We start from the raw sequence: 120,563 nt of genomic DNA on the forward strand, positions 1-120,563 counted from the left end.
CCTGGTCGCTAAACCTTCTCTTCAGCTGGGGAAGAGCTCTTTTGTGCTGGGAAGGGCCCCGCCGGCCTTGGGGTTTTCAAGATGCATTGTTTTATTTCCTAGTGCTGGGCTTTGACAAACTTCCCGTCTGGGGCATCGTCCTCATATCGGCGGGGAGCGCTGTTGTGTGTGCTCTCATCGTCTGGTTCTTTGTCTGTCCAAGAATGAAGAAGAAAATTGAACGTAAGTACATTTAGAATTGTACATAATGTAATCTTGCAAATGTATATCTGAATGCAGTGAGAGGCTGGCTGTTTGCTTTCAAGCGTAATCTAAACATGAAGCGCCCTTCATGCGTCTTCCCACAAGGCACTTAACTGGCACAAATGGATGTCTTCTGGATTTTGTGCAGTTGAGAACTTAAGAGCCTTTTCTGTGTGCACTTGTATCTGTTCCCAGTGTGAGGCCAAGTGACAAAAGGCAGACATAAACTCTATGCACATAGGTGGTAGGAAAGGGATACCCAAGAGAGGCATGTCTGTCACATCTAAAGCCCTGGATGCAGAACCCTATGCAGATCCTCAGCCTTTATCCCCCAGTGTTTTCACAGATGCTATAAACAGGATTCAAAACCTACTAGCTCAGGGCTGCTGCTTTAACAGAGAGGCAAGGCAAGGTTTCAGGCATCTCTTTATGCACATTATGAAGGCTTTCTCGCTTGTCCTCCTGCAACTTCCTTCTGCAGAAGAGATCAAATCAAGTCCCTCTGAGAGTCCCTTAATGAAGAAGAAGAGCAGCCTGAAAGAGCAGGAAGAGGCCAAGGTGGATAATAAGATTGCTGATGATGACCAGAGGAGTTCCCCTACCGAAGGGGAGCCATCTTCTGTGCCCCACAGAGCAGCTGTGGAGGAAAGAATGGTCTCCTTCAACCTGGGAGAGCTGGAGGAGATTCCAGAGCGGGAGCGGCTGCCCAGGGTGGAGATGAAGGAGACCAGCATTGACAGTGGTGAGTTGGCTCTGAAGCGGGGCATGAGGGGTGGGGCAGCTTAAGCAAGTGTGAGCTGTGATGCCAGGGCAGTTTCCCTTCTTGTGCCAACCCGGACTTTCTGTCCGCAGGAGCTATGTCCTTTCCAAACGGTAGCCTTGCCCAATTCAACCAGGCAGTCAGCAGCCAGATGAGTTCCAGCGGGCATTACCACACGGTGCACAAGGACTCTGGCCTCTACAAGGAGCTGCTGCACAAGCTCCACCTGGCCAAGGTGGGGGACTGCATGGGCGACTCCTCGGCGGACAGCAAGCCCCTACGGCGCAACAACAGCTACACCTCATACACCATGGCCATCTGCGGAATGCCCCTGGACTCGTTCCGGGTGAAGGAGGTGGAGCCAAAGGGAGCAGATGAGGCGGAGAGGCTGGCATGGTCTGGATCAGATTCCAAGAAGAGGATCCGCATGGACAGCTACACCAGCTACTGCAACGCTGTGGCCGACCCCCACCCAGCCGACGTGGACTTGAGCCAGGCAGAGAAGGGTGGCAGCAGCGGCTCCCTGGATGAGTGGCACGACCAGGACAAGCCGGAGGTGTCCCTCCTCTTTCAATTCCTGCAGATCCTGACGGCCTGCTTTGGGTCCTTCGCCCATGGGGGAAATGATGTGAGGTCAGTGGCTGGGCAGCTTGAGTGGTTTAGAAAGTTCTATTTTCCCATAAGGCCCTGCCTGTAATGGAGCCTTTGGCAAAATGGCTCCCTGCTGGGGTTTTCCCTTCTTTGTCTTTCCACTTAATTGATCCCTGTGTGTTCCCTTTTGGCAGCAACGCGATTGGTCCTCTGGTTGCCCTGTACTTGGTCTACAGAACAGGCGACGTGTCTTCAAAGGTGGCGACACCGATTTGGCTCCTGCTGTACGGTGGTGTCGGGATCTGCACTGGCCTGTGGATCTGGGGGAGGAGGGTCATTCAGACCATGGGGAAGGATCTCACTCCCATCACACCATCTAGGTAAAGTGGAGAGCTTTTTTGCTTTATACTGAGCATGCTGAGGAGGGAAGTTAAGTGTGTGGTTTGGAGGGCTGGGCTGGAATGGAGCTGTAAGGACCCTATTACCTGAAAAGGTCTTGGGTTTGTCCGCTTGCTTTGAAGAACTCGGTTATGTAAGCATCAGCGTGAAGGTTTGTCATCACACCTAAAGTATTCCTGATGCAAGCTTACTGTCTCTGACAAGAAAAATAACCCCCAGCAAAGCTTCAGCCATGCCTTCTTCTGAAGCAGTTTTTGTTTTCTTTAGTGGATGCTCTTGACCCACTGAAGGTGGTGGACTCTCCTTCATTGGAGGCTTTTAAGCAGAAGTTGGCTGCCCATCTGTCAGGAATTATTGAGCTGTGGTTCCTTCAAGCCACAGGGTTGGACTAGATGAGCTTTGGGGGTTCAACTCTGTTTCCACAACCCTTCAACTATCTGCCTTGTTCCTTTCACCCTTCGAGCTAGTTCTTTCTGACAGTGCCGCATGTTTTCCTCTTCATACCTGCTCAGTTTCTTCAGCTTTGCTTCATGCCCTTCTTGAGTTTGCTTAGCGCTTTGTAGCCTTCAACCTTTGAACTGGGTAGTTGTGCCTTGTGCGCAGCGGACAAGCCTTTCATCTGCACCAGCCTCCCCTGGGGGCTTTTTCCTCTAGTCTCCTTGATGTGTTTTCATCTTGGCAGCAGAGCAAAAAAAATGTGACTGCTAGGACTCTTTATCTCTTCAGGGCTCTCACCTATCATAAAGGTGTGTGTTTGGCTCTGCAGATGCCAAGGTGTTCTGCATCACTCACCAATGCAGCAGCCAAAGGCGCTCACCTTAGAGCAGAGGGAGGGGTAACAGGATAATTGCAGCCCCCTTTGGAAGCTCCAGGAGGAAGAGGAAGGCTGGGTTCTCCTTTGCCAGAGGGTGCTGAGCATAAATTGTGATACTGCCAGACATACATAACTTAATATTGTGTCCTTGACTCTGTTGCCAGCCCTGAGTGAGGCCTTGAAGAGTGTGGGTGTGTCATCCTGGGATGCCTATTCAGGCTTACAGCTAGACTTCAAAACGGAATAATGTAGAGTGGGGCAGCCAAATGTTACATGGTTACCAGTAACTGCAGGGTCCCTTATCTTTTCTTTTAGCTGCAGCTGGAAGGCAGAGCGTCAGCTTCCGCCTGCCTTTCCTATGAGCAAGAGCTATGAGCCCATGTAGGGTAAAGGAAGGAGAAATGTCAGGGCAGTTGGAGGCTGCAGTTCGCTTCCCAGCCCCAGCAAAAGGGAAAACCAACTTTAAATGGAAGGGGTGGGGATTGTGACAACCTTGGGCTCCACTTTGGGAACCCTAATATATTGAAGCTGCCCAGTGGCTCAGCCTAACACCAGCTCTTTGTCCACAGTGGCTTCAGCATTGAGCTGGCGTCTGCTTTGACCGTAGTAATTGCTTCAAATGTTGGCTTGCCTATCAGCACGACTCACTGCAAGGTAAGTGGAAGAGCTTCTTTGCGTAATACCTGGATCTGTGTCACTGTCAAGGGCAGTCCAGTTGAGGATCAGGGGCTCTACAAGAGCATTTTGGGAAGAAAGTGGCTCTATAGAGTGGCAGATTTTGGCTGGCTCAAGAACCGGGGTGGGGTATTGCATTTTTATTCTCATACCTGGGCTGGGAGAGAGTTGTTTGCTCAAGGCCACCTCGGCTTCATGGCTGAGCAGGGATCTGATTCCTGATCTTGCAGATCCAAGTCCTAGCACACTTTCCCTTTTGCCTCTGTCTCAGTTTGAGAACTGGATTAAGCTTGCTTTTAAAATTCATTTGAGCTCTAAGGTAATGGAGAGTTCTGCACATGCTTCATCGTTTTGTGAACTGAATGAATTCTGGACTGTTCTGACTAGCCTTTGTGGGCCCGCCTGCCTTGGTGCCTGGGACTTTCAGATCTTATCCCTTGTCAGGAGTGCTTGTGCAAGACCTGTGCTTTGTCCCTTGCTGCAGGTGGGTTCTGTGGTCTCTGTGGGATGGCTGCGCTCCAAGAAAGCCGTGGACTGGCGCCTGTTCCGCAACATCTTCATGGCCTGGTTCGTCACAGTCCCAATTTCTGGTCTCATCAGTGCTGCCATCATGGCACTGTTCAAGTACCCCATCCTAGGGCGATGAAACAGACATGCCAGCAACCCCCGTAGCTTTGCTGCCCACAAGCGCCTGTCTGCATATCCTTGCCAAGTGGCTGAAACAGTGTTAGGGTGACTCCACCATGTGCAAGAGGGGCCGGTTGTCTTCTTGATGCTGTACCTGCTTTTACGCGTAAATCTCTTGTCTTGGAACTAGAGAAGTCCCACTTCTGCTGGGCTGTGAATAATTGTGTCTACATTTCTATACTGTTTTGTATTGAGCTTTAACTTCATAATTAATGTTGTTAGACCTATCATTCTTGTTCTCTGAGCTGAGCCTTGAACCTGGCGAGCACAACGAGGAGGAGGGAGTAGCTTAGCAGAAATGTATGTGATGAGGGGCCACTTTTATAAATAAAAAAACTTTTTAAAATAAAGTAGGCTGGGGTGTGTTTTGGTGGGGGGCAGCGCTGAATCTTTGCTTAGAAGTACATGGTACTGGGGCCCAAGACAGCCATCAGCCCAAACTCTCTTGTTAAATAAGCACCAATCCAGTTTGGTTCAGTGAGCCAAGGGCGTCTGCCTGTGCAAGCGGCTTCACTGCATGATTTGGAAACGGCAGCACCTGTAGAGTTAGTTGAAAGGTGACCCCAAGGGTCATCTAGTCCAACCCCCTGTAATGCAGGAATCACAGCTAAAGAATCTGGCAGATGGCCAGCCTCCCAATGAAGGGGAATCCATTACCTTCTGAAGGATTCCTGGAGATAGTCCTCTCCTTTATGAATGAAGGGGCTATTGATGTCTGCTCTGCCCGCACAGCTGGAGGCAGCAATGCTTCTGAACGCCAGTTTCTGGTAACCACAGGAGGGGAGAAGGCTCTTGGGAGTGAATCCTGCTTGAGGGTCTCCAGCTAGGGCACCTGGTCGGCCACTGTGAGAACAGGTTACTGAACTAGATGGGCCATTGGCCCGATCCTGCAGGTTCTTTTCCCCCCTGAATGATCCAAATTTGTTCCTTAATGTCAAATGCACTTGCAAAGATAAGCATTAAAACGTTAACTAACAGGCCACAAAATCAAAGAACCAGCATGAAAATATCAAACATTTGAACCATTGCCAAAAAGCTCAGGAAGATCAAAAGGACTTTGCAGAAAGGCAGGCGCCTGGGGCGATCCTGTGAGGCGCCACCTTCAAAGCAGTCCCGTATATTTGTTTATAGGTGGGTACCCAGGGAGGGCAGGAGCAGCCCTTAAGTGCTCTGGCCCTCAGCCGTGAAAAGCTTTTCTAGGTCCCAGCAAACAGACTGGGTGCCTTAGGGGATTGATATACCACAGGTGTCACATGATACCAGCCAGTCCTAACTAGTCATCTAGCAGACACATTCTGTCCTGAGGGCAGTTTACGGAGACAGCACCATGTAATGAGCCTGACCTGCAGGTTACTGGAGCATGGAGTGCAGAGGCCCTGCCCTGCCCACCTGGTTTATCATGGAAGCTAGGAGTTAAGGCATTCCATTCCAAAGAATGGGTCTGAGCTTTGCTGAGGTCAAAGTCGAGCTGCGCAGGGGAGCCCTCCACTTCCATGCTATCCTCTCTACCTTGCCTCAGTCCCCTCATCCCTTGAGGCACATATGGGTGGTGGTGGGGGAGACCTAGAACATCTTTCATCCCCCTTGAAGATGGTTAAGCATATTTTCTGGCATGCCGTCAGTCCTGGAAGATCATAGCCAAATGCTCTGAGGAGCATCTGGCACACTGGTAAGTGGGCGCTTCAGCAGCCATGTGGATGAGCAGTTAAACTGCAATGTTGAGAAGCCGGTCTTATTGCATGCAACCTCCTGTTGCCTGTATAGCATGCTCTAATCACCCTGTAATTATATAATTACTCTTTCCCCCACTGCTGGCTCCGTGGAGTTGTGAGCTGGGGTGGGGGCAGAAGGGAGTCCTGCAAGGATCTGTGCTGGCCCTGAGGACTTCCTGCCCTGTAGTCACAACTGCAGATCGTTCTTTCCCAGGCAACTCTCCCCTTCCTGGCATTTTATCTCATCTCGTAATCTGCTCTGAAGAATATTCCATGGCTGTTAAGTCCTGCTCTTGGGAAAGTGGTAATAGGCAGTTGGGGAACTGTAGAGATGGTCCTAATGTAAGCAGAGCCTGGCCTGCATCTAGTTATATGGCCAGCCAGCTGCAATGCCTTCCTGAGTTTTCCTCCGCCCTACAATTGGTATTCAGCTCCAGTTGGAGTGTCTCGGGGGGCTGGGGTGATCTAGTCCACCGTTTATGGTAGCAGCCAGCCAGATGTTCTGGTAGCTCCCATGCATGGCCTGGGCAGATGGCCTCCCAGGTTTGATCCTCAGGAAGCCCCACAGATAGCACACTGCAGTAATCCAGTCTTGAAGTAACCAGTGCATGAACTTTAGTTGAGAGTTCTGCATTGGAGGATGTTAGACTAGATGAGCCTTGGGGTCTCTTCCAACTCTACCATCCTATGATTCTACTGTGGCAAGGCTTTTCCAATCCATAAAGCCACTTCCGACCTGCCCAGGAGGTGGGGTTGCGGGCTTCACGCCCACCCCCACGTGAGCGGGGGCTGGTTTCAGCCCCTGCGAGAACGGGGGAATCCCGGCCGGGTCTCGCCCCCAGACAGCCAATCGGGGGGGGGGGGGCGTGGCCTGCCCTATTTAGGGCCGGCGCAGAGGGGGCTCGCCCTCTTTTCGCCGGCTAGCCCTCACGTTTTCCCACCCTCCCTCCCTTTAGGTATGCTTTGGGTAGGTCTTTGACTTTGCTATGGACTTCGGTCTGTCGCCGCAAGGGGCATGGTAGGAATTTTTCCCAATTGGCAATTTGTAGCCTTTTGGTTTTTCGCCTACCTTGTAGCAACTCGTCACAACTTTTCGGCATTGGTGGTAGGCATTGGTAAGAAGGGGTTAAGAGGATGTGTGTGTGGGGGGGAGGAACGCCATCACCTCCCCCCAGTGAGCGAAGGGTGGTCCGTTAAAGGACTCCGGGGGGGCTTGGCCCTGTCCGAAGCCTATGGAGGTGTGGGCCAAAGGCACGCCCCAGAGCGGTGACCCGGGGGAGCTCCTAGTCGACGTGCCTCGGCAGGAGACTCCCCCGATATAGTGTTAACCCTTCCCCGTGTCTCCAGCAAATGGGCTGGAGCCGGATAGTCGATAGGGCCAATGCCTCTCATTCCTGAATTCAATAAAGTGTGGCCTAATTCGCCCAATTAACCTTAAATTATGGTGTCTCGTGTCTTTATTTATCCTGGTGGGGGGCGTGAACTCGCCACGCAAATCAATGCTTCATTGGAAAGTGGGGAGGTACAATTTGCCTTGAAGGAGTCAGTGCTGCGCCACCTCCTTAAGAAGACTCCTGCCCTGGCCCCATAAGTGTTAACAACTATTGCCCAGTGACAGATATCCACTTTCTGGACAAGGTTCTTGAGAAGGTTGACGGTCCAACTTCAGGCATGTATGGAGGAAGCGGATTACTTAGATCTGTTCCAGTCTGGCTTCAGGCCTGGTCATGGCATCCAAACTGACTTGGTTGACATTGACTGATGACATTTATTGGGAGAGAGATGAGAGTGTTGTGCAATCTTGGCTCATTCTCCTCAATCTGCCCCTTAGGATAGTGTTGGCCTAGCATCCTTCCGGACAGGTGTGCCATCTCCTAGGGGCTGAGTCCAATATGCAGATGATGCCCAGCTCCATCTCTCTGTTCTACCTGAATCAGGAGAGGTGGTTGAGGTGTTAGACCAGTGCTTGGAGGCAGTGATGGGTTGGGTGTGGGTCAATAAACAACCTGAGTGCTGAAAAGACGGAGGTGTGATGGGCCCCAGATTCTCAGGCCCAACAAATGAGGAGCCGACATGCCCTTGATGGGTTGTGCTCCCTTGGAAGGCGCAGCTTTGGAGTTTGCTCCTGGGTTCAGCACTGTCACTGGACAGCTGACCTTAGCTGCCTTATTTCAGCTCTGGCTGATTTGCCAGCTTTAACCCCTTTTGGAATGAGATGACTTGGCTGCTGTACTCCGCACGCGGTAACTTCCAGATTGGATAATTGCAGCACACTCTATGTGGGGCCGGCTCTTTGCCAGCTGCTCCCCCCAGCCATTTTCAGCCTAACTTGCCTCACAGCGTGGTTGGGAGGATGAAAGGGGTGAAGGGAACATGGAACTGTTCAGAGGAACGGCAAAAGAAAATCCAGTTCTGATGGTCTGCAGAACATTGAGGCTTGAGACTCCCTCAGAATCTCTCCTTCACTGGAGGTTTTTAAACAGGCTGGGCGGTCACCTGCCAGGAATTAATTAGCTGTGATTCCTGAATGGCAGAGAGGTTGGATATACCTCAAGGATTCCTTCTGACGCTACAGCTCTATGGCTATCCATCTTGTGTTGCTCTGGAATGGGATGCCGAACCGTCCTCCTCCGAGGTCCAGAACATTTTAAACTCTAATGCGATATCGGTTAGCAAAACTATTCTGCCATCTCTTAATTGGTTTTCTTTGCAGCTCTGAGCTGAGAGAGAGTGTTACACTTTGGTCCAATGCGCATAAAGACAAGGTGACGTCCTTCTGCAAATTAAGAAGTGTCTAAATTCGAGGTCCCCTTTGTGCTTGAGAAACACTCTCCCCCCCCCCCAAATGATCCTCCCCATCCCCCACTCACCCTGACTGTCCCTGAGCTGCATTGTTGATGCTGCCTGTTGGAAGGATGTTGGGGGCCAGGCAGGCAGGTGCTCTGATTGGCTGGCCCCTTCTCCAGGGGAGCCCGCCTGCCAGAGGAGGAGGAGGAGGAGCCCTCTCTCTCTTTGGCAATGGCTGCTGCTGCTGCTGCTGCTGCGGTTGTGAGCCTGCAAGGTCACAGCAGCTGCTTCTGTTCTTGTAAGGACGTCAGAGGCTGACTATGCCAGTGCAATCCACTTAATAGCTAACTGCCTCTCCCAAATGCCAGCTCAATGCAGTACCTGAAGGGGGAAGTTTTGAAGAGGACATTCAGCCCTGCATGGAGGTGGGGGGGGGGGTGTAGCCAAGGTGATTTTGGGTGCAATGGCAGTGCTTTGGCTGGTGATAAGGGTGGGTGGGCTGTGTCAGGTTTCGTTAGCAAGGGTCAATACGTGCTCTTGCATATTTCGCCATGGCTAAAGGTCCCCCCTCGCCTGTTGCAAAACTTGCCGTATTTAGCTTGCGAAAGGTGCCGAAATAATTTCACTAGCAATTGGCTTGACTGGAGCTGGGCAGAGAAGAGCTGTTCTGGGCTTGGAGCATTGGGGAACAGGGACCTGCCCTTGATTCTAGGGGGGTGGGGGGCAGTGATGGGCCCAGGCAGGGCAGGTGGGAGGCCTTGTTCTTGCTTGCATGCAGCTGAGGGGACAAAGGTGAGGGGATAACCCTGAAATTCAGCAAGCAGCAAATGGCATTAGAAACAATTTCTAGTGGGATAATGGCCCATTCCCTGTGCTGTGTTGAGTGTGAGGGAGGGGACGAGGTTGGCCTGGAATTTGGTCATTTGCCAGGGTTTCTTCAGCTACAATTCCTGCAGTGGGGCTACCTTTGAAGGTGACCCAGAAACTACAACTAATCCAGAATGCGGCAGCTAGACTGGTGATTGGGGGCGGCCGCTGAGACCACATAACACCGGTCTTGAAAGACCTACATTGGTTCCCACTGTGTTTCTGAGCACAATTCAAAGTGTTGGTGCTGACCTTGAAAGCCCTAAACGGCCTCGGCCCAATATATCTGAAGGAGCGTCTCCACCCCCATCGTTCTACCAGGACACTGAGGTCCAGCGCTGAGGGCCTTCTGGCGGTTCCCTCCCTGTGAGAAGCCAAGTTACAGGGAACCAGGCAGAGGGCCTTCTCGGTGGTGGCGCCTGCCCTGTGGAACGCCCTCCCACCAGGTGTCAAAGAGAAAAACAACTACCAGACTTTTAGAAGACATCTGAAGGCAGCCCTGTTTAGGGAAGCTTTTAATGTTTGATGTATTACGGTGTTTTAATATTTTTTGGAAGCCGCCCAGAGTGGCTGGGGAAGCCCAGCCAGACGGGTGGGATATAAATAATAAATTTATTATTATTATTATTATTATTATTGCAAGGGGTTGGGCTGGCAAGATGTCCCTTGGGGTCCCTTTCAACTCTGCAATTCTATGATTCCATGTTGACTGCGGTTTTGCTGCTGCTGCTATTACCTTAGGAGAATCGAAGAGCTGGAGGGGGTGGGGACAGATCTGCTCTGCTTACCTGCTCCCCAACCACTCCCAGACAGTTTGTGCCTTTGACAGTTTTACCCTTGGCAATATAGGAACCACACCTGGCTTGGAATGGGGGAAGAGGGCCTTTGTAACCTTGGCCAAGGTCCTTTGGGTACAGGAGCCAGGGCTGTGGGTGGTAGAAGTTAGGTGCCTGGGTGCTGGTTTTGGGAAGGCAGCAGTGTTCAAAGCCAGAGAGAGAGAGGAGGAGGGTTCCTGGAACTTTTGAATCTCAACTCCGTGGCAGCAGCTGAAGGAAGCTCTGCGTCTTCCTTGTGGGTGTTCTGGCTCCCTTAATCTACATTTAAAGATGCTTATGAATCATGATCTTGGGCTTCACACTTTCACCCTCAACTTCCTGTGAATGTTTTCCAAAATTAGAGGGGGCTTGCTTTGTTGTTGTTTTTAATTTAATTTCTGTTTAGGTGGAAGATTTAAATGTGGCAGATGAAAAAAGGAGCCGGGTGGTGGGGGCGAGAAAACGCAAGGGGGGGGGGGAGGTGCGAAAGCAGAAGCTGCCTCTCCAGAGTGCTGGAGCATCACACAACTGCCACCTTGGAGACCTGGGATTTGTTTTTGTTTTTCACAATGCAAATGACACTCCCAGGAGTCCCCGTGATTCGGCCATCTGATTTTGTGTCAAATTGCGCCTTTGTACCTGTGAAATCCCAGAGGGGTGTGTGTGATGCCTCATCGGCAGAGTCACTGAGTGGGTGGAGGAGGAGGAGGAGGAGGAGGAGAAGAAGAAGAAGAAGAAGAAGAAGAAGAAGAAGAAGAAGAAGAAGAAGAAGGCAGTGTTGCTTAACGGGTAGAGTGTTGGACTAGGATAGGGGTCAGCAAACTTTCTCAGCAGGGGGCCAGCCCACTGTCCCTCATACCTTGTGGGGGGCCGGACTTTATTTTTTTAGGGGGGAAATGAACGAATCCTATGCCCCACAAACAACCCAGAGATGCATTTTAAATAAAACGACACATTCTACTCATGTAAAAACACCAGGCAGGCCCCACAAATAAACCAGAGATGCATTTTAAATACAGTGGTACCTCAGGTTACATACGCTTCAGGTTACATACACTTCAGGTTACAGACTCCGCTAACCCAGAAATAGTACCTCGGGTTAAGAACTTTGCTTCAGGATGAGAACAGAAATCGCGTGGCAGCGGTAGCACAGTGGCAGCAGGAGGCCCCATTAGCTAAAGTGGTGCTTCAGGTTAAGAACAGTTTCAGGTTAAGAACGGACCTCTGGAACGAATTAAGTACGTAACCAGAGGTACCACTGTAAAAGGACACATTCTACTCATGTAAAAACACCAGGCAGGCCCCACAAATAACCAAGAGATGCATTTAAATCAAAGGACACATTCTACTCATGTAAAAACATGCTGATTCCTGGACCGATTGGGCTGGATCCGGCCTCCGGGCCTTAGTTTGCCTACCCGTGGACTCGGACCTGGGAAGAAACCAGAGTTCAAATCCCCAATTGGCTGTGACGCTCCCTGGGTGGCCTTGGGGCAGTCACTGCCTCTCAGCCTGACCTACCTCACAGGGTGGTTGTGGGGAATTAAATGAGGACGGGGAAAGAACTGTGTTAGCCACCTTGAGCACCTTGGAGGAAAAGATGGGGTATAAATGCACATAATAATAATGAGCGTCACCACTGGGAGAAGCCATTGGCTGGCCAGGAATTTGTTTTTTTGTGTGTTTTTTTAGATGATATTTTATTAAGTTTTAACAAGAAAAAAGTTATAACAGTAAATAAAAAACACAAGAAAAATACAAAAACACAAAAATACAAACATTTAACATAAAAATAAAAAAAATAAAAAATAAAAATAAAAATCCCTCTTTTTAATTTCTCACCGTTCAATGACTTATTTTCCTGACTTCCTCACCCCTCCCTTTTTTGTATTCCATTTAAAAATTGGTTCAGCAAATTCATATCCTGTTAGTTTATCCTTAATTATTTTTCCTCACATATTATAGCTTCAAGTTTTCATCTAATATCAATCCATTCTTGCATATTCTTATTTTACCTTATTACTAGAACCCCTTCATTTCATTTCAACGTCATCAACATTCAAAAATTTTACAATGTTTCTGTAAATAGATTTTAAATTTCCTCCAATCTTTTTCCACCAACTCTTCTCCCTGGTCTCGGATTCTGCCAGTCATTTCCGCCATTTCCATGTAGTCCAGGCTGGCCAGGAATTTGAGTCTGTTAGGAGATTCCAAAAATCCCAAGGCGGAGTTCCAAAACTGGTGAAGGCCTTCTGGATCTGGCTGCCCACATGCCCTTGGGCAAATGTGGAGGAGAGGCTGCTGGATGGGCAGTGGCCAGCCAGGTGAGGTTGACCCTGCGGTGGGGAGGAAGTCCAGGCTGAAGTGCCACTGGGACGTTTGCTCAGCCTGTCCAGCCCAGCTGGTCCTTCTCTGCTTCTAGCTCCAGCTCCTTTGACATTGCAGAAGTCAGGGGTAAGTGGAAAAAAAATAATATCCACAGCTGTGTTCATCTCAGGAGGCCCTGGGGTGAGCGAAAATAACCCTCTCTGCAGAGGCGGCCAAGAGGTTGCATAGTTCAAATAGCTGAAGAGCTGTCCCATGGAAGATGGAGAAGCTTGCTTTCTCTCTCTCCCCCCCCCCCCCAATAATGTTTATTAGGTTTCTTACAAATATAACACATACCAAAAAACCAATAAAGAAAAAATAGAAAGAAAAATAAAACAAAGCAAATAACAACAAAAGATATAACAACAATTACACAAATACAATACAAATTAATAATCGATTAAACTTCCAACCTCATAAACATATTACTTGACTTCCTCCAGGCCCTCCCATCTGAATTTCCTTGTAACTAAATGTAGCAATTTTCCAATATCATTATTCAAAAACAATATTCCAATTATTGTCAAGTTTCTTAATTTTTCTTAACCTTCTAAATCTCATTTAATAATTAAATCCTGATTTAATCCTAGGCCTAATTGATACTTTCAGGTAACTTCTAATTTTTAGTCTTACAATATCTATTCAAATAGTCTTTAAATTTCTTCCAATCTTCTGGGGAAGCTTGCTTTCTGCTGCTCCGGAGTAGAGGACCCAAACCAATGGATTCAAATGACCCCAAAGGAGATTCTGACTAAACCTTAGGAAGATCTTTCTGATGGCAAGAGCCAATTGACAGTGGACCTGGAGTCCCTCAAAAATCTCCTTCATTGGTTGTTTTTAAAGCAGAGGCCGACTGGCCATCTGTCAGGGATTCTCCAGCTGTGATTCCTGCATTGTAGCGGGTTGGACTAGATGACCGCTGGGGTCCCCTTCTGACTCTACCATTCTATGTTTCTGTGAGTTCTGATGCCAAAACAGCCGAGCAAAATATCAACCAAAGCCCATGTTTACCAAGCAGAAGGGGTGGAGGCAGTGGTGTAGCGTGGGGGGTGCAGGGGGAGCCGGCCACACCGGGCGCAACATCGGGGGGGGGGCGCTCGCCGCCTCTGGAGTCGCCGAAGAGCCTCAGGCGCAGGCTGTAGCAGAGCCCCATGTCTCGCGGAACCGACGAGCTGTGCGCGCGTCCGGGCTGAAGGCGTCCGGCAGGCAGTGGCTCTCGGCGCTCGCCGCGGTCCCCACGCGTCAGGGCCGCGGAGGGCGCGCCAGGCAGCCCCTCCTCACAGCCCCGCCGCTGCTGCTGCAGCTGCTGGGCCATGTTGCATTTTCCTCACCTCTCTGCCCTCCTCCTCCTCCGGGCAAGCGGGGTCGTTTGGGCGGCAGCGCCAGCGGCAACTCGCCTCAGATCACCTGACACGGACCCGCCGCCACCGCCGTGGCTACCTTACCGTAAATACCCCAGCCCAGGCAGCAGCAAGAAGAAGCTGGCAGCGGCGGCAGGTTAGGGATTAGGGGCGCAAATTACTTGCCTTGCCCCGGGTTAGGGGGCGCAAATTACTTGCCTTGCCCTGGGTTAGGGGGCGCAAATTACTTGCCTTGCCCCGGGTGCTGACAACCCATGCTACGCCGCTGGGTGGAGGGGGGGGGGGGAAGGAACACAACAAGCCCTAGTGGGCCAGTGAGTGGCCCAGGCAACAGGATGGGAACAAGGCCAGAGTCCCCTTGTTTGCTTCCCTTCCTTGCTGGCAAGAAGCAATGCTCCCTTTGCTTTCCTCCAGCCCGTTTCAATGCAGAACTAGTAGCGTTCAGTTTCCTCCCCTACCTGCCCCCCAGCCACATATGATCAGGAGCTGATTTTGAGGGTGTGCATTGGGGGGTGGGGTGGGCTTCAGGGCAAGGAAGGGAACATTACATGCTGCAAGTGGGTGTTACTTGCGCTCGTGGAGCAGAAGTGTGGGGTAAAGGTAAAGGGACCCCTGACCATTAGGTCCAGTCATGGCCAACTCTGGGGTTGCGGCGCTCATCTCGCTTTATTGGCTGAGGGAGCCGGCATACAGCTTCCGGGTCATGTGGCCAGCATGACTAAGCCACTTCTGGCGAACCAGAGCAGCGCACGGAAATGCCATTTACCTTCCCACCGGAGCGGTACCTATTTATCTACTTGCACTTTGACGTGCTTTCGAACTGCTAGGTTGGCAGGAGCAGGGACCGAGCAATGGGAGCTTACCCCGTCGCGGGGATTCGAACCGCCGACCTCCTGATCGGCAAGTCCTAGGCTCTGTGGTTTAACCCACAGCGCCACCCGCGTCCCAGAAGTGTGGGATACCACCCCATTATTTCCTTCATAAGATTAGAGTGGGTTAATCTAGCGAATGCTTGGATAAACACACCCAGTCCCGCTATATGGCTGAGCACCAACCAAGGCACCTGTGCTCATTTCGAATCGATGTGCATTCCTGAAATTGTTTTCTCTGAAACAATGGGATCCACGGAATTCACTCATGTGCAGTTTTAGGGCTGGGGTGAACTTACTTAAAAATGTAGTTCATTGAATAAATTGTTTATCGTTTAAAATTTAACCAATTATGAAGAGTTCTGTTGGCTCAGGCCAGTGGTCCATCTAACCCATGTTGCATTTGTCATCTTACTGCCTGTTTCCCCAATCTGGATAAATCCTCTTTGTGCTCTTCACAGCCTCTTTTTCTTTTGACTACCCCAATAGAATTAGTATCTTCAGTGACTCTGGCAACCTCATGGTTCGCCTGCAGCTCCAGGTGATTTATGAGCCAGTTAAGAAACATAGGTCCCAGTTCTGGTTCTTGGTGGATTCCACTTCCTTCATCCCTCCATCAGGATAGGTAAAGGTTAAGGTAAAGTGACCCCTGACCTTTAGGTCCAGTCGTGGCCGACTCTGGGGTTACGGTGCTCATCTCGCTTTATTGGCTGAGGGAGCCGGTGTACAGCTTCCGGGTCATGTGGCTAGCAGGGCTAAGCCGCTTCTGGCGAACCAGAGCAGCGCACGGAAACACCGTTTACCTTCCCGCCGGAGCGGTACCTATTTATCTACTTGCACTTTGACGTGCTTTCGAACTGCAAGGTTGGCAGGAGCTGGGACCGAGCAATGGGAGCTCACCCTGTAGCGGGGATTCGAACTACTGACCTTCTGATCGGCAAGTCCTAGGCTCTGTAGTTTAACCCACAGCGCCACCCGCATCCCTCCATCAGGATAACTGCCCCTTTATTCCTTCTCTTTACCGCTTCCTGTTATCTAACCAGTTCATGATGATCCACAAGAGGGTCTTGCCTCTTATTTAATGACTTACTTAGGAACTTCACTCAGGAAACAGAGGAGGAGGAGACATCACAGTTAACAGTTTGTGATGTTGGAGACGTATTTGCAACAGAACTAAAGAAACAGGACAGCAAGGAGAGGGAAAGATACCCAGAGGAGAGATGATAGACTGAAAGAAAGTGAAGAAAGATGAAATTCATACAAGGGAGAGACCAAAAAGTTCCAGAATAAATGGGACCTCTCTCAGGTGGTATTAAAGGTTGCGGACAATAAATGTGAAAGCTGAGATGGAAACGCAAAAAGACATATAACTAGTGGCTAAAATGGCTAAATAGTGGCTAAATATGTGCAACTGTTACAGAAGAAATTACAGCTGAACTGCATCTGCACAGAGACGGCGGTGGAACGACAAGGACAGATTTAGCTGTTAGATTCTGAAATAATATTAAGCGGAGATGAATCTCAGAGGAAAGTGAAGGAGACGACCAGTCAGAGTACCTTTAAGCTACGGAGTCTAGGACAAGAGTGGGAGTCACAGAAAGAGCTTATAGGATTAACCTGAGATCTGTAGTTAAAAATAAACTTGACAGGGTTATTCACATTAAATATATAAGAGTGAAATGTCATAATCTCAAGAGACATAGAAATATTAGGTGATGTACAACCAGCCTGTTGTTTTGAGGCAAAGGGAACCTGCGGGTTTTTGGTGTGTTTTTTTTACAAAGTGTTTAGACGAAAGAAAGATTCAATCTAGATGTGCATGGATAAGGAGGAAGAAATTGTGGTTCTAAATGCTGAAGAAAAGACAATTGCTAGGAATAATAACTTGCCCAACAAGGGGGGAGAAATTCAGAGGGGAGAAGCAACATGGAAGCAGCCCTTTTTGGGGAAAAGATCTGTGAGATGGAAATGAAGTGTTTTTCAGTAAACATACACAGAATTAACGATGCGACAAAAACAGAAAATAATAGTTACAAAATGCTGCTGTGGGGATGCTGACCTTCTGATTGCAGTAAACATACATGCAAAGAAGGGAAATGAACAAATAAATAAAATAGTTTATTACAAGCTGTATATTCACTACTCTCTGGTAGACTGGGTATTAGAACATGGCTCTGTAATCTCACACTTATTTATTTATTTATTTTATTTTATCTCATAAAATTTATACACCGCTAGATTGTAAAACAGAAACAAAATCCCTCAAAGCGGCTTACAAAAAAGATAATAACACTGAGTAAACTGGCAAAAATGTACAGATCTAAATCAAACAAGTGTTGGAAATGTAAAGAGAAAGAAGGTTCCCTTTATCATATGTGGTGGTCTTGCAGGAAGGTTAAAGCTTCCTGGGAAATGATTTACACTGAAATGAAAAAGATGCTCAAAACAACATTTGTAAAAAAAAAACCCCAGAAGCCTTTCTCTTGGGAATTATAGGAACAGGACTACCAGAATTATATAGAAACTTATTCATGCAAGAATGTTACTTGCCCAAAAATGGAAAGAAGAAATTGTCTCAGCAAAGGAAGAATGGATACAAAAACTTACGGACTATGCAGAAATGGCGAAACTTACAGGAAGAGTAAGAAATCAAGATAACAAACTTTTTATGGAAATGGTTTATTGAATATTTACAGATAAATTGCAAACAGATAAAAACATTAGCAGGATTATAATATTTAAAGTAGATAATTAAATGAGCAAATTAAATGAATTTGGATATGCAGAAGATACTGAAAAATTAATTTAATGAACTGCAGAAAGAGGGGGAAGGAAGTCAGACTTTGAAATGTTAAATTGATTGCAAAACTAATGAAATGTATCAACTTGAAAAGTATAAATAAAAACTTTTTTTAAAATAAATAAATAATACAATCGATAAAAATTGAAATTAGCTTAACTTTCTAAGCATCCAGGTAAGCTTGTCTAAACAGGAATATTTTTAGCAGGCGCCAAAAGGACTACAATTTCAGCTTATCTGGAATTATTGCTGAGTCCCAGAAGCTTTAGGTACATTTTATCTTCTTTTTACTGGGAAACTGAGGCTTAGGTGGGGTCACGAGGTTCGCCTCCGCTGTGAGGCCACCAGCTCTGCCTACGAGATGATAAAACTATCAGGGACTCTGGTGCTTCCTCATGTGATGGCTGCAGCTTGTTTTGGAAGTTGGGAGAAGGACCTCAAGAACCCTCTAAGAGGCAGGTCTTCGTAGAGGGAGCCCAGGGCCAGTCCTAGCTGGAAGTAATGCCGGATTTACGTAGTGGCTAAATGTGTGCAACTGTTACAGAAGAAATTACAGCTGAACTGCATCTGCACAGAGACGGCGGTGGAACGACAAGGACAGATTTAGCTGTTAGATTCCAAAATAATATTAAGCGGAGATGAAACCCAGAGGAAAGTGAAGGAGACGACAAGCTATAGCTTAGGGCCCCTCTCTCTTGGGGCCCCCCAAAACAATTAAAGGAAAAGAAACCCCTGGATGTGCATTTCCAAAATATAAGATCAAAAACAAATCAAATAAAACCTACGTACAGCAACAGTGTTTTGTGTTGTGTAGGCTCCTATGATGTAAGTAATGGCCTGCTGGCCTTCTCCCTCAAAAATCACTGGTTTGCTCATTTCTATATATAAGGTGCCTACATTCTGCTACAGTGGTACCTCGGGTTACATACGCTTCAGGTTACATACGCTTCAGGTTACAGACTCTGCTAACCCAGAAATAGTGCTTCAGGTTAAGAACTTTGCTTCAGGATAAGAACAGAAATCGTGCTCTGGCAGCGTGGCAGCAGTGGGAGGCCCCATTAGCTAAAGTGGTGCTTCAGGTTAAGAACAGTTTCAGGTTAAGTACAGACCTCTGGAACGAATTAAGTACTTAACCCAAGGTACCACTGTATATATAATTAATAGTAGTTTGCATCATATATTATTTTTCTTTTTAAAACTTTAGTTTTAATTTTATTTATATACTTTACAACAATAGTTTTTTTAATGTATTTTTTATTAAAGATTTTCTTGATTTACAAAGGTATGTGCAATGTCTCTCTCTCTCATATTTTTCCCCACGTAACACTTTAAAAAAACAAACAAAAACAAATCAGTTTCATTTGTTGACATATTAGTTTGCATCATATATTTACACCTATTATTATTTCATGTTATAGCAAGTTTCTAGAGACTAAATCATAGGTCAGCAACCTTTTTCAGCCGTGGGCCAGTCCACCGTCCCTCAGACCATGTGTAGGCCGGACTATATTTTTTTAAGGGGGAAAGAACGAATTCCTATGCCCCACAAATAACCCAGAGATGCATTTTAAATAAAAGGACACATTCTACTCATGTAAAAACATGCCATCCGCAGGCCGGATTGAGAAGGCGATTGGCTGGATCCGGCCCAGAGGCCTTAGGTTGCCTACCCCTGGACTTTATCAGTCTTTGTAAATTGTGTTTCTAAAGGAAATTTTGTTATCGCCAAATGCCAATGTGTTTGCATTATTAAGTTTGTTATGAATAAAAATAATTTTAAGTTAGAGCTTAATAATTATTTCACTATTAATATACTGTCTGTTCTTAACCTGAAACTGTTCTTAACCTGAAGCACCACTTTAGCTAATGGGGCCTCCTGCTGCTGCCACTCCGCCGCTGCACAATTTCTGTTCTCATCCTGAAGCCTGAGGCACTATTTCTGGGTTAGCAGAGGGTGTAACCTGAAGTGTCTGTAACCTGAAGCATCTGTAACCCGAGGTACCACTGTATTGTTGCACATCACCTCAATACCTGGGCAGTGAGGATTCCAGGCGCTTACCCAGAGTTTCTGTTTCCTTTTGGAAATGAGGCACAACGGAGACTGTGGTGTCTTTGTGATATATGGTTTATTTACACATATATACAACCTGAGCCCATGATGGAGGGGCTCACAGCATTAACACCCCAAGAGGGTCCCGTTTCTTCCATACCTGTAGCCTTGGATTCAAGCAGAAATCAAACACCGTGCTCTGCCTTTTGCCACCTTTTCCCCTCTAGGTCAACTTTTTCAACCCAAAACTCTGGCTTTTATCCTTCTCGCTGTCTAAGAGCTGGAGGGGTCCCATCCATTTGCCCATCACTGTTCCTTTGTTCTCTCAATGGCCCATCACCCCAGGCGATTACTTCATGAGGAAGCTCACCTGGCTTATATAGTAATCCTTGCTGGGTGCATGAATTTAGATGGGTCTGACACCCATAGTTATTGCAGTTCTATCCCACCTTTTCCTCCAAGGACCTCTGGACTCACAGCTGTCCATGGAGGCGCAGGTTAATTCTGTGTCCAGGGGGGCTGTCTACCAGCTCCACCTGGTATGCAGGCTGAGACCCTACCTGCCTGCAGACTGTCTCGCCAGAGTGGTGCATACTCTAGTTATTGTCCACTTGGACTACTGCAATGTGCTCTACATGGGGCTACCTTTGAAGGTGACCCGGAAACTGCAATTAATCCAGAATGCGGCAGCTAGACTGGTGACTGGGAATGGCCGCCAGGACCACATAACACTGGTCCTGAGAGATCTTCATTGGCTCCCAGTACGTTTCCGGGCAGATTACAAAGTATTGGTGCTGACCTAAACGGCCTCGGGCCAGTATACCTGAAGGAGCGTCTCCACCCCCATCGTTCAGCCCAGACACTGAGGTCCAGCACCGAGGGCCTTCTGGCGGTTCCCTCACTGCGGGAAGTAAGGTTACAGGGAACCAGACAGAGGGCCTTCTCGGTAGTGGCGCCCGTCCTGTGGAATGCCCTCCCTTCAGACGTGAAGGAAATAAGCAGCTATCTTCTCTTTAAAAGACATCTGAAGGCAGCCCTGTTTAGGGAAGTTTTTAATATTTGATGCTGTATTGTTTTTAACACTCGATTGGGAGCCGCCCAGAGTGGCTGGGGAAACTCAGCCAGATGGGCGGGGTATAAATAAATTATTATTATTATTATTATTATTATTATTATTATTATTATTATTATTATTATTTGGTCCTCCCCCTCCCCCTCCTTTAATCCTCATAACAACCCTACAAGGTAGGTTGGACTACAAGTGGGAGCCTGGCCTGAGGTCACCCAGGGAGTAGGGGATTCAAACGTAGATCACCCAGGTCCTACTCCAACACTTAACCACAACACCACGCTAGCTAAAAGGCCTGTGAAAGGGAGGGGGGTCTATGTCCCTTGAGACCCCTGCCCACCCATGTGCAATGCTCTCCCACACAGTGGGGGAGCAGGGAGGGCTTTCTGTGGTGCCCCAACAGACGGGCCATCTGGGTGACAGAACAGAGCAGAGGTGGAGAGGAAGAGGCCCTTCAGTTGGAGCTAGCAGAGGCTGAGCTAGGAGCCAAAAAGCTCTCCCTACCTTCTCCCGCCTGTCTCTGCTTCCTTCCTTCCTGCCCGCCTCCCCCCCCCCCCAGTTCTGGGTTCCCACCAGCTCCAGAGCCACTGCAGGAGCTGATAATGGCAGGGAAAGACATGGAGTGACTTGCGCTCAGCTGTCTCCTGCAGCCACTCCCAAACCTGCGCCAGCCTTTGATCTCCAGAGCCAGGCTGAGCTGGGCCACCCACTGTGGCTGAGAGATTGCCAGGGTGGGGAGAGAGGAGCCCTTTCGGCTCCCTTTCTGCTGGAGAAGGGAGTTTGTGGAGGGCTACCCCCCACCCCACCTATGTCTGGAGAACAACTGCAATTGCACAGCTGCGAGGTACACCAAGGGTCATGCAGCCCAACCCTGGCAGTTTAAAAATTCCAATGAATTGGAGGATTTAAAAGCAACAGCATGCTGTACAATGAAGGAGAACTATGTGAAAATGATGTATCGGTGGTATTTAACACCTGTTAAATTAGCAAAGAGGGACACAGGTGGTGCTGTGGTCTAAACCACAGAGCCTAGGACTTGCCGATCAGAAGGTCGGTGGTTCGAATCCCCGCGACGGGGTGAGCTCCCGTTGCTCGGTCCCTGCTCCTGCCCACCTAGCAGTTCGAAAGCACCTCAAAGTGCAAGTAGATAAATAGGTACCGTTCCGGCGGGAAGGTAAACGGCGTTTCCATGCGCTGCTCTGGTTCACCAGAAGCGGCTTAGTCATGCTGGCCACATGACCCAGAAGCTGTATGCTGGCTCCCTCGGCCAGTAAAGCAAGATGAGCGCCACAACCCCAGAGTCGGCTATGACTGGACCTAATGGTCAGGGGTCCTTTTACCTTTACCTTACCACTGTATCTTGGAAGGCACACAGAGGACACGAGAGTCCTGCACCAGGCTGTTCCATTGCTAGTATTAAATTGTTTCCAGATCTTGTGTTTATTACGCTGGCATAAGATGGGACTGGCGTGGGCATGGTCTTGGAATTTTTTGTTTTGTTTTGTATGTACGCCTGGCTTTGCACTTTGAACCGAGGCTGTGGGCCTGGGGTCTAGGAGAATGCTGCATGCTCCTGCTGCCACTGGGCAGTTAGTTGGGCTGCACGGGGTCCTTGCGCAAGGGAGACCACGGAGTCCCCAAGCTGCCCAAGGCTACGCTGCTGCTGAGGCAGCTCTCTGGCTGTGCTGTGTGTACAGAGGGGCTTATTGCCAGGCTCCTCCCCTGCCCTTTGCCCCCTTTTCGAACGTGAGGCCTGGATGGCCCATCTGCACTGCTTGGTTAGGGCAACTTCTGGCGGTCAAGGCCTGGACACTTTGACGGTGCCAAACAGCAGGAGGTGGATGGGCTGGCTGTTGCAAGAGGGACGGGTGATTGCAGGGTGGGCGAGCTCAGATCCAGTTTCTCCTGTTGTTTTGGGGCTCTGGGAGCTGCAGTTTCCCCATGGATGGTAAAATGGCAATTTGTGGATGCCGAAATCCAGCACCGTCTGAGCTCTGCGAGTGCAGCTTTCTCCCAACTGAAGTGCAGAGTGTTTGAGGTCTGGGACATTTTAGGGAAACCAAAATACTTGTTTACAAAGCTATTGTACTACCAACCTTACTATATGCTTGTGAAACATGGGCCACTTATAAACGCCATCTCCAACTCCTCGAAAGATTCCATCAACAGTGTCTCTGAAAAAGTTTACACATCACTTGGGAAGACAGGCAAACTAATGCCAGTGTACTGGAAGAAGCAAAGATCACCAGTGTCAAGGCAACAATTCTTCAACATCAACTTTGTTGGACTGGTCATGTTGTTCGGATGCCTGAGTATCATCTTCCAAAGCAACTGCTCTATTCCAAACTTAAAAATGGAAAGCGTAATGCTGGTGGTCAACAAAAGAGGTTCAAAGACTCTCTCAATGCAAATCTAAGAAAATGTAGGATAAACACCGGCAACTGGGAAACACTGGCCTGAGAACAGTCATGGGCTTTGAAGACGCCCAAACTCAGGACGAAAGGGAGAAATGCGCTAAGAGGAAGGCATATTTAGTAAACCCTCATCATGATTAACTTCCACTCAGAAACCTATGTCCCCACTGTGGAAGGACGTGTGGATCCAGAATTGGCCTCCACAGTCACTTACGGACTCACTGTTAAGACCGTGTTAATGGAAGACAACCTTATTCAACTACAAGGGATCGCCAAAGTAGAAGAAAGTGGCAAATGCAATTCCATGTGTTTTAAGCGATACACGTTTGGGCATTTTCTGTTTCTCAGATTCACATATGCGCTCATGGGGCTTGAACCAGGGGTGACGGAGCGGGAACGAGACCTTGGAGTCTTAGCAGGCAGCTCAAGGAAGATGTTGACCCAGTGTGTGGCGGCCGTGAAAAAGGCAAATTGCATGCTAGGGATCATTGAAGATAAAACTGCTGACATCACAATGTCATCATACCACAAATTCGTGTTGCAACTGCATTTGAAATGCCACGTGCAGTTTTAGTTGCGTCACTTCAAAAAGGATATTGTAGAGTTGGAAAAGGTTCAGAAAAAGGAAAGCAAAATGATCTGGGGGGAGTAGAGAGACTCCCCTGTGAAGAAAAGTTGCAGCGTTTGGCATGGAGAGAGAAATGTGTTTTTTCCTCCTTCCTAACTAGGGACGCAGGTGGTGCTGTGGGTTAAACCACAGAGCCTAGGAGTTGCCGATCGGAAGGTCGGCGGTTCGAATCTCTGCAATGAGGTGAGCTCCCATTGCTCGGTCCCTGCTCCTGCCAAACTAGCAGTTCGAAAGCACGTCAAAGTGCAAGTAGATAAATAGGTACCGCTCCGGCGGGAAGGTAAGCGGCGTTTCCGTGCTCTGCTCTGGTTCACCAGAAGTGGCTTAGTCATGCTGGCCACATGACCCAGAAGCTGTACGCCGGTTCCCTCGGCCAATAAAGCGAGATGAGCGCCGCAACCCCAGAGTCGGTCACAAGTGGACCTAATGGTCAGGGGTCCCTTTACCTTTACCTAACTCTGGAACTAGTGGATATCCAATGAAGCTGAAGGTTGGAAGATTTGGGACAGAGAAAAGAAAGTGTTTATGCAGTGCATAGTTAAACTATGGAACTATGGCTCTGCTCCCACCATGTGAGCCACTGTGAGAACAGGATGCTGGGCTACATGGGCCCCCATTGGCCTGATCCTGCAGGCTGTTTTTATGTTCATATGTTCAGGAGGCCTATCACACTCAGATCCTTGAGTGTTTTTTGGGGAAGCTGCCATCAGCTTTAGCACACATTCCACCCTTGGCGATGCAGCTGCAGTTTTGGATAATATCGCATGGCCTTCTGTCAGGGAACTGCCATCAGCTCAGAGGCGAGAGATGGAAAGGCAGTTGTGTTATAGGGAGCCTCCGAAAATCTTGCGAAGCAGTTCCTCCTCCAGCCAGGAGGAAAGCCCCACCTCCAGTGGATAAGTGGTGCAGGGACCAGGGAATGCTAGGGAGAGCCTCAACCCCGAGTCTGAGCAAATCGGAGAGGCGGGAAGCACGCCTTTGCCAGCGCCCATTCTGCACTGTAGTCTTCGGCGCAGGGAGGGGCTGAAAAGGCTGGGGGTGACGCGACTTTTATGCTGGGGGAGGTACAAAAACCGACCACTCCCGGATTCTGCTAGCGATTGAGCCAGACATGAACTTACGACGCTCTTCACTGTAAATAGTTTGCACCAAGAATAAAGCCTGGAAAAGACAGGTCGGAGTCTTGCCTATTTACTCTCGAGCAACCACACCAGCACCTGACACCTTCCTTGCAAGGTTGTTGTGAAGGCTACAGAGATAATGCGTTTGCTGCACTGTCCGTCTTCTCTGTGATGGGGAGGAGCATGGAAGCAGCCAGGCATTGCCTGAGGTTCGTAGCTCCTGTTTGCTGTGAAGGACTAGAATGTTCCCAGCATGAAATCTCTTGGGAAGTGGAAGTCTGGTCACCAGTGATGCATTTCTTGTCTTCGCGGAGGCTGGTCCTGCCTGGGATGTGGAATAGTTCAAATGTCGAAGCCCGCTGTCCCATTGCCACTGATGCTGTAGCCACACTGCCTCTGTGCCATGGAAACTCAGGCTGCTGGTTTGTGGGTTCAGGGCCCCCCCTGCTCCCCATGAAGCGAGAAAATGCCTTGTCCATGTGATTTCTTTATAATCAGCTGAGGAACTTGTTCTGTGACCAAATTCGCCTGGTGTGATGAGTATTCTTAGCACTTCCTGCCTTGTGATGTGTCTTTCAGAGTCCGGGGCACCAGGGTGATATTATTTATATCTGAATTCCATCCTGAAAGCCCATTTTACACTTCAGTGTCATGCTCTCTTTTGTATTCTGTTTGAATTCGCTGTTGCACAAATCAGCTGAAGCTCTTAAGCGCTTCCAAATCTCCTTCGAGTCTCAATTGCCACCCAGCCTGAATAAATTTGCACAGCGGGACCTTTGAATGGGGTAGATTGGATTTGCTTTGCCCAATTGCAGCCACCTGCCAGTGAGAGATTTTTTTTGGAGGGGGTGTCAAATGCAGCTCTGTGAAGTCTTGAGATTGGACTGCCCCCCATCCCCCCACAGAACTTGGCCTTCAAAGGTTCCTGATGGCCACACCAGAGATTATCTGGATATTCTGGTGTATAATTAATGGAACAAGTGAGGTGTGTGGGGGAATGTGGGGACAGAGCTGGCTTCTTAGAAGGACGAGGTATGCCAACAGAATCCGACGTCTGTTTGCTCAGGAATAAACCCCATGAAGTTTACTAAGTGATTTTAGGAATGCAGCCTTACTGTGGCTGGAGAGAGAGACCCTTGTGGATTAGAGGCTGATTTGTGGGGTGCTGTCATTGGCAAGGTCACACTTTTCTGCAAGTGGCACGACATTTGTAGGCACTTTGCATTTCCCTCAGTCTCAGGCCTGGGAACCCCTTTCCCCTCATGTGTCTGAAATTTCATAGAATCATAGAATCATAGAGTTGGAAGAGACCACAAGGGCCATCGAGTCCAACCCCCTGCCAAGCAGGAAACACCATCAGAGCACTCCTGACATATGGTTGTCAAGCCTCTGCTTAAAGACCTCCAAAGAAGGAGACTCCACCACACTCCTTGGCAGCAAATTCCACTGTCAAACAGCTCTTACTGTCAGGAAGTTCAGAAGCTGGGAAGCTTCTGAACTTGGAATTTGGAAGGCCAGAAGCTGAGGTGGGGACTGTCCTGCCTGCAAATGCAACCGATGGCTTCGGCCAACAAAGGTTGGCTCCTTTGGTCATCTTGATGTCAGGCTTAGGGCTTGTCCACACTTCTCCTGTGCCTAGAATGTATTTCCCCCTTGTCCCACACTTTCTAAGCAAGGGTCCGAGCTCCTTTCGGTTTGCGCTGCCCGGGAAAACCCATTCTTTAGCACTGAATTTCAGCAAATCCGATTGACGTTTGTTCCAATTCAGCACCAAAGAGCGGGTTTTCCTGGAGGAAAGCGGTGGCACAAGCCAAAGTCTGGATGAGACATGGCCAGCTGAATAAAGGATGGCCTCCAAGTCCCACCAAACCGGCTTTCATTGTGAGAACGCAATTGATAACATGCAACTTTCAGGAAAAGAAATCAAAGGAAATTTAACTGTTTGCTGATGTATGAATACAGTGGTACCTTGGGTTACATACGCTTCAGGTTACAGACGCTTCAGGTTACAGACTCTGCTAACCCAGAAATAGTACCTTGGGTTAAGAACATTGCTTCAGGGTGAGAACAGAAATCATGCTCCGGTGGCACGGCAGCAGCAGGAGGCCCCATTAGCTAAAGTGGTGCTTCAGGTTAAGAACAGTTTCAGGTTAAGAATGGACCTCCGGAATGAATTAAGTACTTAACCCGAGCTACCACTGTACTGGAAAAGGGGAATAATCAGTAAGGCTGTTGTGGGGGCAAAACAGTTTGTGGAAGTTCTGCCTTAATAATGTATCTGGTGGTCTTCCAGGTCCCACCAAAGGACAAATGTCAACTCCTTCCAAAAAAAGGTCTGAGCTTTCTCATTTGAAAAAATGAAGAAAAAATGACTGAAAAAAGTGGTGCAATTTACTTCCAACAAGCACACAGAGTGCGAACAAGACTGAGTGTATGTGGGGGGGGGGGGAGGGGGCTTGTTTAATTTCACTGCACACGGGTGGTGTAGCGACAATAAAGGTTTTATTTATTATTATTATTACTATTTTGTTAAGAGCATCCGTGCTTCTGGTGGACAAGGGGTGCCCTCTGCTGGAAGATCCACACAATGGCACCTGGTCTTAAGCTATGTAGTGTTTTGATACTGCCTTGCCGTGGCGAAGGGGCTTGAATAACTCAGAGAAGCTATGAACTATGCCAAGCAGGGCACCCAAGATGAACAGGTCATAGTGGAGAGTTTTGACCAAACGTGATCCACCTGGAGGAGGAACCGGCAAGCTACTCCAGTATCCCTGCCAAGAAAACTCCATGGACAAAGACAATAGGCATATAAAAGTTATGACACTGGAAGATGAGCCCCTCAGGTTGGAAGGCGTCCAACATGCTACTGGGGAAGAGTGGAGGACAAGTACAAGTAGATTCAGAGCTGATGAAGCGGCTGGGCCAAAGCCGAAAGGACGCTCAGCTGCGGATATGCCTGGAAGTGAAAGGAAAGTCCAATGCTGTAAAGAAAAATATTGCATAGGAACCTGGAATGTAAGAACCATGAACCTGGGTAAGTTGGATGTGGTCAAATACGAGATGGCAAGACGAGATGGTTGGACAGTGTTCTCGAAGCTACAAACATGAGTCTGACCAAACTGCGGGAGGCAGTGGAAGACAGGAGTGCCTGGCGTGCTCTGGTCCATGGGGTCACGAAGAGTCGGACACGACTAAACGACTAAACAACAACAACCCCATTGCTCATCATTCAAATGACAGATCCGTCTCCACGCTCTCCCTGCGCTCGTTGCCCCCTGGTTCCTAGAACAGCCCCAGCATGAGCACCGAGTGGAGCAGCCCAGCTTCCGCAGAGCTGGATTTGATGGTGTCATGCCTAAGAATTGAAGGCATAGGAGAGCAACCTAAAGAATAAGAATAGGAATAGGAATAAGAATAAGAATAATTTATTATTTGTACCCCGCCCATCTGGCTGGGTCTCCCCAGCCACTCTGGGCGGCTTCCAACAAAGATTAAAAATACATTAAAATATCACACATTAAAAACTTCCCTGAACAGGGCTGCCTTCAGATGTCTTCTAAATGTCAGGTAGTTCTTTATCTCTTTGACATCTGGTGGGAGGGCATTCCACAGGGCGGGTGCCACTACTGAGAAGGCCCTCTGCCTGGTTCCCTGTAGCTTTGATTTTCGTAATGAGGGAACCACCAGAAGGCCCTCGGTGCTGGACCTCAGTGTCTGGGCAGAACCATGGGGGTGGAGACACTCCTTCAGGTATACAGGAACGAGGCCGTTTAGGGCTTTAAAGGTCAACACCTTACTTTGAATTGTGCTCGGAAATGTACTGGGAGCCAATGTAGGTCTTTCAAGACCGGTGTTATATGGTCCCGGCGGCCACTCCCAGTCACCAGTCTAGCTGCTGCATTCTGGATTAGTTGTAGTTTCCAAGTCACCTTCAAAGGTAGCCCCACGTAGAGCGAATTGCAGTAGTCTAAGTGGGAGATAACTAGAGCATGCACCACTCTGGCCAGACAGTCCGTGGGCAGGACAGTCCCGAGACTGACAGTTACTAACCATACGTAAGAATTAAATATCTGCAACAGAATAGTAAATCCCCACAAAACACTAACCAGCAATATAATGAAACTTAGAGGAAATAAATGGCCGATTTGTTTGTGTATCTGCAACAGAGTTTGTTCCTGGTAGATTCCAGGAATGTCTTAAGTCTGGTCCCTGGCTTCCCATAAGGACATAGGAAGAGCCTCCTGGATCAGGCCAGCCTAGTTCAGTATCCTGTTCTCACAGTGGCCAACCTTCTCCCGTCCTCTGGTTTCTTTTTTTTTTTTAATAATATTTATTAGCAGTTTAAAGATTACAAAAGAAAAGAAAAAGAATTAAACAATACAATGCAATACAATACAAGAAATACAGAATACAGAAAAAATAAAAACAGTTAAAAATAAATCCCTCTTTCTATGTCTTACAATTCATTTACTTGTTTCCATGACTCCTTCACACCTCCCTTTTTTGTTTTCCTGTTGGAATAGTTAATTCAGCAAATCCTTTCCCTCTTTATTTTATCTTAGCTCTTTATCTTAACATATTATAACATTATATTTTCATCTATTATCAATCCATTTTTACATATTCCTTTTTAACCTTATTACTAAAACCGCTTCGTTTCATTCCGACATCATATTAACATTCATTAATTTTACAATATTTCTGTAAATAATCTTTAAATTTCTTCCAATCTTCTCCCTGGTCTCGGATTCTGCCAGTCATTTCCGCCAGTTCCATATAGTCCATTACTTTCATCTGCCATTCTTCCAGGGTGGGTAGATCTTGTGTCTTCCAATACTTTGCAATTAGTATTCTTGCTGCTGTTGTAGCATACATAAAGAAAGTTCTATCCTTCTTTAACACCAATTGGCCGACCATGCCCAGGAGAAAGGCCTCTGGTTTCTTCAGAAAGGTATATTTAAATACCTTTTTCATTTCATTATATATCATCTCCCAGAAAGCCTTAATCCTTGGGCACGTCCACCAAAGGTGAAAGAATGTACCTTCATTGTCTTTACATTTCCAACATTTATTATGGAGCAAATGGTAGATTTTTGCAAGCTTGACTGGCAAGCTCCCGTCCTCTGGTTTTCAGCAGCTGGTGTCCTTGCTGCCTCCAGCTGGGAAGGCAGAGCCGAGGCCTCACCACGAACTTGTCTAACCTTCTTTTAAAGCCATCCAAGGTCCTCGTTGCTTACTGGGGGGAGGGAGTTCCACAGTTGAATTTTGTGCTGCATGAAAAAGTCTCTTCTTTTATCTGTCCTGAACTGTCAGCTTCACTGGATGTCCAGGAGTTCTAGTGTTATGAGAGACGGAGAAAAACTCTCTCCACTCTCGCCATGTCCTGCACGATTTTATGAATGCCTATCATGTCACTTGGGATACGGGTGGCGCTGTGGGTTAAACCACAGAGCCTAGGGCTTGCCAATCAGAAGGTCGGCAGTTCGAATCCCCGCGACAGGGTGAGCTCCCGTTGCTCGGTCCCAGCTCCTGCCAACATCAAAGTGCAAGTAGATAAATAGGCACCACTCCGGCGGGAAGGTAAACGGCGTTTCTGTGCGCTGCTCTGGTTGGCCAGAAGTGGCTTAGTCATGCTGGCCACATGACCCGGAAACTGTACGCCGGCTCCCTCGGCCAATAAAGTGAGATGAGCGCCACAACCCCAGAGTCGGACACGACTGGACCTAATGGTCAGGGGTCCTTTTACCCTTTACCTTTTTATCATGTAACTGCATAGAACAGGGGTCAGCAGCAAACTTTTCCAGCAGGGGGCCAGTCCACTGTCCCTCAGATTTTGTGGTGGGCCGGACTATATTTTTTTTTTGGGGGGGGGGGGGAAATGAACTATATTTTGGAGGAGAAAAATGAACGAATTCCCCACAAATTATCCAGAGATGCATTTTTAAATAAAAGCACACATTCTACTCATGTAGAAACACCAGGCAGGCCCCACAAATAACCCAGAGATGCATTTTAAATAAAAGCACACATGCTACTCATGTATAAGCACGCTGATTCCCAGACTGTCCACGGGCCGGATTGAGAAGGTGATTGGGCCGGATCTGGCCTTAGGTTGCCTACCCATGGCATAGAATAGTTTTAGAGCTGGAAGGGACCCCAAGGGTCATCTAGTCCAACTCCCTGCAATGCCTTTTCTCTAACCTGAAATGCCCCAAACGCTGCAACCTTTTAGGAGAGTCCAGCCCCTTTATCGCTTTGGTTGCCCCTTTCCGAGCCTGTCCCAACTCTCTCACATCCCTTTGGCAGCGAGAACCGCGTGCAGCCTTCCCAATGCGGTCGCGCCATAGGTTTATGGTGTATAGATCGCCTTATGATCCCAGGATCGCTGGCATGAAACTGCGAGGAACGAGAGAGGGAGAGGTCCGGCGTGTGTGTGTGTGTGTTCGAAAGCGCCTGGCGCGCTTCTGGAAAGCGCGGCTCCTGCGAGCTGCAAATGCGCGCATCTTGCAGAGAGCCCTTTGCAGGATCCCACCCCTTCTCTCCCCACCCCAGTCAGGACCGGGAGGGGTCCGCCTGCAGCTGGGATGGCTGCCTGGGAGCAAGAAGAGGACGGGGAGGTGGTGTTTTTGTTTGGTGGAGGGAGAGGCTAAAAATACGCACCGGCAGGAGGAGCAAAGTCCCCGGCAGGGGAGCGCAGTCGTGGCGGGGAGGCGGGGGCGCTGGCCAGCCTGAGCGAGCGGGGCAGCCCTCCAAGCCCGGCACAGCAAGGGGGGCCGGGAGGCTATGGGCTGGCGGGGGGCGGGAGGAGGAGGGCCATCAGCTGGGCCGGGCTGATAGCCTATCTCCCGGGTAAAAGGGAGCAGGCCGCCTCCTCGCCTCCTCCTCCTCCTCCGCGCCAGCCGCTGTCAGATGATGGGCAGCATCGCCAGGGAGCCCGCCGACGGAGCCATGGAGCCCCGCGCCGAGCTGAGCGCCCCCGAGACGCGCGCCCCCGTCAAGCGGGACTACCATCACCGGTAAGGGGGCAGGCGTGGGGAGGCGCTGCTACCTCCAGACCTAGGGAGAGCATGCTGGGCGGCATCCGTCGAACCGGAGAGCTGGAAGGGGGACCCCAAAGGTCATCCAGTCCAACCCCCTTGCAAGGCAGCGATCGCAGCTCAAGACTCCAGCCAAGGAAGGAGAGTCCGCTACCATCTTAGGGAGCCCAGGGCCGAGAGGCTGCTGCAAGCTGCTCTGCAGAGTTGGGGGGGCTGGAAAAGGAGGCTGCGGGCTCCCCCTCTGAGCGCGTGGGGCAAGGGAGTGTTTGTGAGCGAGATCTCTTGGCAGCGGCTGTGATGTTTGTTTATCCAGTGGCAGGGAGTTCCTCTGGTCCCCTTTGAGGATGTGGGGGCTTGTTGGGCAGGGGTGGGGGAATATGTCTCTCTTCAGCTGAACATGGTGCGTGGGGGGGGGCAATGAAGAAAGTGGATTATTGAGGGGAGCAGCTCCGCTCCTGCCTCCTCCACCTGCAGTCGGAGATATACAATGGTTGCTGATATAATCCCTGGCAAAGCTCAAGGTGTTACTTAACAGCCTTTTTACCTGTTACTTAACCAGTTTACCTGCAAGATCACCTCACCCCATAAACACCTAATTTGTCTGCTTCCATCAGCGGAACTGACTCTGCCACATAAGACCTAAATACTCTAGATTTTAGGGTGACAGCACACTCACTTTGGAACTCCCTGCCTCTTGACTGCGCTCTTTCGGTTGCCTGCTAAAATCATTTTCCTTAGGACAAGCCTACCCAGGTGTTCGGAAAGCTGATGCTAGTCTTAATCGGTTTTTAGTCCATTGCCATTTTAATGTTACGGATGCCTTAAATTATTATTGCTAATTTTTCTTGGCGATAATTTTATTACTTTATCTCTTTTGTGAACCGCTTGGAGGTTTCTCCTTTACAATCAAGTAGGGTAAAAATGAAATAAATGAGTGTTTCTGGGGACGGGTGAGGAGCAAGGCCCTTCCTGTTCAGAGAAAGAAGCTTTGCTGCATCCAAATTGGCCTCTCTTCCACTTCAGGGTTCATTTCCATCTCAAAAGCGCTTTCTGCTCTAATAACTTGTATTGTCTCCCCCCACAGTCCTCCTCCTCCTCTTCTGGCAAGGCTTTCCCTTGCTTTCCCCTCCTGCTGGCTCTTTGGGGCCAGGACTACCCGCTCCCCCCCCCCAGGACAATGTCAGCAGGGACGCTGCCCTAAAGGCAGAGGACCCAAAGGCCAGGAAGGCTGGGGGGGAATGGGGTACCCCTGGGGGGGCAGACAGCCCTGAACTGCGAAACAGCATTGCAGGCCCAGAATCTCAAAGTGGGGGAGATAGGAGGGGAATGACTTTTCCTTTGGGGTGCTCCTGTATTATTGTTGTTGTTGTTGTTGTTTATTTTAATTTCTGTTATTTTATTTATATCCCATCTTTTTCTCCACAGAGCTCAAGGGGCATTTATTTATTCTTTAATATAATTTTTTTTATTAGTTTCTATTTAACATACCATTTTCAACAGTAATTAAACATATTTTTACATCTTATTCAGGTTTTTTTGACTTCCATCAGTCCTGTCTGAAAATTTTCCCGTCTAATCTCTTACATTTCTTATTTTCCCTGTTACATTTAAAACTCCTAACCAATATCTCTGTTCTTTCTCTACTTTGTAGAGCTTCATATATTCCTCCTTCCAAAACTTCTTGTAGTCCTACTAGCGTAATTTGTTGGTTACAATTGCTTTTCAAATCGCTCATATACTTCTTCCAATCTTCTGTAAATCTCTGGTCCCGCAGGTTTCGAATCCTTCCTGTCATTTTGTCCAATTCTGCATAGTCCATTAATTTCGTCTGCCATTCTTCTTTCGTCGGAATTTCTTCTTGTTTCCTCAAGGGGGCATTTAATCCTCCACAACAACCCTGTGAGGTAGGATAGGCTGAGAGGCAGTAAGGGACTGGCCCCAGGTCACATCCAGTGGGCTCTGTGGCTGAGTGGGAGTTGCATGCTGGTCCCCTGGGTCCTAGTCCAACACTCTAACCACTATGCCACGCTGTCCCTCAGCAACAATGGTGCCTCCTCCCGGCACTGGCAGCTGAATATGCAGCCTAGCTGGGGGTGTCAAAAGATCCCTCCTGAAGACCTTCTGTGGCAAAGCTATTACTGGGCCCTTGTGACATCTCCTTTCTTTATCCTTTTTTTTTTTAAAAAAAATTAAATTAATTTTCCAAAAATTCAAAAACAAACAGACATACAAACATACAGACATCCTGTTTCAATCTTGGTAACATTATTAAGTGACTTCCTCAAATCCCCTTGATTGAATTTCATTATACAGTGGTACCTCAGGTTACATACGCTTCAGGTTACAGACTCTGCTAACCCAGAAATAGTGCTTCAGGTTAAGAACTTTGCTTCAGGATGAGAACAGAAATCGTGCTCCAGTGGCGTGGCAGCAGTGGGAGTCCCCATTAGCTAAAGTGGTGCTTCAGGTTAAGAACAGTTTCAGGTTAAGTACGGACCTCCAGAACGAATTAAGTACTTAACCCGAGGTACCACTGTATATCATTTTAACAGTTTTCCAAAATCAATTTTCTCAAAAAATTCACTTGATCACTTAACATCTTTCATTCTTTCTAATTTAGCTTTAAACATCTTAAATCTTATCCTTAAATATTTCAATCCTAAGCCTATCTAATATTTGCAAGCTTTTCCGATTAAGTTATCTTGACATATTTAGCTAAATAGTCTTTAAATTTCTTCCATTCTTCCTGTTACTCCTCCTCCTTCTGGTCGCGGACTCTTCCAGTCAGGTCGGCCAGCTCCGAAAAATCCATCATCTTTATCTGCCAGGTGACATCTCCTTTCAACCGCCAGTAAGGAACCCCAATCAGCCTCATCTGCATTCCAAGAGGGGTTTGGTTCAGATCTGGGTCAGGGAAGCTTGGGTACTTGACTGCACTTTCCTCGCTTCCTTCAGATTCCGCTCACCTTCTGTTGGCGTGGAGGGTGGGCGAGACCCTGCCCTCATGGCTTTTCCTGCTTCCCTGTTGCACCAGTGGCTGCCTGCGGGGGGCCTGCTCCGTCAGGGCAAAATGGGGCACTGCCAGCTTCCTTCGCCCAGGTGACCCTGGGGGTCCCTTTCAACTCTAGGTAAAGGTAAAGGGACCCCTGACCATTAGGTCCAGTCATGGCCAACTCTGGGGTTGCGGCGCTCATCTCACTTTATTGGCTGAGGGTTATCATTTTAGATAACCAGTCTGTTTTCGTTGGGATGCTGCTGCTTTTCCAATTTTTGGCAGTCAATAACCTTGCCAGCGTAGTTGCATACATACCGTATTTTTTGCTCTATAAGACGCACCAGACCATAAGACGCACCTAGTTTTTGGAGGAGGAAAACAAGAAAAAAAAATTCTGAATCTCAGAAGCCAGAACAGCAAGCAGGATCGCTGCGCAGTGAAAGCAGCGATCCCTCTTGCTGTTCTGGCTTCTGGGATAGCTGCGCAGCCTGCATTTGCTCCATAAGACACACACACATTTCCCCTTACTTTTTAGGAGGGAAAAAGTGAGTCTTATAGAGCAAAAAAATACGGTAAATGTTGGTCTGACCATTCTTTTTATTTCCTCTGACATGATACCTAGGAGAAAGGATTCTGGGTTTTTTTCCCCCAAATGAAAATCTAAGCATCTTTCTCAGTTCGTTATAGATATTTTCCCAGAATCCCACTATCAGTATCTTCTGATGATGTTATGTACGGTAAGCGTGAGCCATGGAAATTGCAAGGTCAGCTCTGGGAGCTGTAGGTAAACTGGTTTCATGCCGGAGTCAGGACTATTTGCACTGGCTCAAAGCAAACAGGAGGGTCTCTCACCTTTGGCCGGGGCCTCCACTCATCCTACCAGGACGGGTTCTGGCTACACACCTCCTTCCTGGCCTTTCCTGGCGGACCTTGCTTTGGCAAGAGAGGGATCCGTCCCCAAGGGAGGAAAGGTCGCCCTCCTGTGTGGGCACTGCCTGAGGCCATTACATCAGCCGGCACTGGGGGCAGCGGCCAGGGGACCCTTTCCAAACTCTGATAGGGAAGCTAAAGTCACCACTTATGATGCAAGGCTCTGACACACGCGCTGAGGTCAGGGCCCTCCCTTGGCTGCTCAAGGCCTTTCTACAGGGTCCTGCTGGGCTTCTCCAGAGTAAGCAGCTAACACCTCCTTGGGACAGGGTGGACAGGACGAATTGCTGCATTCCCAGGGGTTGGACCAGATGACTTCTTGTTGTAAACAATACCTGCCCTTCTTCCCTTATGGGGTATCCAAGAGCCCATATAGAGTCCTTAAGTGGGTTCCCTATCGGTAGGAGAAAATAACAGAGGCCAACCAGAGACTATTCAGAAGCAAAGCAGCTAGTAAGCCTGATCTTTATTGATCTGTTGCAACAGGGTGCTCCCCTCACACACAGGAAAGGAGGAGGAACCCAGAACCAAAGGTTTGTCCGCCCTTATATAGACATTTTAAATTCCCTGCCCTGGAGCTCAAGACCACCCCTCCATACATCATACATACATCACAGAAGGGGTGTAACCCAAGACCACCCCCCACAAACATCATCCCTACATCACAGAAAAGGCGGTCTACAACAGAAATTTGAATGTTGTTGTTTTTCCTGTCTGCCAGGTTATCTGATAATGCTTTATCTGACTGCCTTTCCTGGTAGTCTGGCCATTCATTTGAGATCGTGCTTACCCAATTCCTGAGACAATAGGAAGGTTTGCTCACCCCCTCCCTCCTTGCAGAGAAAACATTTGGTCAGTTTGGGAGTCAAAATGCTTTCAGGGCGGTCTTCCTGTGCTGCTCCAAACATGTGGTCCACATAGCTATCATAGCTGTCAACGTTTCCCTATTTTTAAGGGAAATTCCCTTATTCCGAATAGGATTCCTTGCAAGAAAAGGGAAAAGTTGACAGCTATGATATCTATGTACGTGCTTGGTTGGTACATTTATGAACATTTATTATATATAAAGGTAAAGGTAAAGGTACCCCTGCCCGTACGGGCCAGTCTTGACAGACTCTGGGGTTGTGCGCCCATCTCACTTAAGAGGCCAGGGGCCAGCGCTGTCCGGAGACACTTCCGGGTCACGTGGCCAGCGTGACATCGCTGCTCTGGCGAGCCAGAGCCGCACACGGAAACGCCGTTTACCTTCCCGCTGGTAAGCGGTCCCTATTTATCTACTTGCACCCGGAGGTGCTTTCGAACTGCTAGGTTGGCAGGCGCTGGGACCGAGCAGCGGGAGCTCACCCCGCCGCAGGGATTCGAACCGCCGACCTTTCGATCGGCAAGTCCTAGGCGCTGAGGCTTTAACCCACAGCGCCACCTGCGTCCCATTATATATATAAGACCTAATTTTTTTTTGTTGCACTTCTTTCCAATGCTACGATTCTACGATTCTTCACTACTAGCATTTTGTGTCTGGCCACAGGGCCTTAATGGCAGGCTTTGTGCTTGGACGTGGCTGCGTCTCCCCAGTTAAGGAGCTGGCAAGCAGCCTCTGGCAGGCACTGACTCCTTCCCCACAAAGCGGTCAGCTCCCTCCCTCCTTCCCTTGCTCATTCAAGGAATCTACTTGAAGTCTCCCAACTAGGCCACATTGCATTTAATGTAGAACTTGGAAGCTCCTTTGGAAGAATGTGAGTGTGAACAGTGGCGTAGCGTGGGGGGTGCAGGGGGGGCCAGCCGCACCGGGTGCAACATTTTTGGGGGGCGCGCTTGCACTCGCAGCTCTCTGCCCCTACCTGGCTCACTCACTCTCTCTCACTGCAGTGCTGGCTGTGCGAATCCGATCCGAGCTGCCGGGTCGCCGCCCACTGTGGAGGGGGAGGGTGCCAGGCGTGCGTTGCGGTGCGGAGCGGAGAGAGAGCGAGGGAGGGACTATCTGGGGGAGGGACAGTGCAGCGGCCGCCCAGCGCAGCGCTGAGCGCGGGAGAGAACCACACCCGACCAGCCCAGGCAGCAGCAAGAAGAAGCTGGCAGCGGCGGCAGGTTAGGGGCGCAAATTACTTGCCTTGCCCCGGGTGCTGACAACCCACGCTACGCCGCTGAGTGTGAGATCTGCTTTGGCGTTTTGTTAGCAAGGAAGATTAGTTTCTAGACCTCATGGTGAGAGTGGGAAGCCCTCCACCAAAGGCAAGGTTGGTTTCAGCTTGTGAAGGGGTGGGGTGGGAATTTAAGCAGTTAGGTAAAAGGACCCCTGACCGTTAGGTCCAGTCATGACCGACTCTGGGGTTGCGGCGCTCATCTCGCTTTATTGGCCGAGGGAGCCGGCGTACAGCTTCCAGGTCATGTGGCCAGCATGACTAAGCCGCTTCTGGCGAACCAGAGCAGCGCATGGAAACGCCGTTTATCTTCCCGCTGGAGTGGTACCTATTTATCTGCTTGCACTTTGATGTGCTTTTGAACTGCTAGGTTGGCAGGAGCAGGGACCGAGCAACAGGAGCTCACCCCGTCGCGGGGATTCGAACCACCGACCTTCTGATCGAAAAGTCCTAGGCTCTGTGGTTTAGACCACAGCACCACCTGCGTCCCACAGCAATTAGGGATGCTCAAAAAAGGCTTCAGGGAACACATTGCTGAAAACATTAAGAAGCTCTTTAAATATATTAGCAGCAGGAAACCATCTAGGGAGGCAGTTGGATGACAAGGGAGTCAAAGGAGGATAAGGAAATTGCAGAGACGCTGAATGAGCTACTTGCATCAGTCTTCATAATGTAAGATGTTGGACATATCCCAGGGCCTGAACTAACTTTTGCAGAAGGTGAGTCCTGGAAAGACAGATAGTAGTGAGGAGAGGTCAAGTTCTAGGCCTAGTAGTCATTGAGTCTTCTTGTGCTTGAATCCTGCAAGCTGGTTTCCCACAGGTTGGCCACTGTGAGAACAGGATGCTGGAATAGTTGGGTCCTTGGCTTGATCCAGCAGGCTGTTCCTCTCTCCAAAGAACCCAGGAGGTAGTTGTCAGGACCGGAAGCCCACATCAGGGTGGTGTGGGAAGGGGTGATCTCACCAAGATGGATGCTGATGAGTGGATGGCCTTTTCCCTTTCAAGAAAATGACCTTTGCCACCCCGGAATATTGACCCAGCCAGCTGCAGCAACCTGGCCTCCAAACAAGCCACAGGCACTTCCAGATGCAGTGATTATTGGGCACTCATCCTGATTAAGGCCACCTCTTCCCATATGAACCTACCCGGTCCCCCTGAGATCATCTTCTGAAACCCTCCTTTGTGTGCCTCCTCCTCAAGAGGTCCGGAGGGTGGCAACACGAGAACGGGGCCTTCTCTGCAGTGGCTCCCCGTCTGTGGAATGATCTCCCCTGGGAAGTTCGCCTGGCACCTTCATGATACACCTTTAGGTACCAGGCAAAAACATTCCTTTTTAACTAGGTTGATTTGATTGACATCCTATGCCCTTTTAAAATGTTTTTTTTTGGGGGGGTGTTATTGGGTTGCTGTTTTTATTTCAATTATGCATTTTGTGGTTTTATATTTTGATTTTGCTCTGTGAACCGCCCTGAGACCCCCAGGTATAGGGCAGCATATAAATTCAATTAATAATAATAATAATAATTGTTATGTACTGAAGTTCTCACCCTGGGCCAGCAGGGGGATACTGTAGATAGTTTTCATTCAGGTCCACATATGCAAATAAGGGATTGAAAGTGATGTTCAGTGATTGGATAGTTACAGGAAATGGTTACAGTTGCGTTGTACTGGAGCTCTATATAAGCAGGCTGGCTGAACCCTTCAGTTCAGTTCTGTTCTGGCCTGTGAATAAACAAGAGCTGTTTGAAGAATCGCTGTGTCGTCTGATATGTTCACCCACAACTTAACACTGGCGACGAAGGTGGGATCGATGGACATCAGAGCACAGCCAGATGCGGCCACCCTCTGAGCTGAGCTGAATCACTGAGCTGAATCACTGAGCGAAATAATAATAATAATAATAATAATAATAATAATAATAATAATAATAGCATACGCTGGATCAGGCCAGCATCCTGCTCTCATGGTGGCCAGCCAGTTGCCCATTGTGGGAAACTCACAAACCTGATCCAACAGAGGCCCGTCTTCTGCTCTTGGTACTCTAACTTGCCAACTCCAAGAGGGAGTTTGCCACTTGGATTGCAAGCGCTGGGCAAGTTTGTGGCTCTTCCTGGCCAGTCTGTGCAGGGTGTGGAACTCTGCGCTGGTGGTCCTGGAGATTCACCTGGCAGAGTGAAAAGATAACTGCTGCTTCACCCATCCCTGTGGGCCTCTTCCTGAACTCTAGAGCCTCTGATGTATGTTGTCTACTCCTTCCGCCATAGCTGTCAACCGTCCCTTCTTTGGCGGGAAAGTCCCTTATCCCAACACCGTGTCCTGCTGCTGTCCCTTATTGATGATGTCCCTTAAATTTCCCGGGTTTCAAAGGAAGCAGCTCCTCTCCCTCCCTCCCTCCCTGCTGGCCAGGGAGGAGGGAGGCTCCAACTGTGTTGCTTGGCTGCGTTGCTCACCCAATAAGGAGTCTAAGAACGACTGGGGGGGGGGGTGGAGCTTGCATGCATTGTGCTGATCAAATCGGCCGCATTGCCTGGGGACTCGCCTTTGCTCAGCGCTTCCCAGCGGAGAGGTGACGGTGGTTTTCCTTGCTGCATCCCCTTTGCCGGGTTTCTGCGCTGTGGGAACCACCGCTTGAGGCTTCGTTTGGCTGCTGGCTGGGCTTTCTGCCTTTGGCTCGGAGGGGCTCAGAAGTTGAACATACCTGTGCTAGGAAAATCCCTTATTTTGGCTGCTGATCCCTTATTTCCAAGGTTGCTGGTCCCTTATTTTCAAATCTGTAAGTTGACAGCTATGCCTTCCGCGCAGTGGGGAGACCCCCGGGGGAGAAAACAGAAGAGTAGCGTTTTGCCTAGGTGCCTTTGGAAGCAACAGTTGGGCAATTGCAGAGCCCCAGTAATGATCCTCAGTATCATAAAACATAATTAGAAAATGCCTGGGATGCCTGTGGCAGAATCCTCGCTCAGTGTCAGGGAATGTGGGTGGGAAAGAGAAGCCCGCCTTTTCTGGAAGGCTGTGCGTGTATAAGGGCTGGCGGATGGATTAAAACCTCCTTTGCGAGCTGGTCTGGGTATCGAGATCTTGCATTGAGGAATCTTTCGATGAATGTTAGGTTCACGTGGGGTGTGTGTGCGTTAAACAGGGAAGGCTGAGTTTCATAGCTCATAAATCCCTGTAATGGGAAACCTGTTGACACAGCCTGCCCAGGAGCCCTGCTAATGTTACACAGCTACGCTTAGTGCCCTCCAGGCCAGCTCCCTCCCTCTCTGTGCATCAGCGATGCTGTGAGGCTCATCACACAGAGCCACCCAGGACCAGCAGCCACGAGTCAGGCCTGGGTGTGCAATAAGGTAAAGGGACCCCTGACCAATAGGTCCAGTCGTGACCGACTCTGGGGTTGCGGCGCTCATCTCGCTTTACTGGCCAAGGGAGCTGGCATACAGCTTCCGGGTCATGTGGCCAGCATGACTAAGCCGCTTCTGGCAAACCAGAGAAGCGCACGGAAACGCCGTTTACCTTCCCGCTGGAGCAGTACCTATTTATCTACTTGCACTTTGAGGTGCTTTCGAACTGCTAGGTTGGCAGGAGCAGGGACTGAGCAATGACAGCTCACCCTGTCGCCGGGATTCGAACCACTGACCTTCTGATCGGCAAGTCCGAGGCTCTGTGGTTTAACCCTGGGTGTGCAACAGGTGCAGTGGAAAAAATGGAAACCTTAAGAAATGGGATGCACGGGGGTCTTCCAGGAAGATTGGGCCATCTAGTCCTACCCCCTGATCTACGATTCGCACTCAGAACTCAGGGCTGTCCGTAGCCAAATGACCAAGTGTGACTTGGAGTAACAGGAAGATGGTTGGGGTTTCTCAATTTCAAAAGGACTCTGCACCAGTAAAGGCAGAGAGTGGAGTGTGTGTACCTTTCGAAAGAGGGTTTGAGGGTTTCCAGACAAAGCACAGCCGATTAGATGGGACACCCAAATTGCCGGCAAGTCAGGGGGCACATTGTGGCTCTTGGGAACCTCATGACACAGCCTCTCCTTTTCAGGATCTTTGTGAACCGGAGTCTGGCGCTGGAAAAGATCAAATGTTTCGGCTTTGACATGGACTACACGCTCGCAAGTAAGTAAGAGGCCGCCAGAAAACAAGCTTGCTCCATCTTCCATGTGACACAAAGGAGACGGGGAACAGACCCCTGTGCATTTTAAGCTAGGGAACCAGGAGATAAAAGTTGTGCCCCAAGATGGCCCAAAACTCTTGTTTGTATACTTTATTTTAACTTTTCCTTTCTGAATCACCTTGAGCTATTTTTGTGAAAAAGCAACTAATAAAGGGGATATACCGAGTCCTTGGGGGAGTTGGGTTGTCAAAGCCAACCCCCCATTTTTTTTTTCTTATAGCAAATACTAATACTAAATGGTTCCTCCCTGTTCAGGGGCAGTTTGCCTCTGAGTATACAAGCAACAGGGGAAAGTTAGCCCGGCTTGGGTTCTTCCAAGGACACCTGGCTACAGTTCTTGTCCACATTGCATAAATACTTCATTTTGATTGCTTTCTAAAATTTGCTTGTTTGTTTATTTATTATTTCATAAAAATTTTGCACCGCTTGACTGTAGAAAACATCGAAGCAGTTTCCAAAGAAGCCCCCAAACAGACAAAACACACACAAAACACAACACTAAGAAAATTAACAATAATTGAAGACATTAAGTTAAAATAGTGATAGACTCAAAAATAATAATTGTTTAGGCTTGTTCATAATTCCACGACACAGAATAAAAGTAGAATCCAGTTGCTACTCCAATGACTCTAGAATATCCAAAGCAAGATGCTGAAAAAGAATTTGAGGATATTGACAAATACAGAAGTGCAAATGGAAGTTTGCTTTATTTAGCAAACATATCCAGGCCAGACATAACAAATGCAACTTACATACTTAGCAGAAAAAGGTCCAAGCTTATAACGAATGGTTCCTTTAAAGTATCCTAAAACACGTTTCATTGCATTCCAATCTTGTTGTATTGGCGTGGACATTTTCCTGCTAAGTACATTAGTTGCATTTGATATGTCTGGCCTGGATATGTTTGCTAAATAAAGCAAACTTCCATTTGCACTTCTGTATTTGTCAATATCCTCAAATTCTTTTTCAGCATCTTGCTTTGGATATTCTAGAGTCATTGGAGTAGCAACTGGATTCTACTTTTATTCTGTGTCGTGGAATTATGAACAAGCCTAAACAATTATTATTTTTGAGTCTATCACTATTTTAACTTAATGTCTTCAATTATTGTTAATTTTCTTAGTGCAGTGTTTTGTGTGTGTTTTGTTTGTTTGGGGGCTTTGGATATTCTAGAGTCATTGGAGTAATCATTGCAAAGGGGGAAAAAGACCACCGGGCTGTATTTGATAGATGGGGCCCAATATTTCCTGAGTTTGCTTTGCAACTTTTTTGGGGGGGGGGGCGGGGGGGGGGACAGTCAGACCAGCTTGCAAAGATAAGCCCAGGAAATGCCTCCTCCAAAGGGCCGGGTTTAGGTTTGATGAGGCCCTCAGCTACTGAAGGTAATGGGGCCATTTATATGTCCACCAGTCCTTTGTCAACAACAAATTGTCGCTGTTTTTTGTGTTGAATATATATGCTATATGGTAATTTATGGACCTAATAGGTATCTAAAGCCATTTGGACATAACAAAATATGTATTTTATCAAGGTAATTGTTGAACTGAAATACAATCAAGAAGAGGTATATTAATAGTGAAATACACACTGTTGCTGTATGTAGGTTTTATTTTATTTGTTTTTTATCTTATATTTTGGAAATGTACATCCAGGGTTGTTTTCCCTTTAATTTTTTTTGGGGGGTCCCAAGAGCTTGGGACCCTAAGCTATAGTTTGTTTAGCTTATCTGTAAATCCTGCGCTGCTCCCCAAACTGCCTTTTGCCTCTGCAGTGTACAAATCTCCAGACTACGAGGAACTGGCTTTTGAGCTGCTGCTGGAGCGCTTGGTGTCCATTGGCTACCCCCACGAGATCCTGGAGTATAGATACGACCCCACCTTCCCCACCAGGTAAGGGAGCAGCGATGCCTTGGCAGCCCAGAGGTGGCCAGGGGGAAAGGACCCACCCTCCTCACCCGCCCTCTCCTCTTCCTCAGGGGCCTCGTATTTGACGCCATGTATGGGAATTTGCTGAAGGTGGATTCCCACGGGAACCTGCTGGTCTGTGCCCACGGCTTCCGCTTCCTCAAAGGGTAGGTGACTTCCTCCAACACAAGCAGGACCACATAACACTGGGCCTGAGAGATCTGCATTGGCTCCCAGTACGTTTCCAAGCACAATTCAAAGTGTTGGTGCTGACCTTTAAAGCCCTAAACAGCCTCGGTCCTGAATACCTGAAGGAGCATCTCCACCCCCATCGTTCAGCCCGGACACGGAGGTCCAGCTCTGAGGGCCTTCTGGCGGTTCCCTCGCTGCGAGAAGTGAGGTTACAGGGAACCAGACAGAGGGCCTTCTTGGTAGTGGCCCCCGCCGTGTGGAACACCCTCCCTTCAGATGTGAAGGAAATAAGCAGCTATCTTATCTTTAAAAGACATCTGAAGGCAGCCCTGTTTAGGGAGGTTTTTAATATTTAATGCTGTATTGTTTTTTCTAAGACTTGATTGGGAGCCGCCCAGAGTGGCTGGGGAAACTCAGCCAGATGGGCGGGGTATAAATAATAAATTATTATTATTATTATTATATTTACTCTCCAGTCCCCACCAGCTGTGGGCTTCTGCTGCTCCCCCAAGAAAAGCAGCCCTGGGAAGCCACAAGGAGAAGGTCCTCTTATGTCTCTTGGGATGGGAGGGGGGGAAAAACACACGGACAGATAGACTTTCCTTCTTCGGAGGTTTTTAAGAAGACCATCTGCAGGGAGTCTTTAGCTGTGGTTGCTGCATTGCAGGGGTTGGACTGGATGACCTTTGTGGGTCCCTTCTGATTCTGTGATTCCAAAACATAAAAACAAAGAAGGTCCTTACGAACCTTCGGACCTCCTTCTCTCCCTCCATGGGTTCCATTTCCAAAAATGTAAACTTTTTTCCTGCATCTTTTAGCGTTACCAATCTATTATATATAATGTTAATGTTGAATTTTTTTTTAATTTTTTACCAACAACCAAACCACAAACAGTGAACCCCCCCAGGCGGCTGATCCATTGGGTATACATAATCAATAATAACATACTCAAATCAACCATATGTACAATTTTATATACGTTAACACTCCTCCATCCACAAGGTTTATTTAACTTTTAACATTTTAATTGCCCGAAATTGTTCAAACCTACCCAAATAATTCAATATCTTCTCAAACCAATCCTCCTCTTTCTCACTGACCTGAAACCCTTTCATTCTGTGTATCTTCACAGTTAGATATTCTAAAATTATAATATTATTCAGTTTTTTCCTCCATTGGTTCACCCCTAACTTCTGCATTTTTCCAATTACTCACTATAACCTGTCTGGCTGCAGTTACCATCAATTTTACCCATTGACATTCCTCTTTTGTTTTTAACTCGGTGCTTCTCAGACTAATAAGAACCAATAAAATTGTGGGTAGGAAGGTGGGAATATCTAAATTAATGATTCTTATCAATCTGTTATATAATCATATTAACCAAAGTTCATTTCAATTTACAGGTGTCAACTGTTTACAGTGATCTTTTAAGTATATTACAAATTTCTTCCAGTCTTTTAAGAAATACTTGGTCTTCTTGGTTTCTGATCTTTCATGTCAGTCTTGCCATTTCTGCATATTCCATCAGTTTGGTTTGTCATTCTTCTCTGGTCGGTACTGCTCCTTCTTTCCATCTCAGTTATACTGGGCCGAGGCCATATACCTCGACAATATCGAATCCATAAAATGGAATTCTCTGAATCCCGTGACTTCCCTCTGCCCGCCCCCCCCCCCTGTTCCTTAAATTTTATTTTCAGCTGCTTATCATTTCTATTCCAAATTATTATTATTTTTACCTCAGATTTCCAGTACTATTTCTAAAATTACAAGTGTTTTTAAAATCCTGCCAGTGTATTAACCTGTTTACAATACTTTTGCAAATGCATAATAAACATTTCCCATTCTGTTTCAAATTTCTTGTCATCTTGATTTCTGAGCTATCCAGTTGGCTTCGCCATTTCAGCACAGTTCCATTTACAGTACTTGGTTTCCCAATCTTCTTTAGTCGGGACTGCATCCTCTTTCCATCTTTGCGCTAACAATATCCGGGCAGCCATCATAGCATACATAAACAAATTTTTTTCCTGGTCTTTTAGAATCTCTGCTCCTACAATACCTAATAAAAAGGCTTCTGGTTTTCTTTTAACAAAGGTTACTCTAAACATTTTTTCATTTCGTTATAAATCGTTCTCCCCCCCTTTTTTTAACCTTCCTACATTCCCACCACATCTGATAAAACGGTACCCTCTGTTTCTTTCCATTTCCAACCCTGATTAGGTCTTGTTCTATACATTTTTGTTAATTTAACCGGGGCTAGATACCATTGAGTTCATATAATTCTCTTTCAATAGAGAATTTCATATCTGTCTTCCAAAGCCTTTCCCAACCCGTCATTGATATGTTATGTCCCACGTCTTTCGCCCATTTTATCGTGACGCATTTGACCTGTTCCTCTTTGGTATCCCACTCCAAGAGCAGATTGTACATGGATGGGTCTTTCGCCTTCCCTCTGTGGGTTTTCCTACAGTAAGGTCACCAGATTTTTTCCAATGAATCCTGGGACACTTTAATTAATGAATTAATTACTACACATTCAGGACGGTGATGCTGCAGCGATGGCGGTGGCAGAGGGGCCACCTTCTTTTGAGTTGTTGGTTCTTCGGTGGTGGTGAAGTGGTACGCAGTGGGGCAGTCTGGGCTCAGGCAGCGCGATGCCTCCCTTCCCATCGGAGCAGCCCCAATCCCATTCCTACTTGTGTGCAAGCAGAAGGGGCAGGGATCCCTCAGCTGGGAAGGGAGGCTTCACACTGCCTTTCGGAGCAGCCCCATCCCAACTCCTACTTGCGTGCAAGCAGGAGGGGGCAGGGATTGCTCAAGCAGCGCAATGCCTCCCCTCCCATCGGAGCAGCCCCAATCCCATTCTTACTTGCGTGCAAGTAGGAGGGGGCAGGGATCCCTCAGCTGGGAAGGGAGGCTTCCCGTTGCCTAACTGAGAGATCCCTGCCCCCTCCTGCTTGTACGCAAGTAGGAGTTGGGAGGCTGCTCCGATAGGCAGCATGAAGCCTCCCTTCACAGTTTACTTGCTGGGGTCAGGGAAGGTGGAGGCAGCCCAGAAGCTGCATCTTCGAGCCCCTGTACCACCCTCATGTGGGGACTTCCGAGAAGCTCCTGAAGCCAGCCAGAGCCAACTGCTCTGGGCTGCTGAGACTGCCGCTGCTGCGTTTCCCGGGGACATTAGATGAAATCCGGGGACGGAATTTGTCCGGGGACTTATTCACAAATCCGGGGACTGTCCCCGGGAAACGGGGACGTCTGGTAACCCTATCCTACAGGGCCAGAGCTGGCAGTCACCTTCTCAGGTGGGAGCAGCTGGTCTGACCTTGGTGGTGGCTTCATCCTGCTCCTTGGAAAGCTGTTTCACCTCCCCCCCTCTCTCCCCCCCCAGCACATTCCTGCCTTGCATTGTTCTGATATATGGGATGGTTCTTTGCCCTCTAGTGCACACAGGGCCAGGTGGGAAGGAGAAGGGACCCACGGCAAGGTCACTCCTTGCCCCCCCTGTCTCCCCAGGGCTTCCCAAGCTCTGGGCATCCAAATCACCAGCCGGGCATTTGCTTGCTGTGAACCAAGAACCCTTCGAGGTGTTTCCAAAGGGACCATGCTCTCACAGTGGCCAGCCAGGGAGCCGGAATTCTGCAAGCAGGATTCGAACGCAAGAGCAACTCTCCCTTCTCCTGTGTTGCTGGTATTCAGGGGGGAGGCAGAACACAGCTCTGGTGGCCGCCAGTAGCCCTCTCTACCATGAATTTGCCCAATCCAGGAGGCAGGATTGGGCCCCATATCTCCCCTCTGCTAGGGTCGGCCAGTTCAGATAATTGGTGTTGCTTTGCCTTTGAGTTTGCCCCTTCCCTGCCAATTTCAATGTCTCTGCCATTCTGAGAGCAGAACCAGCACCCTCTTTGCCCTCCCTGCCAGCAAGATGTCCCTGCTCTCCTTTTCCCCACAGAGATGCCCCCCCCTCTGTTTTTGTCCCTGGAACAGGCTGAGAATAGCTTTTGCAGGCGGTCCAGCCTCCAGGAGGGGGAGGCTGCAGTTGGGGGGGGGGGATAGTTCCCAGCTGCTGTCATGATGCTAAATCCTGCCCAGATGACTTTCCCTTTCCTATAGCGCGGATACTTCTGCTTCCCTAAGTGCCAGGCTTATTGTCCCCGGATCGCACCAGCTCTGGCGTCCCTCCTGATGCCACGGGGCACAGATCCCTCTTGCCTTAAACTAGGACAGGGTTGGGCAGCTGGGGGTGCAAGGAATTGGCAGAGAAATGGGGAGGCCCCAAATTAGATGCTGGTCCGAATGCAGGCAGAGCCTCCATCAGTTGGGGAAAGCTGGGCTGCAAGGAGGCCCAGCTGATCACTGGGAAACAGGAAGAGGCAGCGTGGTGCAGTGGTTAAAGTGTCGGATTGTGACCTGGGGGACCAGGGTTCAGTTCCCCACTGAGTCACGAAGCTCGCTGGGTGTGATCTTGGGGGTCAGTCCCTGCCCCTTGGTGCTACAGGGGAAAAGGTGGGATGGAAATAAATAAATAAACTTAAAAAGGCGATGGCAGCCAAAGCAGAGGACTTTCTGCTCCCCACCCCCCCCCGCCACCCATGGTATGGACAGAGTGGCCGGGAAGACTCCCCCCCTTTCTCTTCTAAGAGCAGAACAGGGTTTCCGTGGGCAGTGGCGTAGCGTGGGGGTGCAGGGGGGGCCAGCCGCACCGGGCACAACATTGGGGGGGGGGCGCTCGCACTCGCAGCTCTCTGCCCCTACCTGGCTCACTCACTCTCTCTCACTGCAGTGCTGGCTGTGCGAATCCGATCCAAGCTGCCGGGTCGCCGCCCACTGTGGAGGGGGAGGGTGCCAGGCGTGCGTTGCGGTGTGGAGTGGAGAGATAGCGAGGGAGGGACTATCTGGGGGAGGGACAGTGCAGCGGCCGCCCAGCGCAGCGCTGAGCGCGGGAGAGAACAACACCCGACCAGCCCAGGCAGCAGCAAGAAGAAGCTGGCAGCGGTGGCAGGTTAGGGGTTAGGGGCGCAAATTACTTGCCTTGCCCCGGGTTAGGGGGCGCAAATTACTTGCCTTGCCCCGGGTGCTGACAACCCACGCTACGCCGCTGTCCGTGGGTCCAGAGCCAGCTTGTCACTCACCTGGCATCAGGTGACATCAGGTGCAGGGCAGGTAAGGCACAGCTGCCAGGGAACCACCTGGCCACACAAGGCTCCCCCCGTACCCATCACGGCTTTCAGCAAGGAGCAGAATGTCCACCTGATGCCAAGTGGTTGACAAGTGAGCCATAGGTCAGTGATTAACCGGAACCCTAAGGTACATCACTGCCAAATGACGGACAGGCTATTCAGGAGGTTCGCACAACACATAATTTAATTTTCCGTCGCGGGGTTTAGAAAAATTCATGGAGGAGAATGTTATTATGTTACGTTATTATCTGTGATTATATATGACGATAAGGGACGCGGGTGGCACTGTGGGTTAAACCACAGAGCCTAGGGCTTGCCGATCAGAAGGTCGGTGGTTTGAATTCCCGCGACGGGGTGAGCTCCCATTTCCCTGTCCCTGCTCCTGCCAACCTAGCAGTTCGAAAGCACGTCAAAGTGCAAGTAGATAAATAGGTCCCACTCCGGCGGAAAGGTAAACGGCATTTCTGTGTGCTGCTTTGGTTCGCCAGAAGCGGCTTAGTCATGCTGGCCACATGACCCGGAAGCTGTACGCCGGCTCCCTCGGCCAATAAAGCGAGATGAGCGTCGCAACCCCAGAGTTGTTCATGACTGGACCAAACGGTCAGGGGTCCCTTTACCTTTTAGATATGATGATATTATTCTCCTCCATGAATTTATCTAAACCCCGTGGTGGAAAATTAAATTACATGCTGCCTGAACCCCCTGAGTAGCCTGTCCATCAGCTTGGAGGGGTCGGGGATGAACTTCAATTTTTTTTATATATACTGCCCCATGCCAAAGGAGCCCAGAACAGCAAGACAGTCACAATGAAGTGTGTATGTATCTCTCTCTCTCTGTGTAATCTCTCCTGCTGGGGAGAATCTGCCTTTGTTCTCCCACCCGGTTTGAGGGTTTCTCATCGGGGCGCCTTGTGGGATGCTGGATTTACTGGGCCCCCTCTGGCCCAATCCAGCAGCCAGGCGAGCAGCGGTGAGCAATGGGCCCCCCGATTCACTTCTCCCTTTGTGCACAGCCTTACTCTCAAAACCTCTGAACGGAGGGGCAGGTTTGGGGGACCCAGTCTGCTGCTTCCTTCCAGCCCCCCTCACCTGCTTCCTCATTGCAACCCCCCCCCCACCTCATGCCTGTGTGCTGTCCCCTCCCCGCTTTTAGGGCTGAGATCTGGAATTATTACCCCAACAAGTTCATCCAGAGAGATGACATGAAGAGGTTCCACATCCTGAACACTTTATTCAACTTGACAGGTGAGTGCAGATGGGGGAGACAGCGGTTGATTAGCTGGTTAGCCGCTGGGGGGAGAAGTGGGTGCCACCATGGGACTGAAACCGCCTTGGTCATGCTGGTCAGTGATCTCTGGGCAGGCTAGGGACAGAGGTGTGAGCTGTTTCCTAGTTCTGCTGGATCTCTCAGCGGCCTTTGATACCATCCTCCTCTAGAGGAGCTGGGGGCACTGTTATACAGTGGTTCCGCTCCTTCCTCCTGGACCGTGTCCAGAAAGTGGTGATGGAAGAAGAGTGTTCAGAGCCCCGGGCTCTCACTTTTGGGGTGCCTCAGGGTTCCGTCCTCTCCCCCATGCTTTTTAACATCTACATGAAGCTGCTGGGAGAGATCATCACGGGGTTTGGGCTGGATGTTCATCAGTACAGTGGTACCTCAGGTTAAGTACTTAATTCATTCCGGAGGTCCATTCTTAACCTGAAACTGTTCTTAACCTGAAGCACCACTTTAGCTAATGGGGACTCCCACTGCTGCCGCGCCACTGGAGCACGGTTTCTGTTCTCATCCTGAAGCAAAGTTCTTAACCCGAGGTACTATTTCTGGGTTAGCGGAGTCTGTAACCTGAAGCGTCTGTAACCTGAAGTGCATGTAACCTGAGGTACCACTGTATGTGGATGATACCCAGCTCTACCCCTCCTTTAAATCGGAACCAGTGAACATCCTGTGTGAGTGTCTGGAGGCAGTGGGGGTGGATGGCGGCTAACAAATTGAGGTTGAATCTGGACAAGACAGAAGTACTGTCATACCTTGGGTTAAAGTAGCTTCAGGTTGAGTGCTTTCAGGTTGCATTCTGTGGCGACCCGGAAGTAACGGAACGGGTTACTTCCGGGTTTCGCCACTCGCACATGCGCAGACGCTCAAAATGACGTCACGTGCATGTGCAGAAGCGGCGAATCACGACCCGTGCACGTTCAGACGCAGGTTGTGTTCTGCTCAGGATGCGAACGGGGCTCCGGAACAGATCCCGTTCGCATCCAGAGGTACCATTGTACTGTTTTGGGAGGGGACATGACAGGCAGGTGTGAGGGACTCCCTGGTCCTGAATGGAGTATCTGTGCCCATAAAGGACCAGGCGTGCAGTCTAGGAGTAATTTTGGACTCGCAGCTGCCCATGGAGGCCTCTGGGTAGCTCTGGGAAGGGATCCCTGCAACTGACCTTTGAGGTGCCCCACTGACCTCTCCCCCCTCTTTTCCTGCAGAGACCTACCTGTTTGCCTGCCTGGTGGATTTTTTCACCAACTGCTCCAGATACGTGAAGTGAGTGCGATGGATTGTTTTGCCTGGGCGGTCTGTGTCGAGGGGGCACGAGGTGCAGAACAGTGCCGGGGGGAGGAAGGTGCCTGAAACGGTTCAGAAATCCAAACATCTGTTTGTGGTGTCTGTTCCTCTTTCCCCAGCTGTGACACAGGCTATAAACACGGGAACCTCTTCATGTCCTTCCGAAGCATGTTCCAAGATGTCCGAGACGCCATGGACTATGTCCACCTTTCAGTGAGCACCGCAGGGTGGGCAGTGAAGGGTGGGCATGGAGAACGACAAGGGAGCATCACCCACCTTTAGAAACCTTGCCCTCTGCCAACCTCCCCCAATTTGGCGTCCGCCAGATGTTTTAGACCTTGGCTTCCACCAGCCCAAATCCTCTCAAGGTCTCATCAAAGCAAATGCAAGAGGTGTTGATTGATGGCTGGTGCTTTTATGTCATGCTGGGATCTGTGCTGGGGGGGGGGGGACGTGTCTGGGGAAGCCCCAAGGAGGCCCTGCTGGCAACCCCCAAAACCTTGCTTTTCTGCTGGGCAGAGTGGGGGGGCTCTGACGACCTCTTTGTGTCTTCATCTTCTAGGGCTCCCTCAAGGAGAAGACACTGGAGAATCTGGAGAAATATGTGGTCAAAGACGTGAGTGTTAGAATCATAGAATCATAGAGGTGGAAGAGACCACAAGGGCCATCGAGTCCAACCCCCTGCCAAGCAGGAAACACCATCAGAGCACTCCTGACATATGGTTGTCAAGCCTCTGCTTAAAGACCTCCAAAGAAGGAGACTCCACCACACTCCTTGGCAGCAAATTCCACTGTCAAACAGCTATTACTGTCAGGAAGTTCTTCCTAATGTTTAGGTGGAATCTTCTTTCTTGTAGTTTGGATCCATTGCTCTGTGTCCGCTTCTCTGGAGCAGCAGAAAACAGCCTTTCTCCCTCCTCTATGTGACTGTTGCCCAGGCCTAGGTGCAGAATTGCTGTCAAGACAGGAAGCTTTCTTCGGGGTTGGCCCCTTTGGCCCTTGACAGGCAGGCCTCTTCACCTTGAGCTCACCTTGCCTCCGTTCCACCAAGCTGCTGAGGCAGGTGCCAGAGGGCCAGGAACTGGGAGGCAGCTTCCGGCTCAGCAGCTGCAGCTGTCGGTGCAATTCCATTTTTCAAATTTCCTGTGCTCGGTCATACTTAAACAGCTGTTGACAAAGCGTCTGGGGGGGCGCAGATCCTTCCCCAAGGTCATTTCACCCAGAGGAACCAGGGGGCTGAGCGACAAGTCCAGAAGTCCCTAATTTGAATCTCGTCTCTGCCCTGCCTTCACTAAAAGGGGTGGAGCTTAGGCAAGCCCCTCCCACCCAGCCTCAATCTTCCCTTCTGCAATATGGGGTAATCCTACGCACCCTGCTGGGCATTGATTACATCAATCCATTGAACGTAAAGCCCTTTGATCACGCCAAAGTAGGAATCATAGAATCATAGAATCATAGAGTTGGAAGAGACCACAAGGGCCATTGAGTCCAACACCCTGCCAAGCAGGAAACACCATCAGAGCACTCCTGACATATGGTTGTCAAGCCTCTGCTTAAAGACCTCCAAAGAAGGAGACTCCACCACACTCCTTGGCAGCAAATTCCACTGTCAAACAGCTCTTACTGTCAGGAAGTTCTTCCTAATGTTTAGGTGGAATCTTCTTTCTTGTAGTTTGGATCCATTGCTCCGTGTCCGCTTCTCTGGAGCAGCAGAAAACAACCTTTCTCCCTCCTCTATGTGACATCCTTTTATATATTTGAACATGGCTATCATATCACCCTTTAACCTCCTTGGATTCTTCCTGGCTGGGCTCTGAAGCCCCCTTATCCACCCTGAGGTCACCCAAAGGTGCCTGGGTGGGTGAAGCTGCTTGGGCATCACTTGGCGCTCTCAAGATTGTCCCAAAAAAGAGCAAAGGTTAGATTTCTTGAACTGATGTACAGTACAGGCTCCATTGACGCCGGGGCTACGTTCCAAGGCACTGAAGGCATCGATGAAATCCTGTAGAATTGAAACCCATCGAGAAAGCCTGAAAAACACCCCTTTTTGCCACTGTTTTTAGTGACATTTCAGTGACGCCTTTATGATGTTTTCTGGGGTTCAGCACAATGTGCATATACATGTTCACACACATATTGAACGTGTGTAAATGGGGGGGGGGGGGTTTGCCTGCATAAACTCCCACAGGGGAAAATCCCAACGTGATTTACAATGAGAATAAAATGCCATGATAAAAATACTTCCAGAGAAAGGGCAAGTAGGAGGGTGCAGAACAGAAATTTATAAAATTATACGTGGCAGGGAGAAAGTGAATTGAGGAAAGTTTTTCTCCCTCAGGACCCTATTTTTTTACAGTGGTACCTCGGGTTACATACATTTCAGGTTACATACGCTTCAGGTTACAGACTCCGCTAACGCAGAAATATTACCTCAGGTTAAGAACTTTGCTTCAGGACGAGAACAGAAATCGTGCAGTGGCAGCAGGAGGCCCCATTAGCTAAAGTGGTGCTTCAGGTTAAGAACAGTTTCAGGTTAAGAACAGACCTACAGAACGAATTAAGTTCTTAACCCGAGGTACCACTGTATTTTAATTATTCAGTTTATTACCTACTTCTCACCATAAAGTCCCTGAACAAATTGGCTCCTGAATGCCACAAATCTGGAAGTAAGTGTTCCGGTTTGCGAACGTTTTTCGGAAGCTGAATGTCACATGTGGCTTCTGCCTGAGAGCAGGAAGCTCCTGCAGCCAATTGGAAGCTGCTCCTTGGTTTTTGAACGGTTTTGGGAGTCAAACGGACTCCCGGAACGGATTAAGTTCGAGAACCAAGTACCACTGCATTAAGAACGTAAGGACAGGCCCGCTGGACCCGGCCAATGGCTCAACTTGTCCAGCCTCCTGCTCTCACCATGGCAACCCAAATGCCCCAAATGAGAAGCCCACAAGCAGGCCCTCTCCCCTCCTGCGGTTTCCAGGAACTGGTACCCAGAAACATTTACCGCCTCTGATGGTGGAGACGGAACATAGCTGATGTGGCTGGTAGCCATCCATAGCCCTCTCCTCCATGACTTGGTCTGTTCGTAAAACCTTTTACAGTGGTGCCCCGCAAGACGAACGCCTCGCAAGACGGAAAACCCGCTAGACGAAAGGGTTTTCCGTTTTGGAGGCGCTTCGCAAAACGAATTTCCCTATGGGCTTGCTTCGCAAGACGAAAATGTCTTGCGAGTTCCTGCGGGTTTTTTCCCCTCCCCTCCCCTTTTTCTAAGCCGCTAAGCTGCTTATCAGCTGATCCGCTAAGCCGCTAAGCCGCTAAAAGCCGCTAAAAGCCGCTAATAGCGCTAATCCGCTAAGCCATCAATGGGCTTGCTTTGCAAGACGAAAAAACCGCTATACGAAGAGACTCGCGGAACGGATTCTTTTCGTCTTGCGAGGCACCACTGTATTGGCATCACATACAGCATCCAAAACAAAACAAATCAATACAGAATTACCACTTCCCCAGTGGCACAAAACATTTGCTAAAAGAAAGGAGGCAGAGCAGTCTGTCGTATAAAAGGTTTTACGAACGAATTGGTCTCTTCCCCTCTGAGGTCTTGACGCCTGGCTTCTTCATTTCCTCCTGCCTTGCTTCCATAGCCACGGGTTCCTCTCCTGCTCAGCCGCATGAAGGACCACGGGAAGGTCTTTTTGGCCACCAACAGCGACTACAACTACACAGATGTAAGTAAGCCCCACCCCACCCCACGGCTCACCGAGGGTAGGTGGTGCACCTCCCCACTTGGTGTCTGGCTCCACCCATGGGGAGAAGACTTGGCCGGCTGCCAGACGCGTGCAACACTCGGCCCCCCACTTCTGTGGGTCTTCCCCACTGAGCTATCCGCCGAGCGCCACTGCCCCACACAATGCCATAGCAGGCAGGGGGACGTTGTTGGCTGGCAGGGGTCAGGAGGGGGAGCCACAGGGTCAGAGAAGTGATGGCGGCCAGGGTGGCTCCTTTGGAAACAAGAAAGGCGAGCCTGTCTTAGGTTTGGGTTCCTGAAGGAAGCTCCAGTGACACGTGGGTCTGTCCCTTTGCAGGCGATCATGACGTACTTGTTTGACTTCGGAGAAGACGACGTGGTGAGTCGCCGCTTTCCCCTGATTGCTAGCTCTCGCTCTTTCTCTTGCTCCCTGCTCCCAAGTGTAGCATTCCGGATTGGACTCTGATTAATAAAATGCACACAAGGCTTGACCAGCAAGACTCTGGGAGGGGTGCCAATAATAACCCTGTCCACCCCTTGGCCCAGGTCGTTTTATTCACAAAAGAACTTTTTACACAGTGTTCGTAAGAACCAATCAGATTTCCTCTGAGCATTTTAAAAAAACAACAACCCACGTGGGGACAAAGTTAAAGTTAAAACTACAAAGAAACTATTTCCTACTTGAGCATGCATACATAAAAAGGTAAAGGTAAAGGTACCCCTGCCCGTACGGGCTAGTCTTGACAGACTCTGGGGTTGTGCGCCCATCTCACTTAAGAGGCCAGGGACCAGCGCTGTCCGGAGACACTTCCGGGTCACGTGGCCAGCGTGACATCGCTGCTCTGGCGAGCCAGAGCCGCACACGGAAACGCCGTTTACCTTCCCGCTGGTAAGCGGTCCCTATTTATCTACTTGCACCTGGAGGTGCTTTCGAACTGCTAGGTTGGCAGGTGCTGGGACCGAGCCGCCGACCTTTCGATCGGCAAGTCCTAGGCGCTGAGGCTTTAACCCACAGTGCCACCTGCGTCCCATGCATACATAGTTCAGGGTAAATAAAATAGGAATCAAGGAGGAATGCTTTTAGGAAACCCCAGAAGTCATAAACAGCAGTAAACAGGAGAGGAAGGATGTCAGTATTTAACATCTCCTTGTGAACTCTCTTCCTGGCCCTTAGATTAACAAAACTAAAGAAAGGTACATCAACGAAGCTACCTACTATCTCTATGACCCAGGATGCCTGATGAACAACTGGCCTGTGTATTTAGAATAATAATAATTGAAATATACTCAGAGTCGCAAAGTGATTTCATGCTCTTTATTCAGCTCATAGTGGTGAGAAGGAATGAATGAAAGTATCTGCTTTATATACATTATTTACACAATGGGCTCCACATGATTGGCTAATTCTGGAATTCTACTGTAAGCCAATCAGGTTGTGGATTCACTTATATCTGGAGCATGATTGGGTGGTTTCTGCCAACCAATCATGCTGCTGCATTGTTCTAGGACCAATCAGACTGCTGCATTCTGAATCCTATTGTTCTAGGACCAATCAGACTGCTGCAATTTGGATCCTATTGTTCTAGGACCAATCAGACTGCTGCAGTTTGGATCCTATTCAACTCAGTACATAACAACAACAATAATAATTTATTATTTATACCCTGCCCATCTGACTGGGTCTCCCCAGCCACTCTGGGCGGCTTTCAACCAAATATCAAAAACAATACAGCGTCAGACATTAAAAACTTCCCTAAACAGGGCCGCCTTCAGGTGTCTTTTAAAAGTAAAATAGTTGTTTATCACCTTGACATCTGCTGGGAGGGCGTTCCACAGGGCAGGTGCCACTACCGAGAAGGCCCTCTGCCTGGTTCCCTGTAACCTCACTTCTTGCAGCGAGGGAACCACCAGAAGGCCCTCGGTGCTGGACCTCAGTATTTGGGCTGGACAATGGGGGTGGACACACTTCTTTAGGTTGCACTGGACTGAGGTCGTTTAGGGCTTTCAAGGTCAGCACCAACACTTTAAATTGTGCTCAGAAACCTACTGGGAGCCAATGAAGGTCTTCCAGGACCGGTGTTATATGGTCTCGGCAGCCACTCCCAGCCACTAGTCTAGCTGCCGTATTCTGGATTAATTGCAGTTTCCGGGCCACCTTCAAAGGTAGCCCCACGTAGAGTGCATTGCAGTAGTCCAAGCGGGAGATAACCAGAGCATGCACCACTCTGGCGAGACAGTCTGCAGGCAGGTAGGGTCTCAGCCTACGTACCAGATGGAGCTGGTAGACAGCTGCCCTGGAATACAAATGTAATAAATAAACCAGTAAGCTTCCAGACTCAGAGGTCAGCCTCTTCCCAGCAAAGACCCCCTCCTACCTAGCTCTAAGCTGCCCTGATTTTTCCTGTCCCCCGGCAGGAAGCACCCCAGAGCCGGCCTTGGCGCTCCTACTTCGACCTGATTGTGGTGGACACTCGCAAGCCTCTGTTCTTCGCGGAGGGCACTGTCCTTCGGCAAGTCAACACGGTAAGTGCCCTTTTGGTGCCAGAAGAAGTTTAAAATATATCTTAAGAGCTACTATAAAATTGAGGAGTGCTAAAATGCTAAGGGAGAGGAAGACGTAGAATTACAGCGGTAAATTTTCTTTGATTTAGGGTGAAATTGAAAAGGAGAATGAATTTAAATTTAATTGGTTAAAAGGGTTGTTGAATAATTGTTAAAAACAAAAAAGGATGCAAAAAGGGGAAGGTATGGGGAAGTCCGAGAAAAGAGGCTTATGAAAATAAGGTTAAGAAATTATGATTTTATGTGTTTGTATGTTGTTCTTGTTGTTTTTTAAAAATTGGAAAACTAATAAAAAATTTATTAAAAAAAAAATAGGAGGCTGGATGGGGGTAGAGGCAGGGGGTTGGACTAGATGGCCACTGGAGGGCCCTGACCTGAACAGAAGTCCTACCGGCTGGGATGGGCCAGGATCTCTGAGTCTGGCTGGGAAAGCCCCTCTTAGAGAATTTTCTAGAGCAGAACACATAGATAAAGACAATTCCTTTAGCTTGAGTTAATGCATTGCAGGGGGTTGGACTAGATGACCCCTGAGGACCCCTTCTCAACTCTACAATTATGTGATTCCGTGCTGAGCAGCTGGAAAGCCAGTCACCCTGCCTTCCAGCTTACCTCGTTCCTCCCCTGCCCGACATAACTCCCTGTCTTTTTTTCTCAGGACACAGGGAAGCTGCGGATCGGTACCTACACAGGACCCCTTCAACACTGTGCTGTCTACTCGGGAGGTAAAGCCTGCACCAAAGCTATAGGCCACATTGGGAAAACTGCCTGGCCTTTAAAAGAACCCCCAATATTAGCCAGACGTCGGTTGCTGCAGAAGGGAAACTGAGCCACAGGGAGTGGCATGAATCCATCAGGTCTGGAATCTGTTGCCTCTGTTGTTAACAAAATCTGCCCTTTCTCCCTTATGGGGTATCCAAGAGCCCATATAGAGTCCTTACGTAGGTTCCCTATTGGTAGGAGAAAATAACAGAGGCCAACCAGAGAATATTGAGAAGCAAAGCAGCTAGAAAGCCTGATCTTTATTGATCTGTTGCAACAGGGTCCTCACTCACCACACACAGGAGGGAGGAGGAACCCAGAACAATGGCACGCAAGGCCTTATATAGACATTTTAAATTCCCTGCCCTGGAGCTCAAGACCACCCCTCCATACATGCATCACAGAAGGGGTGTAACCCAAGACCACCCCCCCACACCTACATCACAGAGGTAAAGGGACCCCTGACCATTAGGTCCAGTCGTGACTGACTCTGGGGTTGCGGCGCTCATCTCGCTTTAGTGGCCGAGGGAGCCAACGTATAGCTTCCGGGTCATGTGGCCAGCATGATTAAGCCGCTTCTGGCGAACCAGAGTAGCGCACGGAAACGCCATTTACCTTCCCGCCAGAGCGGTACCTATTTATCTACTTGCACTTTGACGTGCTTTCGAACTGCTAGGTTGGCAGGAGCAGGGACCGAGCAACGGGAGCTCACCCCATTGCGGGGATTCGAACCGGCGACCTTCTGATTGGCAAGTCCTAGGCTCTGTGGTTTAACCCACAGCACCACCCGGGTCCCTTTTACATCACAGAAAAGGAGGTCTAAAACAGAAATTTGAATATTGTTTTTCCTGTTTGCCAGGTTATCTGATTGCCTTTCCTGATAGTCTGTCACCCATTAAAATGCTGATTACTCAATTCCTGAGACAATGGGAAGGCTCCCTGACCCCCCTCCCTCCTTGCAGGGAAAACATTTGGTCAGTTTGGGAATCAAAATGGTTTCAGTTCGGTCTTCCTGTGCTGATATATGTACGTGCTTGGTTGGTACACTTATGAACATTTAACATTTATCTAAGACCTCAAATCCTGCCAACCTAGCAGTTAGAAAGCACGTCAAAGTGCAAGTAGATAAATAGATACCACTCTGGCGGGAAGGTTAACGGCGTTTCCGTGCGCTGCTCTGGTTCGCCAGAAGTGGCTTAGTCATGCTGGCCACATGACCCGGAAGCTGTACGCCGGCTCCCTCGGCCAATAAAGCGAGATGAGCGCCGCAACCCTAGAGTCGGCCACAATTGGACCTAATGGTCAGGGGTCCCTTTACCTTTACCTTTACCTTTAAGACCTCAAAATTCCTATCGCACCTCTTCTCTTTCCAGGCTCTTCAGACCTGGTGTGTGACCTTTTGGGCGTGAAGGGCAAGGACATCTTGTATATCGGAGACCACATATTTGGGGACATTCTCAAATCCAAGAAGAGGCAGGGATGGAGGACCTTCCTGGTGGTACCCGAGCTGGCCAAGGAGCTGCAAGTCTGGACAGAGAAAAGCGGTGAGGAGGAGGAGGAGGAGGAAGGTTTCAGTGGGTGGAGGCAGGCTCCTCTCACCCCTTTGCAATGACCCAGAGACCACCAGCCAAATTTTTTTGTACAGTGCCTTGTTAATCTTTGGAACTCCTTGCCACAGGAGTCAATGCTGGCTAGCAAGTTGAATGGCTTTCAAAGAGGATCAGACAAATTCATGGAGGAGGATAGGGCTATGGATGACTCTGCTCTGCCTCCACAGTCTGTGGGGGTCAGGTGGGATTGCTATGAGGAATTATGGAAAATGGAACACGCCATTGTGTCAGTGATGAACGCATGGCGTTGACTGGGCTTGATTCATTGACAATAATTTCTGATCAAATCCCACAAGCCTCTGCACCTCTGCCATTTGCTTTCTCTACGCCTGACAGGCACGTATAAGCATTCTAAATACACAGGCCAGTTGCTTGTGTATCTGGTTGGCCACTGTGAAATGAGGGTGCAGGATTAGATGGGCTATTGGCCTGATCCAGCAATCTCTTCTTATGTTCTCTGCCCTCCCGTGTTTAAGGGGGTGTCCCAGCCCACTCTACCTCCAGATCTTGGGTCTGATCCTTTTATTGGTGCCCCAAACCAGGTCTTATTTCCTAGATGTGTATCGGATAGCTTTGCTACTTGCTGATACCAAGAATCTAAAGACCCACCTCACCCCCAGTCCTAAGAGGTTGTGTTGGCAGGTCTTCTGCACCTCCTTTTCAGAAGCCACACTTAAGAATGTCCATTTCCCCCTCCACAGAACTTTTTGAAGAGCTGCGGAGCCTGGACATCTTCTTGGCTGAGCTATACCAGTAAGTTGGGATTCCTGCCCATTAGCACTTTGCCTGGGTGCTGCCTGTTGTGTGCACATGAGAAATTTGCAAGGAGCCCATGTTTCATATTATTAGAAGAGAAACTTTGTTTTTAGACAGACGGACAAGGTTTCTGAATGTGGAGCCATTGCCAGGGAGAGCTGCCTCTCTTGGAGGCGTTGCCATGGCTGGAACTGTACTGGAAGTGTCTTGCGGTGCCCTCTGCCCTGATTATGGCAATTATAGAATCACAGAATTGTAGAGTTGGTTGGGACCACCAAAAGGTTATCAAATTCATCCCCCTTCAATGCAGGAACCACGGTTAAAGAAGCCCCGACAGATGGCCATCCAGCCTCTGCTTAAAAATGTCCAATGAATGAGAGTCCACTTCCAAAGGAGTTCATTCTATGGACAAACAGCTCCTACCCTCAGAAAATTCTTCCTGATAATTAGACGCAATCTCCTTCCTTGTCATTTGAATCCATTGGTTCAGGAATTACCCTCTAGAGCAGCAGAAAACAAGCTGGCTCCATCTTCCATGGGACAGCCCTGAAGATGCTTAAAGATGGCAATTAGATCCTCTTTGTTTATGTATTTAGGGCATCTGTATGTTGTCCTTCAGCCAGAAAGAATGGGCTTACATACAATACGATAATCTTTATTGTCATTGTCCCATACAGAACAACGAAATCAAAAAAATCTACATCAGACATTCAAAAACCAACAAGTCTGCTATCCCAACCTGGTTAACCCCCTAAAAACTCTGATACCCCATAATTAAATACAATATATTCCCATAGAGACTACCTTACACTGTGTTTAAAACCAAAATCGCGTTTGGATAGGAACTGTTTCTCAGGCGGCTAGTCCTAGTCTTTATAACCCTGTACCTTCTTCCAGAAGGCAGAAGCTGAAAGAGATAATTTCCGGGGTGCGTACTATCCTGCGCTAACTCTGCAGCTTTCTTATGGCACCTGGAAGCATAGATTTGATCTAAGGTGGGAAGAGTGCACCCAATTATTCTCTCCGCAGTCTTTACAACCCTGGACAGCATTGTTTTTTCCCTGACCGTGCAGCTCCCAAACCACACACATACAGTAAAAACAAGACCGTCCATACTTGCAGGCTTACAATTTTTAAAAAAAGGTCCTATGACAAACAAAGGAAAAATGACAGAGAGGGAATGGGAAAAACAGCATCCAGATTCAAAGTGCACAATTCAAAGTGTTGGTGCTGACCTTTAAAGCCCTAAACGGCCTCGGTCCAGTATACCTGAAGGAGCATCTTCACCCCCATCATTCTGCACGGACACTGAGGTCCAGCACCGAGGGCCTTCTGGCGGTTCCCTCACTGCGAGAAGCAAAGCTACAGGGAACCAGGCAGAGGGCCTTCTTGGTGGTGGCGCCTGCCCTGTGGAACGCCCTTCCAGCAGATGTCAAAGCGATAAACAACTACCTGACATTCAGAAGACATCTTAAGGCAGCCCTGTTCAGGGAAGTTTTTAATGTGTGACATCTTAGTGTATTTTTGGTTTCTATGGAAGCCGCCCAGAGTGGCTGGGGAGGCCCAGCCAGATGGGCGGGGTATAAATAATAAATTATTATTATTATTATTATTGTTGTTCAGGCACCAGCTTCAAAACAGCTGTTCCTATAATGACCAGCTTGTACATTTCAGGGGCAAGGAAGTGCTGGGTGGAACTGGGCCCACAACAAATCTTTAGGCAGGCAATGTGACCTCCACACAGAAGGGATTCAGGTGGGATTTTGAACACAGGTGTCCTCTTTTCCCCCCCAGGCACCTGGACAGCGGGAGCAACGAACGGCCGGACATCAGCTCCATCAAGAAGCGGATTCAGGTACCCCCCCCCCCCCGTTCCCAAGCAACATCTTGGCCTATGGCCTTCCTGAGCCCATCACTCAAGCCTTTGGGCTGCTGGTCAAGGCTTCTGGGGCCAGAGCTCAGCCTCACTCAGACACAAATCCATTTAGGGCTTGCTTAGTAGGCAGCAGAGTTGGCTAAAAAATGGAGCCACCTTTAAGGCTCTGCTGTCTTCTGGTCCAGATGCCCAGCAGCGCCGTCCTCTTGGTTCCTACCTGGGGGGCTGTGACAGGCTGCAGGTGACAACCAGAAGCCCCAATGAGGAAACCTGCAAGCGGGATTTGAGCGCAAGAGGAGTTTGGATTTGATATCCCGCTTTATCACTACCCGAAGGAGTCTCAAAGTGGCTAATGTTCTCCTTTCCCTTCCTCCCCCATAACAAACACTCTGTGAGGTGAGTGGGGCTGAGAGACTTCACAGAAGTCTGACTAGCCCAAGGTCACCCAGCAGCTGCATGTGGAGGAGCGGGGAAGCGAACCCGGTTCACCAGATTACGAGTCCACCGCTCTTAACCACTACACTACACTGGCTCTCACCCTCCACCTGTGGTTTCCAGCAGCTGGTGTTCAGAAGCATTGATGCCTCTGGCTGTGGAGGCAGAGAATAGCCTTCTCCTCCATGAATTTATCTAGTTCTTTTTTAAAGCCGTCACTGCCTCATGCAGGAGTGAGTACCATAGTTTAACAATGCGCTGCATGAAGAAGACCTGGTTTCTGTGGGCAGGAGTGGGGGAGGTGGGTTTCTCACAGAGCCTGCTTTCTCCCACAAAGCAAAGGATGTCTTGCTGGTCCTAGGCAAAATCCCCAAACCCACATGAGGGCAGGAGCTTCTTTAAACCAAGCAGAATGTTGCAGTAAAGCTCCTCTTTATCGGTTGGTAAACTAGATAATGGGCAGGTCCAGCAGTGGGGAGAAAGTCCGTGGGCAATGGCAGAGGTGTGGGTGATACCTGTTATAAGAAAAACACCTCTGATTCCCTTATGGGGTTTATCATGAGCACGCATAATGGGACGTGGGTGGCACTGTGGGTTAAACCACAGAGCCTAGGACTTGCCGATCAGAAGGTCAGCGGTTCAAATCCCCGCAACGGGGTGAGCTCCCGTTGCTCGGTCCCTGCTCCTGCCCACCTAGCAGTTCGAAAGCATGTCAAAGTGCAAGTAGATAAATAGGTACCGCTCCAGCAGGAAGGTAAACGGCGTTGCGTTTCCGTGCGCTGCTCTGGTTTGCCAGAAGTGGCTTAGTCATGCTGGCCACATGACCTAGAAGCCATTAAAGCGAGATGAGTGCTGCAACCCCAGAGTCGTCCGCGACTGGACTTAACGGTCAGGGGTCCCTTTACCTTTATTATATATAAAAGACCTTAATTTTTTTATTACATAAATTTTTATTTTTATTTTACCTAGAGGCTCTGCATTGTGATACCAAAAGCGGTTCCCTCAGAGCCCACCAAGTTTGTTTTTAGCTCGATTTAAAAATCAAATAAAAGAATGGAGTATTTTTTAAAAAAAGATTAAAAGTAGCGCAGAATATCTGATGGGCCAGCCTTTTGGAAGGCACCCTCGAGAGCTGTAGCTCTCCCCATGTCCACTTTTCCCCATGCTCTTCCCCCCACAGGTCCAAAAACGGTAATCCACCCCCGCCCTGGTTTTAGGAGGCCACAGAGAGGTCTGCTCACGCAGCGCAGATTATTCAGGCAGTCGGGAAACAGGGGCTAGAACCGCCAGATTCAGAACATTGCAACATATGCTTACCACAGAGGAAAGTTTGTTTTTTTCTCAGGCCCTTGAGCGATGCAGTCCAGCTGACCACAGCTGGTTTTGCAACATCCTGAGGGGGTTACTCCAACTTTAATTACGTCTCTCTGTTTCCTGTGTTAAAAGTTAACCAATCCTGATAAGAGACTTCTGGTTTTTTTTCCTCTCTCTCCAAATGTTCTGTTATAGAGAAGTAGTTCCCAAACATTTTTGGGCCACAGCCCCCTTGGTTCCACATTATTTGGCATTTTGCACACCCTATTATGGAAGATAATAACACAATAAAATTCAGAACAGTAAGGATGAATTGCACATTTATTCAAAACCCAGTTAGAACAGTTTTTGTTTAAGGAAGTCAACAAAAGTGATGAACTTGATCAAGTGATACCAGCTTTTTGAAATAGGATAGTCATTTAGAATCCGAGACCAGGGAGAAGAGTCGGTGGAAGAAGATTGGAAGAAATTTAAAGTTTATTTACAGAAACATTGTAAAATTAAGGAATGTTAGAAGGAGGCTGGAATGAAGTTATGTGGCTTTAGCGGAAATATTATAAAGGATTAAGTAAAAATAGATTGTTAATGGATGAAAGGAGGAAAGGTAAAGTTACATTATATTAAGATAAATTATAGGATAAAAATTGGGAAAGATGGAAAGGATTTGCTAAAATAGCTAACCGAACTAGAATACAAAAAAGGGAGGTGTGAGGAGGTCAAGGAAACAAGTAAATGAAAGATAAGTTATGGGAAGGTTCGTTGTATTTTTTTTAATTGTTTCTATTTTTCTGTTTTGTTTTGTTTTCTATTCTCTTCTTTTTTTTCTTTTTTACTGTGATGTGTTGTTAACTCGGAATTATTTCTTTTTCTTTCTGTAACATTTAAAACTTTAATAAATATTATTTTTAAAAAATCAAAGAAATAGGATAGTCATTTATACCTCCAGCGCCCCCCACCCGCCCCCTTGGTCATCCTATGACCCCAGTGGGTGCTACAACTCAAGTTGGGAACCCACTGTTAGGGCGTCCTGTATATTGGTTCTTGATCTCAGTCCTTTCTGGAAGTCCATTTGACTTCCAAAATGTTTGAAAACCAAGGCGCGGCTTCTGATTGGCCCCTGGAAACCATGCTGACAGCCGAAACAGACGTTCGGCTTCCGAAAAATGTTCGTAAACCAGAACACTTCTGGGTTTGCGGCATTTGGGAGCCGAATTGTTCGTCACTTAAGCTGTTCAGGAACCAAGGTACCATTGTACCTAAAATACCCCTGGCACCTGGACATTGTTGGCTGGGTGGGGGAGCATTAAATGTTTTCCTGTTGTGAAAGTCATGGAAGAAAATGAGGAAGAATACACAATTAAGGGTTCAATGCAAAAACTTAAAAAATACCGCATTTTTCGCTCCATAAGACGCACCTGACCACAAGGCGCTCCTAGTTTTTAGAGGGGGAATGCAAGAAAAAAAAATTCTTTAAAGGGAGCGCTGAGCAGAGCCTGTATGCATCCCCGGCTCTGCTCAGAGCTCCCTTTCATGAGCTGCGTGGAGCGTGTGTGTGGCGTTTGCAGGCTTCTCCTTCCTTGGGGAAAAGCCCCCAAGAGCCACACACACAATCTGCATGGCTCTTTAAAGGGAGCGCAGCTCTTAGGGGCTTTTGCGGGAGGTGGGGGAAGTGAGAGAGCCCCTTCCCTCACCTCCCGCGAAGGCCATGGATAGCCGTGTGAAGCCTCCGCAGGGCAGGGGGATGAAGGCTCCCCACTGCCCTGGGGTGGCTTCGCACGGCTACGCCAGAAGCTAGAACAGCAAGAGAGAGCGCTGCGCAGTGCTCCCTCTTGCTGTTCTGGCTTTTGGAGTAGCCCGCGAAGCCTACATTCGCTCCATAAGACGCACACACATTCCCACTTTTTAGGAGGGGAAAAGTGCATCTTATACAGCGAAAAATACGGTATTAGTTGCAGCAGCCACTGATCACTTGGGACTGCTGTTAAGGCTGAGACCTTGTATAGGGTGGTATACAAATTTTAATAATAATAATAATAATAATAATAATAATAATAATAATAATATGGTAAAACTTGCATACTAGAAAAAGCTACCTCACATGTGGAGCAAGGCCAGCATGATGGGTCATTTGCCAAGAAGCTGCCACCATTGGCGAGCTTTCTTGCTTATATGATCTGCTGAATTCTTCAGGGACACTTCCCAGTTGAGGGAGTTGGGGATGTTTAGCCTGGTGAAGACTGAGAGGTGACATGATAGTCATCTTCAAATACCTGAAAGACGGAGCGAGCTTGATTTGTGCTGCTTCGGAGGGGAGGACCTGAACTGATGGATTCAAATTGCATGAAAGGCGATTCTGACTCAACGTTTGGAAGAACTTCTTGATGGCAAGAGCCGTTTGCCAGTGGAAGGGATGACCTTGGAAGGTGGTGGAATCTCCTTCATTTGAGGTTTTGGGTGGTCATCGGTCAGGGATTCCTGTATTTCAGGAACCAGATGACTCTTGATTTCCCTTCCAACTCGACAATTCTAATATTCACTTGGGCTTTTATTTGCAAAAGTCATGAGAGCCAGTTGTGGTGTAGTGGCTAAGAGCGGTGGACTCGTAATCTGGTGAACCGGGTTCGCTTCCCCGCTCCTCCACATGCAGCTGCTGGGTGACCTTGGGCCAGTCACACTCCTCTGAAGTCTCTCAGCCCCACTCACCTCACAGGGTGTTTGTTGTGGGGGAGGAAGGGAAAGGAGAATGTTACCCACTTTGAGACTCCTTCGGTTAGTGATAAAGCGGGATATCTAATCCAAACTCCTCAATATACAGATAGTAGACTTGGAAGTTGTGGCCATATCTCGCACAAAGCATTTGTGTTACCACCACACAGGTGTGTGTGTGTCTCCTCTCTCCTGACAAAGGTCATAAAACTAAAAAGGAGTACCTGGTTGCCAGGACCCCACCTCCCAAGCCTAGGTTTCTCTGTTTCTACCCTTGCCACCTGACGGAGCAGGGACTCTTCTTCTCTTGCAGAAAGTCACCCACGAGATGGACATGTGCTATGGGAAGATGGGGAGCCTCTTCCGCTGTGGGTCCCGCCAGACCCTCTTTGCCAACCAGCTGATGCGCTACGCAGACCTTTATGCCGCCTCCTTCATCAACTTCCTCTATTACCCTTTCAGCTACCTTTTCCGGGCACCACCCACCCTGGTATGTGGGTAGGGCATGCTGCGGCAGGAGATGTGTGTGTGTGTGTGTGTGTGTGTGTGTGTGTGTGTACCTGCCTCTTGGCCCAGGGAAAGCGCTGAGGATTAGACAAATTCAGGGAGCAGAGGGCTATCGATGGCTGCCAGCCCTGCTGGCTGTACAGTGGTACCTCAGGTTAAGAACTTAATTCGTTCCGGAGGTCCATTCTTAACCTGAAACTGTTCTTAACCTGAAGCACCACTTTAGCTAATAGGGCCTCCCGCTGCCGCCGTGCCACCGTAGCACGATTTCTGTTCTCATCCTGAAGCAAAGTTCTTAACCCACGGTACTATTTCTGGGTTAGCGGAGTATGTAACCTGAAGCGTAGATACCGTATTTTTTGCTCCATAAGATGCACCTGACCATAAGACGCACCTAGTTTTTAGAGGGGGAATGCAAGAAAAAAATAATAATTTAAAGGGAGTGCTGAGCAGAACCTGTATGCATCCCAGGCTCTGACGGGCTGCCCTTCTCCCTCCTCAGGGAAAAGCCCCGAAGAGCTGCACACACGCTCCGCGCATAAAGGGAGCGCGGCTATCCCTGGCTTTTGTGGGAGGTGGGGGAAAGGGTAGAGTCACGTGCTCTGTCCCTTCCCCCACTTCCTGCAAAAGCCAGGGATAGCCGCGTGAAGCCTCCGCAGGGCAGCGGGGAGCCTTCATCCCACTGCCCTATGGAGGCTTCGCAGGCTATCCCAGAAGCCAGAACAGCTAGAGGGAGCGCTGCGCCGTGCTCCCTTTTGCTGTTCTAGCTTCTGGCTTAGCCGCGCAGCCTGCATCCGCTCCATAAGACGCACACGCATTTCCCCTTACTTTTTAGCAGGGAAAAAGTGTGTCTTATAGAGCGGAAAATGCGGTAACCTGAAGCATATGTAACCTGAGGTACCACTGTATTCTGCCTTCACAGTTGGGGGCAACAATGCTTCTGAATACCACATGGCGGTCGGGGAGAGGCATTCCCACGGGGGCATCTTGTTGGCCACGTGAGAACAGGATCCCATAATAGATGGGGCCCTTTCGGCCTGATCCAGCAGGGCTCCTCCAATGTTCTTACATCACCGGCTTTCTCCATGCAAGAGACTCCTCCTCTAAGCTGGCGGGGGAGAACGGGACAAGAGAGGCAACCGTCTAGCCTTCCTGCACAGGCTTGCAGCTTTTGGCCAGCTCTGCAGCAGCTCCGCTTTTTTCTCCTCCCGATGCCCACCCCCAACCCTGACAGTTGTGTGACAATTCTTGCCCCTCCAGATGCCTCATGAATCCACCGTGGAGCACACCCGGGTGGAATTCAGCGAGACGGGTTTCCTGGCAGGCCATGTGATCCCCCAACACAGGCCGCTGCAGGTGAGTCTCTCTCTGCTCTTCTGCTGCTCCTGCTTTCCTCCTTCTTTCCCTCCCGTGGTTTTTGGCTGCCTCTCTACTGCCACCCGCACCGGCACACTGAAAATGGCTTTAGGTTTCAGTTAAAAGGTAAAGGTAAAGGTAGCCCTGCCCGTACGGGCCAGTCTTGACAGACTCTGGGGTTGTGCGCCCATCTCACTTAAGAGGCCAGGGGCCAGCGCTGTCCGGAGACACTTCCGGGTCACGTGGCCAGCGTGACATCGCTGCTCTGGCGAGCCAGAGCCGCACACGGAAACGCCGTTTACCTTCCCGCTGGTAAGCGGTCCCTATTTATCTACTTGCACCCGGAGGTGCTTTCGAACTGCTAGGTTGGCAGGCGCTGGGACCGAGCAGCGGGAGCGCACCCCGCCGCAGGGATTCGAACCGCCGACCTTTCGATCGGCAAGCCCTAGGCGCTGAGGCTTTAACCCACAGCGCCACCTGCGTCCTAGGTTTCAGTTAGTCATTGCCAATATAGTGGTTCTCAAACTTAATCAGTTCCGGATGTCCGTTCCAAAACCAAGGCACGCAATCAATCAGTAGCTGAACTGGGTTCCACACAGTCACAAAAACAAAACAAAAAGAGCTGCAAAAACAAAAACGCGAAATGAATATCAAAAACAGACAGACATCTGTGTAACACTCAAAATGGAAGTGTTCAGCTTCTGAAAAAAAGTTCGCATCCGGAACACTTACTTTGCAGTGTTTGGGTTCCAAGTTGTTTGACTACCAAGGCGTTTGAGAGCCACGGTACCACTGTACAGTGGTACCTCTGGTTACGTACTTAATTCGTTTCGGAGGTCTGTTCTTAACCTGAAACTGTTCTTAACCTGAAGCACCACTTTAGCTAATGGGGCCTCCTGCTGTAGCCGCACGGTTTCTGTTCTCATCCTGAGGTAAAGTTCTTAACCCGAGGTACTATTTCTGGGTTAGCGGAATCTGTAACCTGAAGCGTCTGTAACCTGAAGCATATGTAACCCGAGGTACCACTGTACTCCTAAAAGCTTTGCCACACTAACTGAAACATGCAAGGGTTTCTGCAATGCAGGAATATGCAGCTGTCCCACATGGGGATTGAACCTGCAACCCTGGCATTATCTGCACCATGCTCTAACCAACTGAGCCATTGTGAAAGGATGGAGCAGAGAGATCTTGATCTCTTGGACATCTGAGTGCCAGCACCCGAATACAATGAACACTCTTGGATCCTATGTCCACATCCCATGCAGCTTCTTCAACGGGATGGCACTGTTGAAATCGTCACTTGGCCGTGATGCTGACTGGGGTGATCTTGGGACAGTCGTTGCCTCTTAGCCTAGCCTACCTCACAGGGTTGTTGTTGAAGATAACATGGGAGAACTGTGCCACCTTTTTGAGCTCCTTGCAAGAAAAGGTAAAGGTAAAGGGACCCCTGACCATTAGGTCCAGTTGTGGCCGACTCTGGGGTTGCGGCACTCATCTCGCTTTACAGGCTGAGGGAGCCGGTGTACAGCTTCCGGGTCATGTAGCCAGCATGACTAAGCCGCTTCTGGCGAACCAGAGCAGTGCACTGAAACGCCGTTTACCGTACCTTCCCGCCAGAGTGGTACCTATTTATCTACTTGCACTTTGACGTGCTTTCGAGCTGCTAGGTTGGCAGGAGGAGGGACCGAGCAACGGGAGCTCACCCTGTTGCGGGGATTCGAACTGCCGACTTTCTGATCGGCGAGTCTTAGGCTCTGTGGTTTAACCCACAGCGCCACATAAATGCAATAGATAGCCAGCTCCCCTCCGCCTGTCCCAACGGAGGCAGTGAAAGGAGGGCAGTGGTGGTCCCCACCCTCTGGTGCTAGCAAGGGAAGAATGGGGGAAGAGCCAGGGCAGAGAGTGCCCCACTGAGGAATGGGCAACCTTGGCAAGTTGAACTGCTGGGGTGGAGCATGGATGCCCCTGCAATAGATTGTGCAAGGCACCCACCCAAAAACTGAGGGAGATGGGCAGGCATGTCTTCTGCCCGCTAGAGAAAACACACAACAGGTCACTAGCTTTTAGATAATTCCACCCACCCAATATAGACTTATTTCAATTTGTTTGTTGCCGTGAACTACCTTAGAGGGCTGCATAGCCTTGAAAGGTGGGTCACAAATACAGTGGTGCCCCGCAAGACGAACGCCTCGCAAGACGGAAAACCCGCTAGACGAAAGGGTTTTCCGTTTTGGAGGCGCTTCGCTAAACGAATTTCTCTATAGGGTTGCTTCGCAAGACGAAAAAATCTTGCGAGTTCCCGCGGGGTTTTTTCGCTCCCCCCCCCTTTCCTAAGCCGCTAAGCCACTTATCAGCTGTTCCGCTGATAAGCCGCTTAACAGCTGATCCGCTAAAAGCCGCTAAACCGCTAATAGCGCTAATCCGCTAAACTGTCAATGGGCTTGCTTCGCAAGACGAAAAAACCGCTAGACGAAGAGAATCGCGGAACAGATTCTTTTCGTCTTGCGAGGCACCACTGTATCTACAAAGAGGAGCAAAGGATCTACAACAACCAATTCTGAGCTTATAGAATTGGGTTCTAGCGCAAGGGTCATCCAGACCAACCCGTCAGGAAATGCTGATTTTCAGCTGGGGGGGGGGCAGTCCCTGCATTCAGCTGCCATGTTGCTATTCACATTTTTCCTCCTTGCTCTTCTGTGCGCCTTTTACTGACCTTTCTAAACGGCCTCGGCCCAGTATACCATTCCCATCATGCTACCCAGACACTTAGGGCCTTCTGGCGGTTCCCTCCCTGTGAGAAGTGATACTACAGGGGACCAGGCAGAGGGCCTTCTCAGTGGTGGCGCCCGCCCTGTGGAACGCCCTCCCATCAGATGTCAAGGAAATAAACAACTACAGTGGTACCTCGGGTTAAGAACTTAATTCGTTCCAGAGGTCCGTTCTTAACCTGAAACTGTTCTTAACCTGAAGCACCACTTTAGCTAATGGGGCTTCCTGCTGCTGCTGCGCCGCCGCACCATTTCTGTTCTCATCCTGAAGCAAAGTTCTTAACCTGAGGTACTATTCTGGGTTTGCGGAGTCTGTAACCTGAAGCGTATGTAACCCGAGGTACCACTGTATCTGACTTCTTCTAAGACATCTGAAGGCTTCCCTGTTTAGGGAAGTTTTTAATGTTTGATTCTATTTTTAATATTCTGTTGGGAGCCGCCCAGAGTGGCTGGGGAAACCCAGCCAGATAGGTATCAATAAATTATTATTATTATTATTATTATTATTATTATTATTATTATTATTATTATCCTCCCCCCACTGCCTGAGGGTTACACTTCATCCAACTGGATTTGAGTCCAGGAAGGAAGCTGCTTAAGTGTTTAGCATGCAACACTTTTAACTGCTGCAAAAGAGTAGCTTAGGGGCCTCTCTGAACGCTGTACCACTGTTTCCCTGTCCTGTAGAAGCTGCACAGCGCTTCCCAGGAAGACACCGACGATGAGCACGACTGAGCCAGACCCCAACAGAGGATGCGGAAGGAAAATCTTGAGTAGAACGAACACCTTAAGCTGCTAAGGGAGGGGTGTGGGGCGAGGAGAGGTCCGCCCCAGACCCTTCCCTGTGATGCTCCTGATTCCAAAGAGAGGCAAAGGGCCCCACGGCTGCTTTCCAGAGTGGGAGCTTTCTGGGGAACAGCCCCAGCTGAGCTCCTTATGGCTGCTGGCTTCAACCATCTCACCAAAGGGCTTTTGAGATCCCTTCCTACTCCCAAGCACCGCTGCGGTTGTGGGGCCAAGGATTTAAGGGAGAAATCCAGCGTGACCCCCTGCCGCTGTGCTGGAGGGAAGCCCCTTCCCTCAAGGCTCCAGCCACTAGGCTGTCCTGCTCTTCCAAAGACTCAAGAAGTCCTGGGAAGAAACCAGGAGATGCTTACAGCAAAGGAGAGGCTCTCTGGTGGGGTTGGAGAAAACCCAAGCCCCTCTTCTGCCTGGGCACTGAGGGAGGTCAATGCAGTTGCCACAAATGTAGGGGGCTGTGGCTCTGTGTTTTGACAGGAACAGCTGTGGCCTCGTCGCTGAGCGCTGGCATCCCAGACAAGGCCCTCAGCTGTCCCTTGAGCACAAGGGCCTCCTAAAGGAAGAGAATATCCGAGGGAGAAGAGGGGCAGCATTTGGGGGCACGGTGGCCGCCCACTGAGGATGGCTTGCAACAGAGCGGATTCGAGCCTGAATTGACTTGCAGAGAAGCCAGAAGCAGCCCCAGAAAGGAGTTTAGAAACTACCCCACGCCAGGTCCAAGGGGAGCCCGGAGACCCCCTTTGCCACAATGCCCTCTCTTGCGAAAAACGCGGAAGAGCTAACAATCCGCTTGCAGCTCCCAGAAAATCCACACAAATGCCACCACCGAGGGGCTTCCCGTTCACGGCCACCTGGCAGCCAAGACTTGGACTTCGTTGGGGTCTAGGGTGAGGCCTGGCAGTGCCAAGCCCAGGACGCCAGGCCCCCACCAAACTCTGAAAAATCCATTCCACAACCAGGATACGGGGACGACTCTTCTCTGCCTGTGCCCACAAAATGGCAGGCAGAGGCTCCCCATCCCCCCCCAAATTCCTTTTGCTCAGAGAGAAATCCAGCTGGGAGAGATGAGGGACCCCCCCCCCAATTCTTGCCGCTTCCTAAAGCCACCCGTGTTGTCAAAAAGATTGTTTTCTTTTTTTTAATCATTTCAAGAATAAAGATGCATATATATATATTCTGAAAAGGGTCCCATGCTATGACCCCCACATTTCCAGTCCGCCGATGCAGCTCTAACAGAAAAGGGGCCTGCGCAGGGGTGGGTCTGGGGAGGCTGGCGCCGAGGTCCAGGGCAGAAAGCCCTCCACCTCCACCGTCTCTGGCAAAGCTTCGTTCTTGCGGAAAATGAAGCGACAGCCGTCCTCCGCGTCCATGATTTCGTCCAGGCAGGACACGACGGGGTCGTGGTCCCTCAGCATCTGAGGGTAGCGAGCAGACGCCCGCTCGATCCGCAGGGACCTCCGCACGGGGGTCAAGAGCTTCAGGCTTGGCCTCGCACTCGGCTCCTTGGCTCTGGAAAGGGACAGAGGGCATGTAATCACAGAGCCCCCCCCCCCGAACCACAAGGCGGCCAGTTGCCCCGGCCTGCTCTGCCATCTCGTCCTTCCTTTCCTGGTTGCCTCACCTCAGAAAGGATAGGGTAGAGTTGAAAAAGACAGAGCTAAGGCCCACCCCTTACCTGGGCAGCGATGCCACTTGAAGCTTGATTGCCGAAAGAGGCTGGCAAGCTGGTCTTTGCCCGCTGCTCTGCGCCTGCTCCTTGCCGGGAAGTCGGAGTTCAGCAGGGGTTGCTGTTGGAGGAGACGAGAGTGAGAGAAGCCACTGAAGGAGAGGCAGTGGCTGAAGAGGAACAGCCTGCACTGGGCCTGCCTTTGCCCAGAGCAGCCTGGAGGGGCCTTGCTGGCAAGGGCAAGAAGGGCAAACCCGCTTTGGTTTTGCAGAGGGCAAGGGCAAGAAGGGCAAACCCGCTTTGGTTTTGCAGAAACTGCTCCATGTCCCCATGCAGAAGACCATCCTGCTTCCAGGGGCAGGCAGTCGCCCAGAGAGCCCATTGCCGCAGTTGGCAACCGACAGCAAGTGGGGCATCTTTTTTTCAAGCTGGCTCCAGAGGGTCCTGCCCATAGCTGTCAAGCGTCCCTTATTTGGCGGGACAGTCCCTTATCCCAGCGCCATGTCCCTTAAATTTCCCGGGTTTCAAAGGAAGCAGCTCCTCTCTCTCCCTCCCTGCCGGCCAGGGAGGCTCCAACTGTGTTGCTTGGCTGCGTTGCTCACCCAATAAGGAGTCTAAGAACGACTGGGGGGGTGTGTGGAGCTGGCATGCCTTGTGCCGATCAAATCGGCCGTGTTGCCTAAGGACTCGCCTTTGCTCGGCGCTTCCCAGCAGAGAGGTGACGGTGGTTTTCCTTGCTGCATCCCCTTTGCTGGGTTGCTGCGCTGTGGGAACCACCGCTTGAGGCTTCGTTTGGCTGCTGGCTGGGCTTTCTGCCTTTGGCTCGGAGGGGCTCAGAAGCTGAACATACCTGTGCCCGGAAAATCCCTTATTTTGGCTGCTGGTCCTATTTTCGAGGCTGCTGGTCCCTTATTTTCAAATCTGTAAGTTGACAGCTATGGTCTTGCCCTGCTGCCTACCCAGCCATGCTGCCAGGGAGGCAACTCCAGCGCTTTCAGGCCCAACAAGATTCAAACGGTGCTGAGATTCTCCAGCGTTACCCCTCCCTGCCCGCCCTCATCCGTCCAGGTCCAAAGCTCTCTCCCTGCAGGGCTGCATTAGGACATGCAGAGCGAGCTACGGTGCATTAAGACACAAGAGTAACAAAATATAAACTGAATGTAGACCTATAAATGCAGAAATTGCAATCGGGTAAAAAGAAACACGCACACAGCCTTCTCGATGTGCAGTGCTTGAAAAACTCTGAAGAACAGGGAGCCGCCTCTGCTGAAGGAAAGCAGGGCATGAATCAAACAGTCCATGGCCACTTTGGGGATCGAGGACGGGGTCACGAGATCCACTGTGTTGGATTCGGAGGTGCACGGTTCCTTGCAACCTGGGACACCTTCAGGGAATGGCCCTGAGCTCTAAGGAAGCTTTGGCAAGAAGCAAAGGAACATCACTCCCTCGCAGGAAGGTTTTGACACAAGGGGGCAAGAAAATGGAAGCTTTGACTGGGACCCAAGAATCCTTAGCCCAATCCCATCTGGAAAAACCAGGAGCATTGCCTGCAGAACTGACAGAGGGATGCAGGGCTGGCTTTGGGCATTGCCTGCAAAAGGCCGCCTGCGTATATTCCCAGATGCAGAGATACAGTGGTACCTCGCAAGATGAAATTAATTCGTTCTGCGAGTTTTTCTGCCTTGTGATTTTTCCGTCTTGCGAAGCACGGATTTTGGAAAAGCTTCAAAAATCACCAAAGTCTTCAAAAACCTCAAAAAAAGGCTACCACACCGCGTGCTATGAGTTGCTCCTCGAAGTCAAGTCGCAACTGCACCCCCTGAATGCACGGTTTTAAGAAAAAGGAAACAAACTTGCAAGACGTTTTCGTCTTGTGAAGCAAGCCCATAGGGAAATTCGTCTTGCGAAGCAGCTCAAAAAACGAAAAACTCTTTCGTCTTGCGAGTTTTTCATCTTGCGAGGCATTCGTCTTGCGAGGTACCACTGTACAACATTAACTTTCAGTGAAGAAACTGAAAAATCATTTTGTTTACAATTCCTTTGCTAGGCACTGGCCTTAAACCACCAGTAAGGTATTCTACGGGGGGGGGGGGGGGGGAGGGAGAAGCTGCACTCTCTTCACTCTTTCGTGTGTGTTTGGGGGGGGGGCAGAGTTTGGCTGGCTGACCTTTAAAACCCTAAATGGCCTCGGTCCAGTATACCTGAAGGAGCGTCTCCACCTCCATCGTTCTGCCCGGACACTGAGGTCCAGCGCCGAGGGCCTTCTGGTGGTTCCCTCGCTGCGAGAAGTGAGGTTACAGGGAACCAGACAGAGGGCTTTCTCGGTAGTGGCACCCGCCCTGTGGAACGGCCCTCCCTTCAGATGTGAAGGAAGTAAGCAGCTATCTTCTCTTTAAAAGACATCTGAAGGCAGCCCTGTTTAGGGAAGTTTTAAATATTTAATGCTGTATTGTTTTTAACACTCAATTGGGAGCCGCCCAGAGTGGCTGGGGAAACTCAGCCAGATGGGCGGGGTATAAATAAATCATCATCATCATTATAATATTATCCTGCTTGCGGGTTCCCAAAGGCATCTGGCTGGCCCCTGTGAGAACAGGATGCTGGACCAGATGGGCCCTTGGCCTGATCCATTGCTTACCCCAGGCTTGACTGGAACGCTTCAGAGTGTCAACAAGGGCATCTCTCAACTCTCGTAGCGGCTGGAATGAGAACAAAAAGGCCACAACTGAGCGACCAGAGCAGGCCTCAGAGTGCTGCCTGCAGGATTTCACAGAATCATAGAGTTGGAAGGGCCCCCCAGGAGTCATCTAGTCCAACCCCCTGCAATGCACAAATCCCAGCTAAAGAATCCTCGACAGCCACTAAAAAAATATCCAATGAAGGGCAAGTCCACCGCCTTTCGAGGGAGCAGGTTTCATGCACAAACATCCTTTTGCTACAGCTGTTTGGGGGGCAGGGGAGAGACACACATGGTGGGGGCACAGAGCTGGTGGCCCCTGCAAGGGCGATTACACAGGACTGGCTGCTTAACAGCTCCACCCCAGGACGGATGGTCCTTTATAGCGGAGATGGGGGGACCACAGCCAGTTGCAACCCCCTCCTCTGCCTGTGGGCACACATGTCTTCCAGCAGCCCCCAGAGAATGAGACTTGACTTGTAGGGACTCCCAAGGCTCATCTAGGAAAGCCCAGCCCCCGTGATCTGATGAGAACAAGAGTCCACAGCAAGAAATGGCTCCTTACTAGGGGTGTGCCCCACGTTCTGGGGCACCTCTTGTGCAAATCCCAGTCAAGCAGATGCTTCGAGCATTCTCAGTGCAGGTGGGATGGGCAAAGGCACCCCGCTTTGGGGTTCAGGAAGCTCAGGCCCCGACGGTTAGGGAGGCAGGAGGCTGGCGTAGGGCTCTGACTTTGCCTGGGAGCCCTGCCCCTTCCCACACCTCTTGGCATGTCCTTGCAAGGGGAAAAACTCCTTTGGGCCTCCGTGGGTCTGACTTGATTTTGAACCCTGGCCTCCCAAGTCCTGGCCTGCCACTCTAACCACTACACTAAAAAGGATATACCAAGAGCTCTGGCCAAAAGTTTCTTTTCTTTTCTTTTTTTTGTAAGTACTGTGCCTTTTTATATTGTATGTTGCATCTAAATCATTGAGACAATTATGGCCGCAAAGCTTTTAGCAATCACAGAAGGTCTTAAAAAATTAAATACCAATTTTTTAGAAAAATTTTCTTTTACAGATTTAAATAACACATTCATATCCACTATAATGCCAAATTCTTTTGAACTTCCCCCCGCTCCCTCCACAATCCTCATAATTTTAAATTTGTTTCACATTTTCTTTATGATTGTATTGCCAGTTGATTAATCTTTACAACTCTTATCCCTCTCACAATACCCTTTCTCATCACAAAGCCTCTTTAAATCCAACTAGCGTTGTCTGTTCATCACAAATGTTTTCCAGATAAATCGTAAACTTTCTCCAGTCCTGTGTGAACTTGTGATCTTTCTGATATCTAATTTTTCCTGTCAATTTGTCTAGTTCAGCAAAATCCATCAATTTCCGTCTCCATTCTTCCAATGTTGGTAGTTCTTCTTGTTTCCATTTTTGAGCCATTAAAATTCTTGCCGCAGTCACTGCATATTGGAAAAGTTTATAATCACTTCTATTAATTTCTCTTCCTGTAATTCCTAACAAGAAGGCTTCTGGTTTCTTCACAAACGTGTATTTAAACATCCTTTTCAACTCATTATATATCATTTCCCAAAAGCCTTTTACTTTCTTACACTCCCACCACATATGATAAAATGTGCCTTCCCTTTCCTTACATTTCCAACATTTGTTACATGTCTTATACATTTTTGCTAATTTTACGGGAGTGATATACCATCTATATACCATTTTCATAATATTTTCCTTTATCGTCATGCATGCAGTGAATTTCATATTTTCCTTCCATACCTTCTCCCAATCTGCTAACTGTATATTATAACCAAAATCTCTGGCCCAGTGTATCATAACAGCTCTGGCCAAAAGTTTCAATACAAGGAATAATTCCTACTCGAGAGTTGAAAAGAAAAACGTGTATATTCTGCTAAGAATAACAGTTTTAAACTAATAGTAAATTTAAACACAACGTATATGTGCGACAGTTTTAAAATAATAGTAAATTTAAACACAACGTTTAAGTGCAGAAATAATGTAGTTTCAAATATGCAATAATATAGTATAAAGGTACATAAAATACCAGTACACAACAATTGTTTTATACAAGTCTCAATGGCAGTCAAAAAGAGTCCATGTTATATAAAGTCAATATAAAGAATCAAATAGGGCCAAAAAGAATTATTCCTTGTATTGAAACTTTTGGCCAGAGCTCTTGGTATATCCTTTTTAGTGTACTTCCAACAAGAATTTCTTTAACTCTAACCACTACACCACACTGCCTCTCTGCCGCAGACACAGCGGACAAGAGGCCAAGAGTGAGGGGATTCCACCCACCACAGCTCCAGCGCAAGCAGCAGCACGGTACAGCCCGGCTGCATCCAACGGGCCTTGGCGGGCCAAGAGCTTTGCCTTGCAGGCCCAGAACCGGGCAAACTTCTCTGCCTCTGGGATGCGGGTCAGCATGGCCAGGAGCTCTTCCGAAGGAACCCCCTAGAGGGAAACAGAATGGAGTCAGAAGGAGGCCGGCAGATGAGAGACATTTTGGGCTCGCTCTGTAGGGGCAGACTGTTTCCACTAGGCAGCGCTAGCCCAACCTTAAGGGTGCGTTTGTGCAAAATCGGTTTTTGTTTTACTTTTGCCCCACTGCTTGAGGATAGAACCAGCAGATGGCAAAGCCGCTGGCACTGAAGACAGAAAACTGGGTGGGCATTCCTGTACCTCCAGACATTACAGAGCCTGTCAAGGAAATGAGGCGTAAAAAACCCAGTCCCTCTTGACCCTGCAGATGTATATTTTAGGACCCTCCTTATTTCTGTAATTCTGAGTTGCTTTAAATTGTTTTTGTTTTGTTTTCGGTGTAATTTTGTGTTTTAATTGTTACCCGCCCCTTGAACCTTAGGTCACCCAACCTCCCTTTAAAAACCTCCAATGAAGGAGTCAACCACTTTCCAAGGTAGTCTGTTCCACTGCCAAACAGCTCTAATAATAATGATTAAATCCACATGGGTCCTGCATTCTGACTTCCCCATAGAAAATGGGCTTTGGAGTTCCACAAGCTCAATGCAGACCCGCCCCCCCCCCCCCCCCCGATCTAAATGATTTAGGGAACATTCCCTTTGATGTTGGACAACGGGCATTTCTGAAAACGTCTCTGTTTCAACTGACTCTTGTACTGCCCAGTTTGTTTCTTGAGCGGAAAACTCTGCTCCCGGCAGGGTGGGAGAAAAGGATAGTTTCAAAGCAAAGAAAAAGAATATTGAGGCTGCCTTGGTGCACCATGGCAGCTTTTCCTCCATGCTTTTATCATTCCTTGTGGATTTTAATGATTGCATGTTTTATTTTGTAAACGGTTCTGCTTTTAAGCCACACAGTGAATATTTATTGATGGGTGGCACTTATCAGTCTAACCAACCAGGCCTGCACTTTCTGCCCCATCGAAGGATGAAGCTTCCGGGCAACTTTCCAGATTAAACGGAAGACCCAAAGCTCACCTCGTCTGCCAGCTTCATGCAGTCTGCCAAGGTGCTGGCGATTTGCTGTGCCACCTTTTGCTGCTCCATCTCTTCCTCCATGCAGTCCCAGAAGGATCGGTCCAGGGCCTCCTTCTCCTTGGGCGGGGGCCGCCTTTTAACGGGGAAGGTCATCGGGGGCCGCTTGTATCGTTTCCCTTTGGATGCCAACCACTCCTCTAGCTGCTTCCTAAGGGAGAGCAAGGAGAGGTCAGACGACGTCCGAACCGAAGACAGGCCGGCCGGATCAGCCGCCACTTTCATTTCACTTTTAATTTGTCTACCGCCTTTCTATATTGCTACAAACAAGGCGGTTTGCAAGCTGAAGGAGCAACAAGACAGACAGCAGACATCACACGCCTAATCACAATCTGACCCAATACAAAAATGCCAGAACAACATATCTAATGAAGACATATTCAATAAGGCATTAAAATATAACAGTACAGTGGTACCTCGGGTTCAGTACTTAATTCGTTCCGGAGGTCCGTTCTTAACCTGAAACTGTTCTTAACCTGAAGCACCACTTTAGCTAATAGGGCCTCCCACTGCAGCTGTGTGATTTCTGTTCTCATCCTGAAGCAAAGTTCTTAACCTGAAGCACTATTTCTGGGTTAGTGGAGTCTGTAACCTGAAGCGTATGTAACCCGAGGTACCACTGTAAACAGTAAAATTAAATGCCAGCAGATAATAATTAAATGGTTCACACTTAACTGGGGTTGTGCGCCCATCTCACTTAAGAGGCCAGGGGCCAGCGCTGTCCGGAGACACTTCCGGGTCACGTGGCCAGCGTGACATCGCTGCTCTGGCGAGCCAGAGCCGCACACGGAAACGCCGTTTACCTTCCCGCTGGTAAGCGGTCCCTATTTATCTACTTGCACCCGGAGGTGCTTTCGAACTGCTAGGTTGGCAGGCGCTGGGACCGAGCAGCGGGAGTGCACCCCACTGCAGGGATTCGAACTGCCGACCTTTCGATCGGCAAGTCCTAGGCGCTGAGGCTTTAACCCACAGCGCCACCTGCGTCCCAATGCATAAAGCATTTACAATGCATAAAGTACCACAAAACAATACCAAACCACGTAAAAGGATCAAATTGAGAAACGAGGAGGCGCAACTTATGAATTTTTTTTATATATAAAAAATTATCCCTTCTCTCTTCCCAGCTACTTCTGCTGTTCTTAAAGTCATGGTCTGGGAAAGACTCCTAGAGCTGAAGGGTGGGGTAAGGGAGGTGGAAAAAGGCCTCCCCTCCTCCATGAATTTGTCTAATCCTCTTTCAAAGCCGTCTGAGTTGGTGGCTCTCACTGCCACTCTTGACAGGCTACAGTGAGAGGCAATGGGATGGCCAAGGACAGGGGTCAGCAAAATTTTTCAGCAGGGGGCCAGTCTACTGTCCCTCAGACCTTGTGGGGGGCCAGACTATATTTTGAAGGGGGGGGGGAATTCCTATGCCCCACAAATAACCCAGAGATGCATTTTAAATAAAAGGACACATTCTACTCATGTAAAAACACACTGATTCCCAGACCGTCCACGGGCCAGATTGAGAAGGCGATTGGGCCGGATTCGGCCCCTGGACCTTAGTTTGCCTACCCATGGCCAAGAACAGGGGTCAGCAACCTTTTTCAGCAGGGGGCCGGTCCACCGTCCCTCAGACCGTGTGGTGGGCCAGACTATTTTGAAAAATAATAATGAACGGATTCCTATGCGCCACAAATACCCCAGAGATGCGTTTTAAATAAAAGGACACATTCTACTCATGTAAAAACCAGCCAGTTCCTGGACCGTCCGCGGGCCGGATTTAGAAGGCAATTGGGCCGGATCTGGCCCCCGGGCCTTAGTTTGCCTATCCATGGCCAAGGAGGTCTAATTAATAATTAGAAGCCAGAGCAAAATTGGGGTCATCTATGCCCCCTTGCAGGCCTATCACTTTTCTTCTTCCTTGTCCCTCCTTTGTTTAGAGCTGCTTTCTGCGTGCCTTCAGTATTCATAGAATTGCAGAGCTGGAGGGGACACAAAGGCCATCTAGCCTGACCCCCTGCAATGCAGAAATCACGGCTCATCATTCCCAAGAGGGTGGCTCCTCATGCACACAAAGTAACACATGGACACAATGTCCCCTGTCAAGTGTGGAAGGTCTATTTGCAAGCAGATTCATTCACAAGGAAGCACTTTAGTGTGCCTTTTCCGAACTGTAATCTTGAATCTCCTATTAGTCCATCAGCAGAACCTTGTGGAGATATTGAACACCTCCACTGAATAAAGATCTAGGGGTTTCTCTGCACATTACAACACACAGATGCATGAGGGATTGTGGCAGCAGTTTGGCCATGCGCTGGCCCACCCTTAAGGGACACACCTAGACCCCATTCCCCACACAGGAAAGACAGACAGATGGAACAAGATAGTGGCATCAGTCCAGCCCTATGGAACTCTCTGCCACTAGAGATTCAGCGGGCAACCTCTATGCCAAACTTTAAATGCTTGCCTGTGCAGACAATTAAGGATACATCATCCCACAATGGTTAATCGATGTGTGTTCTAAACTTCTTTATACAATTGTACCTTGGAAATTGACACAGAATCTGTTCCGGAAGTCTGTTCGACTTCCAAAACCAAATTGCGACTTCTGATTGGCTGCAGGAAGTTCCTGCAGCCAATTGGAAGCCGCAGAAGCCCTGTCAGATGTTCGGGTTCTGAAATAACGTTTGCAAACCGGAACAATCACTTCCGGGTTTGCGGCGTTCGGGAAGCAAAACATCCAAGTTCCAGGGCCTTTGGGATCCAAAGTACAACTGTACAGTTTTATGGCATAGTTTTATGCATTTATTGCTGTAAGCTGCTCTGATGTTTTTCTTTTTCCTTCCTCCTCCTGTGATGAGGCTGCATTTTAATATTTTAATGTTCCAATATTTTAATGTTGTATTTTAATCTCGTTTTTAAGTTGTATTCATTCAGCTTGTTTTTATTATTGCTTGTTAGCCGCCCTGAGCCCGGCCTTGGCTGGGGAGGGCGGGGTATAAAAAAAAATTATTATTATTATTATTATTATTATTATTATTATTATTATTATTTATTTTTATAAACGAATAATTGAAGTGGGTGCAAGAGCCACACGGGCACCTACTTCTCTGATCTGTTGTGAACAAGAGCCCAAACATTCCAGGGGCAAACCCAAGAAGGGGCACTTTATCAGCTCAGACCCCCACAATGCACCCTTGCTAGTCGCTGCTCAGAGCAGCTTCAGGCCCAGATGGAATGAGTGAATGCAACCCGCTCTGAGTTCAACTTGCCTCCGATCCCGAGTGCCTGGGGTCTTGGGCTCTTGGCCTGTCTCCCTCGCCAGCTGCTTTTCTCTGGGTGCGCCTCTCCCGCGTCCTCCAGAGCCCTGCTCCGAGGCTCTGTGCCTGGATTTTGGCTCGGGAGTCCTGGGCACTTGCTTGAACTTCTTGCTGCCCGGCTCCCTCCCTGCTGGGCTTCTGTTCTGCTTGGCGCCACCAGGCGCCGCTGAACGACATCTCTCCGGAGTGGCCTTCCGTTTCCTCTGCAAGGCCCCGTGACGCCCGGGCAGCGGTCTCTCCTGCAGAGAACCAGCCTGCGGCCTGGACCGACCCCTCTGAAGAATGCCCTGAGATGAGGATGACGCTGTTCCTTCCCTCCCAGCCAGAGACCCTGCAGGCACAGGTGGACCAGAGGCCTGTGGAATCACCCCAGGCTGCTTTAATAATCTGGGATTTTGGCCTCGGACTCCTGGCCTAGAAAGAGGCAAGGGCCGTCCACGGGGTGGTGAAGTCCGCACCACTGAGATGCTGTTTACTTGCCTCTGAGGACCCCCTAAGGGTGCTCTGGGCTTAACCTGTGCCGCAGCAGCCCTGTGGTTTTTCGAAAGGGTGCCGTTCCCCACAGCTTGCTTGCCGTTCTTCACGGGCGGTTTGGAGCCAGTTTGGGATTTGGCTTGGAGGCTGAAGCAAGACGTCTCTCTCTTCCGAGGCTGCCCAACACGCTTCAGGCCAGAGTTCTCTTTATCCCGCTCTAAATTGCTCGAGTCTGAAAGAACTTTTGACGTCCCGGATGTTGTGGCCAATTCCTGCTTTCCAGGTTCTCTTGACCTGCTGATCAGCTTCTCAGGGTGTTTTCTAGCAGGGGGCTTTGACGGGAGAGGAAGTACGGGCCCCCGCTTCCTTGGAAGTTGTGTAGGTGCATTGTTTGGCTCCCGATGCACAAGAGCCCTGGAAGGCTTATCTGGAAGGACTTTGCTAGCAGGTCCCGACCACTTTGCCTCCCTGGTCGATGCACTTTTGGCTGTGCTTGGGGCAACGTTTTTCCGGGATCCGACAGTCTGGAAATGGAGAAAATAATACGGTGAAATTATTTGAGAAACTCTTTAAATCAACTTTTCACCAAATAGAGCTTTCAGGGCATTTTACATAAAACAGAATTAGAAAAATAGTAAAAGCCTTTGAACAAACAAAAATATTCAATTGCCTTTAGTGCCATTGTTCCCATCCTGTGGAACTCTCTGCCACTAGATTCAGCACCTGCTGAAAAGCATTCTATTCCATCAGACCTATGCAGGCAACTAAGAACGAATTCTTCCACAATGGTTAACTGATTTTAACTTTGTTATGCTTTAATTGTTTTTATTGCTGCAAAGCACACACGCAGAGTATACAGTGGTACCTCGGTTCTTGAAAGTCTCTGTTGTCGAATGTTTCGGAACCCGAACGCCGAAAACCCAAAAGTAAACGCTTCCGTTTTTGAATGCACGTCGGAAGTCAAATGGCTTCTGCTCTGTGTTTTTCAATTTACTTAACTGCATTTGCAGCCAGCCCTTTGCATCTCAGTTTTCAAACGTTTAGGAAGTCGAGCGGTCTTACGGAATGGATTACGTTCGAGAAGCAAGGTACCACTGTATATATTTATGATTTTGCAATATACATCTATTTTTATAGATAAATAAAAATAATAATAGCATGGAGACCTTGGACAATTTCTTCTGATGCTCCGCAGAGCCTGAGCAAACAAGTGCCTCTTAATCTGGTCCTGTGAACCCAGCAAAGCAGGCAGCCTTCCCTGCCACTATTCAGATCTCAGCTTGAAAAGTGCCACGTCTGTTCAGCTATTTTGAAGGAGTTTTTAAAAATATATATATAATGAGCCCTATGGACAGATTTGCTTTAACAGAACATTGTGACACACTCAAGGGATAACTTAATGCCCATGCAATCATTGCATGAGGACAATTTTAGTGAGGAATCTTAGAGAAATACCTTTAAGCTGAGTAAGTCAATGTATAGAAAGACAGGAGCATTTGGGAAAAGAGTTTTTAGACAGCAGAGAAAAGGGGGGGGGGAGGAAGGAAGGATGAGAAATATCGCACTTTCACATGAAAACAACTATGAATCTGACATGTTACTTGTTTGAATTTGGGGAAACTAAAAGCATATGCAGAGTTCCTTGCAGAAAACTGTTAGAATTCCTGCTCCATGTTTGCAGTCATGGGATTTTTGTCCATCACATGACAGTATATGTTTTGACTCCACAGAGTGGGAAGTGACGAGACAGGATGTTTGTGTTACTGTGTTCCGTGAAGTGGGACTATTGTCCTTTGTTTTTTCTCTTTGCTGTCTGATGCTAGAGAGAGAGGGGGAACCATGTTGCAGTGCTCTGTGTGTGTTTATATGTAAATAAAGTAGATTAACCAAAATGCTGAGTTGCTGAGGTCTGTCACGCAAGTTGCGCAAACTCTGCGGATCCCTAAGTGTGCCGGTTGTCGGTTGGCTTCGGTCGCTGTGATGTTCGGGATGAAGAAAGCTTTTGAAGCTCCGAACGATCGACCAGGAGGGAGAGAACATGCCAGTCGGGCATGTGTCTCTGCCAGGGTCCTACTCGAGTGTAGGCTGAACTCCTAACAAAAACATGGTCTGAAAATGCGTTAAGTGCATGAGATCTTTGGGGGAGGCTATTTTCCACCCCACAGCCTCACAGGCATGCTTCAGGATGCGGGAGAGGGCCATTGGAACTCCCTCCCCAATGACCCTAGACTGCCTCCCTCCTTGCTTTCCTTCTGCCAGCAGGTGAAAACCGTTTTATTCTGGCAGGCCTGTAGGAACTGACTGGTTTTTTTTAAAAAAAAGGAAAGAGCTTTAAATAGGGTTGTGCTGTTTTTATTATCTGTATTTTAATAGAATTAAAATAATATAAAGAACAGATGTAGTTGAATTTACCTACTTTTAAACTTTAAAAAAAATGTTTTTAGCATCCTATATTTTGTCTGTGTTGCTTCAATTTGTGCAAGCTACCTTGAGTGCCATTCTGGGGAAACGTCGCAATATAAACAAATATAGTGATAATTCAGTAACGGTCACCAAATTTGTACGGCTCCAGAGAAGAGAAAGAATGAGGATGACACGCTATATATTTGTCGGAACTGGAGACCAGAGGAAGCCTCCATTCTTCCTGTAACAGGAGGTTTGGACCAATGTCAAAGCAAGGTTTTCCTCCAACGCGAGTTGCCACCTTCCTAGTGGCCTTGGGCTCCACTGCCAAGAGAGCTTGCCAGCTCACACCAGCTATTGTGAGGAAAAGAGAGATTATCCTGGTAAAAGGGACTGGATCTAAATTACAAGCAAGAGTGGCCCCAGAAAGATCCAGAGTCACTCTTCATGCCATTGGTCAGAATATACACTTATTACTTATTTATTGCACTTATATTCCACTTTTTCCTCCAAGGAGCTCAAAGTGGTGTACATGGTTCTCCTTCAATTAACCTGAGAGGCAGTGACCGCCCTGGGTCACCCAGGGAGCTTGATGGCCAACTGATTTGAACCCCAGTCTCCTGGATCCCAGTCCAGCAATCTAACCACTATACCACTCTGGCTCTCTAGATCACAATACAGAGGCTCACTGGATCTTGTCTACTTACAGGTTGTGCTTTGGAGGGAGCTGGATTCTTCTGCCTGCTGTTGTCCTTCAAGTAGGGCCTGTGCAGCATAAGGAAAAGTTTGAAAATAATTTACTTTAAATTTTTTTCCCTGTTTTACAATTTAAAGGACTCATTTTTGCATTCTTAACTATCAATGACTTCCTTTCTTCTCTTTCCATGGTTCATTTTACATATAATAAATCCCTGCATATTTTACAAAAACTATGCCAGTCAGTATTCCATTATTACATCCATCAAAACTTATTTACACTGTTGAATTTATCTTAATGCTGCCAGCGTTTTCAGCTGTTCACAGTTATTTCCCATGTATTCAGTAAACGTTTTCCAATCTTCTCTAAACGTATGTTCTTCTGGTTCTCTTATTTTATATGTTAAGTCTGCAAGCTGTGCATATTCTGTCAACTTAAGTTTCCATTCTTCTTGGGTTGGGAACTCACTCGTTTTCCATTTTGGGGCTAACGAAACACAGGCTGCCATAAATATTTATTACATAAATAACCTTTTCTGAAACCTGGGAATTTCAGTCTGAATTCTCCCCAACAGAAAGGACTTTGGTTTTTTGGGGAAAGTAAACATTTTTTTTCCCAATTCATCATGGATCATTGCCCAATACTCTTTTACCCTTTTACACCACATATGGACGAACGTTCCCTCTACCTTCCCTCTACTTTCAAGGGATAAAAAATGTGACCAAGATTGCAATTCATGCACACTTGGGATAGCTCAGTTGTCTAAAGTTGTCTAAAGTTGTCTTGGCGATAATGCCAAGGTTACAGGTTCAATCCTCGTATGAGACATTTGTATATCCCTGCATTGTGGGGGGTGGGGGCGGGGGAAAGATGACCCACAGGTTTCCTTCCATCTCAATGATCCTATGGATCTGCAGTCCCACCAAATCCCATACAATTTACACCTGAAGAATCTTGCACAGGATCAGGTTGCAGAAGTGCACATTTATTTCTCAGCCTAACCTACCTCACAGGATAAAAATGGGGAGGAAGAAAACTTATATAAAGGTAAAGGGACCCCTGATGATTAGATCCAGTCATGGATGACTCTGGGGTTGCGGCGGTCATCTTGCTTTACTGGCCGAGGGAGCCGGCATACTGATTCTGGGTCATGTGGCCAGCTTGACTGAGCTGCTTCTGGCGAACCAGAGCAGCGCACGGAAACGCTGTTTACCTTCCTGCTGGAGTGGTACCTATTTATCTACTCGTACTTTGATGTGCTTTCGAACTGCTAGGTGGGCAGGAGCAGGGACCGAGCAATGGGAGCTCACCCCGTCGCGGGGATTCAAACCGCCGACCTTCTGATCGGCAAGCCCTAGGCTCTGTGGTTTAGACCACAGCGCCACCCGCGTCCCAAAAACTTATGTATACCACCTTGAACTCCTTGGAGAGAAAAGTAGGATATAAATACAATAAATGAATGAATGAGGGTTGCGAGCCCAGGAAGTGCAACTGGGCAGGATGAAGCCCACCCCTCTTCTCATGCAGGCAGGCCTTCCTCATCCTCAAGGGGTCCTGGTCTGTTTCTGGGGTCAACCCCAGGGGCTGAATTGGGTGTGGCGGACAAAAGATCTACCCACTCTGGAAGAATGGCAGATGAAGGTGATGGACTATATGGAATTGGCGGAAATGACCAGCAGAATCCGAGACCAGGGAGAAGAGTCGGCGGAAGAAGACTGGAAGAAATCTAAAGACTACTTACAGAAATATTGTAAAATTAATGAATGTTAGAATGATGTTGGATAGAAATTAAGCGGTTTCCAGCTGTAATGCTTAAGAGATATGAAAAAAAGGTTTAGAAATAAGTAAAAACTAATGGTGAGGATTTGCTGAACTAACAATTTGAATTGGAATACAAGAAAGGGAGGTATGAGGAGGTCTGGAAAATAAGTTAAAAGAAAATAAGTAATGGAAATTTTATGTGTTTTTTAAGTTGTTTTTATTTTTTTATTTTTGTATTATTGTTGTTTTTTCTTTTTGTTTTACATTGTATTATTTTTGAAAACTTTTAATAAATATTCTATAAAAAAATTTAATGAATTGGGTGTGGCGGGTGAACCCGTGCCCAAAGGACAGAGTGGCATTGAGAGCCTGTTTGGTTGCAAGGGAGAAGAATGAGAACCTTTGACAGAAGCCTGCACCCCCCACTTTCATGTTTCCAGCTGGCCCACTGAGGCAGGCAGGCAGGCAGGCGTTCCCAGCCCCATCAGAGCTCCTTCTTCCTCCAACTGCCACCTCAGACTGCCTCAATGGAGAGCCAAGAGGAAGCAGGAGCATAGCTGTCAACCTTCCCTTTTTTGAGCGAAATTCCCTTATTCCAGCTGCTATTCCAGATTGTTAGATATCCCATAGACTGTTCCCGGGACAGGTGAGGCTGCTGATCCCTTATTTTCGAGGCTGCTGATTCCTTATTTTCAAATCTGAAAGTTGACAGCTATGAACAGGAGGCTCTCTTATTGCACTAGCTTTACAGGAGGGCCTGATCCAGGGAGCAACTCTTTGCCATTAAACTGTGCCACCGTGGTGCCTGCATTCTGAGTTTTCCTCTTCCCTCCTTGTCCCTTTCCCCTTGCATGCCATGTGATGATGATGATGATTGATTGATTGTAAAGTTGCAGGTAGAAGAGGCACTTTCTTGTTTTGATGCTATGTAAGCAACTCCAAAAGGGACGCGGGTGGAGCTGTGGGTTAAACCACAGAGCCTAGGACTTGCTGATCAGAAGGTTGGCGGTTCGAATCCCCGCGACGGGGTGAGCTCCTGTTGCTCAGTCCCTGCTCCTGCCAACCTAGCAGTTCGAAAGCACGTCAAAGTGCAAGTAGATAAATAGGTACCACTCTGGTGGGAAGGTAAACGGCATATCCGTGCGCTGCTCTGGTTTGCCAGAAGCAGCTTAGTCATGCTGGCCACATGACCCGGAAGCTGTACGCCGGCTCCCTCGGCTAATAAAGCGAGATGAGCGCCGCAACCCCAGAGTTGGTCACAACTGGACCTAATGAAGGCAGCCCTGTTTAGGGAAGCTTTTAATGTTTGATGTATTACAGTATTTTAATATTTTTTTTGAAGCCGCCCAGAGTGGCTGGAGAAGCCCAGCCAGATGGGTGGGGCATAAATAATAAATTATTATTATTATTATTATTATGGTCAGGGGTCCCTTAACCTTTAAGAAACTCCGAAAATTAAAATGATAAATTATGCTGAGCTTGATAAATTAACAGGTAAATTAAGAGACCACGATGAACAGAAATCTCTGAAAAATTGGAGTAAATACTGGAACTATATTGGAATAAATGCTTAATGTGATTGGCGGGGTCAGAACAATACTACCAGCGTGTGAATTTAGGCCTATAGATTAAAAATCAAATACGTAATGGAAGCAGATATTTGATACTTACCAAAAGGATGGAAGGAAGTCCAGGAGGTGGTTTTTGCGTGTGTGTGTGTGTTTTTTTTTTTAATCGTTTACTGTTTTGTGAAACAGTCAGATTAATCTATCTTTGTATAGTTAGAGAGAGGAAAAAGTTGGCTTGTATATCCTGACGCTTTTTTTGTTTTTTGTTTTTTGTTATAATTTTTTCTTTTGTATCTGTTTGTATGTTTGTTATGTGTATAACCTCAATAAAAATGTATTTGGGAAAAAAAAAATGTATTTGGAAAAGAAACTCCGAAAAGCAGAGCAAAAGCAAAGACTCACTTTGTGCTGGCAGGTCTCAGCCTTCCTTTGGCAGCTAAATATTCTTGCAGCTTCTGCCGCCGCTCCTCCACTGCTGCTGCTGCTGCTGCAGGAAAGAGAGATAGAGAGACAGGAAAAGCCCTCAGTCAAACGGGCGCCCCCAATTTCCTGGAGACCCCCCCCCCAGCCCAGCCCCCTGGAGAGTCAGCAGAGAAGTCCCCCCAAACGGCCGCTTCCAGAGCTTCCTTTCCTCCTGGACCCCCTTCCCCGTTCGCGCCTGCACTCTGCACATGCTCCGGAGACCCCTGCACCCTCACCGATCTCCTCTCTCCTTCCTCCTCCGCGCCGCAGCCCCGGCTCTCCCGGGCTCCGAGGCGCCTCCATGACAGCCAGATGCAGCTGCAGCGGCATCGCCCTCGGGCAGCCGCTTCCCCGCAGCTCCCGTTCAAAGGGACCAATGGGCTGCGAGGGGCGGGGAGGAGCCTATCCAATTGGCCGGGGAGAGCGGAGTGGGCGGAGTCGGCGATGTTCTTTCAGAAAGGGAAAGGCCACTCCCCTGGCCGCGCCCCTCGCGCCTTAGCCACGCCCAGGGCCAACTCCCTCTTGCCACGCCCCCTTCACCGCTCTCCTGCTGAGTTTTCCCACGTGCAAAAGGCCCCGCCTCGGTGGTGGGGGCGGGGCTGCGCAGGGCTCCCCACCCCCACTTTTTAAAGGGTGTCCAGCCCCCTCCCCGCCAATCCTGTGCTCAAACAGGGTCGTCGGGACTGCAAAGGGTTTTGTCCTGGGTGGGGGGGGGTGAAGGCAGCCCCTTGTCAATCATGGGATCACGTGATTCCTGCATTGCAGGGGGTTAGACTAGAATTCAGTGTTTCCCAACCTTGTGCCTCCAGCTGTTTTTGAACTACAACTCCCATCATCCCTGACTAGCAATACCAGTGGCAAGGGATGATGGGAATTGTAGTCCAAAAACAGCTGGAGGCACAAGGTGGGAAACACTGGACTAGATCACCTCCTGGCAAATAGAAGGGGAAGAAATGGAGGCAGTGAGAGATTTTACTTTCTTGGGCTCCATGATCACTGCAGATGGTGACAGCAGCCACGAAATTAAAAGACGCCTGATTCTTGGGAGAAGGGCAATGACAAACCTAGACAGCATCTTAAAAAGCAGAGACATCACCTTGCCAACAAAGGTCCGTATAGTTAAAGCCATGGTTTTCCCAGTAGTGATGTATGGAAGTGAGAGCTGGACCATAAAGAAGGCTGATCGCCGAAGAATGGATGCTTTTGAATTATGGTGCTGGAGGAGACTCTTGAGAGTCCCATGGACTGCAAGAAGATCAGACCTCTCCATTCTGAAGGAAATCAGCCCTGAGTGCTCACTGGAAGGACAGATCCTGAAGCTGAGGCTCCAAGACTTTGGCCATGTCATGAGAAGTGAAGACTCCGTGGAAAAGACCCTGATGTTGGGAAAGATGGAGGGCACAAGGAGAAGGGGGTGACGGAGGACGAGGTGGTTGGACAGTGTTCTCGAAGCTACCAGCATGAGTTTGACCAAACTGCGGGAGGCAGTGGAAGACAGGAGTGCCTGGCATGCTCTGGTCCATGGGGTCACGAAGAATTGGACACAACTAAACAACAGACTAGATGACCCTGGGTGGTCCCTTCCCAGTCTATGATTCAGTGATGGGTGTCCCCGCACACCTATCAAAGTTGGGCCCTAGGTAGAGATCTGGCAGCCCCCTTGCACCACCCAGACAATGGAACCCCCCCTTCCGGGCTTAACTTTACTTTCAAGTTACAGGTAGGTAGCCGTGGGTTTTTTTTGTTTAAATAATTTTTATTGATTTTCTTTTCTCAAACAAATATTCAACATCATCATTTAAGATCCATTTTCTAGTTTCCCCCTCCCCGTTGACTTCCCCCACCTTCCATTTCTGGTTTATTAAACCAAATGTTACATTCTGCTGTTTATACATAACGTTCTATTATCACTAATTGTATTTCTTGTTGTCTGTAAAGAAAATTGTAAATGTTTATTTAAATCCTGCCAACGAGTCCATTTTTTTTGTTGTGTCTGCAAGTATGTTGTAAAAGGTTCCCATTCTTTTCCAAAAGTCACTATTGTCCTTTTCACGCAGTTTGTCCGTTAACTTTGCCAGTTCTGCCTATCTCATAAATTTTTCTTGTCATTGTTCTTTAGATGGTGTATCTCCAGTCTTCCAGTTTTGTGCTGTTAGAATTCTTGCTGCTGTAGTAGCATACATAAAGTCCGATTTTCCTTCGGCATTTCTTGTCCTAGAATACCTAATAGAAAGGCTTCTGGTTTCTTCACAAAAGTTATTTTAAACATTCCCCCCCCTCCCAAAATCATTATATATCATTTCACACATCTTACAATGCCACCACATATGATAAAATGTACCTTCGCCTTCTTTACATCTCCAACAGTTCTTTTGTTCTGTTTTGTATATTTTCGCAAGTTTTAATGGTGTAATGTACCACCTGTACAAGGGATGCGGGTGGCGCTGTGGTCTAAACCACTGAGCCTTGGGCTTGCCAATCAGAAGGTCCCGTTGTTCAGTCCCAGCTCCTGCCCACCTAGCAGTTCGAAAGTATGTCAAAGTGCAAGTAGATAAATAGGTACCACTTTGGCGGGAAGGTAAACGGCGTTTCCGTGCGCTGCTCTGGTTTGCCAGAAGCGGCTTAGTCATGCTGGCCACATGACCCGGAAGCCGTACGCCAGCTCCCTCAGCCAATAAAGCGAGATGAGCGCTGCAACCCCAGAGTCCGCGACTGGACCTAACAGTCAGGGGTACCTTTACCTTTACCACCTATACATCATTTTCATATAGTTCTCTTTCAGCAATACAGTGGAACCTCGGGTTAAGTACTTAATTTGTTCCGGAGGTCTGTTCTTAACCTGAAACTGTTATTAACCTGAAGCACCACTTTAGCTAATGGGGCCTCCTTCTGCCGCCATGCTGTCGGAACCCGATTTCTGTTCTTATCCTGAAGCAAAGTTCTTAACCTGAAGCACTATTTCTGGGTTAGCGGAGTCTGTAACCTGAAGCGGAGTCTGTAACCTGAGGTACGACTGTATACAATCTGTAAACTTCAAGTTCACTTTCCAAAGCCTTATCCAGTCGTCCAATTGTATGTTGTGACCTATATCTCGTGCCCACTTAATCATCACCGCTTTAACTTCCTCATCTTTTGTTTCCCATTCCAACAGGATATTATATGCCTTCTTTAACAATTTAGAATTGTCATCTATGATATCCTTTTGGAATTTGGAAACTGTGTAGGTGAATGTTGTCTAGCCGTGTTGGTCTGCTGTAGTCGAAACAAAATAAAAAAAATTCCGTCCACTAAGTATCAAAATGTTCAAGTAGGTCAATGCTAATAAATAAATAAATATGCAAGTGAATGAGCGAATGAATGAATAAACAAATAAATAAATGCAACATTTCCATATACAGTATATACATGATAAAAAACACGTTGACAAAAACTGCTCCGAGAGTTGTTTTTTTTTACAATCAAGCGGTGTATAAATTTTATGAAATAAATAAATAAATAACTAAATAGACAAACAAATAAATAAATAAATAGTATAACATGCAAGCACAGGAATTGGGATTTCTGTACATGGTACATACGTGGCCCCTGAGAAATTCAGGCAGCCTAAAAAAACAACCAACCAACCAACCAACATACCACTGTGGCTGAAAACATTAATGGTTATAAAAATAAATGAAAGTCGGTGTAGAAACGTTCTCCGATGACGTTGTGCATCTGTACGTAGCCGTTATCGTTTGGGGTGGCCATGTACCACCCAGGACAGACCAGGGACTGGAAAGTAAAGGTTGTGCTCGCTGGGCTGGTGGGCTTGTAATAAAAGAGGTACTTCTGGTTGTCTCCAGAGATTTCCTTCAGGGGCTTCTCCGCTTCCTAGAGGAAAGGGAGAGCGGTCAGGGGGCTGCCACACTCCGCAGCACACACAGCCAGAGTCTTGGGGGCCACACAGAGCTGCCTGAGGAGCATAGCTGTCAACTTACAGATTTGAAAATAAGGGACCAGCAGCCTCGAAAATAAGGGATCAGCAGCCAAAATAAGGGATTTTCCGGGCACAGGTATGTTCAACTTCTGAGCCCTTCCGAGCCAAAGGCAGAAAGCCCAGCCAGCAGCCAAACGAAGCCTCAAGCGGTGGTCCCCACAGCGCAGCAACCCGGCAAAGGGGATGCAGCAAGGAAAACCACCGTCACTTCTCCGCTGGGAAGCGCTGAGCAAAGGCGAGTCCCCAGGCAACGTGGCCGATTTGATCGGCACAAGGCATGCAAGCTCCACCCCCCAGTGGTTCTTCGACTCCTTACTGGGTGAGCAACACAGCCAAGCAACCCAGTTGGAGCCTCCCTCCTCCCTGGTTGGCAGGGAGGGAGGGAGGGAGGGAGAGGAGCTGCTTCCCTTGAAACCTGGGAAATTTAAGGGACATCATCAATAAGGGACAGCAGCGGGACACAGCGCTGGGATAAGGGACTTTCCCGCCAAATAAGGGACGGTTGACAGCTATGCTGAGGAGCCCCATGCATTTTGTGGGGGGGCTCTGGAGCCCTACTGCTCACCTCCTACACACTACTCACCTCCAGCTGCAGGCGGCACCCGTCTCCCTCCTTGACGCACGTCAAGTACAGCTTGCTGTCGACAATGTCCAGAGCGACCAGCTGCCCAGACGTGGCATCGCTACCCAGCGGTGAGCGATAGAAACGCAGGTCCAGTTCCACTAGGAAGAAACCAAAGGCCAAATCCTGCCTCAGTTCTGATGAGCTCAAGGCCAGAACCCTTGCAGAGGGAGGGGCTTGAGCTTTGTCTATGTCTCTCCAAGCCCCCTGCTCCTGGGTGAGCACTTCCAGTACACAGAATCATAGATCAGGCACAGGGTGGGTTTCTGGTCTCCTGCCTCTCCCCCTAGCTGATGTCCTCACCGACTTCCTGCTGAAACGTCTAGAGGGGTGACTTGAAATGCGCTCCTTAAAATGACAAGCAGGCCGTATCGCTTTCTTGGGACACTTTTTCATGTGACCCAGGTCAGCAGACTTTCACAGCTCAAGAAGGAGGTCCTACTTTGTGCTAGATTTCCCCTCTTTCATTTTATTTATGAACATTTATAAATTTCATAGTGGGTCCCATGCAACTTGGTACATTTGAACCACCTAATGCATGTGTAAGGGATGCGGGTGGCACTGTGGGTTAAACCACAGAGCCTAAGACTTGCCGATCAGAAGGTCGGCGGTTCGAATCCCCGTGACGGGGTGAGCTCCCGTTGCTCGGTCCCTGCTCCTGCCAACCTAGCAGTTCGAAAGCACGTCAAAGTGCAAGTAGATAAATGGGTACCGCTCCAGCAGGAAGGTAAACGGCATTTCTGTGCGCTGCTCTGGTTCGCCAGAAGCGGCTTAGTCATGCTGGCCACATGACCCGGAAGCTGTATGCTGACTCCCTTGGCCAATAAAGCGAGATGAGTGCTGCAACCCCAGAGTCGGCCACGACTGGACTTAATGGTCAGGGATCCCTTTACCTTAATGCATGGCTAGGCAAACTAAGGCCCATGGGCCGGATAAGGCCCAATCGCCTTCAAAATCCGGCCCGCAGATGGTCTGGGAATCAGCATGTTTTTACATGAGTAGAATGTGTTGTTTTATTTAAAATGCATCTCTGGGTTATTTGTGGGGCCTGCCTGGTGTTTTTACATGAGTAGAATGTGTGCTTTTACAGTGTTACCTCTGGATGCGAACAGGATCCGTCCCGGAGCCCCATTCGCATCCTGAAGCGAACGTAAGACGCGACTGTGCGTCTGCGCGGGTTGCATTTTGCCACTTCCGCGCATGCGCGTGACTTCATTTAGAGCCTCTGCGCATGCGGCAAAACCCAGAAGTAATGAGCTCCATTACTTCCGGGTTGTCACGGAGCGCAACTCAAAAATATTTAAGCTGAAGCGTATTCATCCCGAGGTATGACTGTACAGTGGTACCTCGGGTTAAGTACTTAATTCGTTCCGGAGGTCTGTTCTTAACCTGAAACTGTTCTTAACCTGAAGCACCACTTTAGCTAATGGGGCCTCCTGCTGCTGCCACGCCGCTGGAGCACAATTTCTGTTTTCATCCTGAAGCAAAGTTCTTAACCTGACGCAATATTTCTGGGTTAGCGGAGTCTGTAACCCGAAGCGTATGTAACCTGAAGCGTATGTAACCCGCTTGTTCCTTTCCACAAGGTCTGAGGGACAGTGGACTGGCCCCCTGCTGAAAAATTCGCTGACCTCTGACCTGATACATAAGCATTAGATGCCAGGGATGTTTTGATCTTGCCCTCTGCTTGCAAAAAGATGTACCTTGCCCTGACATCGAAATATATGCCACGAGGAGGCTGGGCATGCCACAAACTGGGATCTAGCACAGAGAAGACCCTCTTATTGTTTCCCTATGTTTCATTGACCAAACTGTTGGATACCATTGGAGACAGACCCAGCATGGACCAGCCTGCTCTACCCTGGCACCCTTCAGATGCCTTGGAGCATCTATGACTCGCCCTACAGTGGTGCTTGGCAGGAGAAAGGAGGGAGGCTGGTGTATGAGGAAAGATGGAGAGGTGGCGTGCTGGCACTTTCAAATATCTGAAGGGCTGTCCCACAGAAGATGGAGCCAGTTTGTCTTCTGCTGCTCCAGAGGGCAGAACCCAGACCAATGGGTTGAAATGGCAAGGAAGGAGCTTCTGAATAAATGTTAGGAAGAACTTACTGCTGGTAAGAGCCATTGCACAGTGCAACTGGACTCCCTCAGAAGGTGGCAGCTTCTCCTTCATTGGAGATTTTAAAGCAGAGGTTGGATGGCTATTAGTGAGAGATTATTTAGCTTTGCAGGGGGTTGGACTAGATGACCCCGGTGGGTCCCCTCCAGCTCTACGCTTACATGATTCCTTACCTGGCTTGTCGTTGGCTTGTAAGTGCAAGGCAAGGAGCTTGGGCTCCCCTGGGGTCCCGTCCAGGAAAAAGCACTTGTTGTCCAGGTCTTGGATGGTCCACCTTTCCACCTTGACATAGGTGTAATCAGATGGAAGCCCTGAAGACACAAGTCTGGCTTCAGCAAAGGAAGATGGACCTGGACATGCAAGAGGGAACAGGGAGCATTATGGTCACCACAAGGGAGAGGCCAGCAAGACTTAGAAGCTTCCAGAACAGCCCTTCCAGAACAATCCTCTTGATGCTCCTTCTGGTGGAAGCGATATTCTCCCAATCTTAACACATCTTTATCCTCTAAAGACCTCGGATTGGTACACATGGTTCTCTGCCAGCTCATGTTTCCCTGTGAGGTAGGTTAGGTAAAGGTAAAGGGACCCCTGACCATTGGGTCCAGTCGTGACTGACTCTGGGGTTATGGCGCTCATCTCGCTTTACTGGCCGAGGGAGCCGGCATACAGCTTCCGGGTCATGTGGCCAGCATGATTAAGCCGCTTCTGGCGAACCAGAGCAGCGCACGGAAACACCATTTACCTTCCCATCGGAGTGGTACCTATTTATCTACTTACACTTTGATGTGCTTTCGAACTGCTAGGTTGGCAGGAGCAGGGACCGAGCAATGGGAGCTCACCCCGTTGCGGGGATTTGAACCGCCGACCTTCTGATCGGCACATCCTAAGCTCTGTGGTTTAACCCACAGCGCTACCCGCGTTAGGTGGGGCTAATGTCACCCAGTGAGCCTCATGGCCGTGTGGGAACTTGCATAAGAACATAAGCAGAGCCAGAAGGAACATTTTAGCATATATGGTGGGAGTGTAAGAAAGTAAAGAACTTCTGGGAAATGATATATAACGAGATGAAAAAGCTGTTGAAATATACCTTTTTTAAAAAACCAGAAGCATTTTTACTTGGTATTATAGGTCAGGATATTAATAGGCAAGATGTTAAACTGTTTTTATATGCAACAACAGCAGCAAGAGTATTGTTAGCCCAGAAATGGAAGCAAGAAGAAATTCCGATGAAAGAAGAATGGCAGGCGAAATTAATGGACTATGCAGAACTGGACAAAATGACAGGAAGGATTCGAAACCTGCGGGAACAGAGATTTACAGAAGATTGGAAGAAGTATATGAACTATTTGAAAAGCAATTGTAATCAACAAATTACACTAGTAGGATTACAATAAGTTTTTAAAGGAGAAATATATGAAATGTTACAAATTAGATAATGGATTTAGATATTGGTTATGAGTATTAAATGTAATAGGGAAAGTAAGAAATGTACAATAAGAGATTAGATTGGAAAATTTTCAGACAGGATTGATGGAAGTCAAAAAATTGTATAAGAGGTAAAAGTATGTTTAATTACTGTTGAAAATGTTAGGTTAAAAAACTAATAATTTTATATATATATATATTAAAGAAAGAACATAAGCAGAGCCTGCTGGATCAGCCCAATGGACCGTCTAAGTCCAGCTTCCTGTTCCCACAGGGGCCACCCAAATCCCTGTAGGAAACCAGCAAGCAGGATTTGACCACTAGGATCCTCTCCCCTCCTGTGGTTTCCAGCAACAGACATTCAGAAGCACTGCTGCCTCCAACTGTGGAGCCAGAGTCCGGCCGTAGTGGCTAGTAGCTGTCAATGGCTTCCTCCTCCTCCATGAGGACATCCAATCCCCTTTTAGAGCACTGATATCCTTTGGAACTCCTTGCCACTCAAAACTTGGACTGGCTGAATAGAGGGTGCTCAGTACCTTCCACCAAGTTGCTGGTCAGCATCTCGCTCAAGTCAGCATCTGTGAACAGCCTGCTGCGGCTGGGCCCTCTCTGTTTCGGTGGCTGCGTGCTGGGCTTGGTTGCGGCATCTTCTAGAACGGAAAGGATAGCTGCGTGCTGGACAGACTGATAGAAGGAGATCTATAGGGGGGAAATCAGCTGGAATAGTCAGAAAGGGGCCCTGGAACAAACAGCGCAAGGTGTCCCCTTATGGAAAGAGCTCAAGGGAGCAGCCCCTTCCTCAGGGGCGCTGGCTCATTCTGAGGAGACCTCCTGCCGCTCTTTCCAAATGCACCCTGCTTTCGCCCCTTCTCTTCCGCCTGCTCCCATTGCACCCAGCTAATAAGGGCTTGGCTCTCAGGCACCCGAGGGGAGGAAGTGGTTGCTGCTGTTGTCTGCTGTTGATAAGAATGCTCAGGCCCTTCTTGGAATAATAGGTTTAGAATTGTCAAATTGTTTTTGTATGCCACAACTGCAGCAAGAATTTGGTTAGCTAAGAATTGGAAAACACAAGAAGTTCCAACAGTGGAGGAATGGCAGATGAAGATGGTGGATTTTTCGGAGCTAACTGACCTGACTGGAAGAGTCCGTGACCAGAAGGAGTACCAGGAGGAATGGATGAAATGCAAAGACTATTTAGTTAAATATGTTGTTGTTGTTGTTTAGTCGTTTCCGACTTTTCGTGACCCCCTGGACCAGAGCACGCCAGGCACTCCTGTCTTCCACTGCCTCCCACAGTTTGGTCAAACTTTAAAGATATTAAGTTAATTTAATCGGAAAAGCTTGCAAATATCAGATAGGCTTAGGATTTAAATATGTAATGTTAGGAATTAATATGTTTAATGCTAAAATAGAAAGAAAGAGTGATTAAGTTAATTTTATGAGAAAATTTGGTTTTGGAAAACTGTTAAAATGATATACACTGAAATTCAACTAGGGGGGTACAAGGCAGTCATTTAACAATGTCACTAAGATTGGTTTAAATACGGTTGACATTTATGTTTAATTTTTGGGGGGACAATTAATAATTTTTTGTTTTTTTAAAAAAGAATGCTCAGGCCCTTTTACTGGCTCACAGGGGGTGGGGACTGGATTTTCTTCACCTGACTAATGCTGTTGTTGTTTACTGCATTTATATCTCTTTTTTCCTTATTTAATAATAATAAATTTACTTATACCCCGCCCTCCACAGCCAAGACCGGGCTCAGGGCGGCTAACACCAGGTATAAAAACAATTGATTAAAATACAACTTAAAAACAAGATTAAAATACAACATTAAATTGAAGCCTCATTTCAGTAGAAACTCAAATCAAAAACTTTTTGGGGATGAAAACGTCAAATCTTCACCAAGGCCAGCTATCTAGACTGGGCCAGAAAAAAGCCAGGGAAGTCCCCAAATGGGAGTTCCATCACATAAGGAGAAAGGAAAAAGGAAAGAGGGGAAGGGGATCAAGTTGATTCCAAGCCAAAGGCCAGGTGGAACAACTCTGTCTTACAGGCCCTGAGGAAAGAAATCAGATCCTGCAGGGCCCTGGTCTCATGAGACAGAGCGTTCCCCCAGGTCGGAGCCAATGTTGAAAAGGCCCTGGCTCTGGTTGAGGCTAATCTGACTTCCTTAGGGACCTCTAGGATGTTGCTATTTATGGACCTTAAGGTCCTCCGCGGGGCATACTGGGAGAGGTGGTCCTGTAGGTACGAGGGTCCTAACCATTGCACCACACTGTCTCTCCGTTACAAGAAAAGAGATTCCAACTAAACATTCAGAATAACTTTCTGGTGGCAAGAGCTGTTCCACAGTGGAAGGTGGTGGACCTTCCTTCATTGGAGGTTTTTGAACACAGGTTGGATGGCCATCTAACAGGAATCCTTTTTTCCGTGACCCCTGCATTGCAGGGGGTTGGGCTGGATGACCACTGCAGTGCCCCTTCCAACTCTGTACAGTGGTGCCTCGCAAGACGAAAAGAACCCGGTTTTTTCGTCAAGCCCATTAGCGGCTTAGCGGCTTAGCGCTATTAGCGGCTTAGCGGATCAGCTGATAAGCGGCTTAGCGGATCAGCTGATAAGCGGCTTAACGGATCAGCTGATAAGCGGCTTAGCGGATCAGCTGATAAGCGGCTTAGCGGATCAGCTGATAAGCGGCTTAGCGGCTTAGAAAAAGGGGGCGGGGAAGGAAAAAAACCTCGCAGGAACTCGCAAGACATTTTCGTCTTGCGAAGCAAGCCCATAGGAAATTTGTTTTGCGAAGCACCTCCAAAACGGAAAACCCTTTCGTCTAGCGGGTTTTCCGTCTTGCGAGGCGTTCGTCTTGCGGGGCACCACTGTAATTCTAACCAGACCGAGCTGTAACGTTTGAGGCAGCTTTGCTCTGTCGGAACTACAGTCGCTGCTGGGGAACACACAAAGGTGGAGTCTGCAAGGCATTTACTTTATACAAGCGTATAGAGAGGCATCTCTCAGCCTTTGCTTTACACTTGCGTAGAAATTAAGTACGTAAGGAGGAGTTACAACCAGATAACTAAGCTACAGCCTTATCAGAGGAGCAGAAGTATCATCCTAGGCCAGAACTTCAGAAGAAACCAGGTCAGTCCCTCTTCCTTCCTTATGAGGAACTCTTGAGGGAGTTGAATATGTTTACGTTTGGAGAGAAGATGACTAAGAGGAGATATGATAAAAAGGTAAAGGGACCCCTGACCATTAGGTCCAGTCGTGGCCGACTCTGGGGTTGTGGCGCTCATCTCGCTTTATTGGCCGAGGGAGCCGGCGTACAGCTTCCGGGTCATGTGGCCAGCATGACTAAGCCGCTTACTTACCCGCCGGAGCGGTACCCATTTACCTACTTGAACTTTGACGTGCTTTCGAACTGCTAGGTTGGCAGGAGCAGGGATCAAGCAATGGGAGCTCACTACGTCATGGGGAGTGAGGGCCAGGGCCTTTTCAGTGATGGCTCCGACCTGGTGGAATGCTGTGTCCCATGAAACCAGGGCCATTCAGGATTTATTTATTCTATTGTTAGCCTTTCTTCAGATTGCAGAATATCCAGGTTTCTCTTTTTGTAAGCACTGCAGCAGCAGCAGATCACCACAGATGTGGACCCCCCCTCTTTATTTGTTCCCTCAGAACAGTGTGGGACAGTGGGATTCCCTGGGGGGGCCGGAATGCTAAAAGGCAAGCAGGCAGCAGGGGGCACTGGAGATATATCAAACTCTGCAAAGCTGGTATCACCAGATCAAGTTAATCAGTTCTGTTGAATTAATTCAGCTGAACAGTTCCAACTGGGTTTTGAATAAAGGTGCAGTTATTAATTGTTGCTGTTTAGAAATTTTCATTGTACATTGGGCTAAAGATATAGGGCATAATATACCAATAGATGCAGGTGGCGCTGTGGGTTAAACCACAGAGCCTAGGACTTGCCGATCGGAAGGTTGGCGGTTCGAATCCCCACGATGGGGTGAGCTCTCATTGCTCGGTCCCTGCTCCTGCCAACCTAGCAGTTCAAAAGCACGTCAAAGTGCAAGTAGATAAATAGGTACCACTCCAGCGGGTAAGTAAACGGCGTTTCCGTGCGCTGCTCTGGTTCGCCGGAAGCGGCTTAGTCATGCTGGCCACATGACCCAGAAGCTGTACGCCGGCTCCCTCTGCCAATAAAGCGAGATGAGTGCGGCAACCCCAGAGTCGGCCACGACTGGACCTAATGGTCAGGGGTCCCTTTACCTTTACCTATACCAATAGACGGTTGGGGGAGGTTATGGAGAGGAGGAATAAACTTTACTGCCTGCAGTGCATTAAAATAAAATATAATGAAAATGATGTACAGATGGTATATAACACCGGTGAAACAAGCCAAAATGTATAAAACGAATAATACATATTGGAAATGTAAAGAAAAAGAGGGCACGTTTTACAGCATGTGGTGGGAAATGATTTACAATGAAATCAAAAAAATGTTGAAATAAACATTTCCAAAAAACCCCAGAAACTCTTTTATTGGGTATGGTAGGTATAGAAATTCATAAAAATGATAAAAAACTGCTTTTATATGCGACCACTGCAGCAAGAATACTATTAGCCCAAAGATGGAAGCAAGAAGAAATGCGAACAAAAGAAGAGTGGCAAATAAAATTGATGGACTCCGCTGAGCTGGCAAGACTTACAGGGAAAATTCGAAACCAGCGGGACCAGCCTTTCCTAAAGGACTGAAATAAATTTATGTTGCATTTGAAAGACAAGTGTAACTACTTAACATCGCTTGTAGGATTGCAAGAAGTTTTGTAAGGAGGATTATCCAAATTATTGTGAGAAGTATTAAGATTAGCTGACATACGGTTGGATTTAAAACAATAAGCATAGTCAAAAAATGCATACCGTATTTTTCCGCTCCATAAGACGCACTTTTTTCTTCCTAAAAAGTAAGGGGAAATGTCTGTGCGTCTTATGGAGCGAATGCGTGGTCCCCTACAAAGCACGGATCCACATGGATCCTCAGGATTTTTGCATTGGGTCACCCCAAATTCAGCATCAGATCACATGTCTGTGGCCACAGCATGGACCACACAAATCATACATCCACTGTTTCATTCAGAATATTTTTTATCTTGTTTTCCTCTTCTAAAAACTAGGTGTGTCATGGTCAGGTGCATCTTATTGAGCGAAAAATTTGGTAATTAGAAAGGAATTCAGAAAACCATTAGAAGAGGTTGATGGAAGTCCTAGGCTACGACAGCCAAGGATTTGTCATCTTGTGTTGGAAAAATTGTGTAAAATTCAATAAAAATTATAATGAAAAGAAAAGATAATTTCATTGTGTTATCTTCATCAACAACTCATTCACGCCGCTATTCTGAACAAGGTTTTTCATAGGGGACGGTAGAGGGAGGGAGGGCAGGAGGCCTGGGGGCCTGGCGGAAAAGATCTGGGGTTGTGTCCCTCCCCAACAATGGCCCTGAGCCTAACTATGGCACTCTGCTTCAGTGCCAGGTAAAAAACACCTTGGCCTACAGCTCTCTGTCTGGAAGGGCGAATTCCTGGGCTGAGCCCCAAGCCTTCCCTGCCCTCTGGGTACCATTGAAGCCACTCTGATAGCCTTGCAAGCTACCCCCATTCTCAAGTGGGAGCCGAATAAGGGGGTGAGCTGTGTTATGGGGTTTTCCCCTCCCACCCCCCAAAATGCTGAAGGTTTTTTACCTCGTTGCCAAATGAGAACTCCATCTCCATCTCTTCCTCACTAGAAGGGAAGGGGGACAGGGAAGGAGGTGAAGAAGAGAGTTTAGATTCTGAGATATCAGACCCTTAAGGATAGGACTCAGTAATATTATTATTATTATTATTATTATTATTATTATTATTATTATTATTTATTTATTTATACCTTGCCCTCCCCAGCCAAGACCGGGCTCAGGGTGGCTAACACCCAATATAAAAACAAATTGATTGAAATACAACTTAAAAACAAGATTAAAACACAACATTAAAACATCAAAACATTAAAATTAAAATACAGCCTCATTTCAATGGAAACTCAAATCAAAAACTTTTGGGGGGATGAAAATGTCAGGTCTTCACCAAGGCTAACTTTCCAGACTACATGGGTCAGAAAAAAGCCTGGGAAGTCCCCAAATAGGAGTTACATCACAGGAGGAGGAAGGAAAAAGGAAAGAGGGGGAGTTAAAAAAAATAAATGGTGGTAATGCCCACCACTGCCCTAGCCAGCTGGTGACTCTTCCCATCCAGGTGACAGCAGGGCTAGGAAGGCTAGAGGGCCGCCCTGGGGCCTTGCAGCACCGGTTGGGGTAGGGAGATGCCAGAGACGGTGGCACTCTTCAGAGGGGTACCCAGGAATCCCGCAATGGGAGAACAGAACGATAGGGTGGAGACGCTCCTTCAGGTATACTGGACCGAGGCTATTTAGGGCTTCAAAGGTCTGCACCAACACTTTGAATTGTGCTCGGAAACGTACTGGGAGCCAAGGTAGGTCTTTCAAGACAGGTGTTATGTGGTCTCGGCGGCTGCTCCCAGTCACCAGCCTAGCTGCCGCATTCTGGATTACTTGTAGTTCCAGTTATGGGATTAGTTGTAGTTCCCATTATGGGAAACCTGCAAGCAGGTTTGGAGCGCAAGAGCCCTCTGCGGTCCTGCAGTTTGCCAGCGACTGGCATCCAGGAGCATTGCTACCTCCAACTGGGAAGGCAGAGCGCAGCCTCTGACAATGGCTAGTAGCCCTTGACAACCCTACTCCTCTTTTACAGCCACCCAAGTTGCGTGCAGAGCCGTGGTGTTTGTGAGCCTCTTGTCCTCTGTTCCAGGCAGCAAGAGGGTCAGCACTGAGAAGGGCTCTGCTGAGACCCACCCGAGAAGAATGGCAGACGAAAGTGATGGACTATATGGAACTGGCTGAGATGACTGGCAGAATCCGGGACCAAGGAGAAGAGTCAAAGATTGGAAGAAATTTAAAGGTTATCTTCAAAAATATTGTAAAATCAAGGACTGTTAGAAAGATGTTGGAAAAAGAAAATTAGGTGGTTTTTGGTTTAAATGACATAAAGGACTAAGTAAAGATGAGTTGATGAAATTGACGAAAGAGAGGACGTTAAATTGTAATATACTATATTAAATTACTTAAATGAAAATAAGGTTGGAAGGATTTGCTGAAATAACGATTTGAATTAGAATACAAAATTGGGAGGTGAGAGGAGGTCAAGGAAATAAGTAAAGGAAGAAAGTTATGTAAAGGTTTAATCAGTTCTTTTTATTTTTTAAGTGGATGTATTTTTTGTGTTATTGATTTTTGTATTCTGTATTCTGTATTTTGTATTTTGTATTTTTCTTTTCTTCTCTTCTTTTTTGTTATTCTTAAATTTTGAATAAATATTATATTAAAAAAAAGAAAAGAGAAGGGCTCTGCTGAGGAGCAATGATGTCCATGACTTCCTAGGGGGCCACCCATCACACCCCACCACAGAAAACCCTCCTTCTGCCTCTGCATAAGCAGGTATCAGGAGTGCAGATGACCCAGCAAGGAAAGCGCGGAAGATTCTCACCTGATGTCTCTCAGCAACACGTCCGGGACTCTGGCCATGGTTGTGTCTGGAAAGGGAAAAGTAAAAGGGTGAGCCCCACCGGTCACAGACCTCCCCTGAATAGAGCTGCCATGTTTCCAGGACACGTCCTCTTTCTCAGGGGTAAAATTTCTGTCCAGGTGGATTTTTTAAATTTGCTGAAATGTCTCTGGCTATACTTTCTGGTTGAGACATAGACATAACTGGTGGCTGAAGGCTTGCTTTCCTCTTCTCTCCTCCTGCCCCCCCCCATAGCAATATACCACAGCTTCTATAGCCTACATAAAGGTAAAGGGACCCCTGACCGTTAGGTGCAGTCGCGGATGACTCTGGGGTTGCGGCACTCATCTCGCTTTATTGGCCGAGGGAGCCGGCGTACAGCTTCCGGGTCATGTGGCCAGCATGACTAAGCCGCTTCTGGTGAACCAGAGCAGAGCACGGAAACGCCGTTTACCTTCCCGCCGGAGTGGTACCTATTTATCTACTTGCACTGTGCTTTTGAACTGCTAGGTTGGCAGGAGCAGGGACTGAGCAACGGGAGCTCACCCCGTTGCGGGGATTCGAACCGCCAAGCTTCTGATCGGCAAGCCCTAGGCTCTGTGGTTTAGACCACAGCGCCACCCACGTCCCTTTTATAGCCTACATAGAGTAGGGGTATTTAAAATGAGAGTCATCATAGCATCCTCCTTTTTGCTCTTCAAAATATGGCAACTCATGCCACCTGGGCCTTGGACGTACCAAAGCTCAGGGCCGGAACAATTGTTTTGTTGCTGGAAGTTGTTGTTCACTAACCCAGTGAAAAACAAATCCTTAGAACGATTAATAAAACCAAAAATCTAGTAAGTATTTTCCAATGATTTATTGGTAAACATAGATCCTATATTCTAGGTCAGGGGTCAGCAAACTTTTTCAGCAGGGGGCCGGTCCACTGTCCCTCAGACCTTGTGGGGGGCTGGACTATATTTTGAAAAAAAATAAATGAACGAATTCCTATGCCCCACAAATAACTCAGAGATGCATTTTAAATAAAAGCACACATTCTACTCATGTAAAAACACCAGGCAGGCCCCACAAATAACCCAGAGATGCATTTTAAATAAAAGTACACATGCTACTCATGTAAAAACACGCTGATTCCCAGACCATCCGCGGGCCGGATTTTGAAGGCGATTGGGCCGCATCCGGCCCACGGGCCTTAGGTTGCCTACCCCTTCCTTAGACTCTTATTTATTGCATTTATATATCCCACCTTTTTCTCAATGGTGCTCAAGGTGGCGTACATGGTTCATCCCCCCTCCTCATTTAATCCCCACAACAACAATCTTGTAAGGTAGGTTGGGTTGAGAGGTAGCGGCTGGCCCAAATTCACCACCCAGCAAGCTTCATTCGTGGCCAAGTGGAGGGATTTGAATCCCGCTCCTATTCCGTCACACTAACCCAGACCTTTGCCAACTTTTCATAATGGTGACACGCGTTTTAGACATGCATTATTTCGCGACACAGTAATTGAGTCTTCCTAGCAAACCTGAGGTTAAATAAACCTCTTTCCAGCCCTGGCAGGAGCACACGGAGCGTTTACGCGACACACCAACACCTGCTCTAACCACTACGCCACATTGCCTCTCGAGCGGCAACCTGCCAGTAGCTGAAAGACATGACCATTCCCTGGAAGCTTCTCTTGGCAACCCCAATTGGCAGGGGGCAAGCTCTGGCAATCTGGGTGGAAGGAAGGGGCTGCAGGGTGGAGGGGAAGGAGCTTCAGTATTTGGCTGCAAAGGTGAGTTGGGGTATCCTCTCCAAAGGAAGTCTCCCCATCCATCATCTCCTCAGCAGAGCCACCAAGAGGATACCTGTGACAAGGAACCAGGTGGGAGGGGAATCTATGGAGGCATCCTTACCTGTGGTTCTCGATCCAAGGCTGCTTGATGCTCCTCTGCTTTGGTTCTCACTCCAGAAGCCTCTGTCCAAATTTATAGCATGGAGAAGGTGGGGCTTCAGCCTGGAATTTCCACCTCTGCCTTTTCTACGAACCTGCTGTCAAGCTCGGATTGTGCAATCTACTTTTGCTTGCCTGCAAGGCCGGAAAGTCTTTTGCGTGGGGTGGGGAACTATCTTAACTCCACCCATGAGAAAGACCAGCTCCTTCCAGGGATCAGATCTTGGAGAGTTTGTGGCCTCTGGCCTGGTTTCTCTAAAATACAAACCATCTGGCTGAACATTTGATCCAAGATGCAGAATCTGTCCTCCAAGCCAAGCTTTTCTCTGCTTCTCAAAAGCACAAGCCCAGAATTATTATTCTGTCCCCCCACCCCGCAAACACTTTATGCCAAATGTATGCTTTCAGTTTTTAGCTCCATAGGTATCAAGGCTGCAAATGCTGGGACAGAGCAGATATTCTGGAGATGTCCCCAAATCAGAAAATTCTGGGAAGATATTGCAGTGGAAATTGAAGGAATAACTGGCTATACCTGTGTATCTTCTAATTTTACAGTTTGGATATGTTAAAGAAACTGTGCTAATAGAGGACAGGGAGTTAATGCAACATCTTTGACCCCATTATTCTATGAACTCTTAACTGCTGCCAGAGTTATTATTTGTTAAAACTGGGGGGCCGTAATGAGGACACTGTCCACGAAAGAATGGAGAACAAAAACGTGGGACTCTGTATGCATGATTAAGCTTGCATATATGGTGAGAAACAGAGAGGGCAGGCAACAAGATAATGCCCTTATTGAGAAATAGGTCTTTTTATTATTTCCTGAAATAATAAGGTACAGGATAATGTAAACACAATTGTATTGCTTGCAGCCTTGTGATATTAATTAATTATGTTTGACTTTGGTGTGGAAATTTGTTCCTATCTGTTTGGTTCTAGATATCCCCTTCTATTTCATTGAAAGGGCATCTTCTTCGTGCCTCCCATCGTACCTTGGAGAACTGAGGCTGGGGGCTTTCCTTACTATTTATCACGGAACATAGTTTACTTCTGAATGAACAGTTACAGGATGGCACAGCTCAACAGCTCTTACATATTTGGGCACAAGGAAAAGCCAGTGCAGTGGTTAAAAGCAGGGGTAGGCAACCTAAGGCCTGGGGGCCGGATACGGCCCAATCGCCTTCTCAATCCAGCCCGCGGACGGTCCGGGAATCAGCGTGTTTTTACATGAGTGGAATGTGTCCTTTTATTTAAAATGCATCTCTGGGTTATTTTTGGGGCATAGGAATTCATTCATCCCCCCCCCCCAATATAGTCCGGCCCACCACATGGTCTGAGGGATGGTGGACTGGCCCCCTGCTGAAAAAGGTTGCTGACTCCTGGGTTAAAGTGTCAGATTAGGACCTGGGAGACCAGGATTCGAGTCCCTACTCAGCCATGGAGCTCACTGGATGACCTTGGGCCAGCCACAGTCTCTCAGCCTAGCCTACCTCACAGGGTTGCTGCGTGAGGAGGAGAACAAAGGTGGGATATAAGTGCAATGAAGAAATGAATAAGCTCTTTATTTGGGCTAATAGCAGGAAGTGCTAGATGCAAGCACAGTCTGAGGTCAGGATCCTTCCAAGGTTCAAGGGCAAGGGAAGAGCTGCAGGACTGAGCAGAAGCAATGACGACATCCCAACAGCTGCCATGCTTCCTCCTTAAGGGCCATCTGATTGGCCACTGTGGATACAGGATACTGGACTAGATGCGCCAAGCCTTTTTTTATGTTCTTATTTTGGTCATACGAAGCAAAATTCCAGCATAAGCATCTAGCACTTCCTGTGACTCACTTCCTTGTTATTTTGTGTTGTCAGAGGCTCCCTTGGACACCCCATTGGGTTTTTCTATCTTTTAGATCTATCTAAGAAAACAGTAGTTTAGTTCCTTGTTTGAAAAAAGGCGGGGGGAACTCATGGAAAAAGCATTTATTTAAAAAGCAAGAAAGACAGCATATTGCTCCAAGGTTAGAATTGAAAGCCTACAAAAATATTTTTCATTATGAAAGTAACTCAGGGATTCTTAGCAAGTTTTGATTCTAAATGATCAAAATTCTTGTGTTTAATATTGTTATGATTTGTGGGTGCCAGCTTTGGGGGTGCAAGACATCCATCATTCCTGGACTTGTTAGAATTTAATCAGTGCTTGGAGAGTTAAACTGGAAGTCAGACTTTCATCTCCCTGTGTTCAAAAGATCGCTTGAAAGATGGGCCATTAGTAGGGGGGGGGGAGACTGAAAGTTGGGCTATCAACAAATCAAAGACTCTGTCTGCCAAACTGCAAACAGTGTGTGTGTGGGGGGGGAGAGAGCCCCTCCCTGAGTTTTTGTTAGGAGGAAGTTTTAGGATTTCGGTTGGCTGTGGCATGATCAAGGAAAAGAGGTGTCAGTCTGTCAAATGCGGTAAACTGGAGGAGTGTTGGTGAAAGGTCAGTGTGGGCTGACAGTTTGAATCCAATGGGAAAAATGGGACCCTCTTGGAGTGTGAAGAAGAAGAAGAAGAGTTTGGATTTGATATCCCGCTTTATCACTACCCGAAGGAGTCTCAAAGCGGCTAACATTCTCCTTTCCCTTCCTCCCCCACAACAAATACTCTGTGGGATGAGTGGGGCTGAGAAACTTCAGAGAAGTATGACTAGCCCAAGGTCACCCAGCAGCTGCATGTGGAGGAGCAGAGACGCGAACCCGGTTCCCCAGATTACGAATCTACTGCTCTTAACCACTACACCACAATGCCTTGAACCCCCTCCACGGCAGGCTCAGGTTGCATATATGTGTAAATAAACCATCTATCATAAAGACACCACAATCTCAGCTGTGCCTCATTTCCAAAGAAAACATAGACCCTGGGTAAATCCCTGGATTCCTGGAAACTTGCACCGCTAAGAAAGTGGGGTGGTGGCGTGTAACAATATCTTAGTTTTCCAGAGGATGTTTTCAGTCTGCTGTGACGGCCAACTCACACCCACAAGGATATTGACAAACTGTGCAGAGGAGGGCAACCAGGATGGTCAAGGGTCTGGAAACCCTAGAGGGAGCTGGGAATTTTTAGCCTGGAGATGAGAAGACAGAGGTGACACGTTAGCCATCTTCAATAACTGAAGGGCTGTCACATGGAAGATGGAGCAATACAGTGGTACTTCGGGTTACAGGTGCTTCAGGTTACAGACTCCGCTAACCCAGAAATAGTACTTCGGGTTAAGAACTTTGCTTCAAGATGAGAACAGAAATCGTGCTCCGGTGGCACAGCGGCAGCAGGAGGCCCCATTAGCTAAAGTGGTGCTTCAGGTTAAGAACAGTTTCAGGTTAAGAACGGACCTCCGGAACGAATTAAGTTCTTAACCTGAGGTATCACTGTATTGTTTTCTGCTGCTCCAGAGGGTAGAACCCAAACCCAATGGATTCAAATGACAAGAAATGAGATTGCAACCAAACCATTAGAAAGAACATTCTGGCGGCAAGAGATGCTCAACAACCTCAAAATGTGGTGGGCTCTCCTTCATTGCAGGTTTGTAATCAGAGGTTTTAGGGCCCTCGGTGGTCAGGGATTCTTCAGCTGCGATTCCTGCACTGCAGGGGGTTGGACTAGATGATCCCTTGGGTTCCCTTTCAACTCTACAACTCTGTGGTTCCTTCATTTGAATTGCAAATAAATCCCCAAGGCTCCACCCAATGGCATGTGGCTCCCTGCACAGACCTTCCCTCTGGGGAACTTCCATATCTTATGTCATCATCAGGAAACTGAAAACCACAATTTCCACTGCAAGAAATAACCAAACTAGTTATAACCGTCCAGATTTATTAGACATCCTGGGTGCTTCTGGGTATCACCCCAATGAGGCTCATAGCTCTGCCACTTTGTGGAATTTTTTTTTAACTTTATTGCAAAACAATTTACATATAACAACACAAAGACAATACCTTAATGACAACTAAACATTAACTAACAACACATTATCTAACATCACACACACTTTTGACTTCCGATTCACCTCATTCTGCTTTCTACGTATTCTTAACCTTTATGCATTTCCTGTTATATCTCTTACATATCCAGAAAATTTTCTACATTTATAGTTTCCCTTAATATTCAAGATTCAGTCTAGACCTGTCAGGAGATTTGCATTTTCACAATATTGTTTTAGATATTCTTTAAATGTTATCCATTCTTTACACACTTTCTGGTTTGAGTTTTCTCTTATTCTCCCAGTCATTCTCACAAGTTCCAAGTATTCCATCATCTTCATCTGCCAGTCAAGCTTTGTAGGAATTGAGTCTTTGTAGGAATTTCTAGTTTTTTTGCTACTAAAATTCTCTGCACTTCTTTTGACAGGGAAAGAGCTTCCATGTGAGAGCGTCAAAATATGATTTTGAGATAAAAATAACTCTATATCTCTTATTTAGAAATTAAGCCATACTGCATAAGTTTATGAATTTATGTATTTATTACATCTACACATCCATTGCCAAAAAAACTAAAACACCAAAGCTTTTCTAATGTGCAGGGCACTTAATTCCATTTGCATGCAGTTTTCCTCCCTCCAAAAATTAATTTAACTTTCCCCTTGAAATTAAAAGGATTCCAACCTACAGACAAACAATGATTATTTTATTTTAGCCAGAGTGTAAGCCTACTGGATCAGGCCAAAGGCTCAGTTGCACTCCCTGCAGCAATCACCTGATCGCTGCTGAACATGTTTCTTCAAAGGAGGTTGCTGCAATCGCTGATCAGCTGATTGACAGTTGCAGCAAGCTTCTTTGAACTTTGACTGGAGTCAATCACCTGACATCATTATGACTGACAGGTGATTGGTCCCAGCCACCTGCCCAATTGACCAACCAACCCTGACTGGGGTAGCGAGAATCCCGATCAGATTTTCAGACAACACAAAGCTGGGAAGAACAGCTGACACTTTGGAAATCAGGTATTGTATACAATACAACTGGAGAAGGTTTTGGGACAAACCAGCAAAATTAATGGGAGCTACTTAAGGTCCGTATAGTTAAAGCTATGGTTTTCCCAGTAGTGATGTATGGAAGTGAGAGCTGGACCATCAAGAAGGCTGATCGCCGAAGAATGGATGCTTTTGAATTATGGTGCTGGAGGAGACTCTTGAGAGTCCCTTGGACTGCAAGAAGATCAAACCTCTCCATTCTGAAGGAAATCAGCCCTGAGTGCTCACTGGAAGGACAGATCATGAAGCTGAGGCTCCAATACTTTGGCCACCTCATGAGAAGAGAAGACTTCCTGGAAAAGACTCTGATGTTGGGAAAGATGGAGGGCTCAAGGAAAAGGGGACGACAGAGGACGAGATGGTGGGACAGTGTTCTCGAAGCTACGAACATGGAGTTTGACCAAACTGCGGGAGGCAGTGGAAGACAGAAGTGCCTGGCGTGTTCTGGTCCATGGGGTCACGAAAAGTTGGACACGACTAAACGACTAAGCAACAACAACTTAACCCCAGAGGGACGCGGGTGGTGCTGTGGGTTAAACCACAGAGCCTAGGGCATGCCGATCAGAAGGTCGGCGGTTTGAATCGCCGCGATGGGGTGAGTTCCCGTTGTTCAGTCCCAGCTCCTGCCCACCTAGCAGTTTGAAAGCACCTCAAAGTGCAAGTAGATAAATAGGTACCACTCCGGCGGGAAGGTAAACAGCGTTTCCGTGCGCTGCTCTGGTTCGCCAGAAGCGGCTTAGTCATGCTGGCCACATGATCCGGAAGCCGTACGCCGGCTCCCTCGGCCAGTAAAGCGAGATGAGTGCTGCAACCCCAGAGTCATCCGCGACTGGACCTAATGGTCAGGGGTCCCTTTACCTTTTTACTTAAACCCAAATGGAACTAGATGGCTGGCACTTAATATAAAAACTTTTGCAGAGCAGCTTTTAAACTGACCTCTAGGGGAATTCCAAGAGGAGCTGGGTACATCAGGCTTGGGATGATTCACCCCAAGGAATAAGGGCAAAAGCATCTCTTGATTGTCCAAATGAAGGCAGAGGTGAAGGAAATTGGAATGCAAAGGAGCATGACAGCCATTCGAAGAGGGCAAAGTAAACACACCACAGACATTTGGAGAAAAATCAATCTCATTTATTTGTATGCTGCCCTTTCCATAGTTAAAACCATGCTCAAGGCAGCTTACAATATACAAGATTTGCACAATTAGAAATATATAACATAAGTAGTCCCAAGCAACAGATTAAAAAACAACAACCCCAAAATGTACAAAATAGAGTTATTGCAATTCCCATCTAAGTCTTAATAAGGTCTCAAAAGAAAGATACAAAGAATTCATATAAATGATCAGCAAAATTCACATCTCCAGATTTAAATCTTGACCCCAACAGAAAGCTTTAAACCATACCCCACCCCAAGAGACTGCAGACATCCTGAGAAGCAGGTCTTGAAGGACTCTCTGTTCTGGCACTCACTGTTCAATAGCTGAAGTCAATCAGTCAAGTCCCTTCCCTGCCCAGCCAGGTGGAACGAGGTTAGCAAGACTGTGAGTAGGTCTTGCAAGACTCACTGCCTTGGATATGCGAAACCGGAGAGGTGATTCAGATACCTCCAGAGCTGTCAGGTGGAAGACAGAGCAAGCTGGTTTTCTGTTGCTCCAGAGGGGAGGACTCAAATGGCAAGAAAAAAGATTCTGACTAAACATCAGGGAGAACTTCCTTATGGGAAGAGCTGTTTGACTTTTCGGAAGAACTTTCTTTTTATACCTTTTTTTAAAAACATATCAGTTCCAACAGTCATACAACATATCTTCTCATCTTATGAGCCAGTGTGGTGTAGTGGTTAAGAGCGGTGGACTCGTAATCTGGTGAACCAGGTTCGCGTCTCCGCTCCTCCACATGCAGCTGCTGGGTGACCTTGGGCCAGTCACACTTCTCTGAAGTCTCTCAGCCTCACTCACCTCACAGAGTGTTTGTTGTGGGGGAGGAAGGGAAAGGAGAATGTTAGCTGCTTTGAGACTCCTTAAAGGGAGTGAAAGGCGGGATATCAAATCCAAACTCTTCTTCTTCTCTTCTTATACAATATTTTAGACTTCCGTCAACACCTCTGGTGATTTTCCGTTTTTTATCACTTATTCTGTATTTCTTAATTTCTATATTGCATTTAATTATCCTTAACTAATAACTCTTATCATAGTCTTTCTTGTAATATTTCAGATAACCCACCTTACTAAACTTCTTGCAATCCTACTAGCGTACTCTGTTCATCACAATTACTTTTCAAATAGTTCATATATTTACTCCAGTCCTCTAAGAATCTCTGATCCCGCAGGTTTCGAATCCTTCTTTCGTCGGTAATTCTTCTTGCTTCCATTTTTGTGCCAATAATATTCTTGCTGCTGTCGTTGCATATAGAAACAACCTACAATCCTGTCTGTTAATATCATCTCCTACAATGCCAAGTAAAAATGCTTCTGGTTTCTTAATAAATGTATATGTCAGCATCTTTTTCATCTCATTATATATCTTTTCCCAGAAGCTTTTCACTTTTTTACATTCCCACCACATGTGATAAAAGGTTCCTGACTTTTAGGAAGAACTTTCTGACAGTACGAAGTCATGTTTGACAGCGGAACGGACTGTCTCAGAAGGTGGTGGATTCCCCTTCCCTTGAGGTTTTTAAGCAGAGGTTGGGTGGCTGTCGGACAGGGATTCATAGCTGTGATTCCTGCTTTGTAGGGGGTTGGACTAGATGGCCCCTAGGGATCCTTCTAATTCTTTCTATGAGGTAGTTTTGCTCTCTGTGTGTCAAGAAGGGCATTTTCCAACAAGCTAGGAATCCCAGAAAGGGCAGACTCCTCCGCAAAGCCAGATGCATGCTTACTAATAAACTTTTCCTTCTATGCAAATTGCAAGGGGGAAAACGTCCACACACACCCCGCCTACACATACACGGAGCAGACATTCTCCAGGCTCTTTACTAGGAAGTATAAATGATTCTCGGTGCTATTGTTGGGTGAATATTATGTCATTGCCTGCTGACAAAAGCACGATGATCAGCCAGGAAGTGATATTTCCAAACCGCAAAATTTCCGGCAATTCGAAATGTGACAGAGGCTTAATGCGGCTTCTATTTAAGCAGATGGCCTCAGGGCTGCAAGAGAAGCAGTGATTTAGAGCAAGCAGTGAGTACGATTTAATGGCCAAGCCATTCAGTGAAGGTTATCTATCAATTTGGAGGGCCAGTAAACCTTGCCAGATCATCGCAATCCTGGAGGCTGGAGTTATTTTCAGACAGTGGCTGGCTCTGATATGTAATTTTTTTGGGGTGATAATTCAATTTTATCTTCTTTGCAAACCGCTTGGAGGGTTCCCCCCACCCACCCACAAGCAAATTTTATGAAATAAATAACTTAAAAGAGCAAAAGGCCTCCTTTTCCGCCGCATCCCTAGCATTAATTAGCTGTGATTGCAGGGGGTTGGACTAGATCATGGGCAGGCAAACTAAGGCCAGGGGCTGGATCCGGCCCAATCGCCTTCTGAATCCGGCCCACAGGTGGTCCGGGAATCAGCGTGTTTTTACATTAGTAGAATGTGTCCTTTTATTTAAAACGCATCTCTGGGTTATTTGTGGGGCATAGGAATTTGTTCATGTTTTTTTTCCAAAATATAGTCTGGCCCCCAACAAGGTCTGAGGGACAGTGGACCGGCCCCCTGCTGAAAAAGTTTGCTGACCCCTGGATTAGACCAGGGGTAGTCAACCTTTTTGGGACGCAGGTGGCGCTGTGGGTTAAAGCCTCAGCGCCTAGGACTTGCCGATCGAAAGGTCGGCGGTTCGAATCCCTGCGGCGGGTTGCGCTCCCGCTGCTCGGTCCCAGCGCCTGCCAACCTAGCAGTTCGAAAGCACCTCCGGGTGCAAGTAGATAAATAGGGACCGCTTACCAGCGGGAAGGTAAACGGCGTTTCCGTGTGCGGCTCTGGCTCGCCAGAGCAGCGATGTCACGCTGGCCACGTGACCCGGAAGTGTCTCCGGACAGCGCTGGCCCCTGGCCTGTTAAGTGAGATGGGCACACAACCCCAGAGTCTGTCAAGACTGGCCCGTACGGGCAGGGGTACCTTTACCTTTACCTTTAGTCAACCTTTTTATACCTACTGCCCACTAATGCATCTTTCTTGATGGTAAAATTTCCTTACCGCCCACTGGTGCTCAATGGATGGAAGATTCAGCTTGCGCCGTAGAAGCCCCTACAGCCCACCTAGAATCCTGAAACGTCCACTAGTGGACGGTAGGGACCAGGTTGACAACCCCTGGACTAGACCCTTGGGGTTTCCTTCCAACTCTCCTATGATTCTAGGAGCAGAACTCAGATACCTTTCCCTCCCTGTTGCTCCCAGGGGACAAGGCAGGGCCTGGAAAGGTAGCAGGGCTATGAAACCAGAAGGGCCAGTCCAAGACATTTTGCTGCCCGAGGCCAACACGGTACCTGCACCCCCATGCCCATTCCATGCACCAAGAAGCCAATGGGATTAAAGGATTGTCGAAGTGCCCAGAAGGCCATGCACACCAGGCAGGAATCAGAAGAGCTGAAGGAGTGATGCTTGCATTAAAGTCACCAGAGAGATGGCCGATAGAGGCTGGGGCTTTGGCTGCAGGCAGGAAAAACCCTGGATTATCATGAGGGAGGCAGGGACAGGCCTTGATTCAGGGAAAGGAAAAGCACAGGGATTATTTTTTTTCGTGTCTGTTGCCAGTGGTGAACTGAGTGCGTGCAAAGATGCACTCCAGCTGCCTTCCATCGATTTTTCAAGGATACACGGCTGCACGGACTCCCCCATGACGTGCTGTTGCGTGCATGCACTCACCCCCCCCCCCCGTGAGAAATTAAGACCGAGTGGAGCGGAGTGCAAGTCTGCAAGACTCAGAAATACAACTATTTTAACATAGAAGCACTGCAAATAAGGAAGTCTGGGGCGAAAGTCTCGCAGGGTTGCTGAGTAGGCACATACAGATTAGCCTGAAATTTACCCATGCTAATATATATATATATATATATATATATAGAGAGAGAGAGAGAGAGAGAGAGAGCACGCATGCTAAATTGAGACAGGATTACATGTATTCTGATTTAATTAATTAATTTTATTGCATTTCTATCCCATCCTTTTCTCCCAGGAGCTGCACTTGGACCCTTTTCAGCTGAAGATCGGGGTACAAATGCTTCAAACAATAACCAATCAAACAAACAAACAAACAAACGGTGGCATATGTGGTCCCCCTCTCCTTATTTAACACCCACAACAACAACCCTGTGAGGTAGGCTAGTCTGAGAGGCAGCGATTGGCCCGCACCGAGCTTCGTGGCTGAGTGGGGATTCGAGCCCTAGTCTCTCAGGTCCTAGTCCAACACTCTAACCACTATGCCATACTGTTGGTGTGGTAGCAATACACTCCAGCATCTCAGGCCAGTGGAGGAGGCTTTGCTTGTGTGTTTGTGTGCTGTGCCCACGGGGACTGCAGGGATGGAGGTAGTGCCGGGGGGGCGGGGGTTTACAGAGGAGGCAGTAATTGGGGGGGGGGGCTGTGGAGGAGGCGGCAGTGGCAGGTGTGTGTGTGTGTGTGTGTGTGTGTTGCATTTTCTGGTTTTTCTCAGGCAAGCTGCGAAACATCCTGGGTCAGCCCTGACTTCATCCCAAAGCATGGCGAGGGCACTCAGGAGAGATTGTGCCAATCAGTGGCGTAGCGTGGGTTGTCAGCACCCGGGGCAAGGCAAGTAATTTGCGCCCCCTAACCCATGGATTTGCACCCCCTAACCTGTGGATTTGCGCCCCCTAACCCTAACGCCCAGATGTTGCGCCCGGTGCGGCCGGCCTCCCCTGCACCCCCCACACTACGCCACTGGTGCCAATGCCCTCCCCTCCATTGCAGAGACAAGAGCCTGGTCATGTGGACCAGGAACTCCTGGGATCACTCAGGAACCTACCAGGCCCCATAAGTCTCCAGGGGCAGATCATCTCAGTGGATCCCC

At 48.3% G+C, this 120,563-nt stretch overlaps 4 protein-coding genes across 5 annotated transcripts in view; 2 read left to right on the forward strand and 2 right to left on the reverse strand.

Annotated features, from left to right (window-relative positions):
* Positions 1-4,515, forward strand: part of SLC20A1 (solute carrier family 20 member 1) — a 9,115-nt gene extending 4,600 nt beyond the window's left edge. The window contains exons 6-11 of the mRNA XM_079988353.1: positions 103-222; positions 725-985; positions 1,096-1,636; positions 1,789-1,974; positions 3,377-3,461; positions 3,967-4,515. Coding sequence (XP_079844479.1) covers positions 103-222; positions 725-985; positions 1,096-1,636; positions 1,789-1,974; positions 3,377-3,461; positions 3,967-4,128 — 1,355 coding nt within the window. The 3' untranslated portion in view covers positions 4,129-4,515. The remainder of the gene's footprint in view (positions 1-102; positions 223-724; positions 986-1,095; positions 1,637-1,788; positions 1,975-3,376; positions 3,462-3,966) is intronic.
* A 27,336-nt stretch (positions 4,516-31,851) lies between these two features.
* NT5DC4 (5'-nucleotidase domain containing 4) lies at positions 31,852-74,489 on the forward strand. Its single transcript, XM_079987517.1, has 18 exons — positions 31,852-32,045; positions 42,170-42,243; positions 44,073-44,190; positions 44,277-44,372; positions 50,724-50,815; positions 52,049-52,106; positions 52,247-52,340; positions 52,690-52,743; positions 55,763-55,846; positions 56,204-56,245; positions 58,282-58,389; positions 59,084-59,150; positions 60,561-60,731; positions 61,499-61,550; positions 63,348-63,408; positions 68,198-68,374; positions 69,652-69,747; positions 73,203-74,489. Exons 1-18 carry the CDS (start codon positions 31,939-31,941, stop codon positions 73,248-73,250), a joined length of 1,599 nt encoding a protein of 532 aa, XP_079843643.1. The 5' UTR covers positions 31,852-31,938; the 3' UTR covers positions 73,251-74,489.
* On the reverse strand, positions 74,441-92,203 carry CKAP2L (cytoskeleton associated protein 2 like). 2 transcript variants are annotated; one of them, XM_079987486.1, is made up of 9 exons: positions 92,098-92,203; positions 91,802-91,880; positions 88,081-88,138; positions 84,449-85,494; positions 81,138-81,345; positions 79,981-80,136; positions 77,621-77,681; positions 74,992-75,103; positions 74,441-74,825 (listed from the first exon to the last, which is right to left on the reverse strand). In XM_079987486.1, the coding sequence occupies exons 1-9, from the start codon at positions 92,189-92,191 to the stop codon at positions 74,546-74,548; spliced, it is 2,094 nt and encodes a 697-aa protein (XP_079843612.1). In that variant the 5' UTR covers positions 92,192-92,203; the 3' UTR covers positions 74,441-74,545. The 2 variants fall into 2 exon arrangements, with proteins under 2 accessions (XP_079843612.1, XP_079843611.1); XM_079987485.1 differs by having other exon boundaries at positions 81,138-81,341; positions 84,445-85,494.
* A 2,549-nt stretch (positions 92,204-94,752) lies between these two features.
* LOC307222379 (interleukin-1 receptor antagonist protein-like) lies at positions 94,753-109,886 on the reverse strand. The gene is made up of 7 exons (XM_079987601.1): positions 109,513-109,886; positions 107,597-107,642; positions 105,744-105,783; positions 100,540-100,702; positions 98,752-98,928; positions 96,421-96,560; positions 94,753-95,731 (listed from the first exon to the last, which is right to left on the reverse strand). The coding sequence occupies exons 2-7, from the start codon at positions 107,632-107,634 to the stop codon at positions 95,522-95,524; spliced, it is 768 nt and encodes a 255-aa protein (XP_079843727.1). The 5' UTR covers positions 107,635-107,642; positions 109,513-109,886; the 3' UTR covers positions 94,753-95,521.
* Between the last annotated feature and the right edge of the window lie 10,677 nt (positions 109,887-120,563).

The sequence above is a fragment of the Podarcis cretensis genome (genome assembly GCF_951804945.1).
Source record: "Podarcis cretensis genome assembly, chromosome: 8".
Classification (NCBI taxonomy): domain Eukaryota; kingdom Metazoa; phylum Chordata; class Lepidosauria; order Squamata; family Lacertidae; genus Podarcis; species Podarcis cretensis.

Bases quoted from the DNA above. Each gene is read 5' to 3' on its own strand.
- NT5DC4 (XM_079987517.1), top strand. From the start codon at position 31,939: ATGATGGGCAGCATCGCCAGGGAGCCCGCCGACGGAGCCATGGAGCCC. The intron at 50,816-52,048 runs GTGAGTGCAGAT...CTTTTCCTGCAG, and splicing joins CACTTTATTCAACTTGACAG to AGACCTACCTGTTTGCCTGC. The intron at 69,748-73,202 runs GTGAGTCTCTCT...CCTGTCCTGTAG, and splicing joins CCCAACACAGGCCGCTGCAG to AAGCTGCACAGCGCTTCCCA.
- CKAP2L (XM_079987486.1), bottom strand. From the start codon at position 92,191: ATGCCGCTGCAGCTGCATCTGGCTGTCATGGAGGCGCCTCGGAGCCCG. The intron at 77,682-79,980 runs GTGGGTGGAATC...TTCTCATTCCAG, and splicing joins CTGCTTGCGCTGGAGCTGTG to CCGCTACGAGAGTTGAGAGA. The intron at 75,104-77,620 runs GTAAGCAATGGA...CTCCTCCAACAG, and splicing joins GCGTTCCAGTCAAGCCTGGG to CAACCCCTGCTGAACTCCGA.
- LOC307222379 (XM_079987601.1), bottom strand. From the start codon at position 107,634: ATGGCCAGAGTCCCGGACGTGTTGCTGAGAGACATCAG. The intron at 100,703-105,743 runs GTAAAAAACCTT...TCCCCCCTATAG, and splicing joins AGTTCTCATTTGGCAACGAG to ATCTCCTTCTATCAGTCTGT. The intron at 96,561-98,751 runs GTAAGGAATCAT...GTTTCTTCCTAG, and splicing joins ACAAGCCAACGACAAGCCAG to TGGAACTGGACCTGCGTTTC.